At 37.3% G+C, this 144,179-nt stretch overlaps 1 protein-coding gene and 1 non-coding gene across 3 annotated transcripts; both read left to right on the top strand.

Annotated features, from left to right (window-relative positions):
• Positions 1–19,525: 19,525 nt before the first annotated feature.
• Positions 19,526–102,834, top strand: LOC121324132 (bcl-2-modifying factor-like). Of its 2 annotated transcripts, XM_041265633.1 has the most exons (5): positions 19,526–19,635; positions 24,791–25,084; positions 26,708–26,889; positions 49,570–49,720; positions 100,642–102,834. In XM_041265633.1, the coding sequence occupies exons 2-5, from the start codon at positions 24,814–24,816 to the stop codon at positions 100,671–100,673; spliced, it is 636 nt and encodes a 211-aa protein (XP_041121567.1). In that variant the 5' UTR covers positions 19,526–19,635; positions 24,791–24,813; the 3' UTR covers positions 100,674–102,834. The 2 variants fall into 2 exon arrangements, with proteins under 2 accessions (XP_041121567.1, XP_041121568.1); XM_041265634.1 differs by lacking the exons at positions 49,570–49,720; positions 100,642–102,834 and adding an exon at positions 36,453–40,678.
• On the top strand, positions 56,831–56,936 carry LOC121325063. The gene has a single exon (XR_005951300.1). It is a non-coding gene; the product is annotated as a U6 spliceosomal RNA (small nuclear RNA).
• Positions 102,835–144,179: the final 41,345 nt, after the last annotated feature.

Below are 144,179 nucleotides of genomic sequence, written 5' to 3' on the forward strand. Positions count from 1 at the left end.
GTTTCTTTTTTCTTCATAGAAAGTATTTATAATTGTGACTGGACATAAATCAGCTGCCCCATAGTTTTTGTCTGCTTAACCGCGACCAGAATTTGGAAAGGGGAGCAGCAATTACACCACTGTTTTTTTTTTTTCTAAAAATTTAAGAATTGCAGATTTTAGGGAAATTACATTAGTAAGTAAGCCTGGTAAGTAATGATGTGGTATCTGCAGATTTGTCTTAATAGCCTATGTAATACAAGCACACTTTTGCTTTTATTTATTATTTATCTATTTATTTATTATGCACAACCTAAATTCATATTTATACATTGGGTGGGTGTGTATTTGCAATATGGAAATGTAATAGGGTTATAACTCTATGTAAGGCATCCAGCTACATGCAACTCTTCATGTTATACAATGTTTAAACTATTGTTGTTCTGTTGCCTACAGTCTTACACACTAGTACATGCATATTTAATTAAAATGTAATAAATGACGGTACCGGGCATCTTAATGTAGCCTATTTATTTTGTCATATGTATTGTTTTACATGTGTAGCCTACTTAGCTCACATGTAGCCTACTTAGCTAATCAACAAATCCATAAATTGTTGGTCATTGATTCAACCATTACCAAATTATAATCTCTCACAGGAACATAAACGGAATAGCTTATGTGACAGGCCAATCTGATATATGTATCAAACCGCTGGGTTGGTCTGTGTTTCTTAGAAACACTCTGCAAGATCCCTATAGGATATTCTTATTATGTAGCAATGTATAGTCTGTTATTGTATGTGTTTTGGTAATTATAATAATTGTTATAGGAAATAACATACACTCTTAAAAATTCTGTGAAATTACAGAAAATGCAGCACTGTAACTGCAACTTAAACTTGCTGATAAAACCTTAGCCTCATCAGATATTGTATGTGATTGCCTGGTAGTAGATTCCAATTCAGTCCTTGCATTATTCTCATATTGCCTGCTGTGTGAGGCAAAATCTTTAAGAGAGCAGATGGGATTCCCCGTACCTAATAATGCCTTCTATGTAACTAAAGAATGGCAGATCTTCCTACTACTCCCATGTATAAGAACGAGGTTAATATCTCATTCTGTAAATGCTGACTTCTCCTGGTTAATAACGCTGAGAAGGTGCTAACAAGGGTTTTAAATCTTAGTGGATTCAGTGGATTATATAATGAATGCCCCAGATGAGTTTACAAAGCGCTGTTAAGTAAAGGTGTTAATAGCACTAATTCAAGCCCACAGACTGACCTTTGTATGTTGGATCATTTGCTGAAGAAGGGAATTACACTGATATTAAGACACAAATGGTGCGAATGCCATCAAAAACATTCTGTGAACCGGGCCCTTTGTTGTTTTGTTCTTACTTTCTTTATTGTAATACTGTCTCTTGCATTGCCAAGCTGCAAGCAATTTAATGCTGAGATAAATCTGAGTTTAGTTTAAACGGTGCCAACACAGTGCAAAAATAGAATTTGAATCGGATTCCTACAGCAGGCAAATACCTCAATCTCTGTCAGATATATTCTATTCATTTTTAGCACTGACTCGCCTCTCAGAAGACCTCTCTGCCTTCGAGCTGGGATCTTGTATCAGATCAGAAGCTCTCTGTCTGCTACCACATTGTAGGGAGATAATAAGCTGCTATTAAAAATGAATGGAGGCAGCGAAATGTTTAGTAGCTGGAGCAGTCACAGAAACACAATCCTGTAGACACAGGAAGAATAATTAGTAGCCGAAGAGTGATGATAAAATCATGTTACACTGACTTGGAGCATTCCATGCTGTTGAGGCATTTTTGCTACCAGTTGCTTAATTTAGCTAACCCACTTATGTGTATTTAACCCTTGATCTTGTCATCCCTGCCGAGACTGCAGTTTTACAGAAAGTTAATGAACTCCTATTTTGTAAATTTTACAAAACTAGAACCAACAACTGTTTTATTTCTCATTTTGTAACCCTAACATACATTTTTGTCCTTTAAAAAAATATGTTAAACTGGAGATTTTGAAAATGTCTCACACCTACATAGTGTGGCAGTGTAGTCCAGTGGTTAAAGTCCAGCGCTTGTAACCAGCAAATCCCACCCCTGCCACTAACTGATTCACTGTGTGACCCTAAGCAAGTCACTTAACCTCCTTGTGCTGCAGATGATATGTTACATTGACTCAACATATTATGCATAGTTTACATCCTACCTCTGTTAAGCTCTTTGTGATGGTGGGCCACTATGAAAGGTGCTATATAAAAGATAAATGGCCATACTTACTATGCTGATGTTTCCAATTTCTTTGGTATGTTCACCTTTTCACTGTTATTTTGTAACTCCTGTACTAAGTTTGTTTGGGAGGAATATATATATATATATATATATATATATATATATATATATATATATATATATATATATATATATATATATATATATATATAGTGCAGAGTCAGTGATCAGTGATCAGAGAAAATATTTGACCCATACAAAAAATTATTTTATTAGTGTTATGAGGTCTACTTCACACAGGCTACTGCAGGGGTCATTTTGATCAATTATATTTTGCTGTGATAAACTATTCCTGGATTTCAGTATCATTTTATAGAGCTAGGACATATACCAGGGTTGCATCAACCACCTGTCCCTGGTAAAAAGGGGATAGGTTGTGTAGGGTCAAGATTAATGACCCCTGCATGTTTTTACCCTGAAAGAAAATTCCTGTATAAGGACCTCAGAAGCGCTAGTAAGCTGGGGTAAATGTTAAATAATGCATACTAGATTTAAAAAAGAAAAACTTCCAGACAATTTTCTAAGGACCACACAGCAGTGTATTTACATGAATTCAGTTTCCTAGTTTAATATGTGTGTGACAGGGTAGCCGAGTGGTGGTATCAGGCCAGAATGCAGGAAGACAAACCAACACAGTACTGCAGGGCAAAAAGACGCTGTGGCGCCGTTTATTTTAAACACAAAAATAAATAAAACATTTAAACTAAACACACTGCACACAGAGAAAAAATAAAAGTCAAACAAAAACAAATCACAAACACTAAAAAATGCGATCAGGCTGGGCAATAGCCTTCACTGATCGTACTTAAGTTAGTTGTATCTTTATTTTTACCCTTCGCTCGCTCTCGTTCACTCCTCCGAATACCCACCCTGAGCAGGGATAACTGCAGGCTTTTATATTTGTGACCGAGGGATTAACTAGCTATCATTTATCTGATAATCCCTCGGTCACATGCTGCACAGGTTTCCCAATTACTACTGGCAGAGGACAAGCTTCCACCTCGCCTCTGCCAGAATACTTTTAACAATAATAAACAAAAACACACAGCTATGCCGTCATACATATTTACAAATAAACAAACAACACAAACACAAAACAATAAACAGTACATTTGTTTTAAATACCAAAAACAAAACTAAACAAATATATTTTTGGCAAGGCATTGCCCTGCCCCTTTTCATGTGCAGGGCTTCTCTCCTGCAGCTCTGCTACAGGATGATTAAATTCTCTGAAATGCATTGTGAATGAATAAAGCATGCTAATAGGGGACAATTAGAGCTTCTGCACCCAACCATGATGCAATGTTTGCATTCCCTGCTATTTCTTTGGTATTTTGTTTGTTTTAAGTTCTCCTTTATAAATGCTAATAAGATTTACATGAGCCAACAATTAACCTGCTTTTAAATATAAATGCCTTTTTGTTGACAGTTCTCATAGTTTTCAATTGTTTATTTGCACAATGACTATAGTTTTAATAGAGCTTGTTTCAGGAGAAATGCATCTACTGCTCTACTACTGCACAAATTTAGACACCCACATATGGTATATATATTATATATTAGATATATATATATATATATATATATATATATATATTATATATATATATATATATATATATATATATATATATTTATTGTATATATATATATATATTTATATATATATTGAAATCATAGAGAAAACTCAAGTCATTCTGATGATCAAAAATCAAATCAAACTCAATTTAGCTATAAATTGTGGGCCCTTGCCTTTCCTTGGTAGAACTGAAGACTAAAATGACATATATGTATCATTTTATTTGTTGTTATTCTGAGCTGCATTATGTTCACCTAATTCCACTTCTCGGTGCTACTCATGAAACGTTAACACTGCTCTCATACACAAATGGTTTTGAAGGTCGTTTCTGGTGAAGTTCTGTAGAATATGCTGACATGCCGTTTTCACACATGCAATGTCATAAGTGATGTCTTCTCAGTCATGAAAACTGTTAAGGGTGTTTCTCGACTCCTGTCGCTTTTCATCAGGTCATCCCCAAGCATGCCACAGTGAAAGAATGACCTTCACATACATTTCTGTTTCTGACTCGTGTTTGAGTTCACTGTGCATTTATACAGCAAATCTGAGGTTTCAAAGTGTATCCGAATTCACAACTTCTTACTCCTTGTCTTGTAAAGCAGCTACAGAGCAATAAAAGATGAAAGCATAATGGAAGCTATGATAGACACTATTAAAAAAATACCTCACAGATTACAACTTTATTGAAATATGCCACTTGGGTTCATTGAGGCTTGAAAATATGAATAGTCACAACTAAACGAATAGTGGAACAATAAAGTTTACAATGATTTCTACAAATATGCAATATTTATTTTGTTTCTGGTATGTAAATTGGCCTGTACTGAAACATCTATTAATATAAATTATCTCCATGTCCCTGACTATAACAATATATATATATATAAATTTCTATTATACATACTTTGCATTCCAGATGACCGGGATCTGCTCAAATAAACCACAGCCAATAATCCCATAACATCTTTTTCTACCTCTAATTATTAAGGTTTAATGTATTTAATCACTCAAAAAATAACCAACCATTTAAAATGACCTTTATTTAAAATAAAAATGTTCAAACAGCTCTAAGTATTAAATCAATGTTTATATAGCACTCAAAACATTATTTAACTGTTGTTGTTGCTTGTCTCTTACATTAAAAAGGAAAGTCAGTTCTGCTTCCTTTTGGTTGTTATATACTGTATTTGACGTCATTGTTGGCTCATAATAAATGACGCATGAAAAAAATGCTAAAAATAGAAGAAAAAAAACATGCACGTTTTTGTTTATAATTAAACCAGATGACTCACAATTGAGTCAAACCTATTACAAAATGATAGAAAAATATACACATGTATGAAGTCATTGCCATAAATATGTCTGGAAGGCTAAAATATTGACAAGTATAAGTTCTTAATTAAAATGAAACAGTTGCATCAAAAATTGCTCAATAACTCAGTTGTTAACTCTTGTAGTTGATGGAATGCGTTTCTAATAAACTTGCGCGAATCACGAAGAAGAGTTTTTTTTTTTATTATTATTTGAAACAGTGTCACTTGGCGTAACAGTCTGGTGATGCTCTGGGGCCAATACAGAAGAAGGGCTGAGCTTGTTTATCGCTGTTTGAGATGCTGCACAGAGCTCTCTGTTACAGAGGCTATCAGATATCAGTGCGTTAATAACTGGACACTCTTCACAGTCTCTCGAGGAGGTTTTGGGTCAGTAAGAAATTACTTCCACTGACTTTTCAATTATTCAAACCTGTTTCATCTGAGCTGACATAAACTGTGTATCTTTCTGTATTTCTTGCCTAGCCTTACTGGTGTATCGGACTGTCCTTATCTCAACAAGAATACCTTGAAATGGTTTGTGAGATTTGAAGTGTTGAATGTCCAACAGCAATTTAATGAGAATGTGGCCAATAAATTATTATTATTATTATTTTTTGGATACAACAGTTAAATGATAGACTACAGCTGGGTATCAGACAAGAAGTCAAGCATATGTTCTGGAAACCAAAAGGTCAAGCAGGTAAACATTCAGATGTAATTGGACAATACCCATAAATTAACTGACTGAAAGAACCATAAATTAAAGTTATGGACCCAATTGGAAATCAATATCTTAAAATGTTTGGTCACTACGATATTTCATTCATTGTCTGAATAAGTAAATACATCAGCTGCCCTCATTAGCCCTCACTAGTGTCAAGGTCACTTATAAATTATATGTCTAATTCCAATGGATTTATTTCCAAAACTCATCGATATTAAACTGCCATGAAGATTGTGTTCTTTTTTATTATTTTATAAAATTAGATATGATAACACAGATTTTATATTATAATTTTTTTGTTGTTGTTGAAATTCCTTTAAATGTTAAAAATTAAATTGGGTAAAAGTGTTTGTCTTTTAAATGTTCTTTTGTCTGTGCTCTCAAGTTGATTCACAAATGTGTAGTTTAGAAACCATAACACCCCTAATACAAAACAATTTTTATCCACCAGTCAGTGCTGAAAAATTGTCATCTAATCAGACCAATGCAATTCAAATGTTAAAGCTATGAAAGTTGACAGCAAAACAAAACAGGCATCTTGAAATCAGTGTCATACTTTTTAACGATGTAAAGCTGCTATTGCTGGCCAGGTAGCCAGCAGGACGTCCCTGCAGAGTGCATGACTTCCTCCTGCCACACTTTCAAAACAGTCAAACCACATTTACAAAAACTGAAAGAAAAACAAACCACACATGAAACACATTATTCAAATGTAGAGGGCCTGAGCCCTGCCACAGAGCCAAATAAATACTTTTTTTTTTTTTTTTTTGTAAACTATTTTGTATATATGTCATTTGTGGTATTTGTACTTGTGCAAATAAATTGATTTATACAGTGCCCAGAGTGTACACAAATATTTATTTTTTATTGAGCTGCACAACAAAAAAAGGATAAAAAAAATAAAGACTTTAAAACAGCAAAACAAAAGTCAAGGCCAGAAAAAAAGTCCCTAGCTCATTTTAAATAAACCAACAATTGTTTGGTTGCTTTGTCCAGCAACCGACTAACTCTCCTGAACCACTACCCCTCTCTAACAAACGCTGAGTGCAGCCTTTTATACCCACCTGCTTTCTTTTATATCAATTAATCCTCAGCTGAAATAGACACGACACAATACAACATCTACAGTTATACAGTTGACTTCTAAAATGCGACAGTGACCTCTCATCCCACCACACATATTTAAAGATTATTGGAACTCCAAAGATTTTTTAACCAATTCCTGGGACCATTCGGGAACACCTATTAACCCACAAGTACCATGATTCAGTATTTTGGTGACATTACAGTATACCAGTTCTGCAATATGTTTTTAAAATGGGTAGTGTGATGAAGGAGTTGTCTTGTTACTAGGAATCCTCTGTCTGCTCTTGTTCATTTTGAACCAATCCTGGTTTGTTGACTATGTCTGTTGGACCTCAGGGAATATGTACCCTTCTAGGTGAAGTGGGCTACATTTTGATAAGAGAGCTGAAAAATCTAAATGAATGAATAGATGGATGAATGAATACATTAACAAGTAAAAAAAAAAAACACCAGTAAAGATCACACACAAGTTAACAAATAAATTAACCAATCGCAGGCAGGCAGCACTTTTGATGAGTGATCTTGCTGGATGTTTGGTTCAGCTGATGGCTTTTTTTCCTGACTGTTACCAGGTCAGTATGCCCATGTGTTTGAACTGCCTCTTATTGGCTTATTGTGCCTTGGTGACAGGACGACTGGCTGCATGGTTGCTAGGGAATTGACCCAGTCAGAATTATGGAATTCCCCCACAGTTTCTAGGCAGGATTCACTGAAGATGTTGTATTAGTGGAGTCAGAATGCCTGGGTAAATGGAGCATATGATTGTGCATCCATATGTGTGTGTTATGTTTCTTTAGAAGGATTTCTGATGCAACAAAGTGATGGAGGGAGGCATCTCCCAGAGTCCTGCACCCTACTTGTGGGCTTTCCTTCAATGAAACACTAACCAATTGCTACACTTTTACCATCCATACTGGCATCTACCGTAAGCAATTTGTTTTGACCAAAAGGTGCCTTCTGGTCTGCACTTACCTTAGAAACAGTAGGCTCTAATTGTTCTATTTTAAAATCAGCGCTGTTTTATATTTCTAGTTAGTGGCTGCCCTTGTGTTGTTCTTCTAGCTTCATCCATTTACATATTAGTGGTACAGTTTTGAGGAATAGTGCCAACACATCTGGTCATGTTACTATAGTTTGGGAATTATTTTAATATAAATATGAACCATAAAAATATTTCTAATATGCTTATTAGAAATGTTGCCTTTGAATAGCTACACTCGCTTTCATAGCCTACACTAGTAGTTAAATACTACAGTGATTGACCAAACTAATTGCTATTCTTACTCAACATAATGCTTTTAGTGTAGCTTTTGTATAAAGTAAAATATATGCCAATTTTAAACTTGGGCTTTATCAGTCCCAAAAAGAAAGCAGTGAACTAGCTTCCCTTAACAAAATATCTTAAGTGGCAGTTAAGTCATACTACAATGGCAATGCAATGGTTCAGTACTTAGGGGCAGTTGTAGCACAACAGTATATGATGCAATTGTAAAAGTGTACTAGTATCCTCTTGCCAATGGTATGCCAATGGAATACACATGAGCTTGTAATTTCACAATCTTGGAACCAGTATCAGGACCAGTGGGCTTCCATATCAGGGAACACTGTGCAATACTAGTGCACTGTGATGCCATGGCTCACTACAGTGTGGTCTCAGGATTCTGCTAGATACACTGGTAATGTTATCCTAATTATATTTTTTATCTTTTCTGCAAGGGTGTTGAAACAACTTTGTTTATTATTGAGTGGATAGCATTGCGTCAATATACCTGAAGTCAAGAACAGACCTGAGCTGAGCTCAACAAAAGACTCTGCCTCAGGTCTCCAGAATGATTCGCTGCCAAACAGATCAAGTCCAAACTCAGGGCATGCCTTTTTCATTACACAAGTGACTCTCTTTCTTAGAATTGTGCATCAACTTGCTATTACATACACATTAGATTAGTGAATAGAATTGTGTGCTGAAGTTTATCAGTTTTATTTATCGTAAGATCCGCACACTTTCTGTAGTTTCCATTGCAGCATTCACACGTGGATTTATATGCTGTGTTGGTGATTGAAGTATTTCAAATGTCAGGTTTAGTTCTGAATGGTTTTCTTGTTTTCACTGGGGTTCACAGACTAGCCTCTGTATTTGAAAAGTTCTCCCTATAATGCTTGATTACTTCATATCTGTATTGTAAATCACTGCAGTACAACAATGGGATATCATAGATATGTGCTATCCAATGTAAATACAACAATCAAACTGGTTTATTGTGACCGCTTTGATGAATACCCTTCTTTCCAAATTGTAGGTTGAGAATAAAGGAAATGTAACAGCAACAAAAGAATCATAAAAACAAAAACCACGTCTCTGCAAGTTACAGTATAACAAAACCTGTGAGATGTGTTGGTGCTGTGTTGTTTCCAGTCTCTTGAAAGTACTTTATTGAAATTATGAACAGCTTAGGGGAACTCCGATCTATTCCGAAGCTCGGTTGCTGTGTTTACTGTGTTGCTACAGTCTTGGAATTAGCATCTTCATTCTTTTCGGTCAGGTAGCAGTATGGTACACCTGGTAAAAGTCAATGGATGCACTTATTATTTGAAATGCAATTAGTGAATGTAACATAATAGCCTAGAAGTTTTAACCATGTTTGTTATGGTATTTTAGACACCAATATAACATAATTGTTGTAAAATGCCTGCTGCAACACTAAATAATTTGCACATGTGTATAACAAATGTGGTTCATAGAAATGATATTGTCAATATTTTTAGGAATTCTCAAACCCAAGTTTTATTTCTCAACATTGATAAAATGGCAGTATTTGAATGACAGGTGCTTCTATTGAGGAGAGCAGATAAATCTTGATTCCTGCAGTCTTTAGTTTGCAGATGCAGGCTGGCTCTAGCAGCTACTTTCGATAACAAATCAGCACTTTTCCAGTTGTACTTTAGCAAATGTGAAAGCAAAAGAAAGTCAAACCTCAGCACAGAAAATGTTTCAGGTAAGGTGCAATTGTTCAGAATTGAAAAAGTACAATACTGGCTCTTTAAGTTGAAGATAAAGAAATTGTCAAGTGCACATTGTACTTTTTGTATTTTGTACTACTAAATATTACTCTAAAATGACTAGAAAGACCTCTTTTAGATGGCAAGTGGTGTGGTAAGTGTGCACTTTTCATTTTTAGTAGATTCAAATTGCACCAGCACCTCAAAATCAGTGAGGAAGCAATAGCTGAGGAGACTGAACACTGTTGAAAGTTGTCATCTGCCACCTGGAGGCTGGTTTGGAAGTTGAAGACAAGCTTTTTATAGAGCTATCAGTGGAAAGTTGCTTCTGTTCCTTCCTTGTACTAATCAGTGCTATAGTTCAAACTCACTCCAATAGTCTAGGTGCAACTGTACATTTTTTTATTTTTTTTTATGGTTTGGTCAGACTGCAGCTCAAAATATTCTTTGAAAATCTAGCTATCGAACCCACTCGTTCCCTCCCCTGTTGCCAGCTTCTATCAAGATAATATGAATCACACATTGACGCAGGAGGGAACATGAACTAAATACACTGAGATGTTTAGAAGAAAAAAATCTCTTTCTCCCGATGAACATTCCAGAGTAAAAGTTGAAAAAAAAAAACTTTAGTTTATTCTGTTTGATTTGTGAATAAGTATATCAAAACAATCAGTAAAATGTTAAAATAACATGGGATAGAGCAATGGGAATGTGTTATAAGCATGAATCTAGTTATAGATAAGTGAGGAGATATATTCTTAGTCCTCTTTATAAAATCTAGAGCATGCAGACCCATACTGAGATATACAGTACAGATGCCTAGCATACATTGTGAGGGGACCATACAGTCTATCTCAGCACATCAAAGCACCCAGGTGTGATCACACCTTCCTGTATGTTCATATTCACCTATTTACTATACATGTCCATTGCATTTTTTATACAATTTTATATCTTCAGAAATCTGTTTATTATTTTTTTTCTTCTTACAAAAGTAATACTATTCACTATTCATTACAAAAAAAAAACTTTGTTAAAAGTGGTTTATGGTTTAATCTTGAAACCACAAGTTAGGAAATTCCTTGCAAAAAAAAAATGACAGTTCAATTAACTTCAATGGTGCAGGTTTAAGGCACAAAAATCAGGAAATGCCATACAACCTATAATAACGCAGCTGCATTTGGGTTAGGATTTTAGCATAAATACTGAAATGTGGTGGGCAGGGTAGCATTCAGTGATAAGGGGTGCAGTGAAAATAGGTTAGAAATTAATTTTAACACTTTAGCAACAACACCCAATCACATGCACGCAGCGATTTGCTCTCTATATTGTGGCTTTTTGGTAGCTTTATTAAGGGTTAAGCATATGTAAAACTTGCGTGAAGTTTCCGTTGTGTAGTTAGTATTAGATAAAACCAGTAAGGACTTGTTAAAACAACAGACTAAGTCCTTCTTCGTACTGACAACTTGAAGATATGGTGCAACTAAACAGCTTGGCACTGTTTCAAAGACGTGGTGAAACAAGAACATGCCTTACAGACGTTTATCACGACAGGATTTCTATTGCATCTGCATCTACTATACAGCACACTTGATACTCCTACACAAAGCAAGTTCTGTCCTTTTGGTTCTGATTGGCTAGCCCATATCAATGATCACTCTTCCTTTGAAGTGAAGGTGTATAGTTCCTGACTAAATTACCTTGACCAAGGAAACCTTTAGACAAGACACTAGTTATAGTGCCTCTGATTTTGCTGCTTAGTCTAATTGCTTGGATTACTTAATATCTGTATTGTTAACGAAGGCTATGTGCCCTGCAACATGAAAATCTAAACTGTAGAAATACACAATGTCAACAAAATATCGTTGTTGTTAAGTGATTACACAACTTTGAACATGCCAAATACAACATATGCAATAATATTGTTTACTAAGATTGCTGTAGATGCTCTGTATGTGGAGTATTTACAGTCTTGAGTAGCTCAGTAATGAAGCACCACTAGTTGTTTTTCTCTTTTTTCTTTTTCTTGTAATTGCCAATGACGTTTACTATTTCTGAGAAAGTCCAGCTTTGCACTAACAGATTTCTGTTGCCTCTGGCTAGAAATTACTAATGCTCCTTAATATATGTATGTAGTGTACATTGCAAAAGATGAGGTGTGATGATTGCACCACAGTGAGTGAGGAATGATTGATACAGGCTACAGAATACTCATTCAACTAGCCCAATAGTATCTTACATACCAGACTGCTGCTCTGCACATGCTATTTAATTCCCAGTAAAGCTAAGTACCTCAACACATTTTACACCTCAATTAAACCGTGTGTTGTCCAAGTGTTCTTAAATGCTTTTAAGAATATTTGAAAATATTGCTCAGGAAATTAATAATACCAATTTCTTAAGGGCTTGTTTTTCTTCCAGATGTTTCTCAAACGGCAGCATCTGTAAACAAAAAAAAAAAACTGTACACTGGATGGATCGAGCAATGTATTGTGACCAGAAATATACTACAGTGGCCTAAATCAAAAAGACTTGTTATTACACATTATGTCCTTGTCAGTTGAGATAATATGAGGTTAAAAGCTCTATAACCACAAAGGCAGACAAGCTTGTCTCTTTTGCATAGTGTTAAGACACTTACATGCGGTGTGAGTGATCCTCGGTTTGCGTCCAACCTCCACCCTGTTTACATATGCCAGTCAGTGCATTTTTAAATGCACAGAACAGTTTTTGGAAACCATACCTGAATGTTCTGATAGGGAGTTTTCTGAAAACACCACCTGAAACAGTTGATTTTCTGGAACAACAAAAAATGCAGATGCAAAGTGATTACTTGAAAATCTATTTTAACCGGCATACAGTCTCATTTCATCTCATTGTGAAATAAAAAAAGCAATTGATTTCACTTTATACACTAAATTACAGCTTAATAGCCAAGCAGGGTTCAAGATTCATAAAGGGTCCATTTCCCCTTATGTTTCTGTGCCAGTATCCTAATTAAAAAGCAATACTATTTTTAATGACTGTTGTACCACAACACTACTGTTAAGCCCTCATGTGAAAATAATTGCTTATCTATCAATCCCTAATGAAATGAAAATGAAAGTTTCAAAAAAAATATTTTGCATGAAACAGACCACTTTATTAGGACCTGTACCACAGCCTGCCCTTGCCAGCAGCCTGGCCATGACATGGCACAGACTCCTGCAGGTTGAGGAAAGTCACATGTAATTACACATCACACCTTACAGGGCTTGTTTTCTTTTCTTATCTTTCCTTTTTTTAAAACGAAGAAAGTTTCCAGTAATGTGTGGTTACAAAGCAGCTAATTGGTCCATTTTGTAGGTGTATATGGTAGTAATCTCTCCATTTGCGCTGTGTTTTTGTTTGTACCAGACATTAAAGGAAAAGTTCAAAGTGTTTGGAAAGGAAGGAAGCCTTTTCATGTTCCCTCCCTCCTTTTGCTGCCTGGTATCATGTATTTCTGTTGTGGTCTTGCATGCATTTGATCTGGTTGTTAATGCTTCAGTATGAGCCTAACATGCTGACAATAATGCCATCTCTCAATGTCAAAAAATGCAGAGCAATGGAGCAAATGGATACCAGTGGAATCATGTTCTGTGTACTCTTGTAACAGGCAGAGTTTATGTGTGAACAAGCAACTCTCAAAGCAAGAGTGCTGTGCAAAAGAGCATGGAATGATTGCATATGCTGTTGAAGAGCTTGTAAGCTTGTCTCACCTGCAGGGGTCTGCATGTGTAAAAGCAGAGCGGCACACACAGCACAGCCTTGCACTCTAACACATTGTGTTTACAATGAACCCTCAAGGTCTTGTATTCTTTTTTGTTTAATACTTTAAAAAATATATATTTAATACTTCTTGCTATACAGCTCAAAAAAGACGGAAACCAAAAGGATATATCTTTGCATGTTACCGAAAGTGCCTTTTAGCGAGAGGTGTTTTATAAAGAATTTTGTATGGACAGCTGTCTCTTACAGTATAAGAATGCATTCTTGTGCACATGTCCTGGTTCTATTTCCCAGCAAATAATGTGCAGAACCAGGTTATTAAAGACTAACCAGTTGCAATAGAGTGCAAGATATTTTCTATCATTTTGTACAATTAAATATTTCTTCATGTTAGGCTATTTGGATCATAAACTGTTTGACAGACATTCCAGTTTCTGTCTTCCTCTTGTGCTGGGACAAAACTACAGTAGCGGGACCCTTGATTGTTAGAATAAGCCCGACATGCATGAAAACATCACATCAGATACACAGAGTCCTGTATGGAAGGGCCTTTATACCAAGAGAGAAGGTCAACTGTACTTAGTCGCTTGAACAACTTGGAAAGTGTGAGCCCAATTTGCTTAAACTTATAATTATATTATGGTTATTATAATAGTAGTATAATAGTATAATAATAGTATGCTACTCATGAATCTGATTTAGACTATTGTTGGCTTCTTTAACAGTTAATATAATTTCATGAATATAAAACTTAATTTAAATAATCAACACAAACTTTAAATACTCTTTAAATAGCCCCTCTAAAACTATGTGACTAATTTTAGTACAGTTCGTGGTATAGTTACCTATGTTTTCAGCTGTTCACTGAGCTCTATCTTGTTCAGCTGGGGATGTTCGTTGGATTGTAGTCAGAAAGGTCCCTTGCTAAATGAACTCCTGGCGGTTGCTTTCATTTACTGGGTTGCTTTGGTTGACACTCACAAGCGGAAACTGCTTGTGTCGGCCTAAGATTGAGCACTGTAGCCTGTTAGACCTGTGATGTCAGTCAAGGGAAAAGAGCTTTGTTAGGATTTAAAAGGAAACATTGCAGTATGATAAGTTCACCCCTTGTCCTTCTGTTCATTATTCTCTATTGAAAGACAAGGGAGTTGATATAGACCTTCTTAGGTAACATGCTAAGATATATTTTGGTGGATCAGAACTCAAGAGATTGCATGTTTACTTCAAGAGTGAGGCTTTATTACATTAGTAACACTGATTTTATTTTATTTTAGATGTTTTCTGCTTATTATTTTCAAAATGGTGGGCCTTATATATTAGGACAGAGTGATAAGAATTCCCTGAAAAGATTAAATAAAATACTACCTATATGCCTAAATTATTTTTTTTTTACCAGATGAAGCTGCAACCTTTTTTTTTTCTCAACTGTACAAAATAACCTTTTATTGTCAAAGTATTTATCACCTAGGATGCATAGCCTCCCAAAAACCAAGACTTGAACCAGTTTGATTACTATGTCTGGGGAGTTAAACCTCGTGGATTGTCTCAGCCATCCAGGTGCTAAATACAGTGGTCTTTATTCTACGATAGATGCCCTCTAAAAGCGAACAGGATTTAAGAATCTTGAAACGTGAGTAAGTGAAGACTTGCACGCAATGATTGTAAAGTATTTTTGTTAAAGAAAGATTGTCTGAATGTGAGGCCTGCAAACAGAGTTTAACGTAGAATGGCACCAGATATCAAGTTTTAAAATGTAAAACTAAAAGTTATCCCTTTGAACTGTTGTTGATTTAAATGCTTTTATGTAGAACCAACTAACGAAGTAGTATTTTTTTCATTTTCCTTATCTATGTTTCCTTATCTGTGTAATGAAAAGAGACAACTTTCTCTGGTTCTTAATGCAGTCTGTGTTGTGACTGACGCATGGATAGGGTTCTATGTAATATTTCTCTGGCCCTCGGCTGGTCTTTGACTGACAACTCATTAGATGTTTCAAAAGGATATTGGAAACAAAACCTCAAAGATGAGGGTGATTAGCCAAAGTGTTTATAATTAATTTTACTGTGAGACATACCCCTGTCAGGGATAATTGCTCTGTAAAATTGTATCATCGGGTCCCAGATAGCATAGGACAGATCTTATAATAGCTACAGTATTTGTGCACAGTGGAGTGTCAATGTTAAAAGTGCTGAAGCTAACCAATTCATTTCATAAAGTTTACCTGGTACCTCTCTATATTTCCTGATAAACACATGTATGTAAGTAAAAATATTTAACAAGAAGGTCGGCTTATTTGACACTGTTGCTTCAACATTCTAGAGTAGATGTATCATCAACAGTGAAAACCTGCGTTGCCTGGAATAGTCTTAGGGTAATCTATCTGACATACAGTGCTGAATTGCGGTATGGTACAGAACAAGCAATGGGGAACAAAATGACACAATACAAAAACCTGCTGGTGCCTAGTGTCTATATGCAATTGTTTTTTGTATTGTAATTTGCATGTTTACCTAATCCCCAAAAGATTATGCAATAAGCAAATTACTTGCAGAGCATGACATTAGTGCATCAAACTGTAAACGGTGTCTGGCCAGTTCTTGAAGGGTAAGGATACTACTTTTCAGCTTAACAGTTTATAAATAATAAATCCAAGTATGAAGGTACACGATTCGATTTTAAAGAACAAGAACCTTATAAACTTAATTTCAGAGAGAGAGAGAGAGAGAGAGAATAATACGTGGGTCAGAATATATATTACTACACAATAATGTCTCTAGTTGTTTTTTTGTGTGGTAATATATTCTGAGCCATATTATTATTTTATATATTCAATGTTTCTTGCATTTTTTCTTAAGCTGTTTTTGTTTGGCTGAGATAGTTTCGTTTTGTTTGTGTAAACTGCGAATGCTGCATTCATAGTTATGTCTGTGCAGGTTACCTGCTCTGCTTTAGAGAAAAATTGGTTCAATGTCATCCCCATATATTTTATTTATTTATTTATTTATTACTGACAAGGTGAAATTCGAAAGGTGTATATTCAGGGCTTTTTCAGATAGCTGGAGAGATTATTTTACTTCTCACACTGAGTGCAAAATACGACATTGTGAGGTTTGTGTCACTAAGTGTTTTTCTTCTTCTGTTTTAATTTCCTTGCTCTTTTAAAAATGTTTGTTTAAATTCTTCTGTCATTGGTGTGAAGGACATTTTTTTTCAAGTTGTCCATATCTTTGTTTTGAATGTAGCCTCTTGTCCGCTTTACAGTGATTGTTGTTAGTGATAAATATGGCGGCTGTTGACATTAAGTGGCGCAGGCATAAGGTGATGACGTAGGTAGGAGTTTGATAAAAGTATTAGCCATGTACATACGTATGAACATAACTGATATAAGGATTTCTTTTTGAAAATAGCTTGTTGCTGAGTGCAGTGTATGCAAGTCTGAAAGGGTGCTGTACAATACAAGCCTATATGAACCAAGCGGGGTGGAAAGCAGCTATAAAATAAAGATGAATACATAGGTGATAATGCATTATAGATATACATAATTAATAAAACAATAACCTCACAGTCTGTCCTAAACAACACCACTCCTTGTAAATTTGTATGCAAAAATGTCCCTTTACACAAATAACACTGAAAATCAGTCACTCTAGTTTTTTTTTTTTTTTTTAATTTAATGTTAACCCATTTGTGTATCACATATAATACTTTGCCATTATCTGTATTAAATAATGTTTATAATCCTGTCTCAAAAGCCCACATTTTCATATCCAACAGGGCAAGATTCTCAAAGCTATGGAAACATTAGCAGCAAACGTGCTTTAAAAGATATACAAATCTGTAACATCTTTATAATTTTTAGTTAATAATTTTTAAGTGCTCAAGTCAGTACAAATTGCTGTGATTTTAAATGCTGAATACCTTCAAGTTAATGATGGAAATTCACCAATTATTTTGGGTATTGTATCAATACTGTACTTAGGCTATGAGTTTAAGAGCGTTTAAAATGAGAACACCGGATGCTACAACGTTACATTTAGCAAAATGTGTTGATCTTTGGAACGTAATTGGACAAAGGGGGGGATTTGACATGTGTGCAGCTGCCTCTTTATCTGAAGAGTAAAAGTGAAGCTAGTTTACATAACATTCCATTACAGTATATACGTTCTTCATGGCTTGTGGTCTATTCATAATCATCAGTTCCATCATTAAAACGTGTTACTGTTAATGGAGTGATTAGAACCAGTGGAAAATCTACTGGCAGCAGTCTTTTTGAGGTTTTCTATTACTAGTACAAATTATACTGCCAGTAAGAAGCTGTAGTTTAACATCAGGGCTGACGAGAAATGGGTTGTTATATTAAGATTGTGTTTTGTGTAGCTACTGGCAGCAGCGGAATCAGCTGCTTTTGTGCCAATAAAATCCAACTGGTAGTAAAATCTGTCTACTATTACGACTAGGCAAGGTATGTGACTATATGACTGCTCGAACAAATCAAGTGTGGTTTACCGCGAGGTCAGTCTTGATTCCGATAAATGCCACTTACTGCCAGCATCAAACTGATTTATGGATTGCACGCAAATTAGCAAAAGGTTTCAAAATAAAATGTCAGTAAACCCACCTAATGAAAAAAACAACAACGTGACAGCAACCTCAGAAAAACAGGCGCTACGTTTTAAGCATAAACCAGAACGTATAACTATGTAGTTTTACTTGTGCCAGACGCTTAGCATGGCTATTTCAGGTAGCCTACTCACATGTGACACTAAAAAAGCTGAGCGAGAGAGAGAGCGGTAAAACTAACCGCTTGCACAGTTCAGTTTTCATAGGAAATCAGCTTCTGTGGGGAATTTCCCATCCACGTGTCAGAATACGCGCTGGAGAGGCGGGAGCAAAACAAATCACCTGATTGGTTTAAACTGACACAGGACCCTGCACTCGCGAAAATGAACATTCCCTTAAAGATACAGATTACACACATGGCGTAATAAGGGAATCGGCTACAAAACCGTTGCCGTTTCTTTAAAATCTTGAATTTTGATCGACTTTTATTAATGCAGACACTCGCTATGAACATTAAAAAACAAAAGTGCAATGTGGTTTCTGCAGCAGTGATGGTTCTATAAGTTGCCCTACCTGTAAATAAATGACAATACAGCATATGACACACTTTCAAGCACACCAAGACACTCTGGCAAATAAGCCGGTTTTAACTTGTAAAAACAGTGTTTGCAAGTACATGCAAAAACAACATAATCTAAAACATGAAACTGCTCCTGTGTTGTATTTACCGGGTAATAATAACTGAGGACATGATCTCATTTACAGTATATGACGCATATAGTTTACGGAATGGTTTGTTTGTCAGAACAAGCCAGGAGAGGTGGTTTTAACCAGCGCTTGACTAGAATTCCTTCATAACGCTTCTCAGTGAGGTCTGTATGTTCGTGGACTAAACGGGACATCCAATTCTAAAAAAAAAAAAAAGATTTTTTTTCAAAGCACATCCATTTTTATTACACACTGTAATTAACAATTCAAATTGACGTCACTGTTAATGCATCAATATTTTCAAGCAATTGGGTAGTTTGTATAGCGTATGGTTACTACTTAAAAAAAAAACCTAAAACAGCATTTTCAATGGACTTAACATAAATGCAACCCAAGACACAAATGCACCTTTAAGAATACTGCCGTCTTCCTAGAGTGACGTCTCGGGGCGGAGTACGTACCGATGACGTCAAAGAAAATGAAAACAGCTTGTTGCTGCATGTAATGCATGCCAGTATGAAAGTTGTCTTGGAAGGATAAAGAGCAAGGTTTTGTTTTCGGCTGACAGAAACTCTTTCAAGGCAGAGAAATACAACTGTTTGTATACACACATTAATCAGCTGGCAGTGAGTAACTTCTGTGCATTGATTTATAGTGTGTGTAGCATGTGGCTTTTTATTGTATTATTCTTTTTGCAAGGTAAGCTTTGTACTAAAGGGGCAACTTAAAACACCGGCAGGGTGACGTAGAGAATATGATCTGTAGATTCTAGCTGTTTCAGATGTGGGTTAACACCACCTGAAGTATGCGCATTGCATAGAAAAAAAAAAAGATTTTATGTCTCAGTTTACATGGTAAAACGTGTTGGTTGGATAATCTATCACAGTAAATCTAATCTTAATAAAAGATTTAGAATATAATTTATATAATATATATATATATACTGTAATATTTATATCTATAATATTATAGCTATACTATATATATATATGGGGTTATATAAATGCCGATTGTTCTGAATTGACATTTCTGACATTGAGTAAATACGCCACTAGACCCTAAATTTAGTTGGTTGTGTTCATCTAGTCCGTTAAGAATCTAGTTGTCTGACTCATTTGCCGGTGATCTGGGTTAAATCAAACCACGTAACTGTCTCCGTTACCAGTGTCGTGTAAATAACACAGCTAGTGTGTCGGTGTGCTGTGTGCTTTCTGTTTGTTTTGGTTAGCAGTTTCCGGGATGTGTCACGACAAGTACTTGCACGCAAGCGGTGGTACTGACTCGGTGAACCGTTTTAAGTTCAGTTCCCTTACCGGTTTTTATGCTATACTGGGAACAAACGAGTTGACAAAGGCAGTGATTTTGCATATGTTGATGATAATCCATACCGCTGTGGCTTACCCTGCACCCTACAGTGTTCTTATCGTAAATACAACAGTAGAATGACAAATCAGCACGAAGAGAAACCGATTTCTTCTTTTTTTTCCATTGAGTTGGTAACAGCAAATGCACAAGTACGTAAATTACAAATATGGTAATCGGGGACTGTCAATTCTGATTTGTAATTTACATATTTTTGACTATAGTATGCATCATGTTATTAAACTGAACTCATGTGAGGCTTTATAATTTTGATTCTAAATAGATTTTCTGCAAGCAGAATCGGGTAACTGTAGCTGGAAAGTTTATGGAAATACGGGATCCTTAAATCAAATCCTGCTATTTCTGTTTCGCATAACCGGAGGTCTAAGTATGTATAGCTCCTGTATAGACTGACGAACATGCAAAAACACTTCCAAAAAAAGGCTTATGATACAACTGAACTCTGACTATCAGTTTTTTTTTTAGTTGTTTATAAGCATTATTTTATATACAATACCATAATAATGTACAAAAATATATCAATAAAGTAAAATACAATTAGGCTAAAACTATGTTATTGAGGAAAGTAATTGGAATACCGTTTAGTTCATGAAATAACACGCTTTGTACGTTGTCAGCTTTCCAGCAAAAATCTCCAAAGCAATGTATCCAGTTCATGTTTTTATTTATTTATTTTTAGTTGTGTTACTCTAACCACCGTACCCCTGGGATATTTACTGTACACTGCGAGGTTGCAGGAAACAGTCGCTTGTCTCGCGCGTTTTATTTTGCTGCACGGTGTGAGTGTTCTGCAATTTGCCAGACGTGAAACTAAAGAACTATCGCCCTCTGTTGGCAAGTAAGTGCTATTCAGTGTTTAGTGTGAAACAGTGCTGCGTTTTAACACAGTCGCATACACACTATATCAATTATTGTGATTTAAGAAATCATATTCACTTTTTAAAAGCCACCAATTTGACAATATTAAAGTCATGATGGATTTTAACTGTTTAGAAAAAGCAATAACACCGTAGGTAAAGCTATATTATTACATTAAATACAAACTCCAGATGTGGGTTGCATTCGTCACATGCCTTAGAGAAAAGTCTCCTTAAGACAAACTGCAAATCGTTTATTAAATGTTTAGTACCGTTTACCAATAGCCCTGTACATTTGTTGTCACTTCTGTTCAGTTTTGGAAAAAACGATAAACGTACATAGTTCTTAATAGCCAAACGCTAGCCAATGGATATCCACAGCGTACAAGCTAAGTGGGAAAACTTCAATTACATGGTTTTTAAAAAGTTGCTTTTTGGGCGTCCCCGTTAGAGCTAATGTTTACAAAATGATGCAATATCTCCTCAAGCGCTGAGTGATTTAAATACATAGCACGGTCCGGTAGAGGCTCCCCTGGGTCCTAGAGCTATATGGGTTTTTAGCTGACGCGCAATTTTTTCTTCTTCAATTATAAAAGCTCGGGCTGCACACCGTCGTTTGCACGTATTTTTAATACAGCGAAGACTAACAATTTTTAGCAACTAACACACAACGTAGGAAAGCAGAACACACTATTATTTAATAATTTTCACCTCATCCAATGCACGTCGTTAAAACATCGTTGCATATTGTTGTTTGTATAATCATTATATTACGTTACTGGTATGTTTGTTGCAGTGTAGCTTTATTATAAATGTAATACATGGGCAGAAAACCAGACACAATTTTCTACTGACTGACGTGCTGCTATCACAGTTTAGAATATTTCTCCTACTGCTCAGTGCAGTTCACTGCTCACTTACGTAGGCATTGGTTTTTATTATGATGACAACAAGAAAGAGGGGAGGGGACTTTTCTGTGGAGCAGTTATGTCATTGCTTTGGGGCAGATATGGAAACTAAACACAGTATCTTATCAGTTGCGATGCAACTAGGTGTAATTATTTATTCACCCAAGGTCACGTTTTATCACAAAAAAGGTGACATACTGATGAAAATATGCATTATTTGCACTTGCAAAGCCTATTTACGTTAGTCAATTGAGAAGCGGGCAGCCTTATGACCAAGGAATATTGACTACACTAATATAGCTGGAGTTGAGCTTAAGTATGTAGGATAATAGGTCCATTCTAATTAGATTACCACTGCACTGGTATGTGTAGTTCAATGCATTGGTGCTTCGTGGGTTTACTACCAAAACTGTGAGGTTTAATAAAAACAGCATGTGATGTGAGGTCTGGTTGCAGTCTGTGCTAAGACTTTGTTTGAGGGGCACATCGTGGGTTCATGCAAACACAGAGGTGAAGATACCAACCTCTTTTGTGAGGGGGGGGGGGGGGGGGGGGGTGCAAGCTATAATTATTGTGGTACAGCTGCGCTCTGGCTGTTGAAAAGACTCTCAGAAAGGAAAAGGAAGGCTTCTGTGTAGGTGGTGCAATACAGGTGTAGACTTAAAACAGGGTAAACATTAGAAAACCTTAATTAGAGTAAACAATATTTACTTGATTCCTTTCTTTATCACTTCTTGGACTGGTAAAAGTACTGTAAGTGTTTGGTAGGGTTTTTGTGTTCTCTGTGTTAAGTAGTTTAATGTATCTTTCTTGTAAACACACAGCGAGACAACTCACTACACACACAAGTGTGCTACTTGAACCAAATATAACTTATTGTAAGAGCATGGCATGTGAAGCCATACCACAGGGATTTTCCTCCTGTCAGTTGTAATCCTGCTGAAATTACTTGGTGAGATACAGAGATGCTTTGTCCCTGTAAGGCCCAGGGCCCACTTAAGCCAACCAAGTGCTTGGGTCTGTTTTTTGGGCAGGGGCGGGGGTGTCATTTAAATTATTGACCAATGAGGATTTCTATTGGCTGATGCACTGTTGTATCCTTGTAAACCTAAGAACTGGTACATAACCATTGAGCTCTATAAGGGGCTAATTTGCTTTCCACTGATCTGTTGTCAGATTTCTGCTACCCTCACTAATGCCACATTTACATAAAAATAATTACCATTGAGTAGAAAAATCTAGCTTATAATGCCAGTGTCATCCTCTGGCAGGCTTTCTGTAATAGAACCCTATTGCAAGTCAGTTTCAGTCATAAGGGGCAGGACTGCAGACTTTGGTATTAGGATGACATCCGGTGCTCCATTGGCGGGTGCTTCCATATACAAGACTGCGCTTTATGTTTCAAGAGGAACAATTTTAAAATGCATATCTCTGTTGGCCACTGTGGAGAACAGACTTTGCTGGTACACTTCCAAAACATTTTGGTCTAGCGTGCAAATGTAAACTGAGAGTGACAATGTGAATCCACAAGGTATTATTTTGGGGAAGTATCTGCAGCAAGTCCAGAACAGTGCATAACCTTTACATTTGGCAGGTGCCCAACTGATATGTGGTTTTGCCTTATAGAAATTGCAGAGATAACTGCAGTTTGCATACATGCTAATAGCAGGATGTTAAAACGTCATTATTTGTTTTCAGTGTGCTGGAAATGGCTTAGAAAGTGCTATGAGAACATTTTTGTTGATGCGCTACACAGGATGCTTATTCATTGTGTTGGTCAGTCACACGGTATAGCGACCTCCTAATATTCAGATTTGGTTTTATGTTTCTTCACTTCACTCCTGATTTGTATGTCTTCCTGTGGAAATATAAAACACTTCTTGACCTACTGAGGTGTTTTTTTTGTTTTGTTTTGTTTGCATTTTCTGTTAATGAAACTGAGGGGAGGATATGCTATTTTAAACAACCAGGACATTTGTAAGTGCATAAGTTACATTTGCATTGTAAACCAGGCTTGCACAGTACTTTAAAATCAAGCAAATAAAACTGCTTTTATCTCATAAACCAGAGTAACTAGCAACTTTTCATTTTCATTATGGATTAGCAACCTAGGGCAAAATCTAACAGAACCTATTCCTTTGACCTTCGACCTGTGATGACCTTTCCAGACGTTACAAGACAATGCATTGAGATATTCGCTTCATACTCAGTACACAGCTGTATTCTATGATTCTCTTGGTCAAGTTGAGCGTGGGTACAGTACAGTTGTCCTATAAAGCTGCCGCAGCCACGGTGTAAAACCTATACGATAGTGACTTCATATTTTCATGGCTATATAAACCATGCATGCCAAATCTGTTCCGGTGGGGGAAAGTTAAAAAAGGGTTTAGCACAAGGAGCAGTGTAAGATTAACCAAACGTCTTAACTGTATATTGCACATGAAGAGAAATATGTCATATACTGTCAAAAAAAATGACAGGAGTTGAATTGTAAATACAATCCCCAGCGTGTAAGTGGCTGAGCTGGGATTTGAACTGGGAACCTCCTGATATCAAGCCCTTTTCTTTAACGACTGGACCACCAAGCCTATAGTGTAGGATTAAAACTAATTTAACCATGTTTCTGTTTCCAGGGAGATTATCATTAAGATAACCCATGGATTCTGATCTGGATGAAGTTGATGACGACGTCTTTCATCCAGACGATGCCGAGGCTGGAGGTCCAGAGAAGACCATAGTTTCAGTGCGCTGTCACTGTAGCTGCTCCCCACTCAAAGTGCCACTCCATTTCTCATACTGCAGGGGCACCAGGTTCAGGGAGATCAGGTACGAGGACAAGGAGACCCAGACGACAAGCCCTGTCATGACAAACAGAGACATTATGCTACCCTGCAGTGTTCGAGAAGAGCCTCTGCGACTTTTCTATGGTAAGGATAAGCTTAGCACATTTACAGGTTGGTAATAATTTATAGGTTGTAATATCATTGTACAGTGATTTATTTCATTTGCAACTACAAAATTAGAAGAAAGCCCACCATTTCAATCCCTGTCCTTCAGATGGCCAGAATGAATAAACAAAAGCTTTCAATCACCTGCCTGTCAGTACCATCCTGGGAAGGAAAGTATGCAAGTAGTCAGATCGTCATAAGATGAATATCAACATGAGTTTTATTAACTGTATGTTATGGTTATGGATCCATCAGATTCATACATATATTAAAAGGATAGCATTTTTGTTCTATGCTAGTTTGCCAAGATATCAAGACCTTTCCACAAAGCAAGAGACACAGGGACAGGAACCAATGTCTGATTTAGGACCAGGCTGGATATAGACCGAGAGATTATCAAACAACTTTTTCTCCTAGGGTTACCTCATGTTTGAGCTGTCTGCCATACACACAAAATCAGGGTGGATGTGCAACTCTCTGGTTAGCTGGTAGTAGTTTCTCAACAAGAAACTGACCCAGAGGGTCAGGTGTTTTTATGTTAGTTACCAGTTTCTTAGATTTGGTTGTTGTGTTTTTTTTTTTTTTTTTTTTTTTTTTTTTTTTTTTAAAGTACATGGAACTTGACCAGCTTTCTTTTGCAATAGCCATATTGATTATTCATCTCAAGCCTGCAGACTTTGGTCTTCTGCTTGTGTCCTATGATCTATATCATTATTTTCTGCTTGCAATGTGTTATGCAAGTTCAGGATTTCCTATTGCACTCAATATCCTCTGCTAAATGCTTGTTCACTTACTTACACACTGCTTAACTATTGTTCATAAAGAAAGCCAAAAATATAATGCCAAAAAGAGGGTCGGATGGTGGAGGAAGTTCAGCTGCACTTGCTTCAGTCGCAGTGTTTCTGCTCAGGAAGGGGCTAATGTAATGTTGGTAAATCTGGATGCATAATATGTTATCAAAGTTTACCATGGTACATTTTCACAGTCATTTCAATTTTTCTTACCATGTTTACCATTGTTTGCCATGCTTATGTATGCTTTACAATGCTTTCCTATTACACTTTGCTAGGCTTTTACTATGATAAACTTTTAAAAGGGAAGTTCTGTGTCCAGCATTTTTTTTAACTCTATTACTTATGCCTTAAACTGCTAAGAAAATTGATCAGTAGGTTCTGACTCTGTCTGCTGTCTACTATTTAAAACAAGAGGAGACAGATTCTTATCTTTTCCCATTTAAAGGCATGCTAACTAGGCTTCAAATCCTTTAACATCCATAATACATAAAGAATGTATCTATTGTGCTCAATGTATTGTAGTTCTTTGTTTTTGTAAATTTAAGTACAGTTGGTACTAATTCCACCATTTCATGGTGTGATTACAGCTGGATCATTGGAGTGAAACTGACATACCAGTACAACACATTAAGTGATTAGGTAACAGGGAGCAGCAGTAAGTCTATGGAATTGTATTTGAAATATCTGCATATCCTGAGCATAGAACTCGCAAACCCACAGCCTGCATTAATATTGGTTCCTTTTTGGTTTTATGATGACGCAACACCATAAGAACTGATTGACCTCTTCTTGATATGCTGCTTTGCAGGTAACGCAGGCTACCGATTGCACTTCCCAGCGGATTTTGAGCAGAATCGGGATGCCGTAGACGACGAGCTTGTGCAGGAGCGGAACCAGGGAGGTGAGCAGCCTGTGCTAAGTGCCGAGGCTCGGATTGGGCAGAAACTCCAGCAGATAGGAGACCAGTTCCAAAGGGATTACACTCTTATGGTATGCTCTTATTACTGTAACACTCGTACTTCTCAGGGCAAATTAGAGTCTGTTGAAATTGTGCACACAAAAGGAAGCCGACACAGTAGCAGGCTTCCCTTTTATGCTAGCCAAGTAAACGCTGTCCGGGGAGGTGGGCATCCTAGAACCACCATTGTCTACATGGAACTGACAGTGGCCATTAGCACCAGTTGTGATGTTGATCTTGGCTAAGAACTAACTTCAATTTAACATTAGACCTGTATTTGCGAACAGTTTTTGCATAAGACATGTGATGACCTTTCTTTATATTTCACAGTAATTAAAGCACTTATCTTTGTCTAATGCACTTTTTGCATTTTTAAATCTCTCTGCCTGATACTGTCCAGACGTGAGTACTATAAATGAGAGTGCCAGTGTTTAGACATTAAAACGTTTGTTTGAGTCCCAGTAACACAAGCCAGACAGAAGAATTAACTTATAATATAGTGCAAGGAGTTCATTGCTTTTAATATACCAGTATTTTCTTTGTTAAACCGAATTTCCCCAAGTTTGCCTTGTGTACAGTGCTTTAAAAGCTCCCGGTGCTAAGGGTGGGGCAGTACAGCTTCCAGAGGAACTTGCATAAAGGCATCTGGTCCTGAGCCTATTCTACCAAAATGTAAATGTTTGTAGCACTTTACAATGGTATTGCAGTGCTGCTAGTTGTGTGTTGATTGTAATATAATGCCCTGTCCATTAGGAGCTGCTCTTTCCAGTACATCGCCCATCAAGAGTGTTCATGTCCTGTTTTTCCATTATCCCATGTGGGACTATACGCCTTAAAGCTTGTTGTTTTACCAGATGGTGTGGTTGAACCCAACATGATGCACCTGGAAATTAGTGGTTTGGTGAAGATTACCAGTAAATCTGTTTTGTCATTTCATATGCCTTAATTAAGGAATTAGCCGATTTATGATTGTAAAATAATGTGGTCAACATTGAGATGACTCCACCAGCAGGTCTCAAACCCTGGTAGTAAAAATTCATGTTGGACTAGTCCTAGGGACTAAAACCCATGTTGGAAATGACTCATTAACAGTGAGACATTGTTATCTGACCCTGTCTTAAAATACAGGGACTAGACAAGGGTAGGGATAAACAGTAATTCAGTTTCCATGGACATCAAATGCTAATCCACGCATCTCAATATTTTGACAGAAAATGATCTACCATCCGCCCTTTGTTGATTTTTTTAAAGCTCTTCAACCAAGCAAAGTTTTTTGGAGCATAGATGTGGCCAATCAACCACACGCATGCGTCTATATGTTCTACACAGATGTGTTAACCATCACTTGTGCCCACCGACAGCCATTCATATCAGTGTTCCTATGTCACAAGATGAAGACAGGGCTGGATTGCAAAACCCAAACAAGTATGGAAGTGGTGAAGTCACAAAGCTCCTGTCCATTTATCTTACAGTTTAGTCTGTTCACTCTCATTCTATAAACCATGAAATAAGACACTCCCTGCTGACGTTTGTACATATTTATATAGACAGTAATGCACTGTTCGATAACTTGCATGTTATTTTCATATCCTTGATACACAAACATTAATGATCTCAGAGGCATTATTTCTATGTGCAACTGTTTCAGTCAGTTGAACAGACTCAGGTTATGTGACCTTGCATTGGTAGGGGAGAGCATCTTGCCCCTTGGTTAGATTTGAACCAGTCACTTCTTGCCATCAGAGTAAAAGTTGCTTTCTCCAACACCCTGAAATCAACATGTCTTGGGGAAACATAGGAGTTTATCATAGTTTTTTTTTTTTTTTTTTTTTTTTTTAATCCCAAGTGAACCTGCATTGGAGAAATGTTTTATGAAACCACATGCAACTCAATGGTTACCAGAACATCCTAGCTTACTAATTGCAACATGTCAGGGGAAAAAGAAAATGAAGAAGTAGCTGGACTAGATAAACATGTTGTAATCTGATACCTTCTGCGTGAGTGTAACGTGCAGCTGTGGCTTGGGAGTCTCCAGCAAGTCCCGCCAGCAATATAAAGGACAACAAAAACAAAAAGAGCCACAGAGATGACACATTTTCCTGAAAACCCCTAGAGCTGGTTGTAAGCCTGGTGTGTGAAGCAAGGCGCCTTGTAATGTGTTTGGCAGACGAGGACAGAGTGGCGTGAGAGTGGCGTCGGATCTGCCCAGTAACAGTAAACAAAGAGGCAGTGAGGGCACACTCTGACCTATTTCTTATTATTCTATAGTGTCCTGTTCATATTAATCCTCACCCTCCCAACCAGACAATGATCTTGTGGAATGGTGAAAACACCCTAGATCTTTCCTTTTTTTACTCTTCTATTAAATGAAGTGAGTCATACAAAAAGCCTGTTCAAGGTATTCATAACATATAATAATATTGGCTGGATCCATTGGTTTAGGATTCAAGCAGACTCATTGAAAATTATGTTGTCCAGTAATATATTTTTCTTACAAACCCCTTTTCATTGGATCTGAAATAAAGTTTTGGCAGTAATATAGATAAGGATTTCTCTGTTTTTTTTTTTTTTTTTTTTTTTTTAATACTTGTTAAAAATGTATCCGCAAGCTGTTGAAATCTCTTGTCCGCCCATTTAATCCAAGCAGTTATCAGATTACCTTTTTAACCCGCTAACATAAAAAGAAAATGATTGGTTTTGATATTAAGCAACCAAAATAATATGGTATCAGATTTCATAAACATTTATATTGCTCAAACATCTCTGATAGGTCCTCTCTACCCGGTCAGTAGGTTTAAAAGGAGTGCATTGTCATACACCAACATACCTCTGTTCATTTATCCTATTGCATCATTATATTAATCATAGGAGTCAATTATTTGTAGGGGTAGCACCAGATAGACGACCAAAGAAGTGACCTCAGAAGCTGGCAGTTGACTAACCACATGCTTCAGCAGCAGAAGCAACAAAGTAATATTTTTGTGTTTTAAAGTGTGTGCTAGTAGCATACTATCAATTTCAGTATTGTAATTGTAATCCGCTGTTTACATCGAAACAGAAAGTAACTGTGAAGTAACGGCTTCAGGTGAATAGTAGTGCAGTTGCAGTTGCCGTCCATTAACATGGAAAAGTCATTTTAAGAACATCAATAAATAGTTTTTAAAAAATTACAAGCCGTTTTAAAGTATATAAATACACAAATGGAGAGTCAGACATTATCAATGGCATGGTTATCAAAAACTATAACTTGGGTACTGATTTTACAGTCATATGTTTGGTGCATTTCAAGACGTGTGTGTGTGTGTGTGTTTTGGTTTTTTCAGTGTCATTATAATGTACTGTAGGTCTAATGGCACTCCTCTCATGGCCCTGGACCTATTACTGTAAATCTTATTACAAAAGGAATTCATCTTATTTGCTCTAATGTGTATTATGTCCACATACAGTGTGTTTTTAGACTTGGGGTGTTTTGCTGTTAATCATGAAAAAAAAAAAAAAATTCAGAAACTGAACTAGAAAATATATCTAAGCTAGCTTTAAAGCTTTAACCCAAGCAGTTACATAAGAGTAGCCGTTAGGTAATCCCTGCACACCCAGGGTGCACTGTGTGGCATGAGGTGAAGCTAATTGCCTTCAACCACCCAGCAAGTACAGTACAGTACAGTACAGTAGTTGTTTAACTATTGCCCGCTCTGTCATATGTTATTGCGCTTTTAAAATGGGCAATTTAAAAAATCACAAAATTCAGTGTTCACTCTGATGACTGAATGAGAGCCAAACTGTGTGGTTTTGCAAACAGCCAATCAGAACGCTTAGTTTTTCCATGACGGTTTATAAACTACTGTCTCGCCGGTATGCATATTCCTGGTGACAGTGACATATTGTGACGGTGTCTGAATGAACGAAACATTCAGTACCTGTATGTTCTTATGTATGACATGCACACATTGATGGCCACTCAAACCACTGTCCAAATAATCATTGCCTGTCGACATTTTCATATACCAGCCTGAATCTTGGTAAAACCATCTAACTCCTACATTTTTTGGAAGAATGATTTATTATGTGTGTATTAGTGTACATAGAAGAAACAGAGAAACAGCCAGCATAACAGAGACCAGAATGACATGGTGCCAAGTTCTGTTTTATTTAATAATAAAAAAGATAAAAGGGATTTTAGTGAAATCTATATACTTTATTTGCCTCCCTTTTGTGATATTCCTTTGCAGCTTCTGTTTTTGCAAATTTTTGCTGTTTTTATCTTTCTGCTTAACATGTAATGCAATATTTGAGGTTTTGATATCTGGTCAAAGATAAGTTGTAATTACCGGACTAACAAATGAACTGTCGTTAAATGATAAGGCAGCACTACCATTAGCATTGTTGAGTATCAGCTATACATGCATATGGTGCTCGATAAGATATGTGGTTGTGGAGTGAGAAGGCTTGCAGACTGTGTCTGGGTAAACTCTCCCTGTGTTTATATCTAGGGCTAAATTTAACTTCTGAGTCATCCTTGTACTGAGCAACGTGACTGAGATTACCCAGAATGCCTTGCTGTCTAACTGACTCACAGCCAACAGTGACTGAATCTGGTCTAAAGGTCAACGCCAGGGACTTTCTGGCAGGCAGCTTACTGTTAAAAAAATAAATAAAAAAAATAAATTGATCTAATTTCCGTCTTTTAGTAAAGTATGTCACTGGTTATATGTTATTTGTAAAAACAGTAAGAAATAGCACATTTAAACTACTCCTATCTGCATTAAGTTGTATTATATTAACATTTTCAATGATTTAGTGTATGAATTGTATAAACTTTGCCTCAAATTTACTTTGAAGAAAGTACAGTGTTTTGTTTTGTTTATTCTACCACCTGAGTGCTAATTTGGGAGCCTAGACCAACACACAGCATGCTTTAATAAGACCGGGATTATTTTAAGTTTAATTATTGGAGGATTTACCATAGACTTCCCTCAGAGGACTCATCCATAATTCTGCAGCTAGTTTCCTAACCCCTTCCAGTAAATGTTGATGTTTCCCCTATCGCTGTCCATAGGTTTCAAGATTAGGATCTTCCCCCTGGTTGCTGTTTGAATAAAGGGCACTACACCTAGTTACCTTTCCTTGTTTTGCATTGTTGATGTTTTCCCCTCGCTCCTTGTGGTTCTTTACACTCGATTTCCATGTTATGAGTGCAGGCACTTTTTATCTGTTGCTCCTATGCTTTGAAGCAATGTGAATCTGTAAATTTTTAGTGAATGCTGACTTGTTCAATGTTGTCTTTCAGCAATAAATGCTGGCTGTTGTTTGTAAAGTGCTTTGAGAGTCATAGAAAGCACCATATATGCTTTTGGTTGTGACACGTTACAGGAGGGTTTGTTTTAGGTAATAAGGTGGGATTATCATGTGGCGTTGTATCACATGATTATCTTTGTAGTATGTAAGACATTGACAAGTTAGCTCTAACTACACCTGTATTCAGAATAAAAAGGGTTAAGATGATACTGGAAATGGATCTTTAATAAGAATGTCAGTGTTGGTAATGGGTAAATATAGAATTTAGGAAATCACACAAAAAAGTCACGCCACTATTTTCAACCATTCGAGTACTTTATAATCCCTAACACTGTAGTCTTACACAATCCTGTTCTGTTCTGGTTAACTACATTTTCACATAGTTTGACCTTTTTTGTACTCTATAGTATCTGAAAGAAGCATTGCACCATGATCTGTTATGGTACAATCTATGGAAAAAAGTATGAAGCCCTTCACTTTAAAAGAAGTATGTAAAATTGCACAAGCATTTTATTTTATTTTAAGGATCATAATACATTTATTTTTATCCACTTTAGGAAAAAAAGGCATACAAGAAAGCTATTATTCAAACTTTTTGAAATGCGAAATTAGTTTGACTGTACTTGTTTTCTACATAACCCGTTTTGATTTCTCAGGCCAGATTTAATTGAAGCAAAGGCAGTGAAAGAAGATTCAGTTATTTGTATAATCATAGCCTGACTATTTTATTCATGAACAGCCCCTGAAATTCACACAGGATAATTTAACTTGTTTTAGGTAGGTCACTCTTATGTGGATTTTGGTTTGGATGTGAGAGTGAAGGCACAAATACCTTTCATTGATCACATCCTTTCGGAGCAATGAAGATTGTTTTTCTTGTCTGGATGAGTCTTTTGGATATCAACTCTCAAACTGTGATGGCAGTCATTTTTCAAATTAATATTAAATTCCCATGCTTATGCTATTTATTAAGCCATGTTTTACCACTACTGTTCACAATTCTTCTTCATGCTTTATATCTAAGGAAGGCCTAGTGACAGAGGTTGTAATACAAAGTCATAATCTGGCTTGACAACACTTATTGCAAATTAAACATTTTCTTGTATGCAAGTGGGGCAACTCATACATTTACATTCAGAAAAAAAAAAAAAAAAATTGTTTAAAATGCCCTCTTTTCTTTGGTAGATTGATAGCTGTTTTGGGAATACACATTTATGTAAAATAATTCCTTTGAGCTACAGGGCAGATCTAAAGACCCTCTCTGGTGTTTTTCATATAATTTAACAGAAAGAAAAATACTTCAGATATTCTCAATAATTGTTTTTCATTGATTTTCATAACCTTAGCACAGAAAAAGGATAGCTTTTTGATAATCTAAATATTTGCAGTATTTAATGTTTAAATCCCCCAGTGTTTGAATCAGTTTAATTGTGTTCTCAATGAGCAAGGTGGGAGATATGCAGTAAAATCATCTGGAGTTTGTAAGATGACAAAAGGCTTATGCAATGAACTGCATTTTTATAACCATAAACGTGAAGGCTTATCCAAAGTGGTATGGATAGGAGCTAACACTTTAAAGGAGAAGGGAGGCTGAGCCTACACTGGAAAGGGACTGTTCAACAAATTTAGCTTTGCTGAAGTGAAGTTGATAAGCTCCTATGCTCCGCCCCTGTGTTTATTTGTGTTGTATTACTGTTATTATTTAAATGTATTTGTGTTATTAGTGTGTTTATTTAAAGTAAATGTATAAAAAGTACAGCAGCTGAGCTACGCACGCTGGATTTGCACCAGTACAGCACTTGTTTTACTTTTTGTTGTGTTGGTTTTGGCCAGCGTGCCTTTTATTTTGTGCAAGTGTTTTGTTTATATGATTTAATAAAGAGCGCATTGGCAACTCACCTCACACTACTTGTGTTGCCTTTATTTCCTCCTCTAATGTCACACCGCCCCACGCACTGTAGTGTTTTTTTTTTTTTTTACTGTTTGTCTCTAATGGTTAGGACTGGCATTTTAATAATAAAAAAGATAAAAGGGATTTTAAAACTGGCATTTATTAACTATAAAGATTTATAAAGAGGGAATAATCCTCTGGTATTAATGGGATACTTTGAAAGTCCTCAGATGCTGTCACTTGCAGGCTATGGATAAGCAGCCATTGACCTACATGTAACTTGTAGCTGCTATAGCTTTGTGATGGTAATGCAAGGCTGCTATCACAAAGAGCTTCTAAATTGAATATGAGTTTAGAAAAACTAAAAAAACAAAATATACACAGGAGAACTTTGTATTTGTAAAGATGCAAAATGTAAATGCAACCTGACTCTTTTTTCTGTTCGTTCTTTTGTTTATTCACAAAAGAATTGCAAAAACAATTTCCATTGTTTGTTGCTGGTGGTGTTGAATTGATTTGCGTGTAGATAAGAGTTTTTATTTTCCTTAGAAACAGGTACTGCTTATTTTCATAAGCGGTTGGAGCCACTGTGTTTCTGATTCTTGTCAAAGTGCACCATTCCATGTGTGATGCCACAGCACAAAATGTAATACTGTGCATGAAAAAGCACACCGTTACTGCAGATCTGTAGATAAACACTTTTGAATGTTTCATATCAACATGAATGCAGTGGTACAAACAAACAGTTCTTTCATGGTTAAGTAAGCATTTAAAGATTAGTGCTTTCCGATGTTGAAAGGCTTTTAGTTTCCAATAAACATCAATTTAACGCTTTCCAAGGTTACACAAGACATGCTCAAGTTACATTTTGTGACAGAATAAATGTTCAGAGTCATAATAGCTAACAAATTTGGAACTACCAGATGATGGTGAATTTTTTTTTCTTTTTCTGAAAGATGAAGGAGATTAAAAAACACTTGCAGTTTTCACCCACTAATATCTCACCAACCCTAAGAGTTTGCCACGGTAAATTTGCATGGTGATACCATGCATTCACCGTAGTTTCCATGATTTGCCAGTTTTTAATGTGCTTTACCATGCTTTCACAGCTTTCAAAATGTCTCTGCTCTTGTGTTGCATTTCCATTTTTATAGTATTCAGGCATTTCTAATGGATCTTTCCAGTGACTCACATCTCCAATGTCCTGAATTATGAGCAGGTTATAATTTGTACTAAAAACTGGAACAAAATCCTTTTGACTTCAGTAGTGTTTTGAAGCATAACTGTTGACCAAAAGAATTCATAGGAGTCTTGAACCAGTTGAGCTAAGACTCCTCATTATAACCATGCCTCTTTAAACCTAACCTTGAATTTGACAAAATACAAGTGTAGATATTGAAATACACAGTCCTGATTTGTCTAAACACACCTGCCCCTCTCACACACCTTGCATGCTGGATTGGTGACCACTTATCCAAGAAGGTCCCCCCCCCCCCCCCCCCCAAACTGGTAAGACTGGTATTTACGTTCTGACCTAATTGCACTCTCTGAGAAGCTCGCTGTTATGTTGAGTTAGTTCAGTGTTCCAGATGATTGTGGCTTATGCGGTCAACCTGTCATTGTTTATATCCTTGCTTTCCCACACTGTAAATCTGGCTCCAAGGTCACCTTTTGGGCAGCATGCAGAAAGTGTCAAAGATCATATGCCGTGCAAGGGATTTATAAAAGGAAGATAATAGCCATCCCAAAAGGATTAGTTTGCTGATTGCATATCCTGTGTGTCTGTGAACTACTGTTAAACTTTAATCTGTTAAAAGCGAAGGAGAAAATAAACAGCTTGGATAAAGCCATGTGTACAAAACAATAGCGTTACAGGTTGTTTTTGGTATTAAACATGGTGTAATTACATTTCCTCTGTTTGAAAACAACAATGTACCCAACTATTAAGGGAATTACCGTTCTAACGTGCTTAAAATGCATATTTCTATGTTATAAGCTATGCTGTTTTTTCACTTTGAAACGTGTCTTTAAATGTGAAGAAAAAAAATCTAAATTACACATTTTTATGTGGCATCCCTTATAATGGATGGATTACAAGGCATTCTGCATCATAATTAAACAAAATTTATATAAAAAGAAAATACATATAGCATGCCTGCTGTTGCCTTTATGAGATGCTGATCAGTCTCATTATTATTTATGCATATGACGTAACCATATCTAAAGAGGCCACAGCACACTGTCAGGCCTAACATATGCAAACATAATTGAAGTTTGATGTACTGCCTGGTTTCTTTGTGTGAGTAATGCAAAGTGTAGGACAGGCGGCTGGCAGATTAAAAAAAACTATCTGGCCTGAACATGTGACGACTTGGTTTTCTGAAACCCTTAATTTGTTTTTTCTTTCAGCACCGCATAAACCAAAGGAACCAGCAGCCCGTGTGGTGGAGACTGGCAGTTACTTTGTTCAATCTGCTCTTTGAAAGAGAAGGGAACAGAGTGATACAAGATCAGAGGTGAGGTGGACACTGCACGCTCACAGAGGGACTTGGCTGCTGACGGCACTGTAAGATTGAATACAGGTTCAGACCATAAACCACACACCGCGGGCCGGTGGCTGATTTTTATGTACTCTCAAATTTCCCAAGAGGAAGCCATGTTGTTCTTCAGATTCTTTCACAAGAACACGTCCTTATTGTTATTGAAGAACTATTTTGTACAGTATGTCAGTCTTTTGCACTTCTGTAAATGTACATCTTGAACAACATGCCGCCATATTGGGAATGCCTTATTTTCCATTATTGTGTGGAATCTTCTCATAACTGTTAAAAAATAAAATAAAGCAGCAAGCAAATATATAGCAGGTGGAAATTCAATTTTAACTGTGATACCCTGGGACCATGTCTGAAGTTTCCCAAGTTTTGCAAATTGTTTCTGGTATCATTTTTCTCCTGTCCCAATCATTGAAAACTGAAAGGTGTTTAATTTTGTAAAACTATTGTCAGCAGGTCGCATCCCACTTTTTCTGTGTGCATCTGTAAGTCTGGGAGTGAACCGGCTACCTCGCGGCTCCCTGCAAGCATCTTAACCTCTGTACAAAAATGGTCAGACCTTTTTGCATAGGTAGATCATAGCGCCTCTGTTACATTACCTCATCTCACCCACAGGGGTCAGCATTATCTGCAGAAGTGCATTGTTAACACAGAACTACCCATTAAACTTCCAGTGTGTTAGCTTAACAGTCTCAATCTTCTCGATGCTGGCGATGCAGAGCGCTTATATTGCCTAATGGACTCCCTGAACCTCACCAGTGTCTGTGTCCTAAATCAGAGGTTTTGATGAGCTTGAACTAAACTACCACTACACAATGATTTGGACAGGAGTCAAGCAGGTACTGACGCTAATAATGAATGAAGGGTATCAAATTCTGTATGTAAAGTGCAAGCCTGGGCTTCTCCTGGTTCTCGCATATGGTGCAAACATGGTACCTTTAGCACTGACTGAATTAAGCTGAATCCTTTACTAAAGAAAACCTGTATTCGTGCAAATGATTTCCCTTGCACATATCCTTTTTCCAGAGAAATTCAATTTTATTTTGCCAGATATTGGTAAAGAGTATCACACGTTTCCTCATTAAACTATTAAACATTTTTTTGGACCAGTTGTTCTAAAAGGGGGAACAAAGTCATATGAGGTATAAAAACCTGTGATTTATATCAGACATTTTCTCAGGATGTGGTTTAACAGTGGAGCTCCAGAGTTCTTGCACCAGGTTACTTGGATATGATAATTCAATAGATTCAGTACGGTGCTATTGTTACAAATAACCACTAGTTTGTCACTAAGATGTAGATTTTGTACAGGAAAACAAACATACTTCAGTGTTGAGGAAGACTGTAATAATTGTTGGTTCATTGTGAAAATGAATACATTTGTATACCACTGATGCTGTTTCCTTTTTTTTTTGTCCCTCTTTGATGGAAGCTGGCCCTGCCACTCGTTAAAATACCCCAGACAGAAATCTGTTTTTTAGTCTTGAATGACAGTCTATGAAATTTTTATATAAAATTGAGCATTAAACAAATTCACAATCACAATTTCACTAAACCTCATAAATTACTTGGTTCTTTGTCTTTTGTGGCGCGTTACTTGAACCTAAACTGATTTTAATTTAATCCCAATAGATGATGTCTGACATTATGAACAACTTTTAAAAGCCATAGATGACGACATCTTTGATTAAGATTTCCATTACATGAGAGAAGATGTTAAAACTTCCTGCTGATTTGAACTCGGCTCTCGAATGCTGTATCGCATTCAGTAACATGTGAAGGTTGTTTACCTTCAGTAGTAGTATCCTTTGGAACTGCTCATTGTAATTTGACTATTCTCCATTATATCTATGCACTTAGATGATGAAAAATTAAGGGGAAACCCCTGGAAAAAAAATATGTTAACAAAATGAATCAGTTTGCCTTAATATAAACTAATGTAACACTAGTGGCTGTAAGTTTTGCAATAAGAGCTGTTGTAATTTGATAACAGCTAAAGGCTATCAAGAGCCATCTTTCTATCCTCCAATTACCACCATTATAAGTCATGAACAGTAGGTTCTACTATTTGCAACTCCTTAAAAGCTGTCAAATGGTAAGCGGCCTCCGTAATTTTTGTTTCCTGTGAACCTTGAAAGCTGAGCCAGCTACCGTAGCCTCCTGCCTTAGAATCAACTGGTGAATATTAGTTGTTTTTTTTTTATATTCCCCACCCAATTTGAGTGGGTCAGCTTCCAGCATCAAACAGGGCCTTGTTTTCCTTGTAAATTATTCTTCATAATTTATTTTGTGTATATTTGTTTATTTCTACTGTATAGATTTCCTTGTGTGCAATTTTTTGTAACTGTGTCCTGTTTTGTCAGTACCACGATTGTGCCAGGATAAGTGACTAATACTTACAGCCCTACAGATACAGACAGCTGTTTTTTGGAAGCATTTCCATGAATTCTATAAAGTTAGGTTGGCCCCTTTTATTTTTGTTAGAAAGATGGGAGGCCATTTGACATACACATCTTTCTTTTCAAAAAGGAAAATGTAGTCTCACAGTATTAAGTAGGTTACTAATATAATAGAATGGTTTCATATTGACTTTAGGAAGTATGTCGGCTAGTTTACTCTATTTGATGTACAATATTTGAAGCGAATGTAATACATATTCCCGCTGTACCCTGTGAAGGCACAACTCTGGTAATTGCACAATATTCTGTGTTTGGAAAAACAGGCTGCTGCATTGGGCACAATCAAATGTCATATTTAAAATACAGGACTGGAAATAAGGCTCCCATTGCAATGCAGTTGAATCCATTCTTGGTTTAATAAGACATACCTGAGCTTGTTACCTATATACTATGGGTAACCAAGCATCAAGTAAAACCTGGAATGGAATATATATTTCGTACATGTTCCTGGTTTCCAGTGTAAAGTATACTCATTTTGTTTGTAATAAAACACAAAACTGGATTTCTGTAATTTAACAAGTGGCTTCAGGAATTAGATTTGTAATTAATTTGAAGAAAACCACAGTGGTTTCATTTTGTGTTTTGTCTGAGGGAATTTCTGGTCTGTGCTAGAACTCAACCTCTTTCAAGAACACACTTGTAAATCAGATGTTTTATCGGTTAATAATGCCTGTTTTTACTGTAAAATGCTCCTGCTTCCTGTTTTCATCGTTGAGGAACTGATTTCTACCAAGGTTTAAAAAGTCTTCACATCTGGGAGGAATTTTTGAAAAGCTATTTGTTTCTTTTCAAAAGGGCTTTTTAATTGATTAAAAAAAATGTAAGTAATACATTCCTGTGGTGACAATATACTTGTTTTGTAATATTCTAGAAAAGATATCAACAAAAACACAAAGGTCAGTCACCAGAAATTTCAGTCTGGAACTTAAGTATGTTTGCTTTAAGGCTCTGGATATGCCTTGCATTACTCCTTAGATTTTGAAGACGTCTTGAAGACCACACATTCTCTGTATCCAATAAACTGAGACCCAGCGAAAATGTAGCATTTTTTAAAAACATTGGCTGTGTGTCTTCGAGACTGTACTGAGCACCCCTTAACCATATAAATACAGTTAGAAAGTGTGGAGTTTTGTATTCGCGCAATACCGCTGTAAATTAGAGCTTGGCTCTTTGAATTGATATCTTTTCTCAGATTTAGTTTTTCAAATTGGTACCGTTTTTTTTTTTTTAATAAAAATGCAGAAAGTAAAAAAAAAAGGTGTGTCTTTTTCATTTGAATATATTACAAAAAAGAAATAGGATAGTCAACTGATAAGCATCCTCTCCTCCCCATTGGAGTTATACTTCAAAGTTTTGTTGAGGTACATTTTCAGGTACAGTAGCGCAGTGTTGGGGAGTAGATGAGCTGCAACACTTTGCACACACTTTATTCCCTGGGTCCAATCCATGAACCATGAACTGGGGGGGGGGGTGAACTCAAAGAGCTGGACTCTATTTCATTAGTGTGCATATAGAAATATAGAAAGCAATGGGGAAATAGTCAACTTGACCTTTAGGTGGCGTTACAGTCGCACAGATTCTTGCAGACCTGCATGGACTGTTCTTGACAACCGCCTGCGTGACCTCAGCCAACGGGCCGCGCCGATGCCTATGCCAACAGAGCAGCTTCTGCCACCTAGTGGAGTGGAGGACTGAAATGATGTTAAGTTTTCTTTGCAGAACAAGTAGCAGTCATATTTTCTAACCTGATATCTGTCTTACCATTCAGGTGGAATGCTACAGAATGCATCTTTGACATTCCTTGTTACAACAAATCTGACAAACATTAGATTCATCTTTCTGTGCTCAAAAATGGCCATTTATACAGGAAAGATAATTGCTCTCTCTTTAATTAGATTCATAGATAAGTTTTGCTGGTAAGTGCTATTGGGAAATAAAAATAAAAAAAACACCTCAAAGCCACTTCTGTTTAAGTGTCTGTTATTTTAGCACAACATACAAACATCACAACTGTAAAAAGTGCGTTATGAAAGGAATATGTGAAAAACTGAAATAAAGGTGGGAGCGATAAAAAATGAGTGTATGACAGCCATGTTTAAACAACTAGCTAGAGAATGGAGAACTTGAAAAGCATGCGAGATGCTGCTGCAAGTCGGTTCACAGAAGATATATGCAGGCAGAGCATCAACAAAAAAGAACTAGAAATGGGTCTGACATTTTCTGAGGCTTTTCAGCCCAGAGCACACATCCTACTTGTTCACATTTCAATAACCTGCAAGAAACGTGTTCATTTTTAAAATGTAGCATGCAGAAACTGGTAGCTGTACAGTGCATGAACATTAAAAATGCAGAAAGACTAAATGCATGGAATTAGCTTTCATGCTCATAACTGTAAATCTGCAACAAGAACTTATGAATTCATCCCTTGGAAACATTTAGATTTGAAGTTAGCCAGCCATTCAGCAGCGGTGGTGCCTACTTGCTCCTCTCCCGTGGGGAGGTCATCAACTCACTAAGAGTCTGCAGCTGAACTAATAACTGCATGTCTGTCTGCACAGCTTAAACTGGCAAGGAAATTTAACAACTCTAAATGACCTGTGTATGGGGCTTGCTTTTAGTTATCTTAAGCAGAGTGTTATGAAAGTTTGGCATGTCCTCCATTTAAGGTTAAACAAGTCATTTTTAAACACATAAATGTCATGTTTATTAAAAAATGAGAATATTAGCAATTCCAAATGTACTAAATGTTTTTCAAAATAATGTGCACACAAAACCTTAAAATAATGATGTTAGGCGCAGCTTCTTTGGAACGAGTCAGCCAGCCCTTAAATCTTCCCTGTTGTGATTCTTGGCAGCCCTTTTACCACAGGCCAGTGGCTTTATACAGCCATTCCTAGAAGCAATTGTCTAGGAATAGAATAAAAAAGGGGGATTATGCAGTCTTAATCGTAGCCCATGCTCAGCACTGTTAAGCCCTGAATTGTGCAAAACCTAGGATCACCAAATTGAATCTGAATGCTGTGGCCAACGTTAACATAATGCATTGCATTCACACCCATTACAAATCCATTTTGCTTGTCTGAGTATAGATTCTGGGCATTTTCCAAGTCTTGGCCTATTGTGTGTTTGTGACAAAGTGCCCGCCCCTGTGTGTATTTTCTGTTAAATGTTGGTGTATAGTCATTGGTACACGGGATATAAACGGGTCTCTGTAACACAAGTGTTTAAAATGTATATTTGTATTTAGGCACGAGGATTGCACAGCACTTCAAGTGCAAGTAAAATGTAATATGTGAGCACTGGGCATTGCACTTTATTAATTCACGTGCAGTTGTACCGCTACTCCAATTGAATGATTGATTGGCAGTCGAGTCACGGTACATACTGTGTGTTCGCCATACATTAGATTCTAACCTCCAACAAGACAAAAGCATCATAAGAATCACTCAAAAACACTATATTTAATCCCCCCTCCTGTTATTTATCTGCCACTTTCCTGAAGCCTGGCAAATCTTTTTGGATTTCCTGTGTGGTTGTAAGCCTGTCGGCGACTCCCCCAAGCTTTGTGTCCCCTACAAATTTCATACGTTTGCTAATTATCCTCATCTAAGTCATTGATTTAGATCGCGGTTCAAGAAAATAGCCCTGCACCACCCCACTGAGTACCTCAGTGAAAGGGTTCCTCTCTTATAAGTACTCTCTGTTTCCTATGTAGTTACACTGTAGCTGTAGCTACAGTTTACATAAATGCTCTGTTTTGCTCAGTTATTATTATTATTATTAGTGTATTTGACAGATGCCAAAAACAATATTTAAATACAGTATAGTTTACAGTAAGTGCAAATACCACTACAATACAATAAGAGATAAGAAGTAACAAGTTAGAATTCAAACAATATTATTAGTAGTGCAATAATGCAAGGGTAGTGCATCAGCTGAGGATCGAGTGATGTGGTGCTCAAGTAAAGATGCTATTGAAGTAAATATGCAAAATAAAAAAAGGTATTTACTTTTTTCGTTTTTAATATTTGTAAGTCACTGACCTGAAAATCAAGCCAACCTTTATTGTGATTTTATGGATACGTAGTCCACATTCAAGGTGGGCTAGGTTCGCTGATAAAACATATGTAAAACATTTCCTGAAAGGTTTTCTGAACTATTTCAGAGAGGCTAGTGACATTTCAAACCTGTGACATTATAAAACAAATGGTCTAGGCAATAAAACCATGACGTACTCCATGAAAGGGTTTCACTGAAACTCCTCAGAGACAAGAACACAACAGGAGAACCTCTTCAACAGGTTACCATCAGCAAGACAGGCTTCAGAAAGCTCACCAGTACTCCATATCCCATTGTAAAGCTTCATATTGAAAGCGGTTGAATTGACCAGTTTAACCAATCAGTACTCTGCTGCATTTAAAAGCGCTCTAACATAAGATATACATCTTTTGTGTTCTTCTCCGGCTGAGTTTGATTGCAGTGAAGCTGCTGTTTTCTTGAAAGCTGCATCAGCAGTTTAGAGGGCACAGCCACAGGAGACTCAGCCAGACAATGGTTTTTCTGTTTCTTGCTCATTTGCCAAAAGAGACGCCCATTAACTGGACTGTCTAAGTCTGAGGTCAGGACAAGGGGTTACTGAGTCCAGTTCTTGTTTACGTCTGAGAAGTCATTCAAAACAGCACTGCCAAAGGTTAACCCTTGTCATTCTGAAACTAGGCAGCCACTTATAAAAAGTTACTATAGTAAAAGCAGAACAAAGTGTAAAAAAACCATAGAGAAAGCATGGGAAAGCATATGTAGGTATTGTAAAGCTCAGAGAGGTCTAGTAAAGCATATTAAAAACATGGCACACAGTAGATGAAAAACTGTATGACATTTTTTGAATAATCAAATTACAAAATTACATTTGTTGCTTTGCACCTACACAGTTCATTTGTTTCTCAAATCAGCTCACAAAATTAATTCTTGTGTCTTCATCATACAGGTTCAGTTTGATCAAGTTTTTTGTAAAAGATCATGTCTGGCTGAAAAAAAGTGTAAATTGAGTGTTTAAGTAAGCACAGACATTTTGGGGGAAACTATAAAAATGAGGATTATTAGTGGATGCTTAAAATACTAGAGGAACAGCACTAGCACACACTTTCAGATTATTTATGGATACCTACACAATTTATGAGAACTTTTCAAAAGCGTTTTTCCAACGATTCTGTCCGACTCCCTCTATGTTACCCTTTTCTTGAGAACCCCTTTTTCAGCACGGAGAATCCACTTAAAAGAATGGCAGTGAATGAATGATGATGATACCGACTGCAATTGCAGATGATTTATGACTGTGAAGGGCGCTCAGGGCCCGAGTGAAATATAAATTTGGCCGGAGGTCTCGTCCGCGGGTGCCTGGAGGCTACCTGCACGAGGCCGGCTGGAAATACATGAACAGATATATGCATATCAGTGCCACAGATAGGACGTGGATATGAGCCACCTCCCCCCAGGACGAGGCACCTAGTGAGAGAGCCCAGCCTCTCAAACCCGACCACGCACCCTTCAGAACTACTAAATACGAACCACTCAGCACTCAGGTAAGGAAAAACCCCCTACTCACATATTTTTTATTTTTTTAAGGGGAAACCTCAGGAAATCCATAGCTGAGGGCAGCCCTTCCTCCAGGCTCTAAGCAGCCAACTCCCGTTTCGGCCTCCCAGCGCTTGACTGAGCAGCAGAAACAAAAAGAAGCGACAAGAATGAATAGAACACAGAGCTTTTATGCTCTTGCTGACGACGTATTGGTTATGGGCAGATTCTCCTTCCAGAAAAGCAACCAGGTTTACAATTCCTTGTCATGTTACTCTCTGTAGCGTAATTTTGTATTTACAGCTGTGGTGGGAGATGTGTGTCACTGACATTGGAATTGTAATTGTTTTCTTTATTGAGGATATTGTATTAACAATTTTACAGTCATTGTGGACAGTCAAACGGGTCAGGTAACACTGGTTTACTTTTTTGTAAAACAACACTATTATATATCCATACATTATGAGCAAAATTGTTGTTAAGTTTCCTATCTGTGTATGTATTGTATAACGCATGTGTGTTTTGTTTTTTTCAAAGTTATGGCAGGGAAACTTCTCGCACTCCACAGAATTCACACAAACCGTTTTAAAAATTTATAAAAATTCAATAAAACAATGTGTGACCAACGGGGATATACAAATAACACAGCAATAACATCTTAAAGGTGAGGTCAGGAACTGTTGAGAATGATTGTTGTTTAGCAGAATAAATCGCTTGGTGAAGTATGTTTTCAATCTACTAAACTGGTTGCATGAAAAGCTGTTTGTAACGTGAACCTGTAAATAGAAGCCTTTTAAATGAATAAAACGCTTAGCTAAGACAAAGGAATGAAAAAGAAAAAACATTTAAACAGGCATCAAGTTACTGTGGGAGTCGCTCTGGCAGTATTACACTTCACTTTTACCCTGTGAAACTTTTTGTTCAGTTAATTTGCTAATTGCCATATTCTTTCAAGCCAGGGGCCGAACAAGAGTATTAACAATTACTTTCTATTGCATAAATATCCCATGGCTGTAACATTTCTGTTTTTCGATGCTTCTTGTTTCAAGACACAGTAAATGTTCAGTACAATAACAGAAAAGTGGTCTCAGTTGTCTTGGTTAATAAACCACCATACAGTGGCACATGTGGAATGGGGCACCCTGACAAGCTGTCAGTCTGAAAAAGAGACAGAATGCTCCCTCACCTACAAATGAGGCACGCTTCTGCGGCATGTGGTCTCCTTTCTCTGTGGAGAAATAGAGAACTCCAATCTTCAGTGCTGATAATCCTGCACCATTAAAATAATGATAACAAAAATGTTATTCAGTATTCTGAATATACAGGGTAAATGCATGCTTTATTGGGAACTATCTGGAAATGATATGTCAGAGTTATATGAAAGGACTAAACCATTTCAGAGGGTATAACTGTGGATACCCTATAGCATCTGTATCTGACTGGATCAAGCAGGAAGTGAAGGAAAGTTATACCACATGTATTTACAGTGTAGAAAAGGAAAGGGAAAAATATATAAATAACAATTTAAAAACCAATAGTGTGGATAGTTCTTATGAGGGGGAAAGGAGTGTAGGCCATTCTGCCTATCAATGCTTGTCCGGTTCCTAGCCCAAAACTATGTTAAGTCAGGTCTTAAGGATCCCATTGATTTAGCATCAACCACAAGGCTTGGTAACCCATTCCATACCTTCAGCCATCTCTGTGTAACATGTCTCATATACCCTCTGTCCTACTGTAGGTCTGTCGTCACTTAATTTCCAACAGTGTCCTCTGGTCCTGGTTTCTGTGCTGTGTTAAACGCTTTTTACAGTCATGGTGCTCCTACCAGGCAGTAACAAACATATGTAACCATGCCCATAAAATCGATGTGACAATCTCTCCAATAATGTACTGTATTAGTTCCAGCCCCACGTGGCACTTTTCTCTTCTCTAAAAAGAATATGTCATGTGTTCCTATCCAATGAATTGCAGTTTAAATCCAATTGAGGGAGAATTGAGTTGCAATATAAACACTTTTTTTTTTTTTTATCAAAGAATCTGTTTGCTGTACTGGATTATGGAAGATGTGAAACATATATTCTTGTCAGAGAATGTATTTAGAATGAGTTAAGTAAAAAAAAAACAAAAAACAAAAAAAAACAAAACAAAGGGTAACAGGAGAAGACATTCAGAAAAGCGGTGGTTCAGGCAGGGAACACACTTGTAATCTTGATAAATCATAAACATCAAGCACATGAGGCGCCTCCATTACCAGAACATTCGTCAGTTACATAACTAGTACCTCATTCATAATTCAATAAACAACAAGTCCAATAACCAGCTGGGAAGGGATATCAATCCATTCGCCCCTGCTGTGCGTCAGAGTTCGCTTCCTCCTCTCTAGCCTCCACCTATTTTTTTTGGCTTCGTCAAGGGGGAGGGCAGATATCCTGCCCCCCTGCCCATGGCTTCCCTGCACTCGGCCTCTTCACTTATCAGCAAGCTAAATTATGGGCAGGGGCATCTTGACGTCGAGGCCAAAGGCCAAAGAATGTAATGAAAATATATATAATGTAGTATTGTCTTGTCTAAGCTTAATACATTTCGTTCTTTCTACGTTTCCTGACTGAAGTATATGAAATGATGGCGGTGGTTTGATACCGGCTCATTCCTCACTTTGGGCTAGAACGAATGCCTGTGCGTGTCATTAAGGGGTATTTTGCTGTTGGATGCTCCACCTCTTTGAATGAGATGTTTAACAGATCTCCTGAGTTATATTTTGTAATGGCATGATTGTGCCGTGACAGATATGCTATCTGCTGCAGGGTTCTGGGAGACATATGTCTCTGTTATGAAGCTAAGCACTAGGCTCTACCACAGCTCTAGCGCAGTAAAACTAATATACATACAATGCTGCCATAGCTGCAAATATCAAATTAGAGCTATTAATATGACAAAAAAATGACCATTTCCTCATTACCATACAATAGAGACCAGTTTCCCCTTTATTTACAGCTTAAAATGTATTTATGTAATTTCTATATATATATATATAATATATATATATATATATATATATTATATTATATTTATATATTGTATATAAACACCAAAGGTTGCTTATGTGAAGTGTCTGTTGAGTGTGATATTTTATCAGAAAACTCTGTGACCATTGTCTCCTATACCCTTGTAAACAAAATCTTAGTGGGGTTTTAGCATGTATAAATAAAGATAAACTTTTTGAAATACAATCTCTGACACTGGCTTTGCCATACCACAGGCTGGGTTATTTCCCATCATTTTAACCTTGTCTCATCTCATGTCTCATGTCTCATGTCTTGTTGTGTATAGGTTTGGTTGTGGGAACCCAGCAATGTCTACAGTAGTTCTTCCTGTCACACCAAACCCTTACCACAGAGCTGTCTCTGATACCAAAGTACAGACAATTGCAGTGATATTTCTCATGACTCATTTGCATAGCCGATATGTATTACAGCAAGGGCTACATTCCACAAGCCCCCACCCAAAGACTACCTATTTGCTTGAAATAAATGTTGAAGTGCAATGAATAGGACAAAACACCTAGAGGCTCATGATCTAGGTGAGTCATTAAATAATAATACCGTCAGCCTTTTAAATGACTTATAAACATATGACAAAACCCTTATAAACCAAACAGTTGGGCACAAAAGACTACAAAGTGAATTAAAACAAGCATTTAGTTACAATGTGCTACCTGCTACAGTTTGATATGGCATCAGGCCTATTGTTAGGTCTTCCATGTAGAACACAAAACGTATATCAAGAGAAGTGCATATCCCCTCACATGTACAGTAAACAGGCTTGCACAAAACGAGTGGAGATGGCACTGCACCTTGGCACTGCGGTGTATGGAGGTTTTCCTGTTAGCCAATCAGATGTAAAGCAATGTGACTAACAGGGTCATATGGTAGTCAAAAATGATCATTACCTTGGTAAAGCCCTCGTCTACAGCTTGGACTCTTGGACTCCTTCCCGGCGCCGTCAACTACCAGACGATAATCCCCTCTAGACAGAGTTCTATAGCTTTAATGTGCCCGGTATTCTAACAGTGTAATGACTAGTTCCAGGAAAAGGCTTAGTTGTGTAATGAGTATTAAACAGTTTTATTTCTACTAACTAGACATAATTCATCTACAGCAAAAAGGTTCTGTTCATTTTATGGGAACAAGAGTCGACTCAGCAACATGTATCAATCACATGTCTGGCCTGCGCTCTAAGATGAACATATCTATGCCATATTGAGCACGGCAGCTGCCGAAACACCCTCTCCAAAACAGGTCAATAGGATATTGAGCCAGCCACCATGGGCAGAGTCATGATATTGTTATTTATGAAATATAAATAGCTCCTGCTAAGTGAGAGCTTCCTATTGCCCTCAATCAAAGTCTGAAATGGCTTATGTCAATAAAACTAATTTGCAACCAATAGTGCTGTGTGATTTAAAGCATTAGTTACGCCATAGGGTCATGCCACTGCGTGTGGATGGGGTATATGCTGGCACTTTAGGGAAGTCAGACCTGTGTTTGACATTTGTACTACTGAAATGCTGATTTAAATATAATGGTATGAATAGCTTGATTTACATGTTTTACCTCTGAAAGGTAAGCCTGTTGTTGGTGTGACTTTTAGGGTCTATTCTATCATGGGAAATATGGTATCAAATTGTCAGGGGGCCACTAATTCGATTGAGACTAGCTAGAATTTCCTTAAGAGACAAAAAGCCAGATTATCTATACCAGCTCTTTCTGTGTTTTACAATGTTTCCCTCTGCTTTATCGTGCTTTCACTTTGCTATGATTTTACTGTGGGAGAGCAAATGCATGAATATTAATGATATTGTCATTTTCTAACAGTGAACATTCATCAGGTAGGAGCAATGTCTGCATATATTAAACCCATTGTACCTTTTTTTTTTTGCCTTAGGGTCCTCTCTGTCTAAGCCAGAAGCTGCTTTTGACAGCTGCAGACCTTCCAAGGCGAGTGATGAGTGAGCCACGGCCTCCAGAAGGGAAGACATCAGTACACAGGTGGCAGAGTGGAGGTTCTGTAGAAGAGCAACACAATGCAAACAAAGGTAAGGCACACTCTGAGTGTTTCAGAATGGAAGCTAATTGAGGAGCCATTGCTCTGCCTTCTGAATAGCACCATAGTCCTGAAACAATGCAGTATTCAACAGTTCAGCCAAAAACCCTGAAAGGATAACACTATTATATAAAAGGCACTTTGGAAACCAGAGGATTTTGGAAAATGTAAGCAATCCATGTAATACAATCATGTACTGTTTTCTACAGGGAAGTAAAGTAGGCCTCAGAATTTTTTTATTTCTAGTTTGTACTATGTACTTATTTTATTTGAGCTGTGAGTTTACACCCAATTCGACTAGTGAATCTGATTGGCTTGGAAAATGATAAAAATATTGCCAGTATTTGTTATGGAGTTGCAGTGACAGTCTATCTTAATCATTTTTACCCTTGACTGGGTGGAAGTAGGAGAGTTGTGGTGAGGTACTGTAGTCTGGTTTTTCTCTTTGTTCTTAGGCCTGAAAACATTTTAGTATTACTTTCATGTGGTCTACTGAGCTATCTTAATTTTAAATGCTTAAAAACATAAAATAAATACATAAAAAAATGATTAGACAGTGTTTAGGCAGAGCAGATCCCCTAAGGAGCTAAATGTATTTTACAGGGTTGTCCTGACTCCATCTGGCGATGATTGCGCTGGACAGAAAACATGCATACAGTATGTTGCTGAATGTTTTTGTATTTTATTGTGTTTAAAGTTAACAAACTGGCTATAAAAGTTCCCCCAGTGCAGAGGCGTACATTAGTGAAATTGTTAAAGAGCAACTCAGTTTTATCCAATTTGAATTATAACTTTTTTATTTTGGTGATCCTGCACCATTGCCAAAGCAGTGGTAGTGAAAACGTTGGTTTTAAATGGAAAAATGAAAAATAAATCGTATTGGATTTACTGATGTTTTAACTACTGTATTTAAAGTATAAATACTTTAACACTCATGCATTGTATTTCAAAAATCTAGTTTGAGAGGGTGTAACATTATATTACTTATTTTAATTGAAACGCATAAAAATTGCTACGGTCATGGAGATCCTAGAGGGGGGCAGTATTGGGGCACCTTTGGGGGAAGCTCACATGTCTGCTTGTGCTGAGGTAAAACTCAGAAACTAACATAAGTAGACATGGTTAATGTCTGTAGTGTCGTAGTCAGGCCAGCACTAATAACTAAAAATATAAATAAGTATTAAAACCTGAATGGAAACACAAGGATCAAATAATCTGCTTCATAACCATTTTCAGTTTTGTTTACTGGTAACATGCCCTTTTCATTTAAACTCCAACAATACTGAAAAGTTATACACAACTATTTTGTGCCATGGCAATATGCTCTATTTTTTTTTATATGGGATGTGAGGGTTTGAGAACGTTGCCAGACAAAAAAAAAAAAAAGGATCTATTTTACTTTCCGTTATTCTTTGCAGAGAAAAAAAAAAAGGAGTTAAGTCAATGAAATGTGAGTTAATGTTAGCTGAGAGCTCTCAGGTGTTGGCAATTATGAATTTGAAGGAATTATAGTAGGGTTATATTCAGCAACATCAGGGATATTTTAGAACTTGGATTTCACAACAGAAACTTGGTCTCCTTCTGGCTGCACGCCGCTGCTGCTGTTGACTGACAGCGCTGATTTATTTCAGCCTTGGCTGCTGGCCAGTTCATCACAAACAATGGCACGAGCTGCCTGCCTACAAGAGCCAAGTTTCGATGGCTATAAACAAAGTAGTAAAGCTCTAAATCTTAACCATTCTCATAGCAGGCACACGCACAGCTTTTACTCTACAGCAACATGAGATGGTAAACTGATTTCATAATCTTTTGTTTAGTTTGGGCCAGGTCTTTTTAACACCAAGAAAACCAAGGTAACAAAAAGCTAAATGTATCTTCTTAAATAGTAACTGTATGTAAAAAATGACATTGCATATACTGTAAGGCACCCATGAGGTGCTGCTATCAGTCATTTAAAACAAGAGTAGGCAACCTTAATTCTTTTCGAGCCACTTCATTGACCCTGGGGTTAATTTCTGTCAGACTGCACCAGAACCCAGATCTGGTATCTTTTTGTCTGACAGATGAGAACTATTCACAAGGCAGGAGCCAGGCCTGCATAATGGTCTACTAGAATAAAGACAAAGTGCTTATGACTTAGTAACAGAATAGGGGTTTCCCCTTGACTACTAGGAGAACCGCCCTCGCTGAGGTGAGGCCAAACCAATCGACCTCCAAGGCCGGGAAGCAGGACTTCCCCCAAGGCGAAACTAAGGAAGGATAGAAGGATGAACCAAGGTCTTCCTGGCTTACTGTCTAGATAAATGACTCTGACATCTACTGAGTCTAGATAAGTGTTGTCCAGTCGAGAGAGGTCAGACTTTGCTGACGCTCCAAGGCCGCATGGAGAGCCTCGTGACCTACGCAGGAAGAATAAAAGCGCTGGAAAAAAAAGAATAAGAAATAAACATATAAAGAGGGCCAGGAGTCATCTGTCCATCCATCCGTCCGCCCCCCCCCCTCCCGGCTGCAAGAGACACCTTCAATAATGAGTCAAAGGACTAGAAGGACATTTGGGAAAAGCTTGCTCTCTGGAGGAGAGACTGGCACGAGTGCAAATGGATAGATTAGCAGGAGAATGGAAAACAAAGTATAGTTAAAATTATTTGGCCATGGGTCCCCTCTGGCCAGCGGGAACATTCTTCTCAGAGGGCAAAGCGACGTAGTCGGCTTCTAAGGTCGGGAAGTGAGCTTCGCTTGCCCCAGGCATGCTATCAATACTTGTTGAGCGGAAATATTATCAAGGAGAGAAGCGCAAATGTAAGACTCCACTGCTGAGACAGGACTGGTTGATTTTAACTTTGGCTGCTGATGTTGCTGCACCTATGTGGAATGAATGGGAGAATATGATTGGGGAGGAAGAAGGGCTTTAGAATGAACTAAGGACAGAAGGGTGCACATGTATGAATTTAGTTGAAAAACAATTCGTTGAATGGAGGAATGGATAGAGGAAAAGTTTAAGCCAAGGGAGCCGGACGTCTGAATTGCATGATCTATAAACAAGAAAGAGCATCAGTCAGCAATGTTCTTAGCAATACCTGGAGGATGTTGGGCTTCAAAATAAAATGATTCATAACTGAAATCCAGACTAGCCAGAGAAGAAGTTGCATAATCATAGGGGAAGGTGAATGGCCTTTATTATGAACAGCAGATTATCACAAAAGATTAAGGTAGATTTTCTGCCAAAATGAGCTCCAAAGATAGACTACAATGACAAAAGGGAATACTTCAAGTAAGGCTGTGGATTTAAGTTCAAGAAGAAGATTTTATTTGTATTTTTAATTTATTTTTTATTTCTGTGGCCAGCCATCTGAGAACCGTTGATTAAGAGAATACCACCAAACCGATAGAAGAAGCATCCGTATGGAGTGCGCTGTCATAGGGGACAGCACTGAAGTTAATGTAAAACAGAAAAATGCTGCAGAGAAAGATCTGAAAGGATTGAATGAGAGAGTAAATGCATTCCAATTTATTGAGAGGCAGTCTGGCTTCAAATCGAATAGTATCCAAAGTTATTACTAGGAACTCAAGAGTGTGAACTGGGCCGATGGTTTTCCCACATGAGAGGGGAACATCAAGTGCTGAGAAGATAGACATGAGTTCCAAAAGTGCTTCAGATGGAGAGGCTGATAAAGGAGAAAGTGAAAGTCATTTAGATGAAAGAGGGCAGATGGAACCTGAATGAACATTGCCACAAAACTGCACATATGGAAAAAACAGCATCCTTTGGAAATGCAGAATGTTTGAGTTCTCGCCTTCGTCTCGCCCGTTAGTTCGGGGGTTGCTGTGGTGAGCCAAGTTGAATAATAATTGGACATTCCAAATTGGGAGAAAATTGGAAAATGAATAAAAAATGCTAGGTAGCTGTTTGAAGAATGATGTCCTTCCCTCTATCCACTTAACTGTGCACGTGTCCTGTGGACCTGGTTTTTGTACTATACTTAAAGTATTGGTTATGATTAACTATATCAACTCCTTTTAAGATGTCTTTGTTCTAGGCAAAATAGGTTCCGTTCTTTCAGCCTGTCTTTGTAGCTCATTCCTTTAAGCCCTGGGATTAGTCTGGTTCTTCTCTATACTGCAACATGTTTGAAATATATTTTAGTGCTTTGAAATATACTGACATATGTTTCTCTTCCATGTGGATATTTTACAGAAAAAATAGAGATTCAGTTTTCAGCATGTGTGTGCAGTCCTGGAAACTATTTTTGATATTATTAGGTGTGGCAGAGCACAGCTCTGCCCTTTAGAAATTGTCAGGGATGGGGTTAAATTCCCCTACCTGCCTGGGTTCATTGTATTCCGGTGGCTGGGGTTGATTAGATGATTAGTTTAACGATCAATCAGCGCCCAGCCACCTGACATAAAAGGAGGCCTCTGCTTCTCATTTGGAGGAGGGAGCTGAGGAAGCAGGTTGGTTTTTTGGTTTTTTTGGTTGTTTGGAAAGTTTGAATCCAGTGAAGGCGTCTCCCAGCCTGGAAATTGTTATTTTTGTAAGTTTTGTTTTTTTGTCTTTCTTTTTGTGTTTAAATCGCTTTGTTTTGGCCCTTGTGCCCTTTCATTTTTCATTATAATAAAATAGTTATTTTTTTGAACTGCAGTCTGTCTCTGGGCCTCTATCCACTTGCCAGCCTGCCACATTAGGGTACAAGTTTTACAAGTGCAGGTATATTATCCTAATAAAATGAAACATATATATGTATACACCCATACACATGTTTAAGCATAACCCTAAAATAAAAAAAAAGCATCTAAAAAGTAGATTTCATCGGAAAATTATAAATATATATATATATATATATATATATATATATATATATATATATATATATATATTATATTATTATAATGCTGACGTTACGACTTGTAATTGAACGATTAATGGGGTACCTGGCCATTAGACAAAAAATCTGTTTTTTTTGTTCTTTTACTGGTAAATGTTCATGTACAGCATTTTTGGTTGTTGTTGTTTTTTTTTTTTTTTTTTTTTTACTGCTTCAGACACAAATTACATGAAATGGTAACAAATGTTTCAACATGTTTCAACAGTGTTCTTCCCTGTTACAAGATGACGAATGTAGCAACATTCACTACCACACATAAACTCTGCTTCTCTGCGCTCATTCTTTTCCATATGATTTGCTAAAAGCTTCAGTGTACCTCTGTAGAAGCTGCCAGCACAGTTAGCGAAGAGTTAGGGTTACTGTCTAGCAACACAGTTTCTGTGTCGTCTTAATTTACGGGTTTATTTCACTTACCTGTGTCACTGTGTTTTAGAAGAACGGTGAGATAAGGTATTAATATATATATATATATATATACACATTAATTCCCGTTTAAAAAATGCTTGAGCAGAGGCCTGCTAGCCCACCCTTCTCCAGTGCCTATGACCCTATGACTTTTAAAAACGGAGCTATGGACACATCTGTGCTCATCTCTGTATAGTCTTGACCTTGCTGGGCCAATCCCAGTGTTAACTTTTATTGGAATAGACAATGGGTTTCTTTTTTAGCATGAAAGACAGACACTTGCAAGTTGCAGAAAGAAGACAGACCTGTTAAATGCATGAGTTATTTAAAGAGCTAGTATCAACGTTTAACTCTCACAGTGCTGTACATGCAATCTTTTTCATTTATGAACGATTTTACTTAACCTCATTTTTATTTATTTTTTTAAGTGCTGCATTTCTGCATTCTCATTCCCATTTCGTAGAGACCAGTCTCCTGCTGGATGACCTGATATAAAATTTTTACGATTGAAGTATAACTGGAAATTGTTCTGACTTGTTTTCAAAAGTAGCTGCAGTGAATCAAGAGGAACTGCTCAACTTAATGGAAGTACTCTGCCATTCAAATACTGCCACCTTGTCTGTGGAGGAGAACACCACTTGGGCTAGTTTCCTGTAATGAATTGTGGTGATAGAGTTGCTTGGAATCACATTTTTTATAAACACTTACAAAATATGTAGTATCTGGTCTATCATTTAATTTATACAATTATCATTGCAGGGGGCATGTTACAAAAACAATTAAAGTTGCATTTTGATGGTCTCTAAAAATACATAAGAAAATGTATGACTGAGAGGAGACCATTCAGCCCATCTAAGCTTGTCTTTTTCCTAGTTTGATCTTAGAACTTTGTCAAGTTGGGTCTTAAAAGAGCCAAGTGATTCTGCCTCAACAACATGGGTAAGTAGCCCATTTCAGAGTACATGTTGGGGGTGCAATTTACATAACAAAAAGGGTTTCAGCTCTTAAATGGTATGTGTAAATGGGCACTTTCATTTACAAAGAGCCATGGAAAGCTAATCACCACCTGACCGTGTGTTTAAATCAGGAGCACACATTAGTCACAACTAGAAGTTAAATTTATGTTTTTATGTTCGGAAAATAAATTGTGCCCTCATCTGATTTGGAAATCTTCCAAACCCCATGAGACTGAAGGAGGAACTGAGCCAATATGAATTTTAGTTAAACTGGGTCTTTGACTTCTTTTGCAAAACACAAGAGGTTTTTTTGTTATTGTGTGGTGCTTAAAGAGCGTCCATTTCACTGAAACTATTTAATTTACTTGCTGCTCTCAGCCTTTCCCCTAAACTAACTCTCTAACAAAGAGATCTTGGTCCTCTTTTATAACATGTGGCTGGGGCTTGATTGACCATCAAATAATCACTCAGGACCCAGCCACATTGCGCACATGGATTTGGCAGGAATAGAATTAACCCCACCCCTGCCAAATCTATATTCAACTTTATTTGTACAGCAAACAAACACTGTGTGTTACCATCAAAATAAATGATTTTGTATATCTGGTGCTTGTTAACAGGTCACTCTAGTTTATGTTACATAGCATGACTGGCAATTAGAACTGAAAGTTCTGAACTCAGGACAATAAAGAAATAAATAAAATAGAAAACAGTATTTTAGCAATTGCAAACCAGGTCAACAGTTACATCTATGAATATGTAATTTATTTTTTTGCTATGTAATGTTTAAGTAACACCTAGCTCCAATTTAATCTAAAATTTCTACATGTAATGTTATTATTATAGATTATAATGTCTGTGTTTGCTTCGGCAGCACATATGCTAAAATTGGAAAAACACAGAGAAGATTAGCATGGCCTAGAGCAAGGGTGACATGCAAATCCATGAAGCGTGCAAGGTTGTTTTTTTTCTCCTGTCTGCTATTACAAAAACTAACATTAAAATACTAAAGTAAAAAAAGTTGATATAGCTACACTAATACTGCCCAGAATTCTGAATTCAATTCTGTGGTCTAACATCTGCAAGATAATATCACTGGTAAGCCACCTGCTCAAAGCAAAATGATCACAGCGGGCAATAACAGTTTTAAAACAGAAACAAAATCCAACAACAACAACTTTACTTTTAATGTAAATTAATATAAGATACCATCTTGGCTCTGGTGTGTATATATATATATATATATATATATATATATATATATATATATATATATATATATATATATATATATATAGTGCCTTGTAAAAGTATTCAGACCCCTGACCAATTTTCTCATATTACTGAATTACAAATGGTACATTGAAATTTCGTTCTGTTTGATATTTTATTTTTAAACACTGAAACTCAGAATCAATTATTGTAAGGTGACATTGGTTTTATGTTGGGAAATATTTTTAAGAAAAATAAAAAACTGAAATATCTTGCTTGCATAAGTATTCAACCCCTGTGCTGTGGAAGCTCCCAGTTTGCACCGATGAAAGAAATTACCCTAACGAGGACACAATTACCTTACCATTGGCCTCCACCTGTGAACCATTAAAGTTGCTGTCACATTTTCTGGATAAAAACCCCACTGTTGAAGGATCATTGGTAAGGCTGTGAATCTGGAGGAAAATGAAGACCAAAGAGCATTCTACAGAAGTTAGAGATAAAGTAATACAAATGCATAGATTAGGGAAAGGGTACAAAATAATATCCAAGTGTTTGGATATCCCAGTGAGCACAGTTGGATCAATAATCAGGAAGTGGCAGCTGCATCACACTACCCAGGCACTGCCAAGAAAAGGCCGTCCCTCAGAAGAGAAGCCACAGAGAGGCCAACAATCACTTTGAAGGAGCTACAGAGTTCAATGGCTGGGAGTGGAGTAATGGTGCAGCAGTCAACCATATCAAGAGCTCTGCATAACACTGGCCTGTATGGGAGGGCGGCAAGAAAGAAGCCGTACTCAAAAAGTACCATCTGAAAGCACGTCTGGAGTTTGCCAGAAAGCACGAGAGTGACCCAGCTGCGATGTGGGAAAAGGTTTTGTGGTCAGATGAGACCAAAATAGTGCCCATGCCTCAAGACACACCATCCCTACAGTGAAGTATGGTGGTGGCAGCATCATGCTGTGGGGATGCTTCTCATCAGCAGGGATTGGGCATCTTGTTACAATTGAAGGAAGAATGGATGGAGCAAAATACAGGAAAATACTGAAAGAGAATCTGCTTCAGTCCGCTAAAGAACTGAAGCTTGGGAGGAAATTCACCTTTCAGCAGGACAATGATCCCAAGCACAAGGCCAAAGTAACATTGGAGTAGCTCAAGAACAAAAAGGTGAATGTCCTACAGTGGCCCAGTCAAAGTCCTGATCTCAATCCCATTGAGAATCTGTGGCACTATTTGAAAATTGTGGTCCATAAGCGTCGTCCAACCAACCTGAACAACCTGGAGCAAATCTGCCAAGAAAAATGGGCCAAAACCACTCCAACACTGTGTGCAAATCAAGTACATACTTAACCCAAAAGACTTAAAGCTGTTATTGCAGCGAAAGGTGGCTCTACCAAATATTAATGTGTGGGGGCTGAATACTTATGCAAGCAAGATATTTCAGTTTTTTATTTTTCTTAAAAATATTTCCCAACATAAAACCAATGTCACCTTACAATAATTGAGTTTCAGTGTGAAAAATAAAATATCTAACAGAATGAAATTTCAGTGTACCATTTGTAATTCAGTAATATGAGAGAATTGGTCAGGGGTCTGAATACTTTTGCAAGGCACTGTATATATATATATATATATATATATATATATAGTCAAGCAGTCAATAGTGCCCTCTGACACCAACTCCCTATACACACAAGGATAGATAAGCCACAGTAACACAGATTTCTGTGCACTTTTAATATTTATAGTTAAACAAGAACACAAACAATGACACTTGGTGCAAGGACCGCGAGCACAACTTGCTGCTCTCAGTTCTCCCTACAACTAACCACAGAGCTGTCTCCCAGCTTCTCCTATCAAGTCAGATTGAATAATTAACGTCAATCTCCCCTGACCACATTCTGCAAATTTATTTTTCTTCCCCTCCAGTTACGTAGGCCTTCCATTTAAACACACACATTCGCACATGTTTTGTTGGCCCGGCCAGTTGGAGGGGGAAGTAGAAAGTATTTAGTTTGCAGAAATGGGTTTCCAATGCCATCCCTGCCAAAACCACAAACAATATTTACAATTCTAACTAATGAACAAATATATACACAACCACACACGCAAATATAAATTTTTACATGTGCAGGGCCTCAGCCCTGTTACACTCCCCTTACAGCCCGCACAATCCCGAGCTAAGCCATGTTTATAGTTTACATAATTATTATTATTAGTATCAGTATTAGTATTGAGCAATTTTATATAACAAGAGCATACAAGATGTATAGTGGTGTCAGACAAACACATCCCTCCACCCAACACCCACAGGATGTAAGTAGAACCTAACCCTAGAAAAGATAGAATTACATAATACAATTGAATTCAATTTCATGTCTTATCTGTGTGCTTCGCTGTTTGAGGTCCTATTTTAGTTCACAAGATATTTTGACAATCAGTTCTGTGTTTCTTGGTGCTTTGTTACTTGTTTACTGGTAAGAGCTTTGAGGTGAGATAGGGACGCAATATTTACTAGTTTATAAATAGTGTCAGTATTTGGAAGACTTTCGGTATTCCAGTTTAACAATATCAGTCTTTTACAAATAATGTAGAAAGTTAAAATAAAGCCTCTTTATAGCATTCTTAACATAAATAGCACAGCACAGTAAATTCTCAACAGAACAGACTCCAATAAAACTGGAAATTGGTAGCCTAAACTTGCACTTAAAGTTTGAAATCGTGTGCCCAGAAATGTTTAACCCTAGAACAGGACCAGAATGAGTGGTATAAAGAATCTGCAGTGTTTTTGCAGTTATTTGCCTGAAAATCCTAGTTTAAATTTAGCAATTTCATTTCAAATTGCTCCTGTCCAGTGATTAACGTGGTTCCCCTTTCTGTGCACAAAAGCCTTTATCCAGTTTCTTGGATACTGAATTTAACTGCAGTGTATCTACTTTGTCTTGCCATTGTAACTGGAATCCAGGACAACTTATTTATTGACATTGTAACTGCAGTAACACTAATTCACTTGCACTGCAGTTTATGTGCTGTAAGGTGCAATTGTAAACTGGTATTCTTGTGCATTGTGAAAACGTGGTGAACACTGGTGAAACTGGTGAACATTTTTGAAAAAAAGTAATTCCCTAGTTTAATTTCCTATGAAGTGTATCAAAAGTGTGTGTGGAGGGCGGGGTAGAACACTACACTATGGACAAGGAATACATCAGCATGTTATATTCCAATCAGTTATGTTTTTATTTATTTATTTATTTATTTTACAACCAGTGGTACCGCTTTGGCAAAAAGCTGCTGAAGCAAAATGTCACAAAAGTTAATTATTTGAAATTAAATAAATAAATGACCAATGCCCTACGAGCAGTACTCTCTTACTCCATTTCCACTGCTGGCCTTAAAAAAAAAAAAAAAGGGGTTCCATTGCTGGTCACATTGCCCAGGCCAGCCACGGCCACTTTTTTTCTGGCCTGGTTTGTGGAGGCAAGTGGGAGAACGAAAACAGAAAACTCCTTTAGCAATCTGGACTGACTGTGAAGTCCAGAAATGGTTAACGGGCACTTTGCGGAATGTGTGCGTGTTGAGAAGGCTGTCTAAAATTATATGTAGAGTGAAAAAAAGAAACGCGACGAACATTGTTTCAATTGAAGCATCCATTTGCTCAGGCAGTTTTTTTGTTTTATTTTTATTTTATTTTTTTTAACATAGTACTACTACTGGTTTCTTTAAAACACAGCACGATACTATCCCACAATCCCCCAGTGACCTTTTGACACAGGACAAGAACTTACAAGGTTGGCCATGTTTGGAAAAAAACATTGAAACATGTTTTTCTTAGCTTGGGCTGGCCCCAGCCCACAGTGGAAATTAGGCATATATATATACCAGCAAGTCTTATATTTATATTATCACACATATTGTCATCTATGACACATTGGCATAGTTAAATGTGGATGCGTATGTATACAATTTTGAAGTCATTACTGTGTTGAGATACTTCTGTTGCCAAGTTCAGGCTACATGCTAATTATATGGACATGCAGGCAGTATTTTTATCAGAATATTAAAAAGTGTAGTTTGGCAAAGATCCTCAAACAGGCACACTAAATCTGGAAACAAGAGAGAAAAAATTATGTTGTAATTATGGCTTACTGGTTAAGTGAGTATGGTTTTAACTAAGTCATGCTTTATAACTGGGATGTACTTGAAATGTATTAATATTAAATTAAATTTGCCATATTTTAATAAAACTTTAAGGCATGTAGGGGGCCATGTATCAAGATCGACTGACGCAGCGTTAAATTTGACCCCATCCCAAATGTATTAACTGGCACAAAATTAATGAGGCACTGCATAAACTGTCACATTTAAGTGCTTAATTGTGCTATGCCAATGCTCAAAATAGGCTACTGATAGCACAGATTAATAGACTAATGTGAAAAATAGTGCCTCCCCTATAAATGGGCTACCTCAAATGAACAATAAGTAGATCATTTGGAGAGGCAGAAATGACGGTTCAAAATGGGCTAACTTGTGTTTTAAATAAAATGTACAGGTTTTAACCCACTAAAGCCAGGGTAGCCAGGTAGACGGAAATAACCTGTGTTGACTAAGTGTCTTGACTTTATATTATATTATTATACAACGGATACAACCAAATATGCATAATGAAAAGTATAACTTAATGAACCAAGTTTATTATACGTAGAATACAAACAATTGTACATAATGTAATAGCCGGTATCGAGCTATAATTGCATCCTCAGGTCAAAAAGGGTAATGTGGACCTAAATACTCTCCCTTCTTCTCAGCACTCTTCCTCTGTTCCTGGGGTGTTCAGGAAGGATTCCATTTCTTCCCTATCAGCTGCTTTCTGACTTTTTCTTTGCGCCCAAATAAGACCAATTTGAAATCAGCCTTATCTGTGAAGCCTTTTAGAGCCAGCACAGCTGTTCTGCTTCATAAACCTCATTTTAATATTTTAAGGCCAGCGTATACTCTGTGCTATTGCGTTAATGCCGTTGCAAACTTTAAAATAGTTAGTAAAGTGTTACATGCCGGCCACAAAAATGAGAATTTAAATACCAGACAAGTCATACAGAACTTTCCACAAGATTTATTTTTTTTTTTTTTTTTATTTTTTTTTACAGTAGTAGTCGTAGAATAGAATTCAAAGGAGTTATTGATGACATTGTATCATGCACTTGTAAGGCTGCATAAAATTCAGATCCTTCATTACAAAAAGGACGTGTGTCTTTGATAAAAATCCATCAAAAAAGCAGCCAGGCTTATTTCAACGCTGCTGAGAAGAGTCCACAGTGCACTTCAGTTTGCTTCAGGCAACATCCAGGTCTGAAATCCACAGCTGCCTTTTCAGGGTTACACTTTTACTGCTGCCTTTTACTGCACTTTAATGATGTGTCACAAAGATACCTCATTTACTGGGCAAGTCTGGACAAAGTCATGACTTGTGAGCTCCAACACAAAGAACAATCCACTCTTAGAGCACCAAGCTAAAGGATTTGACAGATTATTATTATTATTTTCTTTTTTTTTTCTTTTTTTTTTTTTTACAGTGAACATTAGGATTATGTCATCAAAGTATACTTCTGGTGTAAGAAGACCATGAAAGATCCTGAGCAGGGGCCACATTTTATTCTATAAATAACATGTATCAGATAAGTAAAGATAATTGCAGTGCTCCCTCATTATAGCCCTTCTTGCCATTTCATTAGCACTTGCATTCTCGTTAGGAGGTGGAATACAAATAGCACAGACTTAATTATGACTTCTGCCTATTTGTTATATAGAATAAGCAGCACCGATCCAGGCAATGCCTAATATGGAGTGCATGGGAATCTGGCACCCCTTAAATTTTCAAGCACACAATATATAAAAATGTAGATGTGCAGGGACTTGGCCCTGCCACAATGTTTTATACTGAAAAATAAGTGAAATTGGAAATAGATATGCATATTGGATTACAGTACAATGCAGTGCATGGTCATGTTTGAGATTATTATTTAAAGACATGCTGATTGCAAAAGGAAGAACTACATTTGAAGTAACACCTGACACCTGTCCTGAGGTTGTGGTAACTTGAACTCTGTCACCCAACATTTCTCACTTTGGTTGTTCTCTTACTTTATCTTTTTGGACATATGTAATGCAACAAGTATTGACTTTAGTTAGAGCACAAAATACAACACAAAAACACAGACAAGTTATGCATGATCACATCAGAAAACCACAGAAAAATAAACTAAAACTAGAACAATTCCAGGGTCTTTTTAAATGCAGCTTATCAGAAGCATCAAGCTTAAATCATTAAAATAACTTTCACATTATTATTTTTTTAGTGATTAAATCTCCAAATCCAGGCAGATTATCTGCAGCGAAGTCTGTTCTTAATCATCTCTTACAAGAATGTGTTTCCTTTGAAGCATCAGAAACATGTGCAGGTCTGCCATATATGCAGCCTTGACCAAAACTTACAAATGGGAGCATCTTACAAAAAATTAGGGGTATATTTTCAGATGAATTAGTGACAACAACATGCTCCAAGTGCTTTTACAAATTTGTACAACTACAGTGTTCTTTTACCCTTAAAAGTTTACCACTGGAAATGTGCACAGTAATTTAGCTTTTTTTTTCCTGATGCTTTACATGGTTTGTAATATTTTGTACTATTTTCCTAATACAATACCTACGTATGCTTTGCTATGTGTTCACTCTGCTTTACCACACTATGCTATGTGTAACACAGCCTGCCAGCTAGATTGCTCTCTTTAAAATACAAGACCCAGACACAGAGTGGTACTTTTTTCAGCACTTACATTATTTACAGAAATTAAAACAAACACCTAACTCCCACGTGGAGTTCGAACTATATCAGATGGCTAAGCCGTTTACCGATTGCATAAACTCTTGTTTCACACTATACCGTTTCTTAGCCCACACAGGACTTCGGCCTTCACACAGATAGCCCTGACTACAAGGTTTCCTCCGGCTCTTATCCAGGGCTTATTTAGCCTCAGGTGATTCACATTAAATTAGAGCCAGGTGAAACTCATCAGGCTCAGTCCCGTGGCATTCTGGGGGGTGTAGTCTTATATCCAGCCCCAAGACTACATTTTTTTTCTCTCTCCTCCCCCTACTCTGCCACATATACTTTTACTCAAAACCATTTTATCAACAGCAAAGAAGTTCTTTGTCTTTCTCCACACCATATTTCTCCATCAGGGCTATATAAACATTGAATATCACATGTATCAGTGACCTCTCACACAAGAGGGTTGTCATATTGAGGTCATCTAACTTTTTAGGTATTGCATGATGGAGACAGCACTATGAATACACTTTAAACTTGAAAACCTTTCTGTTTAGTTTTTACTAATAATCATTTAGAAAAAAATACATGAACTGTAAACAAACATGCAGATGTCAAGTCAATATTATTTATCTCTCTTTGTTGTAAGTCAGTGCCGGTGCTAGGATTTACTGGGCCCTGGTGCAAGACTGTAAAGTCTACCCCCCCCCCCCCCCCCAAAATAAATAAATAAATAAATAAACACGTACCACTGCTGCAGCACAACCTAAAGAAAACCTTTTGAAAATAAATACATCAGTAGCAAAATCTGAATCGGTCAAAAACATATAGTATATATTTTTTTCATTTTTCAACAAAACATATTCTAACACTGTTTTAATATGATTGTGAACAAGACAGTAATCAATCAGGCAACAGTATATCCAAACATTTTAATAAATCAATTATGTAACAAGATTAATCAATTTCATTAATATCTCGATTTTGTTAATATTGAAACACTAATAGCTTCAGATTAGTCACAAAATGTATTAATCACAGATGACAATAGAATTTATAAATGAATGTTAGCAGGTACTAAAGTTAGTATGAAAAAGTTTATATAAAAAAAAAAAAAAAAAAAAAAAAAAACACATGTGCATCTCAAAACCTAGCCCACAGTCAAATGCATTTGTTATACAACTCATAAATGAAAACATCATTCTATGAACAGACCAACACCCCAAAAGGATGTATTTTTTTAAATACTGAATTTTGAAGTTAAGGCGAGATTTCGTGAGGTAGACAGGCTCTGACACGTTGAGCTTCTTTGATGTGGAACAGAAACAGGTTTTAGCCTTTTTCACAAAATCATTTAGTTCCATTTCAGTTCTAGCATCATGGCTGATTTGTATTTTGCATTATTGTATTTTGCCAGTATTGCATGTTCAGTTGTAATTTATCTACTAGAATACAGAGAATTAGCAGTACAGCTATGGCCAAAAGTTTTGCATCTCCCTATATAATTAAATCATTTTGCTTCACAGTCAAATGAAGCCTGTAGACTAATGCTACGTTAACATATTGAATTCCGTGCCGCTATGCAGTTTTCCATACTTAATGACAAACTGACAACATTGAAAAAATGTGACATTTCGAAATCCAACATGAAATAGTGCTATACAACTATTATGGCTTCCGGTAGACATTTGCAATATCGTTCTGTAGTTTCTTTGATTACATGTAAATTATGTCTCAATTACATGACCTTAACACTGACCTACTGCCAGAGCATTCGTTCTGTCCCACCTGCAGACAGATAATCTGTCAACTGTGATTTGCAAATGTGTGTTTTGATTGACAGTCCACCAATACTACCTTGCTACATTTTTTTAAAACCCAGTGGAGTAGACAGCACCTATTTCCAGTGGAGTAGACAGCACCTATTTCCAGTGGAGTAGACAGCACCTATTTCCAGTGGAGTAGACAGCACCTATTTCCAGTGGAGTAGACAGCACCTATTTCACGTCTAGTCATTAAAGTGGAGCTCAGAAGCTCAGAAAAACAAAAAAAAAAAATTACTCGTGGCTGGGGCCCTCCAAATACTACTATATGCCTTCATATACACTAGGACAGTTTGGGACAGTTCAGGGTTTTCAACTAACACCCCAGTGCATTCTGGTAAGTGTAGTCATGTTGTGAAAGGTATCTCAAATCGTACCAGAATGCACTGCAAGGCGAGTTGAAAAGCCTGATCTGTCCCACACTGTCATAGTGTACATGGAATCATATGGTAACCCTAGGTCAACCTCCACAATGCACTGAGCTCTAAAGACAGCTGATCCTGAGAGGATTTACAAAGTAAATATAAAGATTTACCTTACTCATTACGTGGAAACACCTTCTATTGTTCACGTTTCCCCAAAGCAACAAGAACACCTGTCCGCCAGTTATATTAATAATTTATGAGCAAGAAGTATTTCTAGTCCAGTATTTTTATGATGCAGACCATTTATTTTTTCCAATATAATTGGAACAGGAGATGAGAAGTAAAGAATTTGAATTGTGAGCCATTTCAAATGACAATATATAGCATGCTGTACTTTAATGATGGCATAATAGTAATTCAAAAACTAAGCCTATTCTTTATAAATCTGAAGCAGTTTTGTGTTTGATTGTTTACTTGTAGTACTTGTCATTCTAAGAATGTCATATGAATCATTTTGCAGTGTGGAAGTATGGACAGTAAAAGCTGTAGTTTCAGAGGGGTGGTTGAGATGGTGTTGCATTTAAATTAGCCATACGCTTCTCTAAATGTCCAGTACCAGAAGCACATATACAAATGACTTTTCTTAAGTAACTGAATTTTGTGTTCCACTTGCTTAGCTCTGTAAAAGGGCATTATGTACAGCTTACTACTAATGTTTAACTTGAAATTGAATGAATATATTTTGCTTGAGAAAGCGCTGGCCATCGCATATGCAGGTAGTTTACATAATTCCATTATTCTTTCAGTCAAGTTCCATTACAGGTATGTAGTTAAAATTGCCAGTTCCATTGCAACATTGTTTTTTGACGTTAAACCAGCCAAGCGTTGTCTCCTCCAATGACATTCAAATGCAACTAAATCCTGTATCTGTACTACAGTGTTGATTTTGATATCCCAGCTGCCCTAACGGTCTGGCAGTTGCGGGGTAGGAAAACGAGAAATATGTTTGTTTGCGCGCTTGTGGGAAAAAAATCGAAAATTGCCTTCTCTCACAAATATTTTTTGTGTTGGTCAGAACAATTTCCTGTGAGGGTTTGGGCAATGTATTTTGGGGAGGCTTAGCCGGCCCATGCCTCTTATACGTGCTGTCTATGAGGGGCTCCCTTCTTTCAGGGAGCCTGTGAAGTTGGTGAGATTTGTGGTTTTCTCTACTAAAGCAATGGCAGGTAAATCTCAAAACCATGGGATACCCTTCTAACCACCAGGTAGGCGTGCTTGTTTTTTTTTCATTTTTCTTTTTTTCTTCAAGTTGCTAAACAAGTCTTTCATGTACAGGCTTTATTTCATTTTTGTAAACCTCATTGTTTACCAGTTTCATAATTCCATTGGTAAAATTGCTCCAGGCTAAATGGCTGTTATAATGAATTGTGTTTTTAATGTTTCCTTCCAAGTGTTGTATTTAGCAAAACATCAGATGTACAAGTTGTAAACAGAATAACGAAACTGTGACAAAATATTGGGTGTCAGTGATATACATTCCCTGACACGACTGTAAATACAACAATACATTAGAGCCTTATCACATTTACCACAGTACTTTTGCAGTTTTTCCCTGCTTTTCCCATGGTTATATTATGCATTTACCATAGTTTACCTTGGTTTGCCATGTTTATTAATATGCTTTACTGTACCATGCTATTCTTTACAATGCATATGCTTTACCATGCTTTCACTGTGCTTTATAACACTTTGTTATGTTTTTACTATGGGAAACTTTTATAATGGTACATACAGACAGACAGCCTCCATATCACCCTAGATTCGGCTACACTTGATAACTTGATAAAAGATGTCCATTATTATCTGTTAACCGGTACTCTAGATATTTGTACACATGTAAATAGATGATAGACAAACAGTCAGTCAGACAGACTCCATATACCCCCAGATGCATTATATTATCACGTTTAATCACAGCTGGATAATTGGTTTGCTAGATCTATGTAAAACTCTAAAGTGAAGTGAGACATACAATATATATGTAGAGATCTACATATGCCCACCTCTACCATATTCCCAGCTCATTCAAATACTAAATTGCCTGATTTATTCTGACACATTCACTTCTTAGCAGATAAGCTGTGGCAATATTTGTCTGCTAGGCTCTGAAGGATTATTGGTGTTGCTTGAGGAGAGTTGTGATTCAGTGTCATATCAAGGTCAATTGTGTTGTGGGCTGTATTGCACACACACTTCACTTCCTGAGGGGAGACTGTACATTTCTGTAAACTAATATGTAATATGTCATAAACCATTTCAGATGCCAACTTCATATTTTCTATGGTTTCTCCTCAGGCAAAATTTTATGATACAGTTCACTTTGACCTTTGACCTAAGCTGTCAAATTCATTGTTCTGGTTTCCGTATGATAAAGTCTTAAAGCATTCAGATAGTGTCTTCTTACTGGTTGCTCAACTGCATTCTATGAGAAAAAATATGGCTGCCATATTGAGGTCACTACTTCAGTGTTTTTTGGGTAAACACATAGTTATTGTATTGATATTTGGTTCACATCTGTATTCTATGATTTTCTTGTTTTTTTTTCTACAATCATTTTTTTCTATTACAGTGTCAACACTGTTTTAATCCCTGATCATAACAATAATACAGACTGTATTCTTTGAAAAATATTTACAGTTGGTACACAGCTGTATTCTATGATTCTCAAGTACTCTATGTACATTAGGACAGTTTGAGACAGTGCAGGCTTTTCAACTCATATCCCAATGCATTCTGGTAAGTGTAGTCCTGCTGTGAAATGTACCTGAGACAGTTAAAACATAACATTATACATTGCAATGGGAGTTCAAAATCCTGAACTGTCCCAAACAGTCCAAGTGTACATGGAGTCATATGGTAACCCTACTCAAGTTTCAAGTGTACATGGAGTCATATGATAACCCTATTCAAGTTTCAAGTGTATATGGAGTCATATGGTAACCCTATTCAAGTTTCAAGTGGTGTCCAGCAAATAACATTCTTTTAACCTCTGGCCATAGCAATTATCTTTTTACTCCATAAATGCCTTTTATTCACTCCTGTTTTTAGTTAAACTTTTTTTTTTTTTCATGATCAATATATCAAAGTATAACATTGTTAACATTGTATTTAAGCTCAAACCTTTTATTACCATGCCATGTCAAGATTAGCATGACAAATAGATTTGACTGCACATGTTCACATGATCTCTTTCTGGGTTCATCTTAGTTTACCCCATGCTTTTCACTCAATCCCCATTAAAAACAAACAAAGAACCACAAGCTTATTCCATCTGAGTAAATACTAGACACAGGAATAAATAAACTGCCCTTTTAAAACTCCAGACAATAGTCCTTACACTGGATTTATTGGCTTAGGAGTCTGATTAATAGAGTGTGACTGAGACTGGCGGCCATCCATGGCACCAGTTCAAGATACAGTATTAAGAAAGAAGGAACAGGGTTCATATGAAGGAACAGGGTCCTAATGAACTCCTAATGTCTTTAACTAACATGACCTGTATAGATGCGTCACTGCTGGTCAAAACAAACCAAAAATTTGGGTTGTGGAAAACACTAAAACTCATTACAGACATAAAGAAGCTTAAATTGGAGGCATACTGATCTCTTATAGTAAATATTCTTTGTATTCTGTCTTTTTTATTGCAAACTGTATGTGCAAGTAGATAGATGGATGCATGAATAAATGTCCCTCCATGTCTGTAGTTATCATTGCTTTCAAACCATAGTCCTAGTACATATACGGTCTTGCTTTGTTTTTGTTTTTTTTGTCAACCACCTCCACATGACTTGAACTGACCTGCAGATTATGATGGTGATTAACTTCATGAAACGTTGCACGCAGGTAAATCACTTTGACAATTGTATTCACTTTAGTGTTAATCAAAAAGAAATGTCGGTTTAAAGAAATCAATTAACTTTTAGATCTTAAAGGAAAACATTATATAACAGGTGGCAGTCAAGGGGTTAATAAACTTGTCTCATCCAGTTTTTATAAATGAACTTGTCTCCATGAGACAGTCTGATTCAAGCTGATTCTCAGCTATGGTGCAATGGATGATTTACCTTGGGGTGGTACTACAATATATATACTGAACTTTCACACACATATTATATTTCATGTGTATATAACACTCAATTAGAGATGTTGTGTCCCCGTCCCTGTCCCCCCCACCTCCCATCCTCATGGATGGTTGTTTTTGTTCACAAAAAAATGCATTTGTAATTGTTCTATTGTACAGTAATCCATTTTCTTTTCAGCCCACAGACTTGTTGTTTTTGCAACATTGTGTAACACAATTTTTAAAAAATACCTAATGTCAGTAAACTAAATGTTTACTGCCTTATTAACTACACTTGGACAAAGGAACCGTTTATAGAAAAATACAAGTGTATTCTTATACCACTACTTATAATTAAAGCTACATCACAGGTGTTTTAATTCAAGGCCTGTTCAACAAGACATACCTGTTATGCTTGTTCTTCTGCCTCAAGTGATTTCAGATCTGAAGTGCTGTCAAAGGAACTATAGAGGCAATGTTTTTGTTGGGTTTTTGATTTGGTGTTCTCTGCTCCACTGAACACAGATGTGGTTGGCTCCCATTTGAGTACTTTAATTGAGTCATGATGTTACAGCAACCTTAACCCCACCGGTTGGATCAGTCAGCTGAAAAGCACAAAGACAGAACAAGTGCAGTGTGAAGGCAGGGGGCTCAGTGTCTTAGAAAGGGGTTGTGAATTCATACCTCCAGGCTATTGAGTCAGGTCCATACATGACAGCTTCCCTGAGGGAGAAACAACAGCAACATTCTAGGACACTTGGAAATTAGTTGCTAAAGAGTTTATCCTGGTGCAAAATCTCTGGGGAGCTCCACTATTCCCTGCATTCAGAATTCAGGTCAGAATTTCTTGCATAGCACAGAATTTAATCAGCAGGTCATGATTTTATTTACAGCACAAGGTTCCTATGGTGGACTGAGGCCTGAGCTTGTTCTTCCCAATATATAGGAATGCTTATCAGGTGCCATGAAAGGTCATTTTATTTATATATGTATTTTGCATGTGGTTTACATATTATGGATGTGATGTGGGCCACTCGTACTTTCTCCCTGTAAACAGGTAGTCAAGTTGTGCAGCAGGCAAGAATCACAAGAATACATTTACAAACATTTCTTCAAGTTTGGCTGCTTGGTTCAACTCCCTAATAAGCTCCAGTCTCCAATCCTCTCAGAGGCTGAGTGCATCCTTTTATATCCACCTACTTTCCATGTTGATTAGCTTAATTGGCTGAAAATCCACTTTGTCATCCAGTCAGGACAGGGGAGCTTAATATGTTGAGGATCAATCAATCCCTTGCTGAAATGTACATTAAACAATACCATACAATACAATACAATTGCATACTATAATACTATAGCTGTGTGCGGACTTCTAAATAGTGGCAGGGCAACCTCACCCTATCACACTCCCTTATTACAACAATGCTTCTCAGTGCTTTATTTTTTATAACTTCTCCTGCTGTGGTCACATTTTTGAAAAAACGATCAATTTGTTCAACCCCTCTGATTTCTTGTGCAGCTGTTCACTAAATTGTTTCACACAAGCCGACAACAATCTTTACGATTTACATTTAAAAGTCATTGAGAGAAAACCAAACTTAAATTCATCATACCCTCACAAGACAAGTTGCACAGCAAAAAAAGTCTCAATATAAGAAATCACAGTTTTGCCTCACATTTTGGTATACAATAAGGCATGTAAGGAAGTCTTTGAAACTTACTGTAAGTTTATCATCTACCTCGGGACACCATTATTTAGAAAAGCAAAAAAAAAAAAAAAAAAAAAAACATATGTCATGAGATGTGTGGGTTGTGGTCATATATAATTGCTGTGCAGAATGTCCAGTGTTGTTGCAGTTGCAGCGGATTGAGGGTCCTCTTTGTGCCACCTGTTCTGTGGTTCCTTCCTCAAGCAGCATGGATGTTTTTGTGCACAAGGGTCATTTTCAGGACAATTACATATATGTGGAGGGAGCTTCCTGCAGTTTATAATACAAAGACAAACAAACAAAAACTGTCGTGGGTTTATAGTTAAAAGAGGAATTAGCTGTTTGACACTGCATTCTGGAACGCTTTAAAGTGAAGTTGTGAAAAAGGCATCTCTGCGAAAGGTGTTTGAGTGTTTCCAGGAAAGCCTGTGGGCCACTTTATACAAATCAGAATTTTTATTGAATCTTTATACAAATCTCTTTATTCTTCTGCAGCACACCCTGAAATCCTTTTTTTATGATTAATGGGTGCACCTGTTACAGCACTTTCCTTTGTTTATGAGAGAAAGAGACTCACGACTGGATACTCTAGCACCAACTGATCTCATTGCTTGGCAAGAAGAATAAACTATCATATGGAAACAGCATTGCATATATATATATATATATATATATATATATATATATATATATATATATATATATATATATATATATATATTGTATTTTATGTGCAACAACTTTTCCACAGAAGGCTTTTGCTGTGTACGGTACATCACGTATTAAGTGAGGTAAAGTTATTACATTTCCCCATATTCTGGAATATGCCAACAGGTGACCATTTAGTCACCACTTTCTCATTTATCCAGCCATCATCCATCACCAGTGAGGTCTAGAACCCTTTTAAAAAGCAGTTGGCAGTCTTCATCAAGTACTTCAACTTTACTGTTATTGAGTGATTCATAATCTGCAGGGTATGTGGAGGTTTCTCTGTTATCCAGCCTGTATGCCACAAATTTAATTTGTGACTTACACTTTCATATTACTGATGGCTCTATTTTTATTTATTTATTTTTTATTTACAGCCTTGTCACGGAAATGCTTGTGTCAAATATATTTTATTGCAAGAAAATCTTTGATGCCATGGTGGACACAATCTTATCTGACACCAATGTTCCCTCATATTCAGAAGCCTCTTTGTATTCTGGCTCTCCTAGATGCACCATGTTTGTTGTTAGGAAGACTAAGGAAATAAACAAACTAGCGCTGCGTTTCATGAAAATATCCACATTTAAAGAGCATGAATAGAAACCCAAACCAGACTACTGCAATTACTTTCTGAACAGTCTCATTATTTAGAAGTCACTTACCGGTTAGTAAATATACAATTATAAATGTCATACAGTTTGCTTTTTTAAATTTTGTTTTATTTTTACATACAACACATAATGAAAGTCTAAAAAAGGCTCAAAGTAATAATAACAAAGTTATTATCAATATCACTAAAGTTGAGTATCCTCTATGTAAGAAAAACAGAAAAAAGATGAAAAGTGTATTATACAGTGGCCCAGAGGTGCAAAATGCAATTAAAATATTTTGACAACCCAAAAAATATTCTGACAACACTAAAAATATTTTCCTATAGAGCTTGATTGATCCTCTTGCTGGACAAAGGGAGTGTGTTGAAAGAATACCAAACATGGATGCATCCAAAAGAGGTTCTTTTGGATGAAACATGAATCCTATATTTCTAGATAAAAAATATCAGAAACCTTTATGTGCAATTAATAATGGATCAGACATAATCTTGCTCAGGCAGGCGTTGTTTACCATGTTTTAGTTTAATATTAATAGTGTATTTTGCATCATCCAGAAATCATCCAGACTATACTGAGGCTTATACACCTATTGCAATTGAAGATGATGATAGCTCACCTGAACAAGAATCGGAAAACACTGTGGAGTGGTAAGTTATTGCAAACATATTGGCTGGAAAGTAGTAAAGTAAATATTTTTAAAAGTGAGAATAATGACACTTCTAATAAATTTAACTTTTTTTTTTTTTTTTTTAGAAAGGATAACTTAATTTTAAAACACTTAAAAGCAAAAAAAAAAAAAAAAAAAACTTTTGCAGGTGAGTTATGATCTAGAAACGACTTAATTTTTTTTGTCATTATTTTAGCGACTTGTTAATTCTGTTGTCTGTTTAACTTTGTTTACTATTACAGTTTCACTGAGCAACTGGTGACAGTGGGTGAAATTTTGGAAAACTTAGCCCAGCAAATAAAATCCAACAAAGTCGCAAGGTTCAACATAAACTGAGGGGACATCTGGGGTAGAGCAGTGTGTGGTTTAAAATGCAGTTCTTATGACCTGCACACACAATGCTGGTGATGGAATTGAGAATTGATTGTATTTGAGAAGTCGAAGGGTTTTTGAAGGGAAAGAAAATAAAAAATATTTAAGGTGTGACAGTACGGGTAAGTATATTGATGTTATTAGCTAAAGTTGTTACATGTTCCTATGTATGCTACAACTGTTTAAGTAATGTATGTGTATTTATTTTATTTTATTTTTTAGATCCTGACCACTTTTTTACACTTTTAAATTCCAGTTCAATTTCCAAGATTGCCATCTCAGGTACCATTCAGGAGAAATTCATAACTACATTTCCCATAATCCTCCCATTGACATATGTATGATGGGGACGATGGGAAATACAGTTCTGAAGTTTTCCTGAAAGGCACTTGAGACACCATCTTTGGAACTGAACTGAAAAATAAAAGTATAAAATAGTGGTAAGGATTAAAAAATAATAAAAACAATACACACACCTTACTTAAACAGTTGTAGCAATACATAGGAATATGTAACACACACACACACACACACACACACACACACACACACACACACACACACACACACAGAAAGAATACCTTTACTTACCCTTTAAAAGCAATTAAGAAAAATTAAGTTGTCATAAAAACCAAAAGACACTGTGGTCTTTGAGGCCTGGAGTTGGTGCTTTTATTTTGCTCTTATGAGTTTAGAATCTAACTTAACCTAATCTAGCCTGGGAACAAAGGAACATACAAATATAAACACTCAGTGTGGATTTATTAACAGTGCTTTGCTTTGATTTTTGCTTAAAACCCACACTCATGTGAAGTCATAACAGAAGCAGGTGTAATTACAGAAAAAAAGACCTTTTTCATTTTCTGTCTTTTTTTTTAATAGAGGATATCCTGATAAAACTTTATATTAAGGTGTTGCTTATTAATGTTTTATAAATATATTATATATGTTTAACCCTTTGCGGTCCTATGTCGGACCCAGTCCGACATTACAATTTTCCCTGTCCATCTTCCAGTCCGACGTAAAGCACAGATCTCTAGTCGTTTTTTCTTTAGTAAAAGCTGAGAAAGCCTTTCAATGGCCAAGTGAGACCGAGTGGAGCCAAATGAAGGCACAAAAAAAAAGGGGGCCGTATCTGAGCAATAGAGTTAGCCCCTGCACCACACGGACACATAACAAAGGAGATAGCTGCTTCCGCATCCAGTGCTCAAAGAATATCATAGACATTTGCAGAGCTTTTTGAGATGTTATAGTAATAAAATAATGACTTGGATCACATTATTGAGGAGTTTGGAGATAAAACGAGTGATCAGGAGAGGACTTATCAGTATGCATGTCTATAAAGAGGTTTGGAAAAAAATACAGCGAACAAGGGGAGTGGCTTGGCTGGAGATGCAGTACTGATGTCCTTTTGCCATGCAGTGTCTTTTAAACTTGTTTTACTAATATTTTAAACAGCACGTGTGAAATAAACAGCGCTTGTAAAAATAAATTGGACCTGACGTCTCAGGCTTAAAATAAATATTACTTACTGAATTCAAAAGTCCTTCTTTTTCTTCCTCCTCCTCCTGCTGCTGCCTTCTCAGTTACATCATTTCCGTTCTGAGAAGCTAGTTCCGTTGTGTTGTCAAAATATGTTTTGTGTTGTCAAAATATTGTTTGCGTTTTCAAAATATTTTTTGTGTTGTCAAAATATATTAATTGCATTTTGCTCCTCTGGGCCACCGTAGTATTAGATTAAAGTAGAACGAAGTTTGCATGACACAGCAAATCACATTAATGTTCACGAGCAAAAAAATTATATTCATAATTTTCAATTCAATCTAACAATCTGTTCATAAGTCATAAGACTCAGAAACCATTTTAAGTGAAAACTTTTGGAGCATGTAAATACTTTATTTTCAAAGTGAATTACAGAAAATGTGCAATGTCTGCAGCTGTTCTGTGCTTATGAACATCCCACATGCAATCATTGCGTTTGTACCCAAGAACCAGTGGTGAAGCCCAATTTTCAATTCATGGACATTCCATGGCAGACTAGGATAAGTTTTGGTGAGCAGAGTTTGACTATAGCTGCATATAGCTAATGAAATAATTCTAGTAAGTTTTACCATCACTTTGTAGATGTCAGATTTTCTTGTATAAAATTATGTTAAAGGTATTTGTAGCCTTAATTGATTAACCAATCTCCACATATAGGAACACCTCATAAGAGAACACTTTGCCTAAAGTAACACCCTTGTGTTGAAACAGATTTTTCCCGTTGTAAATGCTCCTGCTAAAGGAACAGGAACTTAGTTTAAAAGAATACCTTGGTACCGATAGTGATTCGTTCACAATGGATACAGTACTGTTTTGTAAAAAAGTGACTTCATCGTGAGAGTGTCTTGAGGGACACAGATTGGTTTATTAAATCTTTCCAGAACTTCCGTCATGTCATTGAATTGTTTTGTAGTCTGAGTTCCACGAGTGCACCTCATCACTACAAAATGACGTGTAAACAAACGGTAAAAATGCGGCGCTGTTTCTCTTGCTACACAAAGTGGGAAATTGTTCGAGTTCTTGAAAAAAAATTGAATCAGACACAAGTAACAAGCAATTTGGTGTTTCCCATTCTGGTGAGTTACTTCACCATTTTGTTAAATAATGTACATGACTTGTATATTGCTGTTGCATTTTGTAATGTGTATGGGTGCTGTGTTAATTTAGTTTGACAGTTAGTTTATTAACGTTAAGTTAACCCTAAGTAAATGCCATTATTTTTACCTCTGCCAATGTGAAAACACCCGCCAGCTAATTTCAGAGTACATAGCGATTTAAGCTTTTTGACTGTGTTGTTTTGCTTTAGTTTTATTAACATTAGTTTGTCTATTAGTTTATTATTATAGTTTATTAACATACACTTGCCTATTGTTTTGCTTTTATTTATTCAGTTAATTTCACATGTTGATGCATGTGCGTTATGACAAGTAAAACATATGTATTTATTTATTTATTGATTCATATTGTGTCTGGTGGCTAACTCCGTCTTAGAGAACACTTCGGCTATAAGAACACTTTGCTTGCTTCTCAAGGGGTGTTCTCTCAGCCAGAGACTACAATATATACCAGTGTTGTTTTGGCCTTGTGCTAGGGATCATTGTCCTGCTGAAAGGTGAATTTCCTCCCAAGCTTCAGTTTTTTAGCGGACTGAAGCAGATTCTCTTGCAATATTTTTCTGTATTTTGCTCCATCCATTCTTCCTTCAATTGTAACAAGATGCCCAGTCCCTGCTGATGAGAAGCATCCCCATAGCATGATGCTGCCACCAGCATACTTCACTGTAGAGATGGTGTGTCTTGAGGCATGAGCAGTGTTAGGTTTGTGCCACACATAGCACTTTGGGTTTTGGCCAAAAAGCTCTATCTTGGTCTCATCTAGGGATGGTGTGTCTTGAGGCATGGGCACTATCTTGGTCTCATCTGACCACAAAACCTTTTCCCACATCGCAGCTGGGTCACTCTCGTGCTTTCTGGCAAACTCCAGACGTGCTTGCAGATGGTACTTTTTGAGTCGGCTTCTTTCTTGCCACCCTCCCATACAGGCCAGTGTTATGCAGAGCTCTTGATATGGTTGACTGCTGCACCATTACTCCACTCCCAACCGTTGAACTCTGTAGCTCCTTCAAAGTGATTGTTAGCCTCTTTGTGTCTTCTCTCACAAGTCTGCTTCTTGTTTGAGCTCTGAGTTTTGAGGGACGGCCTTTTCTTGGCAGTGCCTGGGTGGTGTGATGCAGCTGCCACTTCCTGATTATTGATCCAACTGTGCTCACTGGGATATCCAAACACTTGGATATTATTTTGTACCCTTTCCCTAATCTATGCATTTGTATTACTTTATCTCTAACTTCTGTAGAATGCTCTTTGGTCTTCATTTTCCTCCAGATTCACAGCCTTACCAATGATCCTTCAACAGTGGGGTTTTTATCCAGAAAATGTGACAGCAACTTTAATGGTTCACAGGTGGAGGCCAATGGTAAGGTAATTGTGTCCTCGTTAGGGCAATTGCTTTCATCGGTGCAAACTGGGAGCTTCCACAGCACAGGGGTTGAATACTTATGCAAGCAAGATATTTCAGTTTTTTATTTTTCTTAAAAATATTTCCCAACATAAAACCAATGTCACCTTACAATAATTGATTCTGAGTTTCAGTGTTTAAAAATAAAATATCAAACAGAACTAAATTTCAATGTGCCATTTGTAATTCGGTAATATGAGAGAATTGGTCAGGGGTCCGAATACTTTTGCAAGCCATTGTATATTGTGGCGTAGTGTCCCAGCCAAGGCTGGTCTATACCCTTGAAACATTAGACCCAGACACGGAATATATTGAAAACAGGGTGGTGCCTGTATTTATATTCGTAAACACAAACAAAATAAAAGGCTATCTCCACCAAGGAGTGCTAACAACTTTTACAAATTCCTAAATATAAGCTGGGTCACCAAAAACACTTGTTACACACAGTTCACAAGTTACGCACTATACACATTTAATAATAGCATCTGACCACACATGTTATACACTGGCTGCACACAGAGACCAATAGACTGTACACAGGTTTCTTCACAGGTCTTAGCCTTCACACAGATAGCCTTCACAGGCCTTAGCCTTCACACAGACAGCCTTCATAGGCCTTAGCCTCCATACAGGCCTTAGCCACACAGACAGCTAACACATATTTTGACCTGCTGATATACCTACAAAGTATTTAATTTCTTTAGTCCTATTTCACTGCTTAGCTCTGAGTCTAATGCAGTAGTTCGACAATGTCCCTAAATCATCTTTCCTACCACTAAGCCCGCCCCCATGGTAAAACAACAAAAAACTGTGACCAGCATTTCTCTCTGGAAGAGGGCCTGTCGTTTTGTTGGCCTGTGGCTTTGACATCTTCTTTGAGTCTTGGCCAGGTCTCCTGGTTGATAATGCTGTGTTGGGATACAAAAGGAAAGAGGTCAGCGGGAGAACATGATACAGAGCTTTTAGAGACTTCCTGAATAATATGTGCATAGTAGCTGTTGAAACAGTAACTGTGACACTTTTTGCACTTGTGAGATCTAACTGTGTCATTTCTTACAGCTCTTGGGAGAACCCTTAAGAGAATATAAAGATGGTGCAGAGCACAGTAACCTGATCCATGCTTTGAGAGATAAAGAAAAAAAAGTTACAAAAACAATAACAGCACACTTCGAGAACTCCAAGCCCTACTCCTGCCAAGAATAACAAATCAGTCATCGTTAGCAATAAGGAAGAGTGTTTACTGTGAATGTACACTCACCAAAGACTGAGCCTCGATTTTAATCTAAAATGCTGTCACACTTGGAGGGGTGTGTACGCATGCACTCCTATCCCAACCACAAGCTTGAACTAATGAACTTTTGTACCTGTGGCCCTCTTAGTAAAGATATAAAGCTGCACGTAGCTGCACTTGCAATCCAGCTCAGAGGTGTGCTAATCAACTAATACATTTATGTACTGTAGTTAGCTTACAAAGTGAGTATACCCAGAAGCTATATATATATATATATATATATATATATATATATATATATATATATATATATATTTTTTTTTTTATAGCCAGAAGGCAGAAAACATGAGTGCTTCAGATACGGTTGTTATGTATGAAGTCTGACATCGTCAAGGAAACTGCCAACTTTTTACTTGTTCTGTTTTGTCTTCATGGTAGAATTGTAGCAAACTACACTAACATCTTTATCACATCATTTCAACTGGTTAACACATCCCATATAGAAGGGTCACTGAGTGGCTCACATGGTAAAAGCACAGCTGCATAGTGAGTCATAGAATCAGGGGAGCAAAAGTTTGTCTCCTGGCTGTGCAAAGTTTTCACTAGGGATTCCAGAGGGAGTGACACGTTGGCTTTGGTGCTCCTGCAGGGCTGGCCTTTGTCCTCCAGAGTCTGATAGCATCATCCTCTCTCAAGTTCCTGAGTGTAAAGACACAATTGGCTTGGAGGTGGGATCAGAGGACATTCACTGACCTTAAGTTGTCCTGCGCTGTTGTGGGGAATTGCAGCAGCGTGAGAACGTAATTGGGCATTCTAAATTGGGGAGAAAATGTGAGATAAAATAATTAGGCAATGCTTTAAAAAACCATAAAAAAATAAAAATAAATAAACAAAACATCCCATATAGCAATAGCATGCAGATGACTAGAAATGTTGGGAACAAGAAGTGGCCATTGCCAGCACACCAGATAGTGAATCAACCCTACATCTAAACTTTGGATATAGCTGGTTGCTTGAGAGAGGAGAATGGAATCTTTGACACTGGAAATGGAATCAAATCTTAAAACTGGTCCCATAGGCACCTGCAAGAGTTTATATGTGTAGTGTTGATCAAGTGTATGTGCATGTGTGCAGTAAACCATGATCATCAAGCTATGAGGAAGTGTGGCAATTTGGCCGGTGATTGTGATCAGGTGTAGAGGTGATGCAGTGCAGAAGAAATCACAAACAATTGTAATCCAGTAGGAAACAGGGATTTTAATTATAATCCGGGTCTGGTGACCAAAAAAGAAAAACGCTCCGGCAATACACAACAATGTGTAATGCACAGTGCCAAACAAACGGGTTTACAGTCCAAAACAATAATAGCCATCTGCCCCACAATGCTAAAACACAGTCACCAGTCCAGGGTGTGTGTATTAGTGCTCGCAGTGGGTGATAACAGGTTATTTGGTGACAGTTTGTGAACTACTGCAGCTCTCAGTCCTTCCAGATTTATGTACACAACCCAAGCAAAGGAAAAGATTAGCATTTCTCTGGCCCCTTTTATGCTACCCTGCATGATCCCTTGGTAATCGATTCCAGCTGCATCTATTGCTTTCAGCTGCTACCTCGTTTACCTTCCGGGTCAATACATTCCTGCAACAGAGTCTTGCTTCCATCCAGGCTGATCGACTTCCCAACCTTGGAAACGAACTGTCAGGCCAGCCCGTCCAGACATTTTTCCTTTCGCTATTTAGCACCCTCACAGGTCGAGAGGGAGATTTACAACCAGAACTCATTGTAGTTCTGTCATAGGAAGCTTAAAGGAAATATGCCTGCCTGCACAGATTCTATCTTTTCTCTCTCAAGGCTAATTTTTTTTCTAGTGATAGTAGTAATCAGGTTCTCATGACTGACTGAGACCTGCTGACCCCAACCTTTTTCAGGCAACAGCTGGAGTGTCCTTCCCCCACCCCCCAAAAGAGGAAAATCAGGAAGAATGAAATAGGATGAATCACTTACACCTATTGTAAAGCATCAAATACTAGCCCCATCCCTAAAATGGAGCAAATGGAAAAATTCCAGTCCAATGATGAGACCTAGGACACGGTACAAGCCACATTAAGCTCTACATATCCTTCCAGAGTAACATGCTGTAACCATATACTGAATTATACTTTTCTCAACCCATCACTCCACAGTTCCAAATTTTTATTCTCTTCCTTGTGCCATTGTGGAAGAAAGGAAAGCACTTGCAGGTCGTAAGAACATCTCTCTGCTACTAAATCATCAGAGCCCAAGATAACAGATCCACCAGCCAACTGTTCATAGTTGTTGCTGAACTTGCCAAGGGGTAACTGGGAACAAGATAAGAAAGATCTGCTGCAAGCAGGAATATTGATTGCTTGTAGGAAAGGCCTTGGCCCTTTCCACAAGGGCAGTCCTGGCATCCCGAGCTAACACGCCCATACAAAATATACTGGCCATTTGGTCATAATACCACCTATTGCAAAATAACTACTATCTTAAGGTCTCTCTGACACATTCCTTTGCCAATACTTTTCTTTTAGTATGGTACTTAACAAATAACTTAGTATAGGAGTTCAGACACAGAGCTTGTACAATATTTTTGAGAAAGCAAAAGCCAGTTTTAGGATCAGCTTCCACAGTCACAGAATCAATATCTTTGATAAGTAATCGCTGTTCTCTTCACTATAATGTGCATGGCTGCAGCATACAGGAAACAGGTTTGAGAATTACAACACAGCTGGCAATACTCAGATAAAAGGGGTCAAGCCACATAAGGAAAGTGAACCACTATGTCAGTATTGCCAAAGGCATCTCTCACTAAGTCTAGTGTCTCACCCCAAGGGTCAGAAAAACTGGCTCGCACCTTCATATACTAGCTGTTTCATATTGCAGCCACTTGATAGTAGTGCCCTGGCCAATCCTCCTGCTGGAGTGTGTGTCCTGGACTCAATACAAGAATTTGAAACTCTACATCGAATTGATAGCACAACAAGATGATTTTAGACTGGGAGAATCGAGTAGGCTGGATAATGGTAAGTCTCTTGGCCTTAAATCACTCACAGCAGTATAATTTGGGAGTCTTAATTCAGACAAAGGCCAAAAAGAGAATGTGTGGCTGAGGCCTGCACTAAGAGACGGGAAGTTATGGACAAGGTGATGAACAGGTCAGATGAGTATTGAACTGTGGTAAACCTAAGCTGTTCAAAAAAGAAATTACAGCATTTGGACATCACATGTTCCCTATGAATAGATTTGAATGACAAATGTAAATTTTAGGGGTTGATTTTGGAATAGGAGCAACAGAAACAGAATTCCAAATCTCTGGTGAACAACAAACATTCAGTCTTTCAATTTCTCTGTCGGTATTTATACTTGTCATTCTTTTGTATGATGGTGTTTATGGATTCATCAGCTGATTATTGTAGCGGTATCTTATCTAAAAGGGCAAAGTGACCCCACTCCCAAAGGTGCTTCTTTGTTTTTGTTTATCTCAATGCAATCTCTGAGAGTGTGTGACAAACTCAGGTTCTATAGATCTGAATGGCTTGCAGACACAATATTTTTTAGATCGATAGTCTTTTTCTGTCTTTACAAAATTAATTGAAATTGCAATGGATATCCTCCTAGCGGCTGATGTGTTAATCATGTGGACATCAGCATAAGACTATCGACTACAGAGCTTGTGTTATTAACTCTCTGGTAAGTGATCTGAACCTTTTTCAGAATCAACACAATATTTATTTTAGATTAATAGTCTTTTCTTGCTCTTACAAAATGCTTTGCTATTCCTAGCTTCTGGCCAGGTGCCACACCAGCTCAAGATCATTAATGTAATACTTGCCTTCACAGAGAATGAACCCCATATGTTCCTCAAACCAATTACTCTCACAAAGGCATCTGTGCTAACCACTAGCCCATTTAGGCTGGTAATAAATAAATGGATTCAGTTATCATAAATTAAAAGTAAGGTCTGCTTAACCTCAAATGAACTCTTGAATTTTAGTTTTAGGGTGTATTTCATCATTCCTGCCCATTAAAAAGATGAAGAAAGTGTCTTGCAGTAACATGGATCAGAGATTCCTATCCATATACCGTATAGTGGATACTTAAAGTAGTCTACCATTAATCCCAGAATCAACTTGGCGTACCACAGCAAATATTAAAATTCTTACAGTGTGCAGGTAATAGTAGAGAGAGAAAGGATCTTATTTTATCACTATTGTGCTTCAATAGGACATGTCCAAAAATAGTTATCATTTATATTCCTTTGTTGCAGTAATAACTGTTGTCTTCTTATTGAATTATACTACAGTGAACTGGTGGACTACTGCAGTGATACTTTGGAAATCAACTCTTGATTTTATAATAAATTGACATATTGGCCCATTAAATAAAATGGAAAGGTAAGGGCTGTACATGAATCACTAAACTGACAGTTCAAAGACAAATGTCTTACCATTTATCTAAAGAACAAGCTCTATAGCCGAGAGGTAAGTACGTGACTGGTGCTCATGTCAGTTTCATTAACACACCAGCCGCTAGGAGGAGATTCATTACAATTGCAATGCATTTTGTAAGGGCAAGAAAAGACTATTAGTTTAAAAGAAATATTGTGTTGATTCTGAAAGGGGTTTAGATCACTTGCCAGAGAGTTAATAACACAAGCTCCGTAGTCGATAGGTGTCTTATGCTGATGTCCACATGATTAACACATCAGCAGCTAGGAGGATATCCATTGCAATTTCAATTAATTTTGTAAAGGCAGGAAAAGACTATCGACCTAAAAAATATTGTGTCTGAAAGCCATTCAGATCTGGGGTAAGATGCAGTTCAAGAGAACTGTCTGTGACATCTGGTTTGGAATAAAATATGTGGTAACTAGTTCCAAGAGCTTTTTAAATTATTCTGTGAAGTTTTATCAGCTTCATAACCAAAGACATAAAAGCATACGTTTGTGACAGTACTGTGAACCATAACCACAACCTCAGCCAAGAGTTTACTTGTTGCTTTGGTCTCACGCACCGGTGACATCTGTAACCTGTGCCACGGTTATGTCAGGTGACTGTCGTGTGATATTTAATATTAAATCTGTGGGGAATTACTGAATGCTTTATCATAAAGGACATTTTTCTGAGTTTGAACATTGCTTTTTCATGGGAAAAAGTTTTACCGACAGAAAGGCGAGACAGGAAACCTTTAAAATATTTATTGTTTGATAAAGAAAAAAACATTTTGATGAGTACGATGAGAACCTATTTCAGTGCCTAGGAAACACAAACCCAGAGCTCCTCTCAGTATGTCTGCCACCTGCTGGACTTGTGACACAGCTTACAGAAATCCATGAGGTTTGTTTCTTCTTTACACCACAGCAATAGTTCAGCAGTCATTTATTTATGGAAATTTTACAGGCATGCCCTTGAGAAATAGATCAGTATTGTTGGGTTGTTGAGGTACAGAGGGAGGAAGTAGAGTTGTACTGTAAATACAACAAGTGTGCACCCCGGCATATTTTTTTCTGATTTTGAATAGGAGGAGATGGGTTTTCTATTTTGGAATACCAAAACATTTTGAAAATACTGGGTTCTTAGCAGTGAAATATGCCATAACTGCCCCACCCCCTGCAGCACAAATCAGCAGACGTTTATAATTTTGTTGGAAGACTGGCATTTCAGGAAGCGTCCTTTTAACCCTTTAAAGAGTATTTTTTTAATTAATGAATTTTTATTTTTTGCTAGTCATCATAATTATGGGACCAAAGCTTTAACTCATGTGTTTCTTTAAGTCTATGATCTCTCTCTCTCTCTCTCTCTCTCTCTCTCTCTCTCTCTCTCTCTCTCTCTCTCTCTCTCTCTCTCTCTCTCTCTCTCTCTCTCTCTCTCTCTCTCTATATATATATATATATATATATATATATATATATACACACACACACACACACACACACACACACACACACACACACACACACACACACACACACACACACTTTGACCCTAACCCTAACCCTTCCACTACAAACAAAGGAGAACTTCCATTTCAGATGTATGCCAGCATAGATGTATATTCTTCATCAATCAGTGTTCATTGAGACACAATAACAAACATTAAGCAATTAATTTTTTTTTCAATAGTAGTTGTAGCTGCAGTGATATTACTCTGCCAAAATAATCTAAGGCCATTATTTCTACTAAAGACCAACACAACTCCAGAAAGGGCAGGAGATATGTTTACATCTAAAACTTACAACAGGAATCATGTTCAATCATGTGCCTCCTTGTTTTTATTTTGGTTTTAACCTTAAAGGGACAGAGCCCTCTGTTTAAGCACCATACCTACTAATATGCTGTGCCAGTCCATTTTAGAGGTGTAGCTGTGGAAGTAAGCTCTATTTACGCTCTCTGTTCTGACATCCCTTACAAAAATAAAGGTTTGCACAGTAAAATAAAATTGCATTGTAATTGTGCAGCTTCCCAGTACTTTCCCCATAGTTATACAGAACTATGTATTTACAATGGTTTACTTTCTTTTTTAATATGCTTTACCATACCTCTCCTGGCTTTGCAATGCTTACCTAAGCTTTACCATGTTTTCATTATGCTTAATTATGCTTTTACTATGGAAAACATTTAGAAGAGATGGACTTTCTGATTTGTAGAGTGTAATAAGTATAAAGTGGTTTGTTTTTAACTGGCTGAGTTGTAACACATGGAGGTGTGTGTCCACTCCACTCACAGAGCCTGACTTTTGATTAACACATATACCAGATCATCGTAAGCTCTCTAGCAAAGCCCCTCCCAGCTGGCACAGGATAAGGTGAAAAGTTCACTCACTGAAAAGTTGTCCCATGTGATTAATGAAAAAAAAAAAAACTGTTTAATGTAGATCTGTTCTTTTAGTGCTTCTACGCAGTTAGCAAGTGCAGTCCTACATTCATTGCTATGTGTAACTACAGTCCTGCAGACAGAACTTATCAGTTATTCTGCCCATACACATCTTTGTTCAGTTGAAACCAAAAAAAAAAAAAAAAGAAGCCACATTTAAACAAGAGTAGAAAAATATCCTGGTTTATATAAAGAAGTACCACATTTTACTTGAAGAGTTGTATCTGTGCTAAGTTTTGTTTTGGTTATTTGTATTTCGGCAACACTCGAATATGTTACATAACTGGAGAAATGGAAAACCCCAAACAAATAGCATTCCACCTGCTTGTGTAACTTCCTATTGGAGTAGAAGTTTATTTTCCTCTGTTTTGATAACTTGTTGTCTGAGAATATTGAATGATTCATTTAGATAGATAACAATAAAAGCATATTTAATTATTCCCCATTCCCAGGCACAACTCCATAGCTCCTCCATTGTGTATCCCTGTATCAGTAGAGTTAAAATGTTCAATGTACTTAATCTTTGCAGACAATTGTATTGTTTTATGTTGATTTCTTGTGGGTATATATATATATATATATATATATATATAGAGAGAGAGAGAGAGAGAGAGAGAGAGAGAGAGAGAGAGAGAGAGAGAGAGAGAGAGAGAGAGAGAAAGAGAGAGGTAGAGTGGTAGAGTTATCCATCCTTTATATAACTTGAATGGTGATGTTCATTTGTGAATACCCATCGTTTCTTAATGAGGAATACAGTTTAGTTTCTACACTTGACATCACAATTCAAAATGTCAGCTTTCTTTTTCAACCCTTTCTGTTTAGCAGGGTCACTATCTACTAGAATGTGAATACTGCAAATAAAGAGCTGCCAATGTCACAGGGGTGGACTATACTCCTTTGGCATGCTTGTTGAGCATGTTGTGTGATACCCTATACTAAGGGGTTGCCTTAAATAGTCTTCTTCATCTGTTAGAACCTTTTCAGCCACGTCAGAAAGGAACAGAAAAGGCGATGCTAAATGTAACATTGAAACAATTTGAATGGTCAGCTGTCCTTCTCTGGTTTCCTATAAGCCAACAGTATAGTGCAGGGTTCCAGCATTTAAAGGGTTACTGAAAGTCCTACTCAAAGGAGGGATTTACTGAGCTGCCTCTTGAGAATGTTTTGATTTCACAGTCGGTTAGTGGCAGCCTTGACCTCGCGTAACCCTGCTGCCTGCTTTTGCTGATGTCGGCATCTTGTTCCAGATTTACTGTTGATTTTTAAACAAAGCTTGCAGCCCAAGGGGGATTGATTTACTTTTCTGTTTAAAGGGGCAGCAGAAAGTCACGCTCACGTTACCTTCAGCTTGCTTGTGCTGGGAACGAGGATCAGAGAGTTTACATTGCACTGCTGAAATGTCAGTGGACTTAAATATTTTACAGGTCTGCCAAAAGAAAACGGGTCACCAATTATAGTACTGTTTACATACATTACAGTGTTCTGTGTCTGTTAATGATTTGACAGAAGGCAATCGACAAACTGAAACACAATGACAGGAGGCTGAATGCTAAAATTAACCTGTTAAGACAACACAAAACACTATCGAAATTCTGACTGGTATCAGACGCTTTTATTTGTCCATTTTGTAATATCCATCGTTGTAGCTTTTACGCTAGATATTTACATATTTAAATTTGCATACTTCTTTCAACTGCTCAATTCACTCCGTACAAGCCTATTCACTGAGCGTATGGTGGATGTCTACGTGGAAAGAGGTGGTCAAAGGGAAGTTACTCAGGAGTGGACATTATGGGCATTGCAAATGGAAAATTCATGGATAAATATTGAAGCAGACACACACAAATACAAAGTCGACAAACTGGGGGGCACAAGGTTTAAGGTGGCCGGGCAATGCAATAAAATAAAATCACAGTGAGTAAGTACATGTGCATCACTTTGGTGCATTACTTATGTAAAGTTCAGTAAAATGCCAGAGTGTCAAAGTCAATGTTTCAAAGTAATGAAAGCTTGAAGTTGAACTTGTTAAAACTAAAGAATAACACAGGAGCAGAGAAAGGTGCACTGAACTTATTTAATCTTTGATCTTATTCAGATTTGATGATTGTGAGTTTAAAGTTGTGGATGAATTGCTAGTGCATTAGAATGCTAAGTTTTCTTAAGCATACAAAGTCCATATTTAGTCTCATGGGAAGGAATTAGGACTCCTTTTCCTGTTTATCGTGCTTTTTGATTAGTAAAACCATCGTTATCTGAGCTGTCCACATGAAATTTAGATAAAGATAACATAATCGGAACAGCTGTCTAGGACTCAGAATGCCTCAGGCTACTGTACGGGAACCACAGTGCTGCAATCATGAGAACCAGACACTTCCAAAAACACCAAGATACTAAACTTAAGTCAAAGCTCTCTACCTTTCAAACAGAATAAGTATCCTGAAGTGTTAAGCCTCATTCACACCAGATGGTGCAGGAGCAACAGGTCCTTGTCTGTCCCTCTGCTTTGTTGTGGAGAAAGAGCAGTCTATGAGGCCTCAGCTGAGGCTGAAACCCTGAGAACTATCTTTGCCTTAACTGCCACCCTCAATGACCAGGGAAAAGAGCCTTTCCTATGTCATTCCCTGTCCAAGAGAAATCAGGTTTTTTCTTTTGGAAATAAATGTGGACATTGTTTTATTAACCACCACCTTTCACACCATGTCAGTCCCATCTCAAAGAAGGGATGAGTCTAGTGATCCGAGCTACTACAGAACCATTCCTCTTTTATCCATCACTAACAAGCAACTCCGAAGAGACAAGAGATGAACCATCTTCTCTGTGATTCTCAATATGTCTTCCGATTGGGCCATTCTATCAATTAGGTTTGTTTTTGGTTATCCAAACCTGGCAGGATGCATTTGATCGATGACAGGAAGTGCTTGTCATTGCCCTTTATATCAAGAATGCCTTTGACTAAATATGGCATTAAGGCCAACTCAGGAAAGCCATATCTTTTGGACAGCAAGTTCATCAGGAGGATTAAAGGCTTCTTGGACTCTATGATCAGGATGACTAGTGGTGACATCAGACCCGGAAGGAAGCAGAAACCAAAACAGATAATGGCGGTGAACCTGAGACACTACTGCGTCCAGTGTTTTATTAAATAATAAACAAACAAAAGATTTAAACAAACAGACAGACAAAATGGACGTGGAGGTACCCAACAAACAAGTACCGTGCTGGTACTTCCAGCACGCTGTAGCAATTGTTATTCTAATCAAAACTCTCCTCTCTCTCACCCGTTGTCCACTCACCAAACACACAACCCTGAGTGAAAACATGCTGTTTTTATGCAGCTGTACCGAGTCTCGGTTGCTAATCAATCATTCAATTGGAGTCTCGGTACAAATAAATATGAATTAATTAAGTGTAATTTCCCATGCTCACATGTTAAATTTTACATGCAAGTGAAGTGTTGTGCCATCCTCGTGCCTAAACACAAATATACATTTTAAACACTTGTGCTCGTAACCCATATTTACATCCCATGCATTTTATACATAAACACCAACATTAACACACTACATACAACATAAAACACTTAATAAGCATAAAGGGGCAGGACACTCCGCCACATGTGCTCCCTCCCTCTTGTGCGCAGCACACCTGGCCTCAATGGCCACCTCCCCCCTCAGTCCCAAAGTTCTGGTCGTAGTCCTGGCCTAGGAACAGGGGCAGCAACAGGCCAAAGGTGGCGGCCACGGTGGGAGGTCCTCCTCCCACCCCAACAGCTGTAGCAGCCAGGCCATCTGACACAGGCCGGCTCCTCCGGCCAAGGCAATCCTGGCCGCCGCCCGGCTGTCTGTGGGGATGGTCTCCTGACCTTGTCCCCCTTCTCTGTAGCCGGCAGCTCCCCCTTGTGGGGCTCGGGCCACCAAATTCCCTGCAGCGAAATTGCTGAGGGGGGAGGTGGTCTCCTGACCCATTCCCCCTTCTTCATAGCTGGCAGCTCCTCTCCAGCCACAGTATTTCCTGCAGAAAAGCAGGGTTGACACTAACCTCAGGCAAAGCAGTTCTGGTGACCCCAGGAAACGGCAGTAGCAGCGAACCCTCAGGAGGCAAATTCGGGAGGGGAGCCCCTGGCCATAGAGGCGGCAACGGGAGCGCCACTTCTCCCTCATACCCTGTAACCGGTAGCTCCCCAGGTGATGCGGAGCAGCAGGCAATCCCAGGCGATGAAGAGCAGCAGGCAATCCCAGGCGATGCAGAGCAGCAGGCAACCCTCTCAGGTTCCGTCAGCCAGTCTCAAATCCCCTCAGAGGAGAGAGGACCAATCCGCCTCGGAGGACGCAGAGGCAGCTCCTGCTCCTCTCCCTCAGGTGATGGTGGTGAAACCAGCAGGCATTCTCCCTCTGCTGGTGGAGGTGGGAACAGCTCCCTCTCAGGCTTTGGATGCACAGGCTCATCAACGGTTCACACCAATCACCTTCTTCCTCAGCTGGCCAGAATCATTCTCTATACAGCATACATATTACCAAAGATGAAGTTTGCCTGTCCAGTGTGGACAAATCCATTTAAAACATCTATACAAGGCTAGGAGTGTACTATAAATGTTTGGTGAAGTTTGGCGCAAAATCAAGCCAGTCATCATGTTCACCATGTAGCCAGAGATAGATGGACTGACAGACACAATTAAGCAAAACTGTAAAACAACGGCTGACATAACAGCCTGTTTCTACACTTGCTGTAACAGCAGTGGTGATCTGCAGTGATACACTTCCAAAAAACATTTTTTAGAAGTGTGTGTAGGTTCAATGACATCAGTTCTGATGTTAACATCTGCATAGGTGCTATTTATCTACTAGTTCAAGTATAACTACATATTCATAATCTGTGCTGTACATTGTGGTGGAGAAGCATGCCTGCCAACAAACATGTAAAATGAAAAGCAGTGTTTACTTTTTATTTGTCTTGAGATAATGCTAGTTACAGTACAGTTATAATCCAAACATACCCAGTAAAATAAACAATTCATAAAAGAAATAATTGAGAACATATTCTGGGTAAGCTACTTAAGCACATAAATGAAATGGAGGCTTTAGGGAACCCTGAGTATTGCATCTGACACATACCAAAATACAGCAGTGCACTGAACAAAACAATTTGAAATAAGAGACTCAATACAATCTTCACCTGAAGTTACATTAAAAACCTACAGTAACCAAAAAGTTTTCTGTATAATGCCGCCTGTGCTTATAATACTAGTATACAAATTATACAAATGGCTGTATTGTGATCAAATTGAATAACCGTTGCATCCTTGCACCCGTAATATGTTCATAGGTTCTTACAAGGGTGATATCTACAAGTGGTTTGTTGACTTAAATATACTGTCATGGTAAGGCTAATGTTTTTGCATGCTGCTCCAATATTTACACTACCCTCTACAAGTATAAGGAGCAAGTACACATAATTAATCCTATACAATACTTTAAGTATACCACAATAACCGGGATCAGAGGACATAGTTGGAAAATAAGTGGCATGACAAGTGTACTTTCACATATGAACCAGTGAAAAAAAACTGCATTGATAGTGGAGCATTGTCACTTTATAAGTGTGGTTCTCTGTTAGGAGGAAAGTCATAACAGAGTCACCAAATATATAGTTATGTATAATATAGCTGGGCTGGTATAATTTAAATTGCAGCCTAATTCTAGTTTTGACCCAGATGAAAAGTGACTCTTTTGTGGCAGTAATTTTCCAAAGCTGTCACCACCACAGTGTGTAAACCTCATTACTCAGACCACTTGAGGTACTGACTTTATTATTTGCTTGGTTGCATAAACATAGTAGGGTAACTGTGTTGGTGACCCTACAATTGGCCTCTGACCCAGTATAACCTCCATATTGAAATCATGTCACCGTTTTGGTTTGTATTATGTTATTACCCAATAACAGAATGGCAAATAAAGCACATCTGAGAGATGACGCTAATTAATTGCACCTGTTTTAAAACCACTGCTTACTGATGAAACACTTCACATGGATGCTCAAGCCTTGCTTTCAAAAATCATTCCATTAAAAAAAAATAATTTATATATATATATATATATATATATAATATAATTATATATATATATATATATATATATATATATATATATATATATATATATAGTTTTAAATCAAATGGCTTTTTAAAAAAGATATGGTTTTATTGATACCCATGCACCTGAGATGTTTTGATGTTTTGCAGAAGGATTTGACTAAACTAATTAAAGAGCAGCATAATTCTGTTAGCATGCAAATATATTAGTGATGTTTTCCTGCTTAGGCTTAGATGTGTTTTGAAAGTGTTTGCAATCGCTCCTCTGCCACCAAAAGATCCCTAAATCATAGCCAAGATTGTAAGCCAGACTGCAGAACTGAGCAGCAAGAGGAAGAAATATTGTTCTTGGCTCAGATTACAGAAACCAAATCCAAGACTGTGGATGGGCTTGAACATGTTTAAACAATAACACACTCCAACCAAGGTCACACAAGGACAGAGAAACAATATATCTATTGTAGAGGATCAGTGTTTTATAAAGATATTCATCAATTTGGAGACTTTATCTTATTTATAGTTTTACAGATAATCTCAGAGGGAACAATAAGGCTGAACTGCAGAAAACAAATAACAACTGAACAAATAAAAGAGAAATGATGCCTTTTAATGTATTATTCATAAAACTCTTGCCCCATAAAAGCATATAACATGAAAAATGAATAGATTTTAATATTCAAACAGGCTTTCATATTATAGCTGTCTATGCCATGGTTCTCAAGTAACTGCATATTTTACACAGACATTGTTTTCCAGTGCACATGAGACAGCACTTAGAGATAGCCTCTCAGACTTTAAACAGTGTGTAGCTACTGTGAGTGCCAGACTAAAATACAAAAAAAAGAAAAGAGAACTGATTGAAGAAAAAACTTGGACTGCTGGGGAACATGACTGAAAATCACTTATATGCTCTGGTATTGTTTATTTCTCATAATTGAACAGTCATGACAATACACATGTTTAGCAATAATATGGAAAGCTGTTGCATCTATCAGTATGCATCATTTTAAAGGCACATACTGTATGCATTTTTAAAGGATAAGGATATACATCTGCATTTCATCCTTTAAAAATGGTTTACTGTTAAAACTATGATAGAACTTTGGTCACTTTGGTTTTTATTAACCCTAACCCTAACCCTTAGCTAAACATTAACAATGTTCGTTAACAGTTAATAAACTATACAAACGCCCTTAAAATAAAGCATGACCACAAATTTTCATTGAAAAAGATGACCCCTGCAAAGTGCCCCACCCAGCCCATTCTAGACGGTTGCCATGTTGAGGCGCTAGGGAGACCACACTTTGGCTGATCCCTGGAGCCAGCATCACACTTCAGCCATCAACACCGGGCCAATAGGAAATCCACATTACCTGGAGGAAAAGCACTGAAGGCTTGTAAATTACAACAAAGCCATGTCTTGGTTGCTTCCCCTGTTATTATCTAATTTTATCTGTGTGAAAGCAAGTCCAATATTAACATGAAGTAAATAACAGCTTCTTGTAATTAAAATCATTTGTAATCTTATTATTTTTACATTAGTTTTCACATGCAGTATTCAATTTCAGTGGTATACAATGCATCTAGATACTACAAATGCTGAAACTTGCTGATAAATATATATATATATATATATATATATTATATATATATATATATATATATATATATATATATATACACACACACACACACACACACACACAAACACATTTAATAATAAGCTGTTAAAGATTTATTTATATTTTTGGTTACCGTTTAAGCCTTTAAACCTTTACAGCATTCATAAAAGCTATGAGTGCTACAGAGGGATGTTTATTACCGCTGTTTAAATTAACACATGGAGACGTTTTAATAGGGTTTTATAGTTATTGCTTCTTTAATAAGGCAATCAGCCAACTATAACAAGGTATTCAGATAGCGTTCTGTTAGTTAGAAGGATAACAACTTTTAGAGTAATTGCAGTACATTTCTGAATCCCACACACTGTAGAAGTCCGGGCTATTGCTTAGCAGTAAACATAAGCCCTTTTTTACCTTTAAGGTATTGCACTTCACTTAAAGGTGTGCTGACTACACTAGGGGAAAGATTGGATAAAACATTGCTACATTCTATTGAAAGTAGGCAGGGATAAAAGGCCTGTATGCCTGGTCGGATAGAAAAGAATGAAGTTAGATATCCCTGAACTTTAACCCTTATACATGAGGATTTAGGTTTTGGTTGTCTTTGTGGCACTGTGGCAAAGTGGCTTATTGTAGAAAGGTGCAGGGGTGATGCAGTGCGTGAAAGAAGCAGACAGAGATCATTGGAATCCAGGTTTTAGAAAGGTATTTATTGTATGGTGACCTGTGACGGAAACATGAGTTCTGGTGATGAATCTTCCTCCCGACCTGTGAGGGCGCTAAAGAACGAGAGGAGAAGTATCTGGAAGGGCTGGCCTGACAGTTCGTTTCCGGGTCAGGGAAGTGGGTCGGCCTGGAAAGAAGCGCGACTCTGTTGTAAGAACGTATTGATTTGAAAGGTAAATGAGAGGCAGCTGCAAGTAATAAGGCAGCTGCAACCGTTTACCTAGATATCATGCAGGATTACATATAGGGGCCAGGGTAACGCTGATCTTTCCCTTCGTTTGGGTAGAACGTTTGGAGGAAGAAGGAGCGAGAGCGGAACTCGCAGTGTTTTTGTGATTACGTGTTGTGTTTGTTTATTAACTGTCTGTGTTTGTTTCACTGTAGACAGTTAGAGCACTACTCCGGAGCTGTCGCAAAGGGTCAACACTGTCCGGAGCACCCCTGCACACCACCGTATCTGTGTATTCACCACGCACCCTCACATCTGCACTCACCCAGGACTGGTGACCGTGGGTTCATTTTTGTTCTGGACTGTGCCCTGTTTTTGTTATCTCCGCGCTTTACACATTGTTGTGTATCGCCGGGGATTTATTATTTTATGGTCACCAGACCTGGATTATAAATAAAAGCACCTTTTCACTGGAAACTCTTGTCTGCCTGTCACTCCTGCATCGCATCACCGCTACACCTGTTCCCCTCCACTAGCCACTTTGCCACACGACCAAACAAAAGTTCCCTGGCAGGACACACCAGTGTGTACAGCACGGGGTATATAATAAGAACAGACAGTCCCAAATAATAAACAAATATCTGTTCCACAATAATAGAAAGAAAGTCACCAGTCCTGGGTGCGTGCAGTAGTGCTTGGGGTGGGTGATACAATTTTATATTTGTGACAAAGGTACAGTGTTGCCGGTTTCATGCCTCCCCCGGCGACAGCTCCAGAACAGTGTTAACTGTCTGGTAACATACAAGACAAGACGAGACAATTACAAACCAAACAAAAACACAACACTCACGATTTTATGTAACAATACACTTTCACTGTTCTTCTGGCTCTTACTCACTACAAACCAATGCGAACGAACAGATTACGATTCTCTGTCCCCCTTATATGCTGTCACGCATGACCCCTTGGTGAACAAATGTATCTGCCTTTACAATCTGTGGCTGCTACATTGTTTCTCTTCCGGGTCAATATGCTCTTGCAACTGATTCTTGCCTTCTTCCAGACTAACCGACTTCCCAACCCAGGGAAAGAACTGTCAGGCCAGCCCGTCCAAAGAACTCTGTCCTCGCTGCTTAGTGCCCTCACAGGTCGGGAGGGAGATTTACAACCAAGATTCATTGTATTTCTGTTACAGGCACCTAAAGCCAGTGAAGTCTATTCAATACTGAGGTAATATGGTAGTACATTTCAGAGCATGTGAGATTTAGAGCAGGCCAGCAAATGGTGCACTGCATTGGTAAAGGAGGCTTTATGAGTTTCAGCAGCAGCCGTGTCCACATCAGGGTGAAAACATACAATAGTGTGAAGACTGGAAAACCATGTCTTGTCTTGAATATGGGCAAAAAAAGCCAGTTCAAGATTGAAGAACTCTATAATGCTCCATCTAGAAATACTGTAATAAATTCAGTGACAGTGTTTCGGCTTGATGTCGTTTTCAATGTCATCAGTGTTGAAAATCAGCTTGGTTCACATATATACTGTATAATCCCTGGGTAGGTGGATTGATAGTGTGGTGGTGCACTTCATGCAAATGGTCTCTTAATGGTCCCATTAAGAGTATATGTGTTAATTATCCATGAACAGGACATTAAACTAGTAGAGTTGTGAATAGTTAGTTAGCACAAGTTAGGCGAGAAAGGAAAGGATAGCATCGGGTTAAGTTTGTCAAGCTCATGGGCACTCAACATTCTGCCACGAGTATTATACAGAAATCCAAGATAACTCATCACACAGAGACAGAAGATGTTTCAGTGGGCACAAACACGCAGGGCCTGCATTCACAAGCATTCACCAGCAGCATTGTGTCTGATTAAATAAGTACAGATGGATGATTAAAGTGTTTGGCTTTCTTCCTGGGGAGTAGGTTAGTTGTTAGTTACATGGTGGCATACACAAAGCCATTATCTAACCATTAGAAATAGCAGCCTTTTGCTATGTGTTTTAGCTTATTATATAAACCCATACATAATAACAGTCATTAACGTCCACTTGCTTTTCAGGTGTTATGAAGAAGTTAATAATCTGGTAGCATACATTAAAGAAAGCTCTTAGTTTGCATGCCTTACTTCCAGGTAGTCAGAACTTTCACTCCCAATGCCTTCTTTCCAATTATTAACCAACCAGCTGCTACTTATGACATTGAGACAAAACAGGACTGGACAGGGATGTGAATGCCATTGAGTGAGTATGTGACTGCAACGCCACAAGTTTATGGGTTTTCTAAGCAATTTTGAATAATAAGAGTGGCTGCTTTAGAAGTCTTCGATCTGGCAGTTTAGAGATATTTCAGCAGTTAGAAATGTTAGTTAACAAGTGAAAAACGAATCAGCAAGAGATTTGTTCTACAATACGGTACAAGATTATCTCACATAATTACCCTAATGCTTGTCATAACAGTAGCGAACAAGGTCAAAGTGTGTCAAAAACTGCAATGCTGCTGGGTTTTTCACACTCAGCAGTTTCCCGTGTGTATCAAGGATGGTCCACCACCCAAAGGACATCCAGCCAACGGCAGGCCAGTGGTCGAAAATGGCTCATTGATGAAAGAGGCCAAAGGAGGCTGACACGAATTTGCAGAGCAAGAGACGGGCTACAGTTAGTCAACTGACAGGCCACTACAACATTGGTGCCAAAAGACCCATAAAAGAATGCACAACTCGTCGTACCTTGACACGAATGGGGTATGGCAGCCGATGACCTAACAGTGTTCCACTTCTTTCAGCAAAATGCAAGAAACTGCGGTTGCAGTGGGCTAAGGAACAAAAACACTAGACACTGGAGGATTGGAAAAAGATTGCCTGGTCTGATGAATTCCGATTCCTGCTGTTTCACGCTGATGGGAGGACTATGGTATGGAGAAAGCCACATGAGTACATGTATCCATCATGCCGCGTGTCAACATTGAAGGCTGGTGTTGGTGGTGTGACTGTGTGGGGTGTGTTTTTATGGCGCACATTGGGTCCCTTGATAAGTGGAGCAACGTTTGAATGCCACAGGATATCTGAACATCATTGCCAATCAGGTGCATCCCTTCATCGCAGCAGTGAATGCATCTGCTAATGGATTTTTTCAGCAGGATAATACCCCATGCCACAAGGCTAGGTTTGTCCAGGAATGGTTCCATGAACATGACAGTGAATTCAACCTACTGCAGTGGCCTGCGCAGTCACCAGATCTCAATCCAATTGAGAATCTGTGGGATGAGTTGGAACGAGCTATTCAGAGTAGAGATCCACTACCAGCCAACTTGACACAATTGTGGGAAGCATTGGAGTCAACATGGGCCAGCATCCCTGTGGAACGCTTTCGACACCTTATAGAGTCCATGCCCCGACAAATTGAGGATGTTCTGAGGGCAAAAGCGGGTGCAACTCAATATTAGGAAGGTGTTCCTAATGTTTTGTACAGTCAGTGTATATAGACTTCAACGAGTTACAGGAAAATAATTCCATCTAGGATTTATGTGACGTCATAAACTACGAGACCGTTAGGTTGAGTCATTTATAAACTGTCACAGAAACCTGAGATGGAGTTATTTTCCTTTAACTCACTGAAGTCTATTTATTAGTTTTTTATAATACATGAATTTCATTCTGTAATAAAAAAAAAAGACAATAAGTTTAAGGTTCAAATTGAAAGATAATTTAATGAATAATAATACCGTAAATTAAGTCAATATTAAAGAATCTTAAATATTATTTTATTTTTGATAATTCAGGAATGGTGACTTAAACTGAGTTGATAATGAACTGTAAAAAAAATATTTTTAAGGAAAAGGTATGCTTTTTTGGTGATCCCGTTCATGGAGGATGATTGCAAAACTTCACAGAGACAGATTTTTTAAAAGTGGCTGAAAACCATGAGTGAGTGTTGTCGAGTGATTGAAAACAAGACAAAAGTGGTCTCTGGATGCACATGAGTCAAATATAAATTATAATAGGCATTCAGGCATTAGGATAAACGCTTGTTAAATGAAAGTCTTGATTGTTGGAAAGTAAATGCGCCAATTAATTGGCACATTTGTATAATGTATGTCAAGATCAGCCAATAGCTTCCGGCTTTACAAGCCTTGGGGAGGACGGAAGCCAATAGGGAGTGAGAAGAGGCAGGACTAAGGGAACAGGAGGCAAGCAGGAAAAGATGGAAAAAAAGGAGAGCGTTCTGAAAAGTGTCACTGCACTGCACACATACAGTTTAGTTTAGTTGAGTGAAAACAAAACGTTTCTAGTCCTAAAGGCTGCTTGAGTACGATAGCTGGCACAGAAACAATACATTTACACATATTTACAGTTTTATTTCTGTATGCGTGTGGGGCCCCCCTCTGGCGTAGGGGCCCTCCTCTGGCATTGAGGCCCCAGGTACTTGCCCAGGTTGTCCTGGTGCTGACGTCGGCCCTGGCAAGTATTATTTAGTTATTTGCTTAGTTGCTGTGGTGTGATCGATCAGTAAATTAAATGGGTTTCCTCTGCCAAACTAGGCCAAGGCAGTTAGCTTTGATTGATTATCTGGGCTGCTTTACCCATTAGAAGGTTACGCAAGCTTCCACACTGTTAGTGGTTCAGCTTCTTCAAAGACACTTGCAATCCTTTTGTACATAGGATTTTAAAGACTGTTCACTGTTTTAAAAGGAACACATAAAATGCCTAGTGTGTCATAGCTATTTCTATATATTACAATATTTAACTCACAGAAGAAATGGCCCAATTTTCAAAAGAGATATGGAGGAAATGTGTGTACATAATTAATGTTAAAAGGCCAGGTATCAATTAAAAACTTTGGCATAACCACTGCCTGCAGTTAACTACTTGTAAAATAAATGGCTTTTAAATCAAAAGGTTTTCAATGTTTGTATTGTTTGTATTCTTCACATCCTAGGGGACCCTGAACTTTCTGAATAATATTATTATGATTTTTGTTGTTGCATTCCTTGGGATTTCAAACGATGGGGGCAAGGTAGGAATACAAAAAAATATGTTCTTACCTTAAGCAAAATAAATAATAACAATATATTTTTTAAATTGATTCCAGTTGTCAGTATACAGTAAAAAATCAATTGCGTAGTACAGGTAGCTTATAAAAACATTTACACAAAGCAATGAACCTCTGTTTTAGTTATTCTGTCGTTGTTATTTGAAAAGACTAAGTCAAGGCATGCCTTCCCTCTAGTCGGTGTCTTGACAAATTGTGTTAAGAAGCAGTCATTTGTCATTTCCACCATTTCAATTTCATCTGTCGTGCTACCCATCGGGTTTTCTGGTGGTTCTCCTTTTCTACATGCATTTCTAATGTCATTGTATACCAGATTATTTTGCTCTGCGTGAATTTGGTGGTCTATAGCATGCTCCTATTATTATGCCCTTTAAATTTTTGTCCATTATTCTGATCCATATTGATTTGGCGTTGTTTTCCTTCCCCAGATTTAACACCTGGACTTCAAGACAATTTTTGATGTACAGTGCTACCCCTCCACCTCCTCTGTCCTGCCTGTCTTTCCTATACAGTGTATACCCACTAATATTATATTTCTCTCCATCCCTCTTGGATAACTAAGTTTCTGTAACACCTATCACACCTGCAAAGAAGGAAAATTCAAGACAATCCTTATGAAAAATAGCAACTGTCCTGTAAATAAAAAGTGAAAAAGGCAGGCAAACAATGAGCAAGGTGAATCATATACTCAGGGGAATGCTGGCTGGAGTCCTGGCACTGCAGTTTTGTCAATCTTTACTGGGAGTCTTTACTGTCACATTGGCGAATGCTCTCCCGCTGGTTAAGGAGGGAAAACCTGCATAAAGTCATATCACATTGCTACAGTGGCCAATACCATCCTATTAGCATTGTTTTTTAAACCTTCAAATGGAACCCTAAATGTAAGCATCCCTAGTTTAACCCTTAGTGACCTGGTTTGACCCCTAAATGATATTGATTTGGAAAACATCAAAGAGTGAACACCATGTCTAGAATTCTGTACTTTAATATGAACTGTAATACTTACATCAGAGTGAACGCCATGTCTAGAATACTGTACTTTAATATGAACTGTAATACTTACATCAAAGAGTGAATGGCAAGTCTAGAATACTGTACTTTAATATGAACTGTAATACTTACATCAAAGGTATTACACATCTCTGATAAAACTATATCCCACATCATGGCTAATCATTCTTTATTGTCAAGAGCAGCATCCCACATGGGCCTCTAAAAGATAATGCAGACCTTTAAACTAATTTATAGCATTCAGTGGGCAGTGAAAGGGACATGTATAAGACAGAGTGAGAAGTTAGAACCCTTTTGAGCTGCTATTAAGACCCTCCTAAGCCTCACTCTTTCAATTCCCATGCATCCCTGCCAGGAACAGATTGAAGTCTCCTCTCCTCTCCACATCTGGAGTCCATTAGCAGTCGTTGTGTCACGCAGATCTGTGATAACAAAAGCACAGCTCTGAAAGGAGTGTGCCAGTGGAAAAACTCCACTCCCTTGTTGAATAAACCGCAGAGGCACAGATGTGAAACATGGACAATGGAAAAGAAAATAACTGAAGTGAACACAAAAAAGTTTGATACAGCTGAGGAACATGTAAAAAAAAAGAGAAATGAGTGCACTTTTATTTTTAAACTGCCTATAATATGTCTTTGCTGTTTTTTAATCTTAAAGTGAAATATATTTAATAAAATATACAAATACAATTCAAAGATATGTTCAGTAATGCTTTTAAAGGGTTACAGAACAGAGTGTTTACAAGAAACATATACCTTGTTTGCCATATTTTTCAACATAGTTATTGTTATTCACACTTCTCGGGTCATTAAGTAAATGGGGGAAAAGATCATAAATATTTCTCTGGACTGTTCACCAGGAGAAAGAGTATTTGTGTCACAGTGTATCCAGATTATGCTCCTGTCTACAACAGTACTTGTTTTCTTTAGTTTTTATTATTGTTTATTTTTAAAATGTAGATGGTCAGTTTTTTCCCCTAGACACAACCTCTCCCCTCCCTGAAAGGGCGAGTTAGTATATCTGACAGGTAGAGGTCTATTATGAGGAACAGTGTTTGAAGTGGGCCTTTCTTGGAACAGATTTTGCTGCCGATTTCAAACTTCCCTGAACTCACATTGTCATACAGTATGATACTTCATAATTTAAACACCTTCTGTGCTGATGCAAATATGTGTTTTTTAAACCATAATTTATCTGATATTTTTGTGATTGTGCAGTTTTTTTTAAGCGTTATAATTCAGATCAGACTTGCGTGACTATGTAGTGAAAAACAAAGAAGAAAAACTTTTAGCTTCTGGTCACTTTATAGTTTGATGTTGATAACTGGAAAATACTGTTTTTAAATATTCAGACTAATCTGTAATTATGTAATCTTGTGAATGTAGTCTTTGTGTTTTCTTTGATTCTTTTTTTAATGTATATCCTAAACAAAAACATGAGTTTCCTCTGTAGTGTGATCCCTAATTCGAGAGGTCTGGTCTCTTTGATGTCCATAGACTGATGCCCACATGTCCAGCCTCCCTTGCCAGGAAACTTTGAAGAGTCCCTGCGGACCCCTGCTGGCTTTTGGGAAAAGTTATTTTTGATGTAATAAAAGGATTCCAAATTTATTTTTCTTTCATCATTTACTTTTTTTTGTCCACAATCCATTTTCTTTTTTTTTCTTTATTTTTTGGCAACGTTAAAAACCTTTTATGAAAAAACAACAAACAAAAAGACTTTCTGAAGCCTTTAATAGAAACATTTGAAAGTAGTGTAGAATCAGAGAACAATGAATTCTAGCACTGTGTAAGGTTTATTGGCTGTAGATCTGATTCACTGTCTCTGATTTCTGTGTCAACCCTGTGTGTTTGCCTTTCTTGACATTTCCTATCGTACAGTACAGAGATGTGTGGTAGGAAACCAATCCCACTTCCCCCGTGTGGTTCCCTAGTCTAGGCCAAGTGCACAGTGGCTCTTGTGACATGCTTTATGGGAATGCTGCTTGTTGGATTTTTACTGGTGTTTCTGCCTTGCAAAAACTCATATTCTTACAAATCAGTACATAATAACCCTACACATGTGACACCAGCTTAATTACAGTTTTAGTTCAATAAAGCATCCCAGTCAAAGGAAAGGTCAGAAACATTGTTACTTGAAATTACAAATAAATAATATTTGGTCACTCAGTAAATCAGTTCTAACAATAAATTACGATGGTGACAAACACTAGCCAAGAGATATTGCTCAAACTCCTTTCAGCATCCCAGCAATTCAGAAAGCTTGCGCAAATTGGCATGCATGTACACAGTTTGCTGGTAGCGACACATACAGATCTCTTTCTCAGAACAATGGACACTACAATCATATACTTCACCTGGGGAAGCAGTCCCACTACAGTCATCTACAGGTTAGTTCCCTTTTAACAGATTGGTTTCCTATACCTGTTTACAGTATTTTATCTGTGTGGGGTTAGACCATATCCATTTTTCTTCCAGACAGAGTTCTTGAAAGTACCTTGGCATTGGGAGTGGGTGACAAAAGTGTAGTGCTGCAGCAAACTCTTAACAGTGATTGATATACATATTTGCATATTTAGACTTAACAGATTGTCGATGTTTTGTATGCAGTTTGAAACTAAATTTACAATTATTTGGCATATTAAAATATTGTAGTCTGTTGATTTTTCAGACCTTCCTATCCAAAATAGCAGGCTAGCTGATAGATAATTACAGACTGCAGATTAAGTTTGGTAAACCAAGTTTAGATATCATAATTTCCACACGCCAATAATTAAAATGCTGTCATTCTGCTTTTGGTTCAAAATGAAATTCTCTATCGGAGAATACAGAAGGGAGTTTCCAAGCAACACTGGAAGCAATAGTAACATGTTTGCTTTCATGTAAAAGTTCAACTGAAATAAGGAATCATTTTAATTACAATTAAAGTAGCATCATAATACAGAATATATAATTATGGAACAAACAATTAGCATCATGCGGTTGCTAGAGCTCTGTATCTTTGGTTTCACAGCAGCATGATGCATATCTGGATACGTGGGTTGAGATATGATAGGTATCACAATACAATTAATAAAACATGAAAAATTGTTTGTCTTTGTTATTGTAAACCTGCAAAATACATTCTTAAGTTGTATTTGCTTTTTTAAGTAGCAATGTAAATAAGATAACATTTTTTTAAATAAAATGTGATCTCAATCGCTGAAATATTTCAACTAGCTTAATATAGCTTAAAGATATGTATATGTATATAACAGTATAATCCAGTAATGAGATCAGCACTGTTTGCTTTATATGCAAAAGCTGCTATGGTAACTGCACAAACATGCAATTCTTAATCATCAATCTAGTAATGAAAAGAGTATTTTAATCTTCATTACCAGTAAACATATTAATGAATATGACACATCAATGCAAAACATTGCTTACTTTTGAGCGAATGGATTCAAAATGCCCATACTAAACCAAGTGGGATCCACCTTGAAAATCAAAACATTTACTAGAAAAATCATTCAGCATTGCCAACAAGCCAATCATAGTTAAAAAAAGGATGCAGTTGAAAGCTGCAGTGAACAATCACATTCACTTTTGAATGTAAAAATGATGCAGTTTAAAGCCGCAGTGAACAATCGCATTCACTTTTCAATGTTTTCCCCCTAGTTTAACTTCGGTGTATTCAACTTTCTCAGAACTGTGTTGGCAGTCCAGTTTGTTTCCATTCTCCAATGTTAGCTGTGGGGACAGCACATGAGCCATTTTAAATTACAAGACATGCATTGTTAAGTTAAGGTTTTATGTTGAAAGACACTAACTGGTCGAGCTGTGCTTGGCCTTTAGAGGTGCACTTTATATATATATATATATATATATTATATATATATATATATATATATATATATATATATATATATACAACAAAACTATAGCAGCTACTGTTGTGAACACTCTTTCTGACCTTCTGAAAGCACACTGGTGTTTCTGTTTGAGTGACAGATTTGCAATCTGCTTTATTGTCTTGGCATCTTCTCAGATGGCTGGAAAGATTGATTGCATTTCCAGTCTAATTATTGGGTCTTAGCAATGATGTTGGAAATTAACCTTGCTCCTCTCAACAGTGTTTATCAATGTTGTTAATAATCTGTCTTTAATGTATGTCTTCAATATTGCAATGCAAGAAGCTTTGAATGATATATTAAGCTGCTTATGTTGGATCTTAAGAACGATGGGGCCTAGTGGAAAAAAAATATATACAGCTTGTTCCAGATTTGTTATTGAGATATGTTTTTGTAAGGGGGCTTTGCAGTTTGCAGATAAAGTTTGATTAGGGGAAAAAAAAGGAAATAAAAAAAGCAGAAAAATGGCATGTAAAAATACAGTTTTAACTGAAACCCTTATTTCAGTGGCAGGGCTTACTTTAAAACATGTTTAATGCTAGAAATGATGATAAGTTCTTATTAGAATTTATTCATGAGTTATGCTCTGGAGTTGTTTAAACATATGTTTTGCATTTTCTTACACTTGAGTTTTATTAATCTCTCTCTTTAACTAGGTGATTTATGATTACTTTTTGGCCCTGTTCCCAACAAAAATGGAATAGTTACAAAAAACAGTTGCCAAATTGTTTGATTATGCACTGCAGTGGATTGATGTCTTTGAAGGTTTTTTTTTTTTTTTAACATAAAGCCCAGGACGGTTTCCAGAAGGCTGGAGGTCTTCTTTTCAGTTATATAGAATACAAAGCTGTATTTCTATTTAGTGGTTCTGATGCTGTTTTTGAAATCCGAGGGTCACTCGGAATCCAATACCTTCTTTAGTTCCTATTGCTACAAAACACACTTCATAAATGTAAAAATGGAAAATGGAACAAAGGTAGTTTCTTACTATTAAATAAAATGATATCATGTCTGTGAGGGAAAAAAAAACTTTTCCAATAACAAACAATAAATAAATAAGTAAGATAATGCTCCGTAACAATATATTACAACTGCAAATATAACCATCATACATTAAACCATTGAAGGCATGGTTGTCTCTTCAAGTTGCCATATGTTTTATATATTTCTCAAAACTGCAGATTAGTTAACAGTGTACAGCTCTGGCCAAAAATGTTGCATCACCTAGAAGTTTAGGATTGAGACATAATTTTAAAAAAATGGTATATGATTATAATTTACATCTTTTACTTAACATCATGCAATCAAAGAAACTACAAAATGAGATTACAAAAATTTACCAGAAGCCATAATAGTAGTACAGTATTTCATGCAGCTCTCAAAATGTCACATTTTTCAATTTTCAAGTATATGGAAACTAATTCAGTATGTTACAGTGACATTATTTAGCAGGTTTCATTCGACTTTTATGAAGCAAAATGAGTTAATTCTGTAGTCTGATGTAACACTTTTGGCAATAGCTGTACTTTTTTTAAATTGCAGATTAGTTAACAATGTACCATCAAATCCTTTAAACATCACTTCAAAAGGGGCTGTGACAATAAGTAGAGTTGACTGTTTTAGTTCACCAACAACCTGGCAATATAACCATTAAAAACAGAAGGGATGATTCAACAAATGTGTCTGCTTTGCTCAGGAACTCAGCATGTAGGTATGGCATTCATTAATAAAATATATTCAATATGAAGTACATTATATACAGGGCTACCATACTTTTTATTTAATATATATAATATATATAACTTTTTAAAGTATTTTATGATAAAAATGCTCAGCTTATGACCTCTTTACATGACCTCTCACATATACATTCTTCATGTCAGTGCACCAGGATTTTTACATTGATGTTCCCAGTTTTTAACAAAAGCAACTATTTAATTTTGAGGCTTATAGACAAACTTTAGCTTCGAGTTTAACATATGGCTTCAAAAAAACACTGACAATATTTACAGTTACTATTGACATGAAACTTCAAAAAGAAAGTTTACAGTGACATGTCAAGATGACAGGTCACTTTCCGTTCCAACATAATGCCCTTGAAGTTTGCATTCTCATTTTTTACTGCACAAGAAACTTTTTGAAGCACTCAATGTGGCATTTTACACTTCTCACAATAGTAGGTTGTACGGCGGTCACATACACAGCACCTCAGGAGGCGATTGCCTGAGTTGATTGGCCAGTGAGGGGTGTTGTCGAACCTTGCAGACTCAACTGCTGCTGCAGTTAGTGATGTTCTTCTTCCATGTCCTCTTGGTTTGGTCCCAAAACAAAGTCGCAAACTCTGTGCCACAGTGCGTTGGAAACGTTGAAGGTCACGGCCACCACCTACGATGTCCCTGTAGAACAGCCAGCTATTGACTAGAGCACTATTGATAGACCAGGCATAGATGGGCCGCCACTACTTTTTCGATCTAATGGTGAGTCGGTAACAGGTGACCTGGAGATCATGGAGATCTACACCTCCCATATGCTGGTTATAGGAGCAGATGCATCTTGGTTGTGGGATCTTGTCATGAGCATGTTTTTCACAAGTTACTTCAGAATATCCGTCTTCTACATTTGTTGCCACTGTGACAACACTGTTGTCTTTCCACCTGACAAGCAGTTTCTCTCCTTCAGTTAAAACTTCTGAAGATCCTCTGGGTGTCTTCTCAAATTCCTTCAAAGGTCTGAAAGGGACATCAAACAAATGATTTGTTCTTACTGTCCCAGAGCTTCCATATCCATGTCTAGTCATCTCTTCAAAAAGTGTGAAGGATGCAAAGAGGTTGTCATGTGTGAATTTGCATCCTTGAGGTACCTCAGCTTGTTCAGCAAGACCTAGAACTACATTGGGTCCTTGACCCAATCCAGTCTCTGGAAGGAGAGTGTGGGCTCCAGCATATGGTTCCATGTGGTACATATACCCAGTTGAAGAGGCAAGACTCCAGAGTTTAAATCCATAATGAATTAGTTTACCTCTGATGAACTGTTTGAACCCATGACACCCATAATATGGGATCATACTTTAACTAATAACCATTCACTGAATGGCATGATTTTTGTTGGAATTGTTGAGTTCTCTGAAGATTGGCTTAAACCAATCAACCACATGAATTGATGCCATGATCTCATCAAAGCGACTCCTAAGCACTGGAATCAGATATGCTTACATTGTAAACATAATTTTCTTGTGACCACAACATGTGCCTTCGTGGAACAGTGCTGTACCCAGAGGTTAGACGAACCCCATAGAACATTAGGAGCTCATCCATTTGCAGATTGAGTTGCTTGCCCTTGGTCTGAGTTGAGTAGAGATTTGACATTTCAATTGTGATGACTCTCAGTGATGGGGGATAGAGCATCAAGAAGACATCCATAGGGTCAGGTTTGGTCTCCTTGAAGCATTCTGCAGCCGTCGGTTCATAGATCACATGTTCTGGAATATTGCAAGGAGCTGGTGTTTTGGATTTTTTGAAGACACAGACCTTATTTTTTACTTTTTTTGTTGCTCTCTTGTTTGTGTAGAAGGTTTTGTATTTATTACTTGAGTTGGTTGTGATGTAGACCTAACTGGATGATTAGAATCAGCTGCAGCTGATTTTCTAGTGGAAGCTCTGGTCTTTGGTTTGGTACAACAGGGGGTTTGTTCAGTGGGCTGTAAAGATTTCTGTACTGTAATTGTAACCGGCAATGAGATTGTGGGCTCTTCAGTTAACTCTGTCTCTTCGTTCACCATATCCTCCAAACCAAATATTCCATCATTTGAGTTTAGGAGTCTTGCCAGGAAATGAGCAATTTCACCTGCATAATCCAAATCAGACCTATCACTGTCAAAGTCACTGATTATAGCATCTGTTTCAGCCTGAGGGTTAATTGCAATATTACATGCAGCTTCTACAGGATCATCTTGATCAAGTATATCCAAAACCTCAATTATAGTAAATCTACAAAAAAAAAAAAAAAAAGGTCCAATAGATTAAGTGCTCTACATTATCCCACCGGTCACAATAGTGACCGCTAAGATATTTGTATACTTTATGAATATCATGGACTTAATTTATTGATTATGAAAGTATATAGTGTCGTGAAAAAGTATTTGCCCCCTTTCTGGTTTTCTGCATTTTTCACATTGAATTTGGTCAGATCTTTTTGTGGGTTGTAGTAGTATATAGAGGTAATCTGAGAGAAAAAATGACACCAAAGTTTGGTGCTTCTTTCATTTGTTTGGTGTGCAAGGTAATCAAGTATTCATTCTTCAGGTGTGGAAAAGTTATTGCCCCCTAGTTAACTCAACCCAATGAATGGGATAATTAGAGTCAGCTGTTTGAATACTTTGGTTAACAATCAGGGTTGATTTGGGCCAGCCCTGCCCAATATAAATCTGACTAACTTTGGCCCTTACCATCAGCACACAGGTTCTAGAGGCACATCGTGCCACGATCAAAAGAAATTCCTGAAGACCTCCATAAAAAAAGTTATTGATGCCTATCAGTCTGGAAAGGGTTACAAATCCATTTCTAAGGCTCTGGAATTCCACCAAACAACAGTCAGAGCCATATTGTCCAAATGGAGAAAGTTTGGGACAGTAGTGAATCTTCCCAGGAGTGGCCATCCTGCCAAAATCTCTTCAAGAGCAAGGCATAACATCATCCAGGAAGACACAAAGAACCTTAGAATAACATCCAGGGATCTGCAGTCCTCTCTCGCCTCGGCTAAGGTCAGTGTTCATGACTCCACCTTCAGAAAGACACTGGGCAAAAATGGGTTTCATGGCAGAGTAGCAAGGCGGAAACCACTGCTCACTAAGAAGAACATGAATGCTCGTCTCAAGTTTGCCAAAAACCACCTGAATGATCTTCAAGAGTTCTGGAACATTGTTCTATGGACAGATAAGTCAAAAGTGGAACTTTTTGGCCAACATGGGCCCCCTTATGTCTGATGAAAAACAAACACTGCATTCCACAGTATGAACCTCATACCAACGGTCAAGCATGGTTGTGGTAGTGTCATGATTTGGGGATGCTTTGCTGCATCAGGACCTGGATGACTTGCCATCATTGAAGGAACCATGTATCAGAGAATTCTACAGGAGAATGTCAGGCATCCTGAAGCACAGTTGGGTCATGCAGCAAGACAATGATCCAAAACACACAAGCAAGTCTACATCAGAATGGTTGAAGAACAAGAAATTTAAGTTTTGGAATGGTCTAGTCAAAGTCCAGCCCTAAACCCCACTGAGATGTTGTGGCAGGACCTGAAATGAGGAGTTTATGCTCAAAAACCCTCAAATGTCACAGAGTTGAAGCAGTTCTGCATAAAAAGTGGGCCACAATTCCTCCACGGTGTTGTGAGAGACTGATCAATAACTACAGGAAGTGTTTGGTTGCAGTTATTGCTGCTAAAGGTGATGTAACCAGTTATTGAGTCTAAGGGGGCGATTACTTTTTCACACGGGGGCATTGGGTGTTGCATAACTTTCTTTAATAAATAAATTAAATAAGTATCAAAATGTTGTGTTATTTGTTCACTAAGGGTCCCTTTTATCTAATATTAGATTTTGGTTGAAGATCTGATAACATTCAGTGTCAAAAAAATTCAAAAATGCAGAAAATCTGACAGGGGGCAAATACTTTTTCACGGTGCTGTATATGTATGCTAGACCCTTTAAATATTATGTTTACAAAGAAAATAGAAGGATTTCTACAACAAAACACTTTCTACTTACTGTTTCTTGAAGAGCTTCAATGCCTCCATCCTTTCTTCACAGCACAACCAGGAAGTAAATGCATGTGGTCACATGACCGTTTCCATCAATCATGTGAAACTATTCAAAATTTTACGTAACAACTTGACAATGCATGCTACATGAAAAATGCATTGAAAAGTACAATTATAACTCATTTAGAACTGGAATGTAAATATCAAGTGTATTTTATTAGTTGAGTAGATAGTATCTTATTTATCTTTTGATAAACAATATGTCTAATGTTTGGCAAAGATGGGATTTATATCTTACCTCAATCCATTACGTTCCTGCTGTGCCTCAGAGTTTGCCTGCTCGTTCCCAGCCCCCACCTGCTTTTTGGCTTTGTCTAATGCTATCCTGCCCCCCTGTCCAGCCTCCCCATTTATCTGTGAGCTAATTTATTGGCAGGGGTACCTTGAAAGGCGTAGTGTGAAAATGTAGTGTGAACATATCTATAATGTAGTAATGTTGTCTACTCCAAGCTTTAATGATCTATCGTATGAGTTTCCTGAATGAATAATGATGCAGCAGGAACTGAATAACCCAGTCCATACATTCACTGTATCCTCTGCTTGCCTTTAGTCAATTCCCAACCGTGTCTGACCCCAGTCTCTGTGCTGAGTAAAATATTGAATATTGATTTAATTGATGTGGGGTATTTAAGATAGAATAATTGCCTTAACTGCTTGAATGATCATGTTTCTTAAACTGGGAATGTTTTTTGTTTTTTTTTTCTAACACATACCTGACATAATGTTATTGTTACCAGTTAGTTAAGTTATAATTTCTTTCCATTAAAATAAAATAATTAAAATCAAATTTTAAAAAAAAGCTGCAAGTGCCCTATTCTGAGGAATCGCAGGTGGTATGCTATAAAATAGAACATTTCATTTGAAGTGTTACAGTGAGATGCAGCGATGCCTGTAGCAAATTAGAAAAAAAAAAAGTCCTTACACTTTTATGTTTATGGTTTCCCTTGGTGATGCTAGTTGCACCCGCTATTCACTTACAGGAGATGTAAACACCCTGTTATTGAAATGCCCTGTCCAGAGTCATAAAGATACTGCACTGCACTGAAGGTGCGGCCCCTGTTCATTTGTAAAGATTCTTAACGGCATCTGTTTCCTAACATCTTGTTTCTGTAATACACCTTGTCCTCCTGTCACCTGTTATTAGTAACAACCTCTCTCCATTTCTAACATGTGCTACTAATTTAACTGCTATTTACTCCACAGGAGGCTGTGTTTAGGTTGGATCGAGGGGCTCCAGTATATTTAGGAAAAAAAATGAATTGTCTCACATCAGCCATGAAAGCAGGGAACACTTATGGCATTGGAGCGTTGGACTGGGAACGGACTGCTCAAAAGCAAATCTCTAAACCAGCAGCAAATTAAAAATATGTTTTGGCTATTTAGTGAAAACCTGGCACCAGATTACTTTGTGCAAGTAAGGCTAAGTTAATATTGCTCAATTTCCTATTGGAATCAGCCATGGGCTTTCAGGTGTATTGGGGGTGGCTTGTTATGCCTCGAGGGGATTTACAGGGAAAGAGAAATCTGCTAAGCTCAATCACGTTTTGCAAACAGGTAGAGACTAATTCTCATAGAGTGAAATCCTTTGCCTTGAGCCATTTTCTCTGATTCTTGGTATTAGCTAATGTCCAGTGTGATCAGGACAACAAGCTCATCATGGGTGTATTATAAGCTTTCAATTTTAAAACCAGGAGCATTAAAGTAATTAAGAACATAAGAACATAAGAAAGTTTACAAACGAGAGGAGGCCATTTGGCCCATCTTGCTCGTTTGGTTGTTAGTAGCTTATTGATCCCAAAATCTCATCAAGCAGCTTCTTGAAGGATCCCAGGGTGTCAGCTTCAACAACATTACTGGGGAGTTGATTCCAGACTATCACAATTCTCTGTGTAAAAAAGTGTCTATTTTCTGTTCTGAATGCCCCTTTTTCTAAACTCCATTTGTGACCCCTGGTCCTTGTTTCTTTTTTCAGGCTGAAAAAGTCCCTTGGGTCGACACTGTCAATACCTTTTAGAATTTTGAATGCTTGAATTAGGTCGCCACGTAGTCTTCTTTGTTCAAGACTGAACAGATTCAATTCTTTTAGCCTGTCTGCATATGACATGCCTTTTAAGCCCGGAATAATTCTGGTTGCTCTTCTTTGCACTCTTTCTAGAGCAGCAATATCTTTTTTATAGCGAGGTGACCAGAACTGAACACAATATTCAAGATGAGGTCTTACTAGTGCATTGTACAGTTTTAACATTACTTCCCTTGATTTAAATTCAACACTTTTCACAATGTATCCGAGCATCTTGTTAGCCTTTTTTATAGCTTCCCCACATTGTCTAGATGAAGACATTTCTGAGTCAACAAAAACTCCTAGGTCTTTTTCATAGATTCCTTCTCCAATTTCAATATCTCCCATATGATATTTCTAATGTACATTTTTATTTCCTGCGTGCAGTACCTTACACTTTTCTCTATTAAATGTCATTTGCCATGTGTCTGCCCAGTTCTGAATCTTGTCTAGATCATTTTGAATGACCTTTGCTGCTGCAACAGTGTTTGCCACTCCTCCTACTTTTGTGTCGTCTGCAAATTTAACAAGTTTGCTTACTATACCAGAATCTAAATCATTAATGTAGATTAGGAATAGCAGAGGACCTAATACTGATCCCTGTGGTACACCACTGGTTACCACACTCCATTCTGAGGTTTTTCCTCTAATCAGTACTTTCTGTTTTCTACATGTTAACCACTCCCTAATCCATGTACATGTGTTTCCTTGAATCCCAACTGCGTTCAGTTTGAGAATTAATCTTTTGTGCGGGACTTTGTCAAAAGCTTTCTGGAAATCTAAATAAACCATGTCATATGCTTTGCAATTATCCATTATCGATGTTGCATCCTCAAAAAAATCAAGCAAGTTAGTTAGGCACGATCTCCCTTTCCTAAAACCATGTTGACTGTCTCCCAGTACCCTGTTACCATATAGGTAATTTTCCATTTTGGATCTTATTATAGTTTCCATAAGTTTGCATATAATAGAAGTCAGGCTTACTGGTCTGTAGTTACCTGGTTCAGTTTTGTTTCCCTTTTTGTGGATCGGTATTACGTTTGCAATTTTCCAGTCTGTCGGTACCACCCCTGTGTCAAGAGACTGCTGCATGATCTTGGTTAGCGGTTTGTAAATTACTTCTTTCATTTCTTTGAGTACTACTGGGAGGATCTCATCCGGCCCAGGGGATGTGTTTATTTTAAGAGCTCCTAGTCCCTTTAACACTTCTGCCTCAGTTATGCTAAAGTTATTTAAAACTGGACAGGAACTGGATGACATGTGGGGCATGTTGTCAGTATCTTCCTTTGTAAAAACTTGTGAAAAGTAATCATTTAACATATTTGCTATTTTTTTTTCTTCATCTACGATTTTGCCATTTGTATCTCTTAAACATTTAATCTCCTCTTTGAATGTTCTCTTGCTGTTGTAATATTGGAAAAACATTTTGGAATTGGTTTTAGCTCCCTTAGCAATGTTTATTTCTATTTCTCTCTTGGCCTTTCTAACTTCCTTTTTGACTTGCGTTTGCAGTTCTGTGTACTCTTTCTGCGTACTTTCTTTTTGGTCCTTTTTTAATGCTCTGTAAAGTGCCTTTTTTCGCTGAATATTTTTTTTAATTGATCTATTAAACCATTTTGGCAATTTAGTTTTACATTTAGATTTGTCTACTTTAGGGATATAATTGTTTTGTGCCTCTAGTACTACATTTTTGAAGAACAACCATCCTTCTTCTGTGGGTGTTTTCTCTATTTTACTCCAATCTACTTCTGTTAGTCTCTGTTTCATACCTTCATAGTTTGCTTTTCTAAAATTGTAAACCTTAGCTTTAGTCATTTCTTTTGGGGATTTAAAAAATTGGAGCTGACAAATTAATTCCATAAATCCTATTGTGCATTTCCAGGAGCTGAGAACTGTTAAAGAATTTCATGTTATAGCAAACGTGTATTATTATTTAAAAACAGACATTTGGTTCGACACCAAGGTCTCGGTGTGCCTGCCTTGCCTTCCAGGAAGTATATTACTGCTTTACTTCCTTGGTTATTTTATCCCAGCGGTGTCTTCTGGGTCAGAGCATGTTACTGGCTGAAAGCATGTCAGTCAATAGAGGAAACAGCGGATTATTTGTTGACAGGAACAAAGCCAGTGAAGGTGTTGGAACAATTTTAACCTCCAGGTGCAATGGCTTGTAAACAGAAATGTCTTCAACTTAGTGTGGTACCAGATATCTATGGCAAGCCAAATTATCATTTAGAGATATCTCAAATTGCATTTTAAGATATCTTGAAATATTTAAAGATATCTGTAAAACATTTTGAGATTTCTGAAATTGAATTACAGACATTGATTTACACATATCTTTAAATAATTTGGAAACCATGTGGATTTTGCTAGCATGGTAGGACTGTTGAGTCTTGATTTTAAAGATAATGTAGGTTTTTAGGAAAAACCACAACCGAGTCCAGAGTTTTTTAATAATAGTACAGCAGCTGTATTGCTGAAATATAATAACAGAACCTCCTCCTTACTTAGCCAAGTCAGGACTGTGCTGAAAGCACGGGAACCACATATATAATCAGCCTGTGAACCAATCACAACAAGACTCACTCTGATTACCTAAGTCATAAAGGAATAACATATCAACACCCTTTATGCTATTTTTTATTTAACTTGTGGCGTACAATATACCACAACGCCAAACTGTAATTTAGAGATAGATTAAAATTACGGTTTTAAAGATATCTCTAAATCATTTGAAGATATCACTAAATGACTTCATGTTCATTTAAAAATATCTCTAAATAATTTGAAGATATCTCTAAATAAGGTCATGTTCATTTGGAGATATCTCAAAATAAACAGGAAGTCCATTCAAAACATAAAGCATTTTCACAGGAAGTCATTTAGAAGTATCTTGAAATGACTTGAAGAGATATTAAAATATTTGGAGATTATTTGGAGATCTCTAAATGATCATTTGGCTTGAAATAGATATGACAGAGAACATTTTGAAAACTATTTTGTTAGCTACAATTACTTCATTCCATAGTGTTCTGGTAACCAGTGAAGACATTTGTTGTCAGTTATTTCCCACACCTATCTAGCAATTGTGTTATTCTAGGTCAAAATGACTCCTACAGTAAGATTGCAAAACATTTTTCATTCAGTAAGTCAGACAAGGTGGGCGTTGAATGGGCTTGACATCAAATCTGTTGGCTTTTCTTGGATATCCTCACCCCTGCACAGTATTTCATTCAGCTGGTCCAAAACAAAGTGTAAGTTATTGGTACCAAATTTCTTGGTGTTTCAATGAAGTAATACTCCAGAAAGGTCAGTTTTTTATTTCTGTATTTCGAGCACTTGTAAAAAATAAAAACCATAAATCCTAAAATAGAATTAATTACTTTGTCAGCATACAAACTGCAAAGGTTTGTATGTTTGACCTTTGGTAGTTTCCTCATTTTTGTTTCAGAACATTATGTCAACGAGGGAAGCCACTGAACTCTTGTAAAGGAAATACAATTTCCCCGTCTTTCCTGGAAGGTGTCACGGAGAAGGGTCTAAAATAAAAGAGAAAAGTTGATAGATATGGTGCTGTATCTCTGACATCAGCCTGCCTCAATGTAATCTCTTAGACTGTCTTCACACTACTGGGCCGATGTGCAAAATAAAAGATGGTGGCTGAATATGCCAAGTCGTCAGCACCACTATTGATTATTATTGAGATCCACAATATATTTATCGCTTAGTTACTAAACAACAGGAAGAAAATGTAATTGTGACAAATTAAGCATAATTATGAATGAACTACAGCTTGTATATTATGTGACAGAAGCAACCTGAATGTTAATCAGCAAGATTTTTTAAAATTTAATATTTTTTCATAATTAAAGTTGTATGAAATAATTATCATTCAATATTGATGGCCGTCTTGCCTAGCACAACATTTAGCTTTCTATTTACCTTTCACACGCATGAGAGTATGGGAGTGTCTACTGAGCTGCGCAACCACATTGATCATGTGATATGAAAAGCCGGCCATAAATCTGCTTTGTGTTCATACATATGTAAACGGCAGCTTAAATCCGGGCCGGCCCTGGGCTGCCTTTTGTTTTTTGAAGAGTTGTGACAGAGACAAAATGATTCTTGGTGATAAATCTCCCTCCCGACCTGTGAGGGCGCTGTATAAAGGGAACAGATTGCCCTGGACTGGATGGCCAGAAAATCAATTCCCAGGGTTAGGCAGAAGTCGGACATCTAGAAAGGGGGTGGAGCTACGGTACACTAAATCATTGACCCGGAAGGGAAACGACGTGACAGCCACGGACTGGAGGAGCGGTTTCAATCATTAACCAAGTGGGCGTGATCAACGGTATATAAGGGGACATGTCGTGTCTAATTATATACTTGTTTGTTGTTATAAGTGGCTAACATGAGCCAGAGCTGTTGCTGTTTCACAATAAATTGTATTTGCATCACAAGCACTACAGCACTCACTTTGGACTTGTGATCGTGTTTGTAGACTGTGTGTGTCTTAAGGACTCTGTTTATTATTTCGGGACTGAACCTCATGGTTTCACTGAGAAATATGCATCATTGTGTATTGCCAGTTAACATTATTATTTACTATTGTAAACTTTAGATTCAAAATAAACCATCATTTCACCAGTAACATTGTTATTGTCATTCTCTCGAGCACTGTATCACCTCTACACCTGGCCACTACAAATCACTTTGCCACACATTGTTTCAGAAAAATAGGATGGATCACGGTTCACTATCAGCACTGCTGGTGGTGCAGTACAGCAGATGGGAGATAGAGGAGAGACGGAGAGAGGAGAGGTGCATGGCGCTCATCGAGAGGGTCAGTCTGGCAATGAAGCCGAATGTACCAACAGGACCCGTGATGACTGCCCCAAAGGCACAGACACAGAAGAGGACGTTAAAGGATGATCCTAAAGCTTACCTAGTCGCCTTTGAGTATCATGGCCACAGGAGTTCTGGACGAGCCAGCTGGGACTCTGCCTGATCAGGGAGGCTTAGGCAGCATACCAAGCCATGACGGACGCCGAAGCCGCCCAGTACGACTTGGTCAAGCTAGCTATCCTCCGTCATCTCAACATCAAACACACTGCATACGGTTCAAGGAGTACTAAAGATCCCCAGATACATGCCCCTGGTGGTCATGCAGAAGTTGTGCGACCACTTGGTACACTGGCTGAACCCCACCAAGAAGATGAACCTCCAGATAGGCGAAGCGATAGTGGTGGAACAGTTCTGCCATGTGGCCGCCCCCGAAACACAAACGTTGATAGGGCGCCACAACCCCAACACCCTGGAAGATGCATTGAAATTTACCAAGGATTTTAAAGACTCCCTGGTCTCCACCAGGATTGGCCTACTCATTGCTCCAATCCAACAGAGCAGCCGAGCACCACCTCCTCTCTCTGCTCCCATCAAGACATCTGTTTATCATCCACAGATAGATGGTTTGGTGAAACGCTTTAATCAGAGCCTAAAGCAGATGCTGAGATGATTTGTGAACTAAGAGCAAAAACATTGGTCATTGCTTCTCCCCTACCTCCTTTTCACAGTAAGAGAGGTGCCACAGAGTTTGACAGGTTTTCCCCGTTGTATGTCAGACAGTCTCGCGGCATCCTCGTTTCTGTTGAGAGAGGGGTGGGAAGAGCACAAAGGCTCGTCCAAAAATGTAGTGCAGCATATGTTCCTACTTAGAGATTTCCTGGATTTGGTCGGTCAGTTGGCCCAGGACAATCTCAAATCGGCTCAGCATCAACAACAGCGGCATTACAATCAAAATGCAAGAATTCAAACTTTTCGCCCAGGAGACAAAGTAATGTTTCATCTTCCCTTGTCAGAATCAAAACTATATGCTAAATGGCAGGATCCATATGAGGTGATTTGGGCTATAGAAAAGGTGAATTATTAAATTAGACAGCCCAATTGCCGCAATGAATGGGAAATTTATCACATAAATTTATTAAAGCCCTGGCAGGCAAGGAAGGCCTTATTTATAGCCCCAGGCAAAGTAGAGGATGATTTAGGTCCCAGTCTAGAGACCCCTAGCACTAAAGACATTTGGATGGGGGAACAGTTACGTCCAGATCAGCAACGAGAGCTGCATAAGTTCAGGAGTTTAATTATGTTTTTTCTGACTTGTCCGGTACAACTAATCTCGTTAAATATGCCATTATCTCTCCCCCAGGTGTCATGGTGTGAGAGAGACCTTACCGGATCCCAGAAAGTCAACAAAGTGGTGTTAGAAAAGAGGTATAGGACATGCTCAAACTTGGGGTTATTGAGCATTCCAGGAGTGAGTGGTGCAGACCAATTGTCATAGTGGCCAAGAAAGACGGAACCAACCGTTTCTGTGTGGACTTCCGGAAGGTAAACGCTATTGCCAAGTTCGATGGCTACCCCATGCCTCGTGTCAACAAGCTTCTCGATAAACTGGGAACAGCTAGGTTTATTTCCACTCTGGACCTGACGAAGGGATATTGGCAGATCCCCTTAACCTGCAGTTTTAGAGAGAAAAATGCATTTTCAACTCATGAAGGGCTGTTCCATTTCATAACCATGCCGTTTGGGCTACATGGTGTGCCCACTGCCTTTCAAAGACTGATGGACCAGGTCTTATGTCCACATCATGAGTATGCGACAGCGTATATTGACGATGTGGTTATTTACATCGCCACTTGGTGAGAGCATTTGGCTAGGGTTACGGCCGTCCTTCAGTCTGTAAGAATAACCCGGCTGACATCCAACTTGAGAAAATGTGCGTTTGCCAAAACAGAGACTCAATATTTGGGATTAATCATGGAAAATGGATTGTCACCAAAGTCCAGGCTTTGGTGGATGCAGCAATCCTCTCTTCAGGAACATTTACCAGGAGAAGCAGCACCGGAGCAGAAGCAGGCTCCTTGTACCCTGCTTACCATTGCCAATGTCAGATAAGCAGCCAGCCATGTGTTTGGCAGTGGGGATCAGTGTTAAATAGCTGTGAATTACCCTGGAGAGCAACCAGTAACTCAATCACTGAGATATGTGGCACACTACAGTAAGGATCTTGCAATACTCTGATTGTGCAGTTATTTAATAACTTCACTTTCACATCTTGGGCCCCCCTGGGGCACAAAGACCTGGTTTGCAGCTGTGCATCATATCGCAGGAATTTACACCCAGTGTACATTCAGTGTGCAGAGGCACTTTGCACCAGCTTCATGCTAAGAAGGAAATCAGGCCTAAGCAATAACATTTTCATACACAGCTGTTTTCTATTAATCTTTTTTTTAGTATCTTCTATTGAATCAATTCAAGTTGTTTGTTTGATTCTCTGATAGTGTGAAAACATCTTGCTGAATTACTTGGCTATGAAAATTAGTTTGAACGGAAAAATCTGGGGCCATTTAAGGGCCATTTAATTTAAGACTATTCACTTAGTGGGCCGCACTGTAAAAAATATATACATCAAAATGTACGTGAAAATGTCTATATAAATTGTATGTAGGCCAATATACTCAAATATACTGCTTTATACAAAACACATTAACTAGAAGAAGCAATCCTAGAACACTGACAAAAATACTCAATATCACAAATGTAATATAATGAAGGAAATAGAATATTAATTTCAAGGGAAATCTCAAACAGTAAAATTCTTAATATTTAACTTATATTCCAAAATATACAGTTTTTAACAGCACTGAAAAAAAAGATACTGAAAGCTGTGAAAATGTGAAATAGTAAATAGTATCACTTTGAAATGTACTTTTTTATGACTTCTGTCAGGACACTTGACACTTCTTTTCTTGATAACAATGCTCACAGGGAATTATATTACATTTCCCACAGAGGACAGGTTTACAGGACGTGTGCTATTGATTGTACTCATATAGCACTATCACCCTGATCCATGGAGCCTGCACTGCAGGGTGACAATGCTGACTACAAGAAAATTGAGGCTATGTCTCGGCAATCAATATTTCACGAGGAAGCAGAACAAAAATAAAAATGTGGCATTACTTTTATTATATATGCGTTAAAGGAAATATTCTTTATTTTATTTTTTTTACATCAGACAAGGAATACATGTTAAAATTAAAAGGTAAGCAGTGCAGTTTCACTTTACGTTGCCTCTGCCTGTCTGCTGCTGAGTGCTGTGTTTGTTGATCGCTCATTTTCGGCTCATTTTTGGCTTCAATGTAAGCCACGTCCACCTTCACAATAAGCTACTGACCAAAAGACATGTCTGAACTACTGGGACTTTTGATATCACAATCGTCATGAGTAAGTCTCTGACATTATTGTGCACATTAAATTATCGCTCACAATACATGTAGTGTGCACGATATGGTATGTAAATTAGTCAAATACTGTGCATGCAAATTAATGCGTTCTCTGTTAGTAAATGGGGCACTATATTTAGATTTATCACGAACGTTAGGCTCACTACTTTATGTGCTCGCTAACTCCAATTTAAGTGCCCTTTCATAAATGAGGCTCCTAGTGCGGGTTACTCCAGTGTAAACCATGTGGCTATAACAACAATGGTATAGCACATGGGCACGGATTCATAAACAGTGTGAAAAATGCAACAATAAATACAAACAAAAGACAGTGGGAAAAAATGCAGCTACAAGTTGCTTATAATCATCTTTGCGCTGCACCCACTTAAAGAGAATCCCACTGCAGGTCCTTCTACCTAACACACCCTCCATATACTATTGTGGGGTTACAATCCCCTAGACTATTTGCAATTTCTTAAAGTAGTAACCCTGGTAACACACACACAATGGTCAAATATTTGTTTATTCACTCACAGATGTAAGGTGTATTCACTATTTAAAATAAAATCCAACTCTTCAAAAAATACAGAAATGACTTAAGAAAAAAAGCACAGTTTTATACTGTGCAGATTACAATTACAATGGTAAGATAAGAGATATTTTGTCAGCAAAGCAATGGAGACACAAGAGAATGGTAACTATTCTGTGGATACATATTTTAATTCATGAAGGATGGTATAAGCTGTAATATTGGAACATTATCAACAGGGATCCTAGTTTTCTGCAATAAAAAAAAAAGAAATTTTCCAGTTAAAAAAAAAAAAAAGAAATCTGCATTATTCCACAATTAAAATAAAGTATCCGTTATTCCGCAGCAAACGGATTTCTAGGATCCCTGATTATCACACAGTTTAAAATAGTGTCTATAAAAAGAGAATAAAATAACTATACGTTTCTTATGAGTCAGTGCTTCAAGGACAGTAAACTGCTCAAATGCTTCAGGCAGCATATGCAGACTGACTTTTTATTAGACAACTCCAAGATGTTATAAGCCATTACTATCTTGTCTGTTAATGGGCATGCTGGTCATAAAGGTCTAGCTTAACATGCCTCTCTTCCTTTATGAGGTAAAGTTTTGATCTCTTGCTTCGAGTAGAAATCAGGTACTTTACCTTTGACTCAACAGCTGAAGTGTTAATAAGCAGCTGTGAACTTTGCATGGCCTTATCAGATATGGTTACAGCTCAGAGCACAATGATGTGTTTATTTATTGTCTATTATCAAGGGCTTGTGAAGGCCTAATCATAAGTCTCAGCAGTAGCTTCATTAGCAGTATTTGTCACTTGAAGTTAATAAACATTACAAAATATTTGATATAATACTGTTGCAATTTGAATAACAAGAGCTATAGCATTAGATCATGTGGGATTTCAACACACCAATCCAAATAGCGCTATTATCAGATTTTCCAAGCCCTGCAGATGGGGCACATTTACTGTAAATTATTTATTATTTATATTACTCAACAGTTTTGTGCAACTTGTAGAATGCATTTTTTTTTCAATAATGTACTGTAGGTGGTAGTAAGCAGGGTACTGTAAATAATATAGAAATCACATATGGTGCTAGAAATGTATTTATTATACACACATAGACATACATTATCAGATAGCACAGTGACTACATAGGGCTAAAAATGAATCATTTTAGAAGCTGTGTATCTTTCCTGCATCTCTCCCAGTTCCCCTGCAACTCTCCTGCACTCGATCCTCCAAATAAACAGGAGCTGTCTAGCAGTCTATACAGTATATACAAGTCATAACTTTTTTGCTCTCTGAAGATAGAAACAATTATGAAATGATATTTTTTCAATACTGTACTATATCAGGTAAAAAGCAGGATAATGTAAAGAATGCAGCAATCAAAGACAGTGCTGGAAACTAGTGTGTTATACAAACATAGAAGCACAGTTTCATGAAAACAACTACTGGCTAAATAAATATTTAGGGATTGTAGTGTGTGAACATTTTTAATTTTTTGTAACCCAAGGAAGGTGGAAAGGGGTGCAAATGCATGCCAAAAATCCAGGCCTGGACACTTTAAAGAAAGGTTACTTCCATTTCCCAGGTCGCACAAGGACAAGCTTGGTATCAAAATAACAGTATGCGAAGAGGCACGTTCATTTTAACGAGCTGGGGTGCATTTGTACCCCTTGGCACTGATGAAGGGTTAATGGACACATTAATCAACAGTTATTAATTTGTCCATGCGACAGGGTGCAAGCCCTGTATAAAATGTATTATTTATTGTTATTCCAGTTTGGCAGGGGTAGGGTTAATACTATTCATGTGCAGACTGTGGCTGGGACCTAATTGATTAATTAAAAATCAGAGAAGCCCACTTGTTTGTATATTTGCTCTGCCTGGGCTAGTGTATATGGTCTTGTAATATTAAAGGATGCAGTACTCATTTTATTAGTTTTGTTTCTGTAAATAAATACGCACAAGCGTGCTTAACCTGCCTTCTTTTGCTCTGCCTGCTATATTTACAGCTGTTTAAGGCTGTACCACAATGTTGCCCGTTCACAGTCCACTAAACACAGTGATTGCTGTGATTATATATTCTGTTTCCTGCTTTTATATCAATTGCTGATTCTTAGTAAATTATAATATTATCTTTTTCAGTCCTTAAAATTATACTGTTATTAACAGTGTTGCATTAATGTACTCTTTTGGTTATTTTTAGCTGCTTAACAATGGAAATGTACCTTATTTAGTCTAAACAAGAACAAAAAATAGTAGATTAATCTTCATATCATAATCATTTAAATACAGTGTGTCCCTGCTGATAGGCTAGTGTATGTTTTTTTTTTTTTTTATGCCAAATGAGCATCGTTTCTTAACCATACTTGGGAGTATTAAGAGATTCCTATAGACCAGTCGGCTTTAATGCTTATAGGACAGTAGGTCTTTATCAACTAAAATCTCAAACTCCGAGTAAACACAGTCCCAGGCTTGTAAACTCTCTCTCAGTTTAGCAGAAGCACCACATGGTACATTTTGAGAAAAAACATTCACCCACATAGAAATAGAAATCAGAACAGTTGTTATAATACTCTTCCCATTCTGTGAATGAGATTTATTTGAGTTTTCTGCGTAAAATTACTTTCTTCAAATACATGAAATTCTGATAAACATGGATAAAAACTGCCTAAGTTCGGTTCCCAGAGTATAGATTCCTCCTCGGTGTGTCTTTTAAAGGGGAATTAAAAGAACAAAACAAGTCAAGGAAAGTTGAAATAAAACAGAGTAGCGGACAGGGTTAGTCAGCTGTGAAAAGTGCCTCGGGCAGTGGGCTTGGCAGCGCTGGGGATTGTGGTTTGGCTCTGATTTGATGACCTACCTTTGTACTGTTAGTACTGGCAGAAAAACAGGGCATAGAGATTAAAACAAACACAAAGAAAGAGAGAACTGACTGGCAAAGCAAGAGATTTATATTACAAATAAACTAAGAAGACCTATAAGGGTGCAAGCAAGCCAATCAGAAAGCCAAGGTGATCAATCATAGCATCAACGTTAATGTGAAAACAAAGGAAGAACAGCTTCATTAGACAGGACACCTTTTCACTCACACTTAGAGCCCCCAAGCCCCCTGTCCTGGTTGAAGTAGAACATTTCCCACATTAACCTTGCTGCCTTAAAGTAGAATTAACTACTGTGAGTGAACTAAAATGCAATTGAGACTGAGTGTGCAAGTGTATCCGAAAGGTTTAATTTAATTTGTTGTGCAAAGTCCATATTTGTCTCTTGTGTGATTACTCTCACTTTCACTCTCCTTGTGCTTTTAATAACCCCACATCCTTCAACATCATATCAAATAGCAATATCAAGTTTATCTAACATTCATATTTGTCATTATTTTATTCAAGTATACTACGACTATTACACTTGAAATACAGTGCCTCTGAATTTATTAGAACATAACTAAAGGTTATTCTAAGCTAGAAAAACAGATATAAGATAATCCTAGCAAAAGGACAGACAACAATATATTTTAAATGTAGTTTGTAACATGGTTATTCTTTACTTTACAGTGAATGTACTGTACATTTACAGTATAGGACTTGTTGGATGTACACAGATGAACCTGAAAATATCATTTTAATTCAAGTATAATCAGTTAAAATCAGTTGAATTGGTTACATGACACTATACGCTGCATTCCGTAAAATATAAGGAAAATGCATATAAGAATGAAGAAGCACTTATAAAGTAAGATAAATAAAATTATATAATATCTCACATACCGCAATCTCAGAACGATAAATGGTAAAAGGTTTTGACTGCTCATGTACTATAAATTACATTCGTTTTCCCCTCTGGTTTTCCATGCTCTTTTATTTGACAGAACTATGCTGTTTATTACCTTCATAATAGAAAAATCCAGCATGTCATAGTGGGCAACATTATTCCATAATTATTCTGTTGTGTTTAGCCTTTTTGAGAACAGTTAGCTATGCATCTGGAAATGTTTTTAGGACAGTGCCCAGTAATGAGTTAAAACGAGTACTTGTAATGAGTCCTATTGTTTTAATAATTTTTATAAGATGAATGACCTCCTCTCATTAATAACCTTTATTATGCTTTTATTTTCTTATAGCACAACCCCAGGGAGTTTAGCATGTTGCTATTGACCAATTATCTCCTTCTGGGCCCACATATCCCTAACGACAATAGTGGAGAGGCTAGTTTGTTTATAATTCTTAACTGGAAGTGCTGTGAAGCACAAATATATATATATGTATTATATCTGCATGTGTATTAACTGCAATTATTGCTGGATATTAGTTAACACTGATGTGTAGTAATGATAACAACAATAAACAGTCTGTTAATAATTTGTCACAGGAAACATTCATTTTTAAACAACATGGTAATTGTCATAAAACTTAGTGTCACTTTAAAAGTGTACTAGAATCTAGAACATGTCAACATTCTCCACAGTAGTTTATGAACTAATTGAAGGCTATTTTTGCTTCTGTAATTGAACTTCCAATAATATAGTTTTTTAGTAGTGACACCTTATTGGTTATAGTTAGAGCCCCGTGAAATTATTTTGTTTTTTTTTGTTTTTTTTTAATCATTTTTCATATATTTTTCACAAATGTCGTTTTATTTTGGTTTTATTACAGATAAACATTACTAAAACAAGTTCAATAGATGCATATCAATAATACTATAGTACACATCATATTTTAATTACATACATATTTTTTATTAAACCTTATCCGTTTTTTTCTCATTTTGACAAGCAGACCTTGCACAGAAAAATAATTAAGTTACCATAATTTCTCATTAGCGGCAGTAACGTACAATCCCCTACTCTTTTTAATCAATTGCCTATTTACAGTAAATACTGCCCATGCCCTCTATAAAAAAACTGAATTATGGTCCTCGTGTTTTAGTAATATTACAATATACTCTAAACACATAGTGCTATAAGACAAAGTTGTGTTTTGCAACATAATTACATGGTTGAACCCGGATGAGTAAGGATTTTGCGTAACAAAATTAATCACCATTCCTGTTAGTGAGTTGTTATATATATATATATATATATATATATATATATATATATATATATATATATATATATACACACACACACACACACACACACACACACACACACGCAGACACACCCCTACTATTGTGGGGCTATCATAATAATAGCACATTTTTAATAGCAAAAAAAAAAAAAAAAAAATAAGATTTGTATTTCAATTCCATTGCACCAAAACTGTACACAACAAGCTTGGGGTTTCTTAGTATTTAAACACTAAGCAAAGCTGATTCATTCATTCAAATCCATTCAAAACCAAAACAGTATTTGTTCCAGTGCAAAGTTTGCACCACTTCAAATAAAATGAAGAATTAGCATACTAATGCAAAATACAGTACAAGCAAACAAGCCTTATTTTCCCCACAAGCAATAAACAGCTAATGATGCTTAACGACGGTATCTTTCGACTCCCATTCCAGCTGACAGTTGCAAAATCTGCACATCATTATTTTATCAACATCATCTGCATACATCCCCTCATGCTCAGATTCTTTGCAGCGTTGTTTAATTGTTATGCGCGGTTTAGGCATTTTAGAAACAAATGTCTCTTCTCTTCCATCACAATTGCTTCAAATTACACATCTACCCAAGTGCTAGTCAGAGCTTCCATATCCCTTCAGACCGTGTCTATGGTAACGGCTGAGCCTTGACAACTACAATTGCAAGTATTTATTTTAAAATGTCACTCTATGTTTGTTTTATATTGATGTTTCATGTTATTTCTTTTTATATTTGCCTTTCGTTTTATTACTTTTTTCATGATATTTTGTATTTGCGAGACACACGGGGCTCTAGTTATAATGTTAAAGGTTGTATCTTGGAAATATCTTAGAATAAAAAAATGTAAAAAATTAAATAATTTTAATTATGTTATTAATGTATTTTACCTGGTATATTTTGACAAGTAATTAAAATGTCTTTACAGTGTATTAACTAGTGATTGCACTGTTGAGATTTACCTGCAATGGCATACACAAAAATGAAAGCATAAAAATATCTTACATACATTTATGCATGAGGGCCTAGTTTTCCTTTTGTCATGGGCTCCAGTGAGCATGATTTGTTTGTCCCTACACCCTCAATGTCTCACTTAAGATGGAATAACCATAGCTGTAGATCAGCACAGAGATAAAGTCATTGCAATGATTATTGTATCCTGGCTGTGGGCAGAAAAAAAACTCATTAAGACATCAGTAACACTACACATTCAGTCACATTAAAAGCATGGGCATTATGGTGATATGAGATTGCACATATTTTAATAGATTACTTTCCATGGTAACAGTATTTTGCTTGCATAAGTTATTAAATTACTATTGTTTATTTAGCGTTCATTTTAGATACCTTGATACTGGTACTGCATGTGTTTCATTGGACTGATAAAGTTTTGGGCTGCTTACAAATAGTTTTGGAGTGCTGTGGTGATCTCCATCCTGCACTGAAGTAAATGTGTGGGTACGTTTGTATAAGAGCGAAGCTGCAATGTGTCGTTCATTGAGATTTATTGAAATTGGAGCCGGTTGCAAATGTAGGTATCAACCTTGCTTTCCAACCAGAAGGTCAGTTTCACATACATATATCTGTCAAGCCTTCAATACAGTGTGTGAAGGAAGGTTTCTGGAGTAAGAGTCCTTTTCTGAAGATAAGAAAATTGAGCTATCCTAGCTGACATGTGCCAAACATCCCATGGCACTGTGTCAAACTGCTGTACTGTTTAGCTACTGACTCCATGGACAAATGACAGGGCAGCTAATACTTAAGAGTTGAAAATTATTTTTATAAAGACTGTTGAAAAACGTATTATCTTGTATAGAATGTGACAAACTAAGAAAGTCTCAATCTTAAAGTACAATTCGATATTGGTATGAAATACAAGTTATTAAATGTATTTGTTTTGTAAATTTTGTACCACATTCTGTTTCAGTCAGCAAACCCCAGTGACCTCAACAGAGCACTCTGAATCATTTCTACATACACCAGGTGCACCAGAGTTTTTAAATATCACACCAATACCAAGTTGCCTCTCCGCCCCACCCCATAACGTTAGATATCCAGACTGAGGAACCCCACTCCAAATTTTCATTTTGACACCTGAGAGGTGTCGTTCATTTATTCTGTACTGTAATACTGCTTTTATTATGTTCAGTGTCATTTCTCTGACATTTCAGAAAACGTTCTATAATTATTGTGCTGAGTTGTACACCGACTGCAAATGCAACATAAACCTGCCTGTAAAGGTAAGTCAGGTTGATATTATTTATGCAGGGTGAAGACACATATCAGGAATATTACTTAGTGATGGTCATTTGGGAGGGAACATTTTTGCATGTGCCACGACCCCCCAGAGGTCCCCAGCCTCCAGTCTGAGCACTTGCTTTTAGTCAAGTATTAAATATTAAATAACGGAAATATTGAAAAAATACAATCCTTAAAGTTAATTGAATATTTGATCAGTACAGCAATTGAATTCTCTTCTGAGTCACTGATTTGTTTTAAGACCAGACTGGCAGCAATCAGTTGTTGCTATTCTCACCCTCTTTTCAACTATGTACTGTATAATGGTTTCTGATAGAGGATAGATGTGCTACGACTGTCCTACTGTCTCCAATTGGCGTATTTGCAGACTGTCTTTCAGCAGCTTCATCTGAACAAACTTCGACACTCTGCAGGCAGAATGGTTCTAAAGTATAGTTTACTTAATGCTGCACTTAGCCAGTCTATCTTTACAAAAACAATTTGAATGAAATATTTTTTACAATATGTTTTTCAGCTTCAGATCTGCAGTATAACATTTCCCTCTGTATCTATCACACTTGATCTACTCCACCTGATGATTAACTATGGGACACTAGGACTAGGTATATATTTGTACTGCAACTTTAACAGATGAAGGTTTGATTTGTATGTGACCAGTAGGAGCCAGACCAAACACCAACCTACCCAGGGACAAAGGTTCAAATATGTTTTCTTAATATTTTAACAAATAGTAAATAAAATGTCTTAAAAAATGATTAACCGCAAGCAACCCCAAAGGATTAGCATCCACCAATGGCTTGGACAGAAAATAAAATAAAAAAAAAAATAATCGAAAAAAACGCCCACTTGTGTACTTGGCCACAAAATATCAAAGAAACAAAAGTCTAAAAGAGGGAAGCTGGAACAAACAAGGGGGCCACAGTCTGCTTCTTGTAGGGCCGAGGGCAATCGTCACAACTAAAATAGAATAAATAACAAATAAAACAATTGTCGGAGTTCCCTCTCTACCTCCATTAGTATTCTTAACTACCAAAACGTGTCACAAAAAGACTGTAAAAAACTTTTAAAACCTAATGTTTAAAACAGCTTTTCATTAAAACACAGGGATGTTGCAGAAGGATTGAGTGGCGTACCATATGCTTTCACACTTCAAATAATACAAATAACCCAATTGTTTACCTCAATGCTACATTTAAAGTAAGGCTTGCCAGTCCAAGCTTCTTATTGCCGTCCTTTGTTCCTGATAGTTGAGCTCTGAGGTTACTTTCTATCCCCGTTGTTTCTGCGTTCTGCGTTCTGCGTTTGGTGTTCTGCGTTCGGTGTTCTGTGTTATTTTTTTTCTGTCTGCTGCTGGTTTATATAGTGGGGGACCCTTCCCCTCCACTAATTCAACCTATAGCAGACAGACACATGTAGCACCCAACCATATCAAAATGCCACTTCCCAATAGTCGTGCCTGGCTGTATTCACAACTACACTCCCAGCAGCCTTGCCTCCAAAAGTTAATAAAAACATCCTGTTGTGTGCTGATGACTTCATCAGGCCCATGTGCTATCTACAAAAAAAACAGCAAATGTAATAAAAAGATATACTTATAAAAACATGCCTTAAAATATCTAATCAAATAATATGCGGAAATAATGAAATAAACATACTACAAATGTGCATAACTACACAATGCTATTTAAGGGGCTGCATGCAGATTTCTTAAGCAGGTCAGTCTGGAACATATCTCAAGTGGTTCTACAGATTCTACAGATCAGTTCACAAATGTAGTGTGATGGACAGATGAATACACTGCAGGGGGTGATAAGCAAAGTGCTCCTTATTAGAAAGATTCAGAGGGCACTGTGTGGAGGAATTAGGCCTGTACTAGAGAGGACCTCAGTCTCCAGTGCTGCCAGTCCTGCATTTGAACGCAAAAATATTTCTACATTCTGAAATGGAGAGAACAAAATACAGTATTAAAACATCTGTCTGGGGGTTCTGCCATGACAGATGGCATTAAAACGTGAATGCTGTGTGGTTAGAATCAGCATGTCGCTGGTTTCAATTCTGAAACAAATGACAAAAAAATAAATCTGTAAGCCTGGCAGCTTTACTCATGCTGATTTTAAAATAAACTTTTAGATACCCAGCTGTTTGTTAAACATTTAATAATATAGCAGGTGCAGGATAATTGGAATCTTCTGTTCACCCTGGGAATAAAATAAATAGAGAAAACGAAAAGCATAAGAGGGTGAATAAACAGAGGAGCCGCAGTGTTTAGCTAATGGGGACATGCTCAGATTTGGAGAGAGATGTTGTTTATATCAAGCTAATCCTTGAATTGAACACACTTTATCTGGAGTTTAATACCACCGTTTGTTTTTCTTTTCCATAAATTATTCTGAGACACTTTTCTCCTTGAACTCCTCTACAAGCTATTTCATACATTTAACAATGGGTCACGTTGATGTGTTTTGCTTATAGTTTTGTTTAGTAAGAAGCTTTAGGTTAAAAATCTAATAAATAAATTAAAAAAAAAAAAAAAAAAAAAACGTTTTGGGCTCCTGTGGCAATATTGGGGGCAGGGAGGTGTCAAAAACCTATGGATGCATAAAAAGCCACAGGTGTATAAAAAGGGTGCTCACGGGTATTAGATAGTGATAGTGAAGGTACGGTGTGGTGCTGGTTGTTTATTTGTTTATTGTTATGGAGTGTTGTAAATAAAATCCGCATGAACACTTAAACTGTAAAGTTCTGGTCTCTGAGTCTCCTTGCTGACGTTACCTGGTCAAATGACTTTAGAGTCAAGCTGTGTCAAATCAACTGATTACAAAGTAATATAAATTAAGTCATCTCAAATTACACAAACGCAAGACTATTTGGACTATTAAATTGTATGGCCATATGTACTGTAATTCATAGGGTGGAGAGTAATCCTACACCGAAATAAATCCTTATCTTGGAACATTATGGTATGAATGTTCATATTTTAAAGATAAAATGGTATAATTAATGGTAGATGGGTCAAATTATCTTTTGGTGTAAACTTTAAAACTGATTTTGACCATTATGCACTCTAGCCAGGTCACATACAGAGGATGTGCTGTAACAATATGATTTTTAGCTTTCCTTTCTTTTTTATTTCACAGCTCACCTGTTTTAAAGTAACTTTGTAACAATGAAGGTGTTTAGAAAAAAATTTAATTTGAGCTTGTGACAGGAATGGCTGAGTGGTGACGTCAGGCCGGAAGCAGGAACAAAAAATAAATGCAGCACTGCAGGGCAAAAGATACGGCATGCACCATTTATTTAAATAATAAAAATAAAATAAATATTTAAAAACACACAAGTCAGGCTAGGCAGATTGCTTTCACTGATCCTACATTTTTTTTTTCTTTTTCTTTATCTCCTCGCTCTCTCTCGTTCACTCCTCCGAACACCCAAATGGCGTGCAGATTAGCAATAAATTAAACATTTAATTCATAGGGAGATGGCCACCTTTTGCACAAGGCTTTTTTAATTGTGGAAGGGGCTTCCCAGCCACACTACCAAACAAAAAGATGTGTCTAGGAGTAAAATACAAGACAGACTATTCAAAACCAAAATTAAGAAAAGCTGCCGTACCAGACAGGACTGCTGCTTACCAATATGAAGGCCACTGTCATTCTGGCATGTGCTGTGGAAATCATCTTTGTGTGTATGCGCCCATCGCTGAAATACAAAACAAATGATTCAGCACTGAGAAACAACATGCTCCTTGTAGAAAAATGATTGTTTTGTCAAAGATATATGCTGTAGTATGCATAACGGAACACTATATATCTGCTGGTCAAGAAACTAAGCAATAGGAACAAATTGACAGAAAAACCCACCCCACTTCTTGATCAAGGATTTGAGAGCCTGGCTGTCCGTGCCAAGTTACAAATTGTTACAAATTACTCTGTATTGCTGTTAATATGGGGCATTTGACATACAAATAGTCAAATGAAAATAGAAGATATGAGTAAAAGTTGTTTTGAGATGGGGAAGATTGGAAAAGTATGTTCCAATAATAAATTCCAATTGTAACAATTGGTAGTCACCCTGGATAAGAGTGTCTGCTAAGAAATAAATAAATGAATAAATAAATAAATAAATAAATAATGTTTCAGGAAGGCAACTTGTTATGCACCTATCAATAAGCCATTTATCTTAAATACACATGAAACAACTTGGTTGCAAGTAGGAACAGTACAATTGTAGCAAGTTGTGAGGTGTTTCTTTTTTATTACCATTAGCTATTGAATTTACAATGAAATTGGAAGACTGTGGTTGGTTTGTGGTTTGGGGGGCTAGCCTAATTGTACATGGACCATGGTTCAGTGGGGCTGTCTTTGCTCAATCAAATCACTCAAATGTGTCAATCAGAAGCCAAATAACTGTTCAACTGTTCATGAAGGCAGTAATAAAGAACCAAGTAGAAGCTGACACAAAATATAATTTCAATATTGATTGCAGTTGCAGGCCTGTAGTGGAAAACTATTGTCCAGAGTTGAAAAAACCATCAGAGCTGAATTTCACCATTGCCCATTTTTTTGGTCATGTGAGCCTGAGTTGGTCAACTGAGTTAAAATAAAAAGGTTTAATAACATATTAGATGCACAACCATATTTTGCCTTTCGCCTATCCTCCACTTGACAGTTTTTGTTTGCTGTGTGGTGAATGCTTTTTTCACACAAGGAGTATGAAGTGGCCAATCAACAACACACAGTATATTAAATGTTTATTTAAGTTGACTTCCTTTTAACAAAACATTGGGTGGCTTTTTATGTATTTTTATTGCCAGACTTAGTGTTACAGGTTGAAAAACCCACCAATCAGCAATGTTGGTGATCCAAGCCTCAGATCCAAGCCTTAGATCCAAGTCTTAAATGTCAAACTTAAAAAGAAATCAGATTCACAAATTTGGTTATACACTCGAGTTTTGACTGGAGCAAACATGAAAGAGAACTAAACTCTCAAAGTTTGTTAAAACTAAGTAAAAAGCTTTCCTTTGATAATTAGTCACGGCTGCATTCTTTCCTTCCTTGAGTAGCTCTGTCTGTGGAGTTTATCTTGGCTATATTCTTTTATACATACAATAATCTTTATTGTTGTCCATGATCCTTTTCTTCACTCAAACATGTTCTCAGGGCATCTAATGTACTGCATGTGGTGTCAGAATAAAAACTGTAAAAAAAAAAAAAAGATGACTTCCAGTTTTCTAACAGTTGTTTTTGGCTTGTTTATTGCAAAAATGACTACATTTCTTGTAAAGTGGAATAAAAAAAAAAATACTGTTCTCTATTTTGTTTATTGACATTAAGATTACTTGCATATTACCAGAATCATGGTCCTCGTGTTTTAGTAATATTACAATATACTCTAAACACATAGTGCTACAAGACAAAGTCGTGTTTTACAACATAATTACATGGTTGAGCCTGGATGAGTAAGGATTTTGCGTAACAAAATGAATCACCATTCCTGTTAGTCAGTTGTTTTATATATATATATATATATATAAATATATATATATATATATATATAAACACAAAAAATAATTGAAACACCTGCAACACAACTGTCAACATGATCACTATGTAAGGTGTTTAAATTGTACTGGACGGATGTGTTATCGTTGAGAGCGGAAATCTGCAGGAAAGTCCGTTCTCCAGGATGACCAATAATCAATCAAAAGTAAGACTATTCCTTGTGAAACATTGGTAATTTGTGCAAAATATGGAAGACACTCCCAAGTGATGCCTACTATCAGCCCTCTCATGTCCCATCTAACAAGACTTAAACATAAATGCTTTACATTCAGGTGTTCCTACATTTGTGGTCATTCTCATATTCATTGACTGGCCCTTTAGTTACCCTCTGTTTCACCTTGAACTAAGCAATGCTATTATATACAGTATAGTGGTGCTTTTTCAGTCAGGCTTCACGGCAGTGGAGTTTAGGGCATTATGGGCTGAAAATAAAGACCCAGAATAAAAATGTGAGTTTGCCTTTGTGTTTAATTGAGCTCACTAGACGCCTGACTGGTACGCTCTGCTGTAGCGCGATGAGGAGAAACAGTCCCTTCCGGTTTAGCCTCTCTAACCAACATGAGCCGATGCGGTGCTCCCTCTGAAATCCCCAGCAAAGACCAATGAATTTGCACAGCCAGGACGCATACCAGCACTCCCCTGACTGTATGACTCACCCTAAATACCACGCAGCCATGCTTTTACCAGACGAGCCACTCGGGGACCCCTTTTAAAAAAATAATTATTACGGAAAACTAAACACACATTTTAACAGTGCTTGAGACAATATGCACAAGTATGCACATCTTGACTCCTAATCTCTAACTCTGGCATGTCAATTAAAATTTGCCGTCTCATTCATCTCCAGCACAGTATGCATTGAAAGGAGTACTGTAGTATTCAAACACATGCTACAGGTAAATAATACTTTTATTAGTCTGCCGCTTCAGTGCAGCTTGCAGCCCATTTCTACTTGCTTTGTTGTCTGGTGTTATACAGAGAAAGCTGTCTGGCTGATGAAGAGCTATGTTTCACACAGACGGGTGTGTCGCTCCCATATCATCTGTTGGCACAGCGCCGTCAACCACAACATGTTCTGTGGAAACTCAGTGCCCCATTACTGCAGGTGCAGCAGGGGAAGTGGTAGATATAATAACACACTCTCCCATTTCAAAACAATTAATCGGGTCTTCATTCCAAGCCAATAGTTTGCACAATTTGTTTTTCTGAACTGTTATAATGTTATTGTACAGCATTTATAAGCTACAGCTTCATTTTATGTCACTTTTTTAATGTTATTAGTGTTGAATCTTGTACAGTTATTTTTCAATTGCACAAGAAAAAAAAATGTTAGTGAATTTGGCCTATAATCTTATTATTCCCTTCCCGGACATCTTATCCAATTGTCATGAAACTTGGTATTAACATGATTTTGCTATTGATTTAGTTATTGAGAATATAGGATTCTGATGGTTTAGAAGGGTCCTACAAAGGTAAACTTACTTTCTAATCACCCTGTATATCATGATGTGATGGGGTGCCCACCCCTTGTGCATATTAATTTATGTATGTATTCATTTGTGTTATTATTATTATTATTATTATTATTATTATTATTATTATTATTATTATATTATTATTATATGTATTTGTGTGTGGGCGGACAAAAGCATCCGTCATTGTTGTCTGAGACCGGCGGAAAAGCCGGTCTCGTAAAATATGGTCCCCATCCCCATTCCGAGTAGCTCGTGGGAATGTGGCTGGAGGCTCCAGCCACAGTATAAAAGACTCACTCCGGGCTCAGAGTTGGAACGAATTTAAAGGACATAAGGGCAAATGCAAGAGCAAATGCTACCAGCCAGCGAACAAAGTTACTTGTTTTTGAGAAACTATTATTATTGTTAGTGTTTATTTTGGCCAAAAGCTCTATTTCTCTTGGTGACGAAAGTGTTCCTGGATGACTTAGGCCTCGTTAAACTGACACAGCACTGTAATGTTGTACAAACTGGAAAAACTACACTCTTACTGACAGAATGACGAATTACATAATATAGGAATGGTTCTTGAAGACCATGGAATATTACTAAACAGCATTTTTTCATCAACAGCTACCGTAATATCACCGCAAGTTCATGAACAGCATAAATTACTGCACATTATACAGGAGAGATCGGAATTTGCATCTCATTATAAACAGATTTGCAATGCCAAAATGCCTCAAGATTTAGAACTTCCTTTTGGCAAAGATAAATGAGTGGTATAGTGAACAGAAAGCTGTGGAGGGCAAATGTAATAGGATGGAGCTATGGCTTCTGCAGACTCCAACCTTGATGCAGAAAAGAAAAGGAAAACAAATTTCCACAGAGATGAAATTGACCTGTTAGTGAAATGGAAAACAATATAAGGAAATATTATTTAACGCTTTGCAGGGCCAAAAAACATTAAGAAAAGGAACATGGAAAGAAATAACTAACAAAATTAATTCTCTGGGACACTAAGTGACATAAAACACTTGACGTAAAAAATGTCATGACCTTAAGAGGATTACAAAAGCAGCAGAAAATGAAAAAGAAAGAGGACAAACGGCATGTGATGTGTTAAACGTAGTGCAGGCCATGGGCACAGCGAAAACAAATCAAAACGTAGAAAAGAAAGAGTCCCCCAAAACAGGAAAGCTTAAATTAAACTAAGCTTGTTTCAATATGGAAGTTTACCATGGGAAATGTGCACACTAATTCTGCAGTTTACCGTGTTTGTACTCGTCTGTACCCTAACCATGCTTCCCTGTGCCTTCAGTGCTTTAATTTAAGAACAGCTCAGAAAACCTTTGTTTGAGTCTGTGTATATTTCAGTTGTGTAAAGGAAAAAAATACAGTACGTACAGTAGGCTGCACAAGTAAATACTTTTTGTCGTATTTCAGTTGTCTGTGCACTATATAATTAATTACTGAGAATAAAAAAAATTCTGTTTGTGTTTAATTAAAGAACTCTGCAATGATTTGTTTCTGTGTTTCCCTTCCATTATTACTGTGGTTTTACATAAAGCAACTTCAAATATAAAATAAAGCAAAACAAAATGTATTTATTGCCATTGTTATTTACTATAATAAATACATGTTTGTTTTTGTTTGGGTTTTTTTATTTTATTATTTATTTAATGTTTTAGTGCTTTTTTTTAAAGTAACTAAATGCTAGTAAACGTTTGAAAGTTTCACATACAAACAGTTAATTGAATCTACTCCATTGAGAGGTATGCGTAAAATAACAGACACAAACCGGAGTCGTAAATCAGGAAAAAATTATACTACTTCAAGGTTAAGAGAGGAACTTCAATATTATAATGAGATTCATACATTTGATACGAAAGTAGTTTGAAACGAGCAGTCGTAACTAAACTACTGCAGCAGGGATGAAACTAAGTTACAGGGGTGAAAATGACTTTAATACATTACGGGTAGGTCTATGAAGTCACAAACACCTACGAAAAGTCAATGCTACATAGCCCCAAGTGAGAAGACAAAACTTGCCCTGTTAGATAACAGCTGTGCTATCTGTAGGCAAATGACAAATTAGAAATACCACAGTTATACCACTCCATACATTCTCAAGCAGGCAATTCCAAACATTTGTAAAAAATATATATAATACATGGATTAAAACAAAATGATGTGATCAGGAAAATAACGTAAAATACCTACTATTGGAATTCCACCTTCATAGTCACAGAATCGTGTGCCAAGGACATTTACGTAATTAATGGCCTCCTCTCGTCCGTAATGCTCTGATGTCCTCCTATAAAGTGCGCAGAACCTGAGGAGAGAGTGCCCCAGACTCCACCAAAACCATTTCATGCAAAATTACTGACAAGTTCCAGTTCTGCTAAGCATCTGAGATGTGGTGATAACAAAATGAAAGTTGGTATGACTTTAGGGGCAGTGCTTTGCATAAAGACGGCCTGGTTATTGGCGTGATTTTCTGATATTTTCCACTGTAGAATGTTTTAAATTATATATTTTCTCTAGATCTGTATGCAAGTCAGCTGTATCTCAGTGAAAACCTGCCACAGAAAATTACCAGTCAGTAAAACATACAACAAGTAGAGTATAACCCAGCTCTTCAATAATTTATACTGACTTTGTTTTGCATTCACAGATTTTTCTGAGCTTTGTTTTCAATAATAATCATAAACAGTGCTTTTGTCTGGTTTTACTACAACTGACACATTTCATATTTTAGTGCACAAATCAACCAAGTACATCTTTCTTTTAAAATTAAACTTCAGTTGAAATCAGAAGATGTACTTTTCATTTTCAAATAAGATTTAAATGTAAAATTAAAAAACTTTCAGTCCAAAGCTAGTTGTTTGCAAGATAAATAACAAATAACAATGACGGTTATTCTCCCTAAACATCAAAAACAGAGCTCAACACATTATGTGAGAATATGGGGGATTGGCAGGGGAAACCCATAGCAATTCACTACTCGGAAACACAGAGAAGTCTTGTGGCCAATTTACCCGTGAAGATAGATTAATGTGTATCAAAATGATAAGCCCAATTTAAATGTTACTCCATTGAAATATATACACAAGTTTTACTCTAGACAATGATAGCCCACAGCTGTTTTAGTGTAGACCCTTGCAGTGAGCACATGGCTGCGGTTTATTATGTAAAAAGCTAGTGAACTCTATGAGAATTTCTGAGTAATTAACAAATGCCTTTCTTTGTTAGTGTCACCACCTGCATTCTGTTCTTTATAGTTGTTACACAACTAATTAGGCTTACTAATGACACAATAACACTGCAATTAACATGTAGTAAACTTTTGTGATCCATGCATTCTACTGGTTGCTGAGTCTAGGATGGTGGATAGCTGAATGATAAGAGTTTTAAAGGCTGGAAATGTGGCATTAATAGTTAATAGACTGACCTATCTCCTTTAGGCCTTGCTGATATTGTTATTACAATGGGAGTACAATGTTAACCCTATGATACTGTTCTGATGATATGACAAGTCCCAGTACATCCCTAGTATAAAAACCTTAAATGCTGTAAATAAAAATAAAATACATTCTACTTAATGTGATGTTGGTGTCACCATCACAAATCATTTCTAAACGCAGCTGGAGTTTCTTTTCCTCTGGGTCATACACATTTAATTTGCTAAAAGTTTCCAACATACACACACACACACACACATACTAATACAATTGAAAAAAACTTGAACTGCACTTTAAGATTCTATTTGCTCAGCAGAATTTAATAGGACCTGAATGCCCCTGCTTTTCTGTAGCATAAAACCCCATGGGAGACATCCATCTTGCAGAGATGTACTGAGACAAAAGAGATCAGAGGGCATGAACAAAACGGGTTCATTGAGTTGCAGCTGAAACAGAAGCAGCCCTGTTTCAGGTCTCCGGGGGGTGACTCACTCCTTATGGTTTTGTATATCAGGGAACACTGATTAACTCTAACATTGTCAGGCACTCATTTTATTTTCACTAATACTTTTTATATAATCCTAGAAACTGTGAGTTAAAATCAAACTAGTTGTCTTTTATTTGACTTCTAACTTTTCATGATAAAAAACAGTCCTCCAAAAATCACACTAATAACCAGGCCGTCTTTATGAAAAGCACTGCCCCTAAAGTCATACCAACTTTCATTTTGTTATCACCACATCTCAGATGCTTAGCAGAACTGGAATTTGTCAGTAATTTTGCATGAAATGGTTTTGGTGGAGTCTGGGGCACTCTCTCCTCAGGTCCTGCATACTTTATGGGAAAGCATCAGAACATTGACGGACGAGAGGAGGCTGTTCAGGCCATCAGAGCTTGTCCAGTTCCTTGTAGCTTAAACATCATGGCTAAACCATTCCATACCCTCCACACTTTTATAGAAGTACCTCATACTCTCTGGTCTAAGTCTGTCTCTACTCCATTCTAAGCTGTGTCCAGTCTTATTTTTTGTGCTGAGCTTAATGATTTTACTGTATGCTCCTTTCACAAGTTTAAGTACTTTAAATATGTCCCCCCTAATTCTTCTCTGTCCTAGGTTATTTTAACTTATCTTTGTAGCTTGTCATAGACATTGAAACAGCAACGGTTGGTGTCAAGGTTGAATTCTTGTACAGGCCAAAAAACCTACCTGGATAATTATATAAAAATAATTATTAGGTAATAATTAGCAAAAATATCTTTCTCTTATAATGGGTAAGGACAAAATAGTATTGTGTTCAAAATTTGAAGTACCTGAGTTTGAATTGAAGACAAAAAAGACAACAACAATTCATCTCTCTCAGTCTTACATCTAGCATACCTGTTTCCTAAATTTGCTTGCCTATTTTCATTGCGTGAGGTCCTCTGTTTAAGATTCCCTTTTTCATCGCTGTTCCTATAATCAAATAGTTAACTTATTAAAGTGTTTAAGTGGCAAACCCTTGGCTTTTATAACATTGTCCTTATCACTGTGAATGTTGCTTATATACATGGAATTCTGGTCAAGAATATTCACTACTCGTTTTTATTTACAAGGTCATAGACTAACAGGTACTGCTTTTTAGAAATCTCACTGCCCACTACATTCAGTATTGGCAGCGGGCATCTAGGTGGGTACCAATATAACATTTTGGGGGAAAGCAGACATGTTCTCCAGAGATGACATAAGGTTTATTGAATGAATCCAAATGCTGGCGAATATATATTGTAACGTTTGCAGGAAAATGAAACAGGCTTTAATCCGGAACTCTACACTTGACAGGTAAAGATGGTGCTTTAACAGCCAGCAGTATAAATACAGCTGAGCATCATAGTGCTACTTAGACTGTGACAAAATAAAAAAGAAATAGAATACTCAGTCCAAAGCACTCTGTTTTTTGCGGCTCTGTGTTACAGCCAACTAAGTGCAGTCTCTGGTTTCTTTCCTGTCTGTTCGCCAATCTTTCTTTCAGTCCAGCAGCAGCTCGTTCGTCTCAGCAGCAGCCTGTTCATCTCTCTCTTCCTTCCCGCAACAGCAGCCCGTTACTTATCCCTGCGTCCAGAGCACACCCCCAGTGCACCAGCCACCAATCACAGGCAGACATGGCTTCCAGCTCTCGATCCTCTGATGGTTGCAACATCGAGTTCCTTTGTTTGTGACAACAATGTTTTAACTAGTCCCACTCGTGCGGCAAGCCATGCTACTGATTGGTGGCGATTCTCTCGTCTCTGACGTCCCTGACCACCTGCTGCCAATATTATCATTTAAATCATTACAAAAAAAGAGTTCCTGTCATTTGTATTTCTTACATATGAGAATATACTAAACAGACCCACAATACCTGTTAGGTTTCCATAAAGTTGGTCGACAAAGAGATCTAATTTCCTTATCTGAGCAGTCAATCTGCCACTGTTTAGCTGCATTGAACAGACCACGGAGACTATTCAATTCAAAACAGTGGCAGATCTAAATATCGCCACCATTTCAATATTAAATTAGGAACAAGCCTGTCATTTTACTTACTTTTAAATACACACATACAATTTAGAGACTCACAAGCAGAGTTTTTCACAGTCCCCTTCTAATTATTTAAAGTACTGCAGTATTTAGATCCATATCTGTTTAGATCAACTGAATAGACACCATGTGTAAATTGCTTCAGGAGCAAGCTGGACTATTATCCAGGACATAGACACTTTTTGAAACAATGACGTTTGCAACAGTACAATAAAGGGTGCTCTGTAATGCTTTAAATCGAGGTGGACTGCTTTTCCCATATAGGATAACTGATCTGATAATGAATCTATTTGTAAGAGAAAATAAATGGGAGTAACAGTGGTAATATTGCAACTCCACACATTTGTTTTCAATGTAACAGTTTCTTTCTCCTCATTTGCCAAACACCTGGACTCAGTTGACCTCTCACAGCTGCCGGAGGTGTCACTTTATATTAAGACTGGCTTGAAGGTATTTTAGCACTAATTACTGAGCTATTGACTTATTCATTCAACAATTATTTAAGAATACTAACAAATGGCCTGCTCATGTTGTCCAAAAACATAAAATTAAGGACAATCTGTGTTATACACACACACACACACACACACACACACACACACACATATATATATATATATATATATATATATATATATATATATATATATATATATATATATATATATATATATATATATATATATATAATCTAGGGCTGGCAATGGAACGTGAAACAAGCAATGTGATTGGTCGAGTGAGGTTCTAGCTGTCCATATATTGGATGGATACAGACAGTCAGAGACGTGTCTCACATATTCTAAATCACTGCGCTGCCGCATAGAATTTAAAAGTATCGGGCGGTAGCGATCTTGTTTTTACAGTTACAGATGTATAGCTGTAAGTATGAAACTGAGCAACCAATTACCTGCAAAAAATCCCAAAGTAGTAAGTAGACATGCCAATTTGGATGAAGAAAAATTAAACGAACCGGAAGACAGCAACAACAACAAAAATGGTTGTCTTTATACACACTCACCCCGACTTTGTCACTTTTAATGTATTTTTAGTGGTTTGTAAACGCTGCACATAAACACAAAAAGGCAGTTCTGCACATTATCCACCCCTCTGACACAGACCCAAAAATGACTGAAATCCGAGACATCATTGAATGTACTTTTATTCCTCCAGTCTTTTCTGCTCAAACAGTGTGTGTCTGCAATGTCAGTGACAGGGGAAAAAAAAAAAAACCTCAGTCCTCCCCCCCCCCCCCCCCCAACTCCCCCCCCCCCCCCCCCCCCCCCCACTATGTTCAATGGCAATGTCCACAATATCATAAATACAGATGTACTTTCTTTTGCGTGTTCCAATAAAATTGATTTACTCAGCTTAGCTTAGTGTGTAGTTCAAAGTTATAAATGCGACTACTTTATTGGCGTAAGGATATTTAATAAAAACAACTCATAATTTTCTTGTCATAAACATGATTTATGCTTTTATTTTTCTTCAAATCCACTGTTTGGCCTGGATTATAAATGCAATAAGGCCCTTCAGGGTGTCTGTATACGTCAAATATACAGACTTCTCGGGGGGTTGGAGGCACTTGACTTCCTCACCCACAAAAGCGAGGCGTCCATATATTCAACACACACGCACACACACACACACACACACACACACACACACATATATATATATATATATATATATATATATATATATATATATATATATATATATATATATATATATATATATATATATGAATCAGTGGGAAATTCTGGCCTGTGATTGGTTAAAACCTCATCATAGGAGCAAAAATAGATTGAACTATTGCCCTAACATCCTTACACCACCGGGCAGTAGTCTTCCTCTGACATGTGATTGGTTCACATCACTGTCAGACCCGCCAATTTTCAAAGGAATGAAAAATCTGCTGAACAGAGATTCTGTGACTTAACAGAAAATTAATTACAAAAACATACTACAAAAAAGATGCTCCAAACACT

Source organism: Polyodon spathula, chromosome 12 (genome assembly GCF_017654505.1).
Source record: "Polyodon spathula isolate WHYD16114869_AA chromosome 12, ASM1765450v1, whole genome shotgun sequence".
In the NCBI taxonomy this organism is placed as follows: domain Eukaryota; kingdom Metazoa; phylum Chordata; class Actinopteri; order Acipenseriformes; family Polyodontidae; genus Polyodon; species Polyodon spathula.

Excerpts from the sequence above, each read along its gene's own strand:
- LOC121324132 (XM_041265633.1), top strand. The coding sequence starts at position 24,814 with ATGGATTCTGATCTGGATGAAGTTGATGACGACGTCTTTCATCCAGAC. Across the intron at positions 25,085-26,707 it reads GCCTCTGCGACTTTTCTATG|GTAACGCAGGCTACCGATTG; the intron begins GTAAGGATAAGC and ends GCTGCTTTGCAG. Across the intron at positions 49,721-100,641 it reads GCAACACAATGCAAACAAAG|ATTTAACACCTGGACTTCAA; the intron begins GTAAGGCACACT and ends TTCCTTCCCCAG.